The 144,179-nt window shown below is 40.0% G+C and overlaps 4 protein-coding genes across 6 annotated transcripts; 3 read left to right on the top strand and 1 right to left on the bottom strand.

Moving 5' to 3' along the window:
• Positions 1-42,904: 42,904 nt before the first annotated feature.
• Positions 42,905-51,263, top strand: CCNG1 (cyclin G1). Its single transcript, XM_062188721.1, has 6 exons — positions 42,905-43,130; positions 44,142-44,402; positions 45,920-46,173; positions 47,796-47,874; positions 47,954-48,052; positions 48,275-51,263. Exons 2-6 carry the CDS (start codon positions 44,142-44,144, stop codon positions 48,464-48,466), a joined length of 885 nt encoding a protein of 294 aa, XP_062044705.1. The 5' UTR covers positions 42,905-43,130; the 3' UTR covers positions 48,467-51,263.
• Positions 51,264-59,950: 8,687 nt separating this feature from the next.
• NUDCD2 (NudC domain containing 2) lies at positions 59,951-68,125 on the bottom strand. 2 transcript variants are annotated; one of them, XM_062188720.1, is made up of 4 exons: positions 67,663-68,125; positions 65,249-65,297; positions 64,880-64,956; positions 59,951-62,614 (listed from the first exon to the last, which is right to left on the bottom strand). In XM_062188720.1, exons 1-4 carry the CDS (start codon positions 67,849-67,851, stop codon positions 62,531-62,533), a joined length of 399 nt encoding a protein of 132 aa, XP_062044704.1. In that variant the 5' UTR covers positions 67,852-68,125; the 3' UTR covers positions 59,951-62,530. The 2 variants fall into 2 exon arrangements, with proteins under 2 accessions (XP_062044704.1, XP_062044703.1); XM_062188719.1 differs by having other exon boundaries at positions 64,880-65,031; positions 67,663-68,117.
• Positions 68,126-68,429: 304 nt separating this feature from the next.
• HMMR (hyaluronan mediated motility receptor) lies at positions 68,430-111,626 on the top strand. Its single transcript, XM_062188716.1, has 18 exons — positions 68,430-68,537; positions 75,999-76,097; positions 76,478-76,557; positions 77,936-77,980; positions 80,987-81,175; positions 84,280-84,366; positions 84,457-84,557; positions 86,005-86,079; positions 86,214-86,389; positions 87,594-87,742; positions 90,380-90,594; positions 93,836-93,952; positions 98,117-98,263; positions 99,460-99,612; positions 99,715-99,814; positions 100,851-101,027; positions 103,361-103,523; positions 104,087-111,626. The coding sequence occupies exons 1-18, from the start codon at positions 68,492-68,494 to the stop codon at positions 104,104-104,106; spliced, it is 2,139 nt and encodes a 712-aa protein (XP_062044700.1). The 5' UTR covers positions 68,430-68,491; the 3' UTR covers positions 104,107-111,626.
• Positions 111,627-114,949: 3,323 nt separating this feature from the next.
• On the top strand, positions 114,950-136,642 carry MAT2B (methionine adenosyltransferase 2 non-catalytic beta subunit). Of its 2 annotated transcripts, none has more exons than XM_062188718.1 (7): positions 114,950-115,118; positions 126,708-126,902; positions 129,184-129,298; positions 129,483-129,635; positions 133,924-134,117; positions 135,276-135,389; positions 135,749-136,642. In XM_062188718.1, the coding sequence occupies exons 1-7, from the start codon at positions 115,089-115,091 to the stop codon at positions 135,917-135,919; spliced, it is 972 nt and encodes a 323-aa protein (XP_062044702.1). In that variant the 5' UTR covers positions 114,950-115,088; the 3' UTR covers positions 135,920-136,642. The 2 variants fall into 2 exon arrangements, with proteins under 2 accessions (XP_062044702.1, XP_062044701.1); XM_062188717.1 differs by lacking the exon at positions 114,950-115,118 and adding an exon at positions 117,232-117,391.
• The last annotated feature ends 7,537 nt before the right edge of the window (positions 136,643-144,179 follow it).

The following is a 144,179-nucleotide window of genomic DNA, read 5'->3' as shown; positions in this document are numbered from 1 at the left end:
CCCCAGTACTATCGTATTGGAGCCTAAGTCTCCCTTTAAGTCCCTTAACAAATCTTTTAAACAAACCGGTGCCCTGTCATTAGGTGCATATACATTGATAATCATTATATCTTCCTGTTGAATGGATCCCTTAATCATTATATAGTGCCCCTCTTTGTCTCTCCTAACAGTTTTTGTGGTAAAGTTTATGTTGTCCGATATTAAGATGGCTACGCCTGCTCTTTTTTCATTTCTGTTGGCATGGTATATATTTTTCCAGCCTTTCACTTTCAGTCTGTATGCATCATTCTTGGAAAGATGTGTTTCTTGTAAGCAGCAAATAGATGGGTTTTGTTCCTTAACCCAATCAGCCAATCTGTGTCTTTTAACTGGACAGTTCAGGCCATTAACATTCAATGTGACTATTGAGAAGGAGTAATTTTGCCCTGCCATTTGCCAAAGATATTTTCTAATATATGCTTTGAATTCCCTGTGATCTTTTGCCTTGAAGTTTCCTTCCTTTACCTTCTTTCATATTGATGACCATGTTTCTGTGTTTCTGTGTGTAACACATCTTTAAGCAGGGCTGGACGAGTGATGACAAATTCTTTCAATTTCTGTTTGCTGTGAAAGGTCTTTATTTCACCTTCATTCACAAATGAGAGCTTTGCAGGATATAATATTCTGGGCTGGCAGTTTTTCCCTCTTAGTACCTGGGCTATGTCTCACCATTCCCTCCTAGCTTGTAGGGTTTCTGATGGGAAGTCTGCTGTGAGTCTAATTGGAGATCCTCTAAGAGTAATCTGACGTTTCTCTCTTGCACCTTTTAGAATCTTTTTTTTATGTTTCACTGTGGTGAGTTTAATTACAATGTGTCGTGGTGAGGATCTCTTTTGGTCATATTTACTAGGGGTTCTATGAGCTTCCTGTACTAGGATGTCTCTGTCCTCCAAACCTGGGAAGTTCTCTGCTAGTATCTCACTAAAAAGGCCTTCTAATCCTTTCTCTCTCTCCATACCTTCAGGAACTCCTAGAACCCGAATGTTGGGTTTTTTAATAGTATCCTGTAGATTCCCAACAATATTTTTTAGATTTCTAATTTCCTCTTCTTTTCGTTGGTTTGACTGTATACTTTCCTGTGCTCTGTCTTCTAAGTCCGATATTCTCTCTTCTGCTTCACCCATTCTGTTTTTAAGGCTCTCTAATGTGTTTGTCATTTGATCTGTTGATTTCTTCATTTCATTTTGATTTCTCTTCACTATCACACTTTCCTGTTCTACTAGTTTCTGTGTTTCATTTTGATTCCTCCTTAAGATTTCATTTTCTCGAAGGAGATTTTCTATCCTGTCCAGTAAGGAATTCCGTACCTCAAGCATTTGTTTTTGAAAACTTCTAATTGTTCTTATCATAAATTTTTTGGAATCCGTATCTTGCATTTCTTCCATCTCATCATTTTCATAATCTTGGCTTGGGGTGTCTTGTTCATTTGAGGGTGTCAAAATGTCTTCCTTGTTCTTGTTTCCTCGGTTTTTGCTTTTGTTGCTTGGCATTGTGGAGATATCTTTGGATTCTTCTGCCCTCGCTGTGGTGTTTTTTCTTGTTATACTATGACGGTATTAAGTGGACTGTCTGCTTTTGATGGAGCCTTAGAGGCTTGAGATGGGTGTGGCCTGAGAGCTCTGTTTGGTTCCTCAGGGTTAAGGTTGTGTCAAAGGTGACACTCCCTGGTTAGGCATGGTAAATCTCTCTCTTTCTTTCTTTTTTTTTGATTCAAAGGGGAAGTAATTCCACACAGCTGAACGGAATTGGAGGCAGTTAGCAGGCAAATGATATACCCACAGGAGCCAGAGATCGGAAGCTCTTTCCCAAGGACCACACAGGGAATCTCTGCTGCCTTCAGCGTGGGCTCCAATTCTCCTGCAGTCTCCCACTGGGTTGCCAAGGTTACCGAATTGTAGCATCTCTGGAGCATACTCACATGAATTCCGTGAGTTCCCTCCCCTACCATCTCTTTTTCCACAGTCTCAGTTCATTAGCACCACACATTCACTAGGTCCTAATCTCCTGTTATTTCACACACACACGCCCCCAGAGTCAGGTTTTTCTGCTAGGCTGAGGGCCAGTGCAGACCTGAGGTCACCCTGCTTATGACGTATGTCCAAAATGGCGCCTGCTCTTTGTCTTGCTCACCTTTGAGAGGTGAGCGGAGAGAGAGAAACTAGTGTCCATATCGGTCACTTTTTTTTTCTCTCTCTCTCTTCTAGTTAGCCTGGTGAACTTTTCCCCATGGGGTTTCAAGCCTTGTTCCCTCTAGTCTCCTCTTTCCACTTGCCCGCAGGTGTCTCGGGCTATTGAGGTTCGGCTCACCTCGCGTTCCAGTGCTGGTGTGTTGATTCTGCCGCTGGTGTCCCAAACTGTGGGCTCCCATGCTCTCCACGCAGGTCCACTGTGAATCACTAGTTCCAAAAGAGTTTCCTCTGCTGTTTCTTCCCCTATTCTTCCTTGAACCTGCAATATCTCCACTTTTATTAAACTGTCTCTTCCCAGACTATCAGTGTGCTCCCTTCCTATTCCACCATCTTGCCGCTCTCCAATCATCCCAGACTTTAACAAGTATCCAATTTAGAAGGTTTTTCCAAAAAGATAGTAGCAGAAGAGACCTCTAAGGATCATCTATTCACTTTTTTAAGCACAAAAACCAGGGCACATACTGCAGCTCTGCCATTTACAGGACCTAGAATGTTGGTCTCACTAACCACCAGTTATTTCACCTCAAAAGTGAGGGTTAGATAATACCTACATTTTTGGGTGCTTTTCAGAATTCAAAGATATAAATGTGTGAAAGACTTAGCAAAGTAGCTGGAAAAAGTAGTAGATCAACCAATGATATGATAGATCTATTCTGACCTTCCTATTTCCCAAAGAAAATACCAGTAAGAGCAAACAAAGAACATTTGGGAATCACTTCCTTCTTTCTACAATTATTTGCCAATAGGTATGTGGCTATATTGTTTAATTCCAAAATCAGGTCCAGTCAACAACTAGCTTCTACACAAGACCTTCATTTTTCAGATAATGCTAGTTGAAGCACACAAAATCGAAGTCCCCTCCAGAGGTCACACAGCAGAAGAAATTGAAGATTTCAAGACTATGAGGTCAAAAATAATTGTGTGTCTTGGGGCAACTCCTCAGCTTCTTTGAGTGGCTCATTTATCTTTAAAAATCCAACTGTCCGTGTCTTTAAAGAAAAAAGATACTACCGTCTGTTTATTCATGTAAGTTTAATTTGACATATTATCAGCATACATAAAACTATGGGACATTTATCCATTAATTTATAGAATTAATGTTTACTAAGTAAATAAACTTTTCTGTCTTGACAGCAAGGACTATGCCTTGATATTCTTTGTATCCTTAAAAGTACTTATCAAAATGCCTCCTAATAAGCACTCAGTAAGTAAATGATGACAAATTGTCTTAGTTTTTTTGGGTCCCCTACATTCCCCTGACTCCTTCCTCACCACTGTTTAACGAAGTGAGAGATGCTCCTTCCCACCTTACTAACTGGCTGACTCATTCTCTTCTTTGGGTGCTTGACTTACAGGCCACTTCCTCACAGAGAACATCCCCATCACCTTTTTGAAAACTCCAGCCGTTTACTATCTCACACCCCTGAAGGTTCTTTAACTATGGCCATCACAATTTGAGTGACCAAGTGGTATGTTCTACATAAGCTCTGTAGGAAAGGAACTTAACAAACTCGCTCACTATTACATGCCAAGCATGTGCCAGCAACTTAAAAAGGTTCAACAAATACCCATTAGAAAAGTGAGCAAAGGCATGCAAAGCAGAAACCAGACTGAATTTTTGATCTAGGAATATATGAGCCACTTCCAACTTGCCTTCTGTTAAAATTAGAAAATATGGACTCAGTATACTAGGTTTTCTCCATTACTTAAAAAATTAATCCATCAATCAAATTCATTCTAGGATGTGAAATGATCATGATGGTGGGTTCTAAAGGCTTTATTCCCTGACTTGAGACTTTGGCTTGATCCCAGGTAATGGTTAACACCCCTAAAATCAAGATTGGTTATTGTTTGGGGATTTTGCATTTCTTTTGAAAACTGAACCTTACCTGCTACTCAAGAGATCAGTACTTATGCTTTAGTTTTTTTCTTGTTTATTACAGACAAAGAGCAATCAATTCCCAAGACAATGATTAAAACAGTGTTTTTTTTTTCTCTCTACTAATCTTTCTATATAACTGAATAAGAGCTGACAGGCCATTACAGCAGTGCAGTACCTTGCTGACAATATTGACTGAAAACAACTAACATGCTTATTCTCTGTTGACTTAATGATGAGACAGGCACAAATAGAGCTTGCTGTCTGAGCTTTAAGTCCTTAATCCTGTCATAGTGTTTAACCCCTACCAAAGTGGTCATGTAGAAAGAGATATCAAGCTAAAAATAAAAGACTGTCCAGAGATATTTTGAGGTTACCACGATGCCAGCATCACTCTTATACCCAGTTTTCTCCCTTGACTCATGTCATTCACATGAAAATGCACCCCAAATCCATCTTTAAAAATAGTTTTGACTGTAAAAAATCCTTAAACAAGTTAAAAATTTTGTTTGTTAAATTATATGGCTTTTCTTCATACATTTAATTTATATAGGTAATCATCCCAAGTAAATTCATTTTGGTGCAAACAAATTTCAAATCAATGCATAGCTTTTTTATAATACACATTTTCCATGAGTTTTTAAAAACATCTCTATTTTGACCAAAATAAACATCTTCAATTCCATTTTTCCATGAACTTTTTAAAGTATTTTCATACTTAGGAATCTTAGTGGTAAGAAAATTAATCTAAAAGCTAGTTTTTAAATTGAATAAAAATTTTAGGCCTAATAAACTTAAAAATTATTAAACTTGACAAAGGATTGTGTTTTGTGAGTATTTAACAGTTATTTCACTTTGATATTTTAATGTTTTATTTCATTTTTGAGCCAAGTAAAATGTTTTCAGATCTCAAAGCAGCCCTTTAAAAAGCCCTAAGACCCTAATCTCTTCTAGCAGTGGCTAGCAGATAAATCAGTCCCACATGTGCTTAATCCTTGCAAAAGTCAGATTTAGAACTAATCATTTTCAATAGATAATCGTTCTCTCTCATAAAATTGCTGGTGGATATTCCTAAAATAAAATAAGGTGCACATTTATGAGGTGGAGAAATGAGCAGGCTCTTGACCCCCATCAGAGAAAGACTTAAGAGAAATGACAAATTTCTGATAGTCCTAAATTCAGAGTCTACCAAATGGATACTCAAATATTTTTGCCCATGTGAGTTTATATTAAAAATATTGGTGCAGTAACATCCTCAGTTCTTCCATCTATACCAAAAACCCATACATCTTCATTTGGCAGTAAAAGTGTTTACATTAAAATATTTCACCCTGGATTTATGATTCTTTTGTGTATATTGGGAAACTTCTGATATGCTAGAAACTCTTTGCAAAAGTTATATTTGGTTTTAAAGAAATAGTATGGGCACAAAACATTCTGTCACATATACATTGAAAGAGTTTCTATTCACCAATAATATTTTCTAAGAAAGCATGTGTGGGGTGCAAATGAGAATATGATACAATCCAGGACAAAATATTCTTATTCCCTAATAGTTCAGTATTAGCATTTGCTGTAATTTAAAACTGTTTTAAAATCACATTGGTGATTAGGTAATTTTCCTCTTCAGCTCTCCAATTTTTCTGAAGCTCATCTCTTGAATTGAGTGCATTAATATTAAAGTTTGCAAAATAGCAACCTTGGAAAAATGTATGCTCTGACTTTTCCCTTTCAGAAGTGACATCATCAGTGGCAGCAGTTTCTGATGCCCAATCAACTGAAAAGCAATGATAATAACTAATACTTACTATCTGTAATATGCCAACATTATACCAAGCACTTCACATACATTACCTCATTTAACATCCATAGCAACACTATGAGACTGATATTATTATCTCCGTTCTGTAGATAAGGGAACTGAGAGAAAATTTAAGTAAACTATACAAAGTCTTAGCGCTGAAAAAGCACAATTAGAATTGAAAGCAAGGCCATCTGATCCCAGAGCTCAAATACTTAACTAGCTTTTTCTTTAACAGATAGTTTAATGCAGTTGATTATTTAATAGGCATAAGCAAAATCCCAGATGTTGATGGATTTTTTTTTATTATTTTTTGGCTAGATCACCAATCTTAATTTTTTAAGATGTATTTATTTATTTGAAAGGCATAGATACAGAGAGAGAAGAAGAGAGAGAGACCTTCCATCTGCAAGTTCACTCTCCTAATGGCCGCAGTGACTGAGGCTGGGCCAGTCTGAAGCCAGAAGCCGAGAGCTACTTCTGTGTCTCCTATGTGGATGCTGAGGCCCAAGCACTTGGGCCGTCTTCTGCTGTTTTCCCAGGAACATAGCAGGGAGCTGGATAGGAAGTGGAGCAGCTGGGCACAAACTGACACCAGTGTAGGATGCCAACCCCACAGGCGGAGGCTTAACCTTCTATGATAACAAAAATGCTAGAGCCCGAACTCCCAACACCGAGCTGCTTATTACTGTCAATTATTCAAAATAATTTAACTGGTAGCAATTGCAGATAAAACCATTCTAGGTATGGGTGGGGAGCCTGGTGATCCTCACATCCATAGCACCAATTTAATAGATGTACTCTGAGAAAACTACAGATGTTTATCTTCAAAGTAAATATTGATTGACCTGTTTTTAACTTTTGAAAAAAAGATGTAGAAAGAATAAAAGGGTAAGCTGAGCTGAAAACATGATCAAGGAGGAGAGGATCAGAAGGAAAGGAAAAATAATGATCTCCACTGTTCTGTGCTCATTGGTTTTAAAATTTTACAATCAGCTCATCCATATATGCATTTGAATAACTTCACTTTAATTGAGTGACTTGTCAGGGAAATTGATGGCCATAGAACTGAGACTATCCCTTCCCACACTTTAAAAAAAAAAATCTGCAGTTTCTTCTTGAAGCTTTCTTTTGGATCTCCATTAAATACAAGCAAGCTACTCCTCCATTTGTGACACCATAAAAATACCTAAGACTGGGTTGTTTACAAACAGCTGAAATTTATTTTCTCACAGTTCTGGGAACTGAGAAGTCCAAAATTAAGTGCCCAGTAGGCTGGGCTGTTTGGTGAGGGCTGTTCTCTGCTTCCAATATGAGACCTTGTTACTGTGTCCTTTGAGAGAAAAGAAACACTGTGCCTTCACATGGTGAAAGGTGGCCTGGAAAGCAAGCTGGACTCTACACGAAGCCTCTTACAACAGGGCTTAATCCTTCCCAGGGTGGAGGGGCTCTCATTTCCTAACCACCACTTAAAGGTCAGACCTATTAATACCATCATGTTGGCTACTACATTTCCATACGTGGATTTGGGAGAGGATACATTCACACCACAACACACAGGAAACAGAAAAATCAACAAAATTCAGTACAGATCCTCATTTACTTTCTTATATGGTAGAATATCTCCCCCAGCCCTCTGTCTCTCTCCCTCTCTCTCTCTCTTCCTCCCTCCCTCCATTTCTCTCCCTCTCTCTCTCTCTCCCTCTCACTCATTCTCTCTCTCCCACAAATATTACCTTTATTCACTTCAAAATTTTAGGCTAACCTTTGCTAGTTATGGGTTTTTATGTTCCTAATATTTATTCATTTTTACATTCTCATCAAGCTTTATTGAGTACAGTTACATCCCAGGTACTTTGAAAAATACCAAGTACAGAAGATGAATAATCTATTATTGCTGTTGGATTTTTTTTGGAAACTTCTTTAATTAAGGGGGGGTTCTAATTTTTTAAAAAAGGGAAATTTTTAAGCATTTATGTGCTCTAAATTGCTTTAAATTGCATGATTTCTATTTATTCCCTGATTTGGCCATCACAAGAATCTCGTGACATAGGTACTATTTTGTTTTCATTTTCCAATTGAGATAACTGAAGCTTAGATAAACCGTGTAATTTATTCAGAATCAGAGATTTAGTGACAGAAGTACTACTACTATCACTAGTAGAAGTTCATATAAATTATGCATCTACAATATGCCAGTATTTACTCAAAGTACCTTTTATAGATTAACTTACTGACTCTTTACCACCATTTATTGACAAGGAAACAGCATAGAAATGTTAATTAAGTTCTCTAGAGTTACCCAAGCTGGAAGACAGTAGAACCAAAAGGCAAATGCCAGTGCTTTGATACAACTCATGTATTCCAATATGATCATGCCAAAATCCATATGGCTACTCAGTAAAAAAAAAAAAGTGAAAGACAATGCATGGTGACCATGATAATGATAATACATCAACCTTTCAGGTCAAGGAATAGAAATAAAGGAAGAGGACTTGAGAATCATGGTTTGTTTCAGTGATCAAACATAACATTTTCATATTTTCTGGTATCAATCTGTTATACTAAGGTTATAAAATTAAACAGAAAAACAGATTTCCACTGAAATTCAATTCCACCTCTAGTTTGCCCCCTATTTTTCCTCTGTGCAGTAAAGGAATAGATAACTTACAGTTATATATACAAAAGTATAGCAATACTTTTCAACTTTGAACAGTGTCTTCTCTAAGCTCCATGTCAGCAGAAATTAGGGCTATTTTACTGATCACTTTGTTTCAAAAACCACAATGGTTGGCACATAGCAGCCTCTCAATAAGTTGTCATTGGATCAGTGTTGAAAACATATATCTGAAAAAGCACTCTGGAGTGTTTCCATGGCTGGGACAAGGGTAAAGAAAGTGAGGCTCTGTGTTGCTATAAAATTAAAGGTGTGTTCAAAATCTCTTTTGGTTTTAGGTTCCAATATGGCGTAGTATTGCTCTGTTACTGATTCTGTTTTATATAAAAGTTTGCTCTTCATGGGTTATTTTGCATTAATTAATTTTAATTAATCACACATATTTTTCCTATCTGTTTTCTGCCATTTCCTGACTATTTTATCAAGTGCATGTTATAGAAAGTTTTCTAGGGGCCAGCACCATGGTGCAGTAGGTTAATCCTCCTCCTGTGGTGCCGGCATCCCAAATGCGCGCCTGTTCTAGTCCAGGCTGCTTCCCTTCCAATCCAGCTCCCTGCTACGGCCTGGAAAAGCAGTAGAAGATGGCTTAAGTCCTTGGGCCCCTGCACCCACGTGAGAGACCAGGAAGAAGCTCCTGGCTCCTAGCTTTGGATCGGTGCAGCCCCGGCCATTGCAGCCATTTGGGGAGTGAACCAATGGAAGCAATGGAAGGAAGACCTTTCTCTCTGTCTCTCCCTCTCACTGTCTGTGACTCTAACTCTCAAATAAAATAAATAAATAATAATAATAATAATAATAAAGCTTTCTGAAACTCAGTTTCCTCATTGGTAAATTAAGGAAATACTATTTAATTTATCGGATTGTTTAAAGGAGTGAATAACATAACGTATGTGTAATCCTTGGCTCAGTGCCTAGCATTTAATTGGCACTCAACAAATACATCTTCTCTCCTGTGCCAGGAAAAATGTTTATTAGGTCTTTTTTAAAGATTTATTTATTTATTTGATAGAGTTACACAGAGAGAGAAGGAGAGGCAGAGAGAGAGAGAGATCTTCCATCTGCTGGTTTACTCCCCAACTGGCCACAACAGCCGGAGCTGTGCCGATCTGAAGCCAGGAGTCAGGATCTGTCTCCAGGTGTTTAACACAGGTGAAGTGGCCCAAGGACTTGGGCCATCTTCCACTGCTTTCCCAGGCTACAGCAGAGAGATGAACCAGAATCAGAGTAGCTGTGACTCGAACCAGTGTCCATATGGGATGCCAGGACTGCAGGCAGCAGCTCCACCTGCCACACCACAATGCCAGCCCCTGTTAAGTTTTTTTAACATGGTTTATCAGTCAATTTAATTTTTCTTCCCTACAATCTGCCCTTACAGTATCTATCATTCAAACTGGCTACTTCTCAATAAGAGGCAGTATCCATATGATGACAAAATAATAGTTGATTCAGAAAAATCAGACAAGAAAAAAGGCAATCAAATGTTGTTTCTCAGGTGATTCACACCATTTATAGTTTACAACTTGTGATTTTACCAATGTATCTGATAGCCACAGGCAGATATGGTAGAAAATCTCTTCTCAGACCCACTGCATTAATCAAAATTACCCCATCTTCAAAACATCCTAACTAGGGGCCAGCACTGTGGTGTACAGGAAAGCAACATCTGCAATGCAGGCATCCCATAAGGGTGCCTGTTCCTGTCCCAGCTGCTCCAGTTCCAATCCAGCTCCCTGCTAAGGGCTGTGGAAAAAAAGCAGAAGATGGTCCAAGTACTTGGGCTGCTGCCACTCAGGTGGGAGACCTGGAAGAAGCTATTGACTCCTGGCTTCAGCCTTGGCCAGCCCTGGCAATTGCAGCCATCTAAGGAGGGAACCAGCAAATTAAAGACATCTCTCTCTCTCTCTCTCTCTCTCTCTCAAATGAATAAATAAAGCTTTTTTAAAAAAAAATCCTAACCAGAGGCCAGGGCATACTGAATTCTAGGGGCTTCTATAGGGCCTTCTGGAATATTCAGATTATTACTATCTGCTGCTCATCTGTATCTTGCTAAACATACTTAAAACTCAGTGAAAGGCATACAAGTAGCTGGGGGCGGGGGGAACTTGTGTTCCTGTATTCAAAGGTATATAAAAGGGTTTCACTTAACAAGATGGCAGAATAGGAAGGGAAATAATGGGATACATACACCATGGAATACTACACAGCAATAAAAAAAATAAAGAGAAAAGAAATTCTGTCATTTTCAAGAAAATGGAGGAAACTAGAAAACATTATACTTAGTGAAATAAGCCAGTCTCAAAAGTACAAATACCACATGTTCTCCCTGATCTATGATAACTAATAGGTCACCTAAAAGGTAATCTATGAAAGTGAAATTAACACTTCAAATGCAATGACTTTGAATAGCCCTTGTCTTGACTGTCAGGAACAGTTTGTTTTTTCATATAATTTGTTGAACACTTTACTTAGTACAGAGTTATTCTTTTGTATATAAAGTTAATTGAAAATAGATCTTAGTAAAAATAAGAATGGGAATAGGAGAGGAAGGAGGAAGAAGCGTGAGAGTGCAGGTGGGAGGGTGGGAAGTATCACTATGTTCCTAAAGTTGTATTTATGAAATGAATGAAGTTTTCTACCTTAAATTAAAGGTTTCTGGGGGAAAAAACTTAAAATGATATCTCTGCAAATAAAACCCATGGAACACCTAATGTTGGAATAGCCAGAATCATTATTTTAAAACCTTATGTATGGGGGTGCAGTGGTGTAGCAGGTAAAGCCACAACCTGCAGTGCCAGCATCCCATGTGGGCGCAAGTTCAAGTCCTGGCTGCTCCACTTCTGATCCAGCTCTCTGCTATGGCCTGGGAAAGCAGTAGAAGATGGCCCAAATCCTTGGGCCCCTGCACCCATATGGGAGACCCAGAATAAACTCCTGGCTCCTAGCTTCAAATCAACCCAACTGGGGCTAGTGCAGCCATTTGGGCAGTGAACCAGAGGATAGAAGATTTCTCTCTCTCTCTCTCTCTCTCTCTCTCTCTCTCTCTCTCTCTCTCTTCTCTCTCTCTCTCTCTCTCTCGTCGCTCCCTCTCTCCCTCTCTGTAACTCTGCTTTTCAAATAAATAAAAATGCTTTAAAAAAAAACAACCTTATGTATGATTCCTACCTTATCAGAAAACTTGGAGTTGCATATAGAAGTAATTTACTAAGATTTTAATGAACCTACCAATTCCAAAAACCATTTCTCAGGGGTTTAATGAGTGTGCCATTCTGGCAAAGTATGCTATAATCTGTGTTCCAGATTCAGTCTTTTCTTTCAGGTGGGTCCTCATGGGCTTATTGCTATACCCCTCTTACTCGGTTTTCTCCAATGTAATTTGAAGGGTGGTAACACTTATTTCGTGGGGGATGTTTTGAGAATCCAATGAAACAATTTTATGTAAAGCCCGGCACATGATCATTACCCTTCTCTGACTTGCAGCAGTGCCCCATGGGCTTAATTAAAGTGTTGGCTCTCTGCCGCTCAGTGAACAAAAAAAATCAAAACTTTGAGTGTCATAATTAATGGATGAGGTCCAAAAAAATAGAATGTCAAAACTGTGCAGAATAGAACTGACATCCTTTTCAAACTCCTAAGCTCATTTTCCCCCATAAATTTACTTTTGTGGCTGCTTGGAAAAATGGCACGAGGCTGCCATCTAGTGTTTGAATTAATGAAAACCAAACCCTTTGTATTTAAAAATGGGAGGTATGGGTCCTTCCAAAGGTGCCTCTGATTGAAACAGTCCCACATGCGTATGAACACACACACACACACACTCACACTAGAACTGACCAACAGCAAAGGGCCAAATTCCTTAATCACCACGAGAATGTCAATGATATTAACACATTCTTGCAGTCCTCCTTAATAGTATGCCCAGCCAGATTCTTGCTGTTTGCTGGTTTGGGTCTTCCACTCTGTCAAAACCTATTCTGATTAATTTACATTGTTATTTTATAAAAAAAAAATTCCTACAGCAAAGTCATTCCATGGATATTTGCATATTAATTTCATTTAGATTGTATTTTACTTTGTGTTTCATTATATTAAGTATTTAGTTGAAGATACAATTCCTTAAGGCAGTGTCTCTTCAAACTTAGATATCTGCTAGAATATCTTGGGGGAGTTTTTTAAAGCTTGGAGTACTCAGCAACAACACTACAGGGATTTCTAAGGATGTCCCAGATTTTGTGATGTTGATGGTCAGGGGATCACACTTTGGGAACTGGAGACTTCTCTGCTAAATCCTTCATCTAGGGACCATGAACAATGAGGCACACAGACAAGGAAGAGTGTGCATGCTGAAGAAAGTTTACTCAAAGAAGCAGAAAAGGCTCCCAGCAGCCAGCGGGGCCTGAACACCCTGCAAGAGGCCAACTGCCCTGCAAGGGGCTGCTTCTCAGAACTGCCTGGCTGGGTTTTTAAGAGTTTCTAAAGGAGGAAGTTCAACTAATCGGTCAAGGGGTATGCTAATGAGATAATCTGTGCAAACCAATCAGGGAGTCAGCAGAGAGTGAATGTGATTGATTTGGCCATAGAGAAGTTAGAAGTCTGCTTTGATGGTGGGCGGGATGTTCCCCAGATGCAACATCTAAAGATTACATTACATTTTATGTGTTTCTCTGCTCTCTCCAGGCTCCTAGAGCTTTCACTATGTATGTTTCTTCCCTTCCTTTCCAGGGGCCCCTGGAGTCACTATCATTAAGAACTAGAGTCATACTAAAGGGTACCTGGATGTTACCATAGCCAGCAAACACAGAAATAAGGGAATTATCTTGACTTTTGTGGTTTAAGATGGTGGAGTACGGAGGGCATTTATTGCTCTAGTCTAGAAGACAGTTTAAAAAATGTGGAGAGAGTGCAGTCTCAGGAAAGAGTTAGGGAGAAAACTGGAGAGAAAATGCCATGCAAATTAGCCATACATTATGGACCTACATGGAAGGTATGGGCGTTTACAACTCAGGACCCTACCAGATGAGAGCCTCTGCACCAGCTTTGGAGAGTGAGGTGAGATCAGTCTGCAGCAGCCCAAGCCACTGGTGATAAAGTTGCAGGAAGAGCCTGGAGGGAATCCAGCTTGGAGCCCTGCGGAGGTTAGTGTACCTGGCAAACTAGAGGAGGAAAAAAAAAAAGAGAGTAATGTTGCTCTCTCCCCAATCATCCTGCAATGGCGTCCTGTAACAAGCCGATAGAGCAGGCGCCATTATGGATAATATAACAACTGCACCAGCTTGTGTCCATGCCCAGCAACCAGCCTAGTGGAGATGGCTGAGTAGGGTGAGGAGAACTGACATGGAGCTGGGTGGTGCTCAAGACTATGGGAGGTTTGTGTACTGGGACTGTGAAAACACTGAAGCTACATGGGAAGACTCAGGGTGTGGCTGGGACCTTGGGCGGTCACTGTAGGAGGCTGCACACACTCAGGCCTCCCAGATTCCCTGGTGAGGGACATTGCTGCAGAATCTGTGCTTACACCAAGGACAGCATAGATCCTTTCTGTGATTCTAATGGGTGCACAGATGAATATTATATCCACGGGGGCTAGCGCCCAGACACTGTCTCCTTTTAGGAGAGGAGGTGAGCTGAGTCTGCACCAACAGATCAGAACAAACCTCTGCTCTGATCTAAAAAAAAAAAAAAAAAAAAGATTTACCACGCTCAACCTGGGTTTCACCTTGGACACTCCCTTCCCTAGAGCACTAAATAGAGCTCGCTGGCCACATCCACCACATGACTCTAGGTATTCACTGAAAAAGTAGACAATTCACTAACCCACAGAGGCATAGTGCAAAGATAAAAGCTGCCACAGCAAAAACACACAGAAACCAATGAGTATCTCCACAAATGCCAAATAATAAATGCACCAATTCAAGAAACAAGAATAAGGAAAACGCCGGTGCCGCGGCTCAATAGGCTAATCCTCCGCCTGCGGCGCCAGCACATCGGGTTCTAGTCCCAGTCAGGGCGCCAGATTCTGTGCCGGTTGCCCCTCTTCCAGGCCAGCTCTCTGCTGTGGCCCAGGAGTGCAGTGGAGGATGGCCCAAGTGCTTGGGCCCTGCACCCCATGGGAGACCAAGAGAAGCACCTGGCTCCTGCCATTGGCTCAGCACGGTGCGCCGGTCACAGTGCACCGGCCGCAGCAGCCACTGGAGGGTGAACCAATGGCAAAAGGAAGACCTTTCTCTCTGTCTCTCTCTCTCTCACTGTCCACTCTGCCTGTCAAAAAAATAAATAAATAAATATAAGTAATAATAAGGAAAACAACATGATGCCCCTAAAAGAACACAACACTTCAAAACTAGATTGTGAAGATGAAGAGATTGAAGAAATGCCTCAAATGGAATTCAAAAATTAATCATAGGATTACTTAGAAATAACCAGAAGCAAATGCACAAACGAATGAAATCCGTACACGACATGAAAGAAAATTTCTCCCACGAAATTGAGATCATAAAGAGAAAGCAAAATGAAATGTGGAAACGAAGAATTCAATAGAAAAAAATTAAAAATGAGGTGGAAAACCTTAAAAGAATCGGTGAAACAGAAGAAGGAATATCTGACTTAAAGACAAATCACAGGAAATTATATAGTCAGATCAAAAACAAGAAGAAATTAGAAAACTAAAAAACACTGATGGGAATCTACAGGATACAATCAAATGACCCAACATATGAGGCTTAAGAGTTCCTAAGGGTGTGGAAAGATAGAAGAGATTAGAAGGCTTTTTTAGTGAAATAATCAAAGAAAACACCCCTAATTTGGAGAAAGAAAGGGATGTCCAAGTACACGAAGTACATAGAACTCCTAATAGACATGATCAGCGAAGATCTGCACCATGAAACATTGTAGTCATTGTAGTCAAACTGCTCTCTGTTAAACATAAAGAAAAGACTCTAAAAATGTGCATGAAAGAAACACTAGATTACTTTCAGAAGATCTCCAAGTAGACTCAAAGCAGACTTCTCATCAGAAACCCTACAGGCTAGGAGAGAACAGCAAGATACAGTCCAAGATACAGTCCAAGATACAGAAAAACACCGTCAAACCAGAAAAGCATACCTTGCACATCTATCATTTATGAATGAAGGGCAAATAAAAACCTTCCTTAACAAACAGAAATTGAAAGAATTTGTCACCACTCATCCAGCTTTACAAAATATGCTTAAAGATGTGCTGCACACAAAAATACAGAAACATGGACATCACATGAAAGAAGGGGAAGGCAGAAAATCACCCAGTAAAAGTACAAAGCAAATCCAAAGTAAACAATAGGAATATTTATCAAACAGTGGCAGGGCAATGTCATTACTCATCAATAGTCACCTTGAACATACATAGCCTCAATTCTCCAGTTAAAAGACACAGACTGGATGAATGGATTAAAAAACAAAACCTGCCTGTTTACTGCCTACAAGAAACACATCTCACCAACAAAGATGCATGAAATGAAAGTGAAAGGATAGAAAAAGATATTCCATGCTACAGAAACCAAAAAAGAGCTGATGTAGCCATACTAATATCAGACAAAACAGACCCTAACACAAAAACTGCTAAAAGAGACAAAGGGCACTATGTAATGATTAAGAGATAAATTCAATAGAAAGATGTAACTATTATAAAATTATGCACCAAATTACAGGGACCCTGGCTATTTAAAATATGTTAAGGATCAAAAGGGAGAAACAGACTCACATACAATAATAATGGGGGATTTCAATACCCCATTTTCAGCAATGGACAGATCAACTAGACAGAAAATCAGCAAGTAGACAGCAGAGTTAATTAACACTACAAACCAAATGGACCTAACAGATATCTACAGAACTTATCATCCAACAGTTTTCACCAGTGCATGGAATTTTCTCAAGAACAGATCACATGTTAGGCCATAAAATAACTCTCAGCAAATTCAAAAAACTTGAAATCATACCATGCATCTTCTCGAACCTCTATGGAATGAAGCTGGGAATCAGCAACTCAGGATTCTCCAGAACATATGCAAACGCATGGAGACTGAACAACATGCTCCTGAATGAACAGTGGGTCACAGAAAAAAAATCAAAGAGAAATCAAAAAATTATGGAAACAAATGAAGATGACAATACAATAAATCAAAACTTATGAGATGCAGAAAAATCAGGATTAAGAGGAAAGTTTTTAGAAATAAGTGTCTATAAAGAAATTAGAAAGGCACCAAATAAATGAGCTATCAATGCATCTCAATGACCCTGAAAAACAGCAAATCAAACCTAAACTAGTAGGAGAAAAGAAATATTTAAAATAAGAGAAAAAATAATTGAATAAAAAAATTACAAGATAGGTAAAATGAAGAGATGGTTTTTTGAAAAAATAAACAAAAATTGACACACCATTGGCACAACTAACCAAAAAAAGAGAGAGAATATCAAAATTAATAAAATTATAGATGAAAAAGGAAATGTAACAAGAGACACCACAGAATAAAAAGAATCATTAGAAATTACTACAAAGAGCTGTATGCCAAAAAAAAGGAGAAACCTACAAGAAATGGATAGATTCCTGGACACATGCAACCTACTTAAATTGAACCATGAATACACAGAAAACATAAACAGCCCCTTAACCAAGATGTAAATTGAATCAGTAATAAACTCTCTCAACAAAGAAAAGCCCAGAATTGGATGGCTTCACTGAGGAATTTTATCAGACATTTAAAGAAGAACTAACTAAAACTCTCCTCAAGATATTCAAAACAATTGATACGGAAGGAATTCTCCCAAACTCCTTCTGTGAAGCCAGCATCACCTTAATTCTTAAACCTGAAAAAGATAAAACAGAGAAAGAGAACTACAGACTGATTTCCCTGATGAACATAGATGCAAAATTCTCAACAAAATTCTAGCCAATTGAATCCAATAACACATCCCAAAGATCATTCAGCAGAATGAGGTGGAATTTATCCCTGGTAAGCAAGGATGGTTCATACTTCACAAATCAATCAATGAGGTACATTACATTAACAAACTGAAGAACAGAAACCAAATGATTATCTCAATAGATGCAGAGAAAGCATTTGATAAAATAAAGCACCCTTTCATGATGAAAACTTTAAGCAAATGGGGTGTAGAAGGAATATTCCTCAACACAGTCAAGACAATTTATGACAAACCCCTGGACAGCGTCCTACTGAATGGGGAAAAGTTGGAAGCATTCCCTCTGAGATCTAGAATCAGACCACAATGCCCACTCTCATCGTTATTCAATATAGTCTTGGAAGTTTTAGCCAGAGCCATTAGGTAAGAAAAAGAAATCAAAGGGATACAAATTGGGAAGGAGGAAGTCAAACTATCCCTATTTGCAAATGACATGATTCTATATATAGGGGGTCCAAAAGACTCCACTAAGACACTATTAGAACTCATAGAAGAGTTTGGTAAACTAGCAAGTTATAAAATCAATACACAAAAATCAATAGCCTTTGTATACACAGAAAGTGTCACAGCTGAGAAAGAACTTCTAAGATCAATCCCATGCACAATAGCTACAAAAAAATCAAGTACCTTGTAATAATTTAACCAAGGATGTCAAAGATCTCTACAGTGAGAATTACAAAACATTAAAGAAAGAAAGAGACGAAAATACATAAAAATGGAAAAAAACTTCCATATTTATGGATGGGAAGAATCAATATCATCAAAGTACCCATACTTCCAAAAGCAATTTACAGATTTAATGTGATACTATTGAAAATACCAAGGACATTCTTCTCAGACATAGAAAAAATGATGCTGAAGTTCATATGGAAACACAGGCAACCAAGAATCTTATACAAAAAAAAAAAAAAAGCTGGAAGCACCAAAATACCAGATTTCAAGACACACTACAGGGCAGTTATAATCAAAACAGCCTGGTACTGGTACAAAAGCAGATGGATAGACCAATGGAACAAGTAGAAATGCCAGAAATCAATCAAAGCATCTACATCCAAACTATATATATATATATATATATATATATATATATATATTATTTTTAAGATTTATTTATTTGAAAGTCAGAGTCACACACAGAAAGTAGGAGAGGCAGAGAGAGAGAGAGAGAGACAGAGAGAGAGAGAGAGAGAGAGAGAGAGAGAGGTCTTCCATATGCTGGTTCACTCCCCAAATGGCTGCAACGGCCAGAGCTACACCCATCTGAAGCCAGGAGCCAGGAGCCTCCTCCAGGTCTCCCACATGGGTGCAGGGTCCCAAGGACTTGGCCACCTTATACTGCTTTCCCACACCATAGCAGAGAGCTGCATCAGAAGTGGAGCATCTGGGACATGAACTGGCGCCCATATAGGATGTTGGTACTGTAAGGCGGCCCTTTTACCCATTCACCACAATGCCGGCCCCAAACCTATTTTTTTAAAGCTTTATTTAGTTATTTGAAAGGCAGAGTTACAGAGAGGCAGAGGAGAGAGAGAGAGAGAGAGGTATCTTCCATCCGCTAGTTCACTCCCCAGATGGCTGCAATGGCCAGAGCTGTGCCGATCCAAAGCCAGGAGCTAGGAGCTTCTTCCAGATCTCTTACACAGGTGCACAGGCCCAAAGACTTGGGCCATCTTCTACTGCTTTCCCAGGCCATAGCAGAGAGCTGGATGTGAAGTGGAGCAGCGGCTCTTGAACCGATGCCCATAAGGGATGCCGGCACTGCAGGCAGAGGCTTTACCCACTATGCCACAGTGCTGCCCCCCAACCTGTATTTGTCAAAGGAGCTAAAACCAATCCCTGGAGTAAGAACAAACTCTTCAAAAAATGGTGCTGGGAAAACTGAATTTCCACATGCAGAAGTATGAAGCAAGACCCCCTACCTTGCACCTTACACAAAAATCCACTCAAAATAGATTAAAGACCTAAATCTATGACCCGATATCATCAAATTATTAGAGCACACTGGGGAAACCCTATAAGACATTGGCACAGGCAAAGATTCTTGGAAAGGACCTCAGAGGCACAGGGGTGGGAGGGCAGGTATGGTGGGAACAATCACTATATTCCTAAAGTTGTACTTAGGAATTGCATGAAGTTTGTATTCCTTAAATAAAAAGCTTTGGTTAAAAAAAAAAAAAGAAAAAGAAGAAATTATATTCCTCTTATCATTGCTATAGGTAAAGGAAAGGAAAGGAACACTTTAATACCAACTGCAACTCTGGATTCAATTTCTAGTAAACAAGTTATACCACCTGGAAGCTGCCTTTTTCCTAAGCCTCAGTCCAAACAGACTGAGACCTTCTGTCTCTGCCTCCCCTCCTACCTTCAGTCATCTTTACCACTACGTCGCAGTAAAAACAAATCAGACCCACATACACAGCATCAGAAATGCAGCCAGACAGTCCAAGGTATCATATTTGTACCAGAGGCATCTTGGGCTATTCTTTACCCAAAACAGACTCAATGCAGAAGAGAGAGAATGGATGATAATAACCACATCCAGTCCCCTAAATGCCATTGCCCTTCTCAAATCCATCAATACACACACACACATATATATATTTAAAAAGATATAGTCCACATAAGCATAATCTTCAGAGACTTTAGAGAAATGCATATGCAACAAACTTATCTTTAAATCCATTTTTCCACAAACTTTTTTAAGTTCTCTCATTTTTATCAATGCCCATTCACCGAAGGATTTTTTTCTTTTTACCTAAAACCAGCCATTTCATGTCTAGCATGCACTATGATATCCATGAAGTTGAATTCTAAGCTATGAATATGCTTTGTTATTGTAAAGAGCCTGTCATCTTCAATAGGATCCTGGAAACTACGAGATTGTTTGCTCATAGCATCTTTTAATGTAACAAATCTGTAAAACAAAATATTTAAATTGAAACATGATAAAAAATGTATTTTTTAAAATTTTTGTTTGTTTATTTGAGAACCAAAGAAATAGAGAGATTATAGTACTCCTATCTACTAGATCGCTCCCCAAATGCCCACAATGACAGAGACTAGACCAGGCAGAAGCCAGGAGCCTGGAACTCAGTCTAGGTCTTCTATATGGTGGGGGAAGGGGGGGAGTAGAATTACAAAGCCATCACCACTGCTGCCCAGGGTCTGAATTAGCAGGAGACTAGAGTCAGGAGCAGAACTGACAATCAGATCCAGGCAACACTGATGTGGGAAATGGATGTTTCAATAGCCAAATGGTGGCCCTCACCAAGGTATTTTTAACCCAAAGAACTCAGTCTACTTAGATTGAACCATATGATTTTCCTCAGCTGCATTTTCCTTGGTAGCTTCAGTGTGGTTTAATTACCTGTGGTTTAATTTGATACTGAGGATGGTCTTTCTCAACCTCCAGTCACAATGTCCCCATCATTCTACTCAGATCAACTCCCAGACAGTCTAAGGCCTTCATCAGTCTAGTATTGATCTCAGACAAATTGGTGTGGTACCCACATACCCCTGACCTTCCTTCTGTGAGAGCAGCCAGACAGCAGAGAAGTATTTGATCAGCTCAGCCTCAGAGCTGAAATGATAACCTGCACCTTGGCCCAGGATATGAAGAGAATATGTGATCCTCCAGACTTTGCTGGGCCCCGTGCTGGTCTCTGTGAGGTAGATTTCCCAAAAAGTGGCTCTTGCCCCCTCTTCAACTTGTGGTATTTAAACTTCTTGGTCGGGGCTGGCGCTGTGGCACAGTGGGTTAACGCCTTGGCCTAAAGCACCAGCATCCCATATGGGTGCCGGTTCAAGACCCGGCTGCTCCACTTCACATCCAGCTCTCTGCTATGGCCTGGGAAAGCAGTAGAGGATGGCCCAAGTCCTTGGGCCCCTGGGGCCCTTGCACCCGTGTGAGAGACCTGGAAGAAGCTCCTGGCTCCTGGCTTCGAATCAGCACAGCTCTAGCCATTGGGGCCAAATGGGAAGTGAACCAGCGGATGGAGGACCTCTCTCTTTCCCTCTGCCTCTCCTCTCTCTGTGTAACTCTGACTTTCAAATAAATAACTAAATCTTTAAAAAAAAAAAAAAAACTTCTTGGTCATTACCATGTTGCCCTGGCGTTTGAATGTCAGAGGGCTAACATATTGAAATTTTCATAGCAAGAGTCTCCACAGTCTTTGCACTGAAGAGATAAGTCTGTTTTTATCTCCCAACAAGCCTCGAAAATAGCCTAATTTCAGATTCATTCATGTCAGACCATGGTGAGACAGTGGGACATTTCAAACACATACACTTGTATGTGGTACTTAATTCACCAACTCGAGTTGGTAAAGATGCATTTTATATGTATTTATTTACTTTAAACCCAGTTCTCTAGATTTACATGGGAATCTGGGGAGCATATAAGAACCTGAAAAATCAATAGAAGTAGTTTAGTCTTTGGTCCATTGTGCCTGTTCCCACTCTCCTCGTGGTTCCAACTACCACTATGCCAATGGGGCACGAGAGACTTTGCCTGGCCAAGTAACCCCAGGGTTCAACCTCCTGGGCACACTACTGACTATTTCTTCTGAGGTTTAGCAATGATGTAGGTAGGGGCAGTGCTGCTGCCAAGATTCCATCATATCATTTGCTCAAGTATCCCAGCCTCTTTCTATTCTAGGAAAGGGGCCAGTGCTTTCCTAATCATTCAGCTGAAAAGTGCCTTTAATACAGTATATCTCACTTTGTTAAGAGTGAATGGGCAAAAGGTACCCACATGCCTACTACATGTTTAAGATTTATTTATTTAATTTGAAAGGCAGAGTGACAAAGGGAGAGGGAGAAGAAGGAGAGGGAAAGAGACCTTCTATCCCCTGGCACACTCCCCAAATGGCCTCAATGCCTAGGGCTGGGTCAGATTGAAGTCAGAAGCTAGGAATTTCATTCTGGTCTTCCATACAGGCAGCAAGGACCCAAGTACTTCGGCCATCTTCCACTGCATTCCTAGGCATGTTAGGAGGGAACTAGATGGGAAGCAGAACAATCAGGTTTCTAAACTGTTCAGATATGGAATGTTGGCCTCACAGGCAATAAATTAACCCTCTGAGCCACAGTGCTGGCCCCATGCCTGCTACTCTGAAATTACACTGAATTTTTTTTTTAATGAACATTTGTTTTAGAGCTGATATGTGTATTCTCCGGTGATTTTCCCTCGCTTGTCCAAAAGACGACCTATCCCAGAAAAAGAGATGGATTCCAAGAGTTAGAATTATTTCATTATTTAATATCAGTTTTGTATTATATGATGCTTGAAAGCCATGCAGAAGGATAAAGGACATTTTGCATTTCCCTTTAAGATGGTAGAAAGAATGTGTTTATTGCCATGCCCTTTGGACACTCTGTAAAACAACAATAAATGAAGTATGAAGAGTCTAAATCTAAAACGCAAAGAGAGGAAACATTGATGAGGTGAACACACTTTTGAACGCTGAAAAGTACATAGGAGAATGGTAGCTGATTTACCAGAGCTGAGAAAGCTTAAAACATCACTTCAGACTTAAAACTCGACCTTTTCAGTTTGTCTGCTGTGTTAATAAACTTTTCATTACTTTCACTAAATTACCTGAAAGGGGCTTCTTAGGAAGGAAGGTGTGTTTCAGGTCACAGTTTCGGAGGCTCACAGTAAAAGATTGGGTGGCCCATCTGGTGAAACTGGTGAATGGTAGAGGGATGATCACATGGCAAGACAGGAAGCCTAGACAGAGAGACAGAGAGCACACTCAGCTTGTAGAATCACACCTCTCTTGACTTTTAACTTCTATGAGCAGGTCCCCAATGACCTCACTAAGTCTACCTCCCAGGCACCATGATTGGATTAAGCCTTTACCTTTAATCCATCAACCATTAATCCATTACCTTTTAACATAAGACTTGGGGTTTAAAATCTATGTAAGTATAGACAGACAAACCCTATTCAATCCCTAATACCTCCCTCCAAAAGAAATATTTATTCAGTTACAGGGGAGGAAGGGAGGGAGAGGGAGAGGGAGATAGGGAGAGAGAGAGAGAGAGAGAGAGAGAGAGAGAGAGAGAGAGAGAGAATCCCACAGAAATTGAAACCTCCTGGTATCCTAGAAGACAGTGAGATTTGGGTGATCGGTTGAAAATCTAGTAGGGGTTAATGGGTGGACATTTGGCTCAGCAGTTAAGATGGTGCTTGGGATGCCCACATTGCCAAATCAGAGTGCTTGTCTCCTTTACTTCTGATGTAATTTCCTTCTTCTTCTTCTTCTTCTTTTTTTTTTTTTTTGTAATTTCCTTCTAACACACACTCTAGGAGACAGCAAGTGATGGCTCAAGTACTTGGGTCAAGCCCCTGCCACCCATGTGGGAGACGAGGATGGAGTCCTGGCTTCAGTCTGGCCCACCTTGACTGCTGGTAGCAACTGGGGAGTGAACCAGTAGGTGGAAAATCTGTCTGCCTTTCAAATAAAATGAACCTTAAAAAAAAAATAAAGGAATGGTTAAAACCTAGACACACATCACAGCCAGATGATTACTCCATCCTAGCCCCCACAGGACACTGAAAGGCCTTTTCTATAAAGGCCCTGCAGCACAGAGATCTTGGCCTCTGGAAACCCAGGCACTAGGAAAGCAGAGGGACTAGGAATCCCACTACCTTTCTCTCCCTTACACCCAAAACATTGTAAGCTGAACTTATTTTTTAAAATTCTGCAAACAGAAATTAGACTATCCCTTGATAGATAAAATCAATGCTACCCTAGTAGCTTTATAGGTAATAATTTTTATAAAATTGTTCTGTGAATAGATATCCCCATGGTTTAATCATCAATATAGCAAGGTGATTATGCCCAGTGACCTCAGCATCAGGGACATTTTGAACTATGTAATCCTTTCCTGGAGCTTTCCTTTTGTGCATTAAGGGATGCTTAGCAGTATGCTTGGCCTCTCCCAGTAAATTGCAATAGCATTTCCCCACTGTGACAATCAAAACTGTCTCCAGACCTTACGAAATATTCCCTATGGGGAAAGCAAAATTAACCCCCAGTTGAGAACCCCTGCCTTACAAGGAAACCACAGTCAACATTACCACAGACATACACAGCTCCCAAATAGCATTTTAATTAATCTTAATGGTTAACAGTCAGCATGGCTGGTGCTGTGGCATAACTGGTACAGCTGCTGTATGCAGTGCTGGCATTCCACATGGGTACCACTTTAATACCAGCTGTTCCACTTCTGATCCAGCTACCTGCTAATGCACCTGGAAAAGCAACAGAATGGCCCAAGTCCTTGGGCCCCTGTGCCCATATGAGAGACCCAGAAGAAGCTCCTGGCTCCTAGCTTTGGCCCAGCTCTGGCCATTACAGCCATCTGGGGAGTGAACCAGCTGACAGAAGACTTCTCTCTCTGTCTTTTTTTTTTTTTTTAATTTTTTGACAGGCAGAGTGGACAGTGAGAGAGAGAGAGAGAGAGAGACAGAGAGAAAGGTCTTCCTTTGCTGTTGGTTCACCCTCCAATGGCTGCTGCAGCCGGCGCACTGCGCTGAGCCGAAGTCAGGAGCCAGGTGCTTCTCCTGGTCTCCCATGGGGTGCAGGGCCCAAGCACTTGGGCCATCCTCCACTGCACTCTCGGGCCACAGCAGAGAGCTGGCCTGGAAGAGGGGCAACCAGGACAGAATCCGGCGCTCCGACCGGGACTAGAACCTGGTGTGCCGGTGCCGCAAGGTGGAGAATTAGCCTATTGAGCCGTGGCGCCGGCTCTTCTTTCTCTTTCTTTCTCTCTGCCTCTGCCTCTCTGTAACTCTGACTTTCAAGTAAATAAATAGACCTTAAAAAAAAGATTAACAGTCAGCAAAAACTCTGAAGTAAAATAATATAGAGACTAAAGCAAGCAGAACAAAAGAATCCTTAAAAAGAGATAGGGGCAGCATTGTGGCCTAATAGGTTAAGCCTCTGCCTGCAACACTAGCATCCCATAAGGGCACCAGTTCGAGTCCCAGCTGCTCCACTTCTGATCCAGCTCCCTGCTAATGCACCTGAGAAAGCAGTAGAAGATGTCTCAAGTGCTTGGGCCCCTGCACCCACATGAGAGACCAGGAAGAAGCTCCAGAATCCTGTCTTCTGCCGCCTCCAGCCATGGCCACTGAGGCATTTTGGTAATGTCCTCTGTGTCTCTCCTCCTCTCTCTGTAACTTGGTCTTTCAAGTAAATAAAAAATAAATCTAAAGAGAAAGAAAGAGGCCGGCGCCGTGGCTTAACAGGCTAATCCTCCGCCTTGTGGCGCCAGCACACCAGGTTCCAGTCCCAGTTCGGGCACCAGATTCTATCCCGGTTGCCCCTCTTCCAGGCCAGCTCTCTGCTATGGCCCAGGAAGGCAGTGGAGGATGGCCCAAGTGCTTGGGCCCTGCACCCGCATGGGAGACCAGGAGAAGCACCTGGCTCCTGGCTTTGGATCAGTGTGATGCACCGGCCGCAGCGGCCATTGGAGGGTGAACCAACAGCAAAAAGGAAGACGACCTTTCTCTCTGCCTCTCTCTCTCACTATCCACTCTGCCTCTCCAAAAAAAAAAAAAAAAAAAAAAAGAGAGAGAGAGAGAAAGAAAGAAAGAGAGAGAGAGAGAGAGAGAGAGAGGGAAGGAGGGAGGGAGGGAGGGAGGGAGGGAGGAGGGAGGAAAAAGGGAAGGAGAGAGAGACAGGACAGGGGTGGGCATTTGGCATAGTAGTTATAACATCATATAAGAGGCAGTTAACATACCACTTGGGAAGCCTGCATCCCACATCAAAGTGCCTAGGTTTGAGTTCCATCTCTTCTCCTAGAGCTTTCTACTAATTCAAATCCTGGGAGACAGTGGTGATGGCTTAACTAATTGGATTCCTATCACCCATGTGGGAAACTCAGATTGAGTTTCTGGCTCCTGGCTTCAACCTGGTGCTTGATGGCATTTGGGGTTTAAACTAGCCAGTGGGAGATCTCTCTCTCTCTCTCTTCCCCCCTAATAAATTAAAAAATCTAAGAAAAAATAAAAAGCAGGAAGTAATATGTGTATGTGTGAAGTTATTTACAACAAAAAAAACATTAAGCATAAAATAAATAATAATATGAAGCTTAATGCAAGAAAAAGCAGTTGCAATGCTGAGAGTTAGAGTGTTCTAGCCTACTCATTAAGATGCTGTTTAAGACTCCCATTTCCCATATTGGAGTGCCTGGGTTCCATAACTGGCTCTTGACTATGGCTTCCTGCTGACATAGACCCTGAGAGGCAGGAGTGATGCCCAGGTAATTGGGTCCATGCCACTCACTTGGATGACCTGCATTGAGTTCCCAGCTCTCATCTTTGGCCTTGGCACTGTTCAGGCTGTTGCAGGCATTTGGAATGTGAACCAACCAATGGAAAATAGATTTATCTCTCCCTCTCTTTCTCATGCAAATAATAAATATTTTTTAAAATATGTTGGGGCCAGAGCTGTGGTGCAGCGAGTTAAAGCCACGACCTGCAGTGCTGGCATCCAGGCATCGGTTCAAGTCCCAGTTTCTCTATTTCTGATTCAGCTCCCCGCTTATATGCCTAGGAAAGCAGCAGAGAGTGGCCTGAGTCCTTGGACACCTGCACCCATGTGGGAGACCCAGGAGAAGCTCCTGGCTCCTAGCTTCGGATCTGCTCAGCTTCGGCCATTGCAGCCATTTAGGGAGTGAACCAGCAGTTGGAAGACCTTTCCCTTTCTTTCTGTCTCTATGTCTCTCTGTCCTTCAAATAAATAGAATAAATCTTTAAAAACATATATATGTTAAGGTCTTTTATTTCTAATGAGAAAATGAGGGAAGGATATAGTTGAGGTAAAGAATTTGAATCAAATCAATAAATACAGAATCAGCTGAAGAAAACCTAATGTGATAACTAGCAAATGTATGCACATACTAGCAAGTAAAAAATTAAAAGAGAAAAAATATTTTTTTGTTTTGAAAATTAGAGAGTCAGGGATGCTTCACCAAAGAAGCCTGTGTCTGAAAATCATCTTGAAAGGTCCAAAACAATGGAGAATTGTGAAAGTACAAAAGAGGGAGACATTTCAGGAAGATTAAATTCTGTTGAGATGAGATCAAGCATGTACTCAGGAAAGGTCGAAGCTAATGAAGAGAACAGAATCAACGTTCCTACAATAGCACTATGGGAACCAGGACAAAAGTCCAGTTTGCTCAGTTGGAGGATTAAGAGTGCCGCAGGGGCTGGCGCTGTGGCATAGCGGGTAAAGCCACTGACTGCAGTGCCAGCATCTCATATAGGCATCGGTTGGAGTCCCAGCTTCCAATCCAGCTCTCTGTTATGGCCTGGGAAAGCAGTAGAATATGGCCCAAGACCTTGGGCCTCTGAACCCACATGGGAGGCCAGGAAGAAGCTCCTGGCTCTTGGCTTCTGATCGGCACAGCTCCAGCCTTTGCGGTCATTTGGTGAGTGAACTCTCTCTCTCTGCCTCTCCTTCTCTCTGTGTGTAACTCTGGCTTTCAAATAAATAAACAAATCTTTAAAAAAAAAAAAAAGTGCCGCAGTGGAAAATCTTCAAGGTCATTTCAAATTCCAACATTCTGGAAATCTTTGTATTATGTGATGGAGTCTGTACACACACAGAGAGTTGAATATGTTTATGGATTACCATGTGATGTTTCAATATATATACACATTGTATAATGTCCAATAATGGTAAACAAGTAAACCTCCTCAAACATGTATCCTGCCTTTATGGAGAAAACACTCCAAATCCTTTCTTCTAGCTTTTGTTTTAGAAAAAATATAGAGTACAATATTGTTTTCTAAAGTCTCCCTACTGTGCAAGGGAATGCCAGAACTTCTTATTCCTAACTATAGCTTAGTACTTCTTAACGAACCTTTACCCTATGCCAGGCTTCCCACTATATTCCCCAGACTCTAATCACCACCATTCTATTCTCAACTTCTACATGATCAAATTTTTTAAATTCCACACCTACTATCACCCTAATATATTCTGAGATGGGATGTAAACTCAGCTCCTGGCATTAGGAGGTGTCTGAGGCTTCCAGTCTTGGAGAGAAAATATGTTTATTTTCAGCCCCTCACAAATTATCAAAATGAAATCTATCAGTTTATGATGGTTTCATTACTTGAGATTAATTGATAAAAGTAAAATTAAACATGCTTAAAATGAAACTATTATTTCATATTAAAAATAAAATTTATAGGGACATTCATTGAAAAATAAGTGTATAATCTAATTGCTACAATGAATAACACTTAAATTAAGAATTTACTTTTGTCATAACTCTGATAAAATTGTATGAGAATCTATATGTCAGTCTGTCCATGTTTAATTTTTAGATTTTTGATCAATTTCCCCATGTGCTTCCCCTTATCCTTTGATATTCAAATCAGTCCTTTCTGAATCATCTACCTTGTACGTCATCCCTTTACAAGTGCTATAATTTCATTTTGTGATTCATTTGTTCTATTTACATTATACATTCTGCTTGACAAAGCCATTGACCTGATGGATGAGCTAAACACAAGTATTAATTAGTAAAAGAGTCTTTTAGATGAGACTAATTTCATCAGTGTTTGGTTAATCAATGAATATGTTCATATTATGATCCTTCATTGTAATTGTGGAGTAACACAAGTGTAAATTTAAAAAGAGCTCCCTGTACTTACCTCAATAGTCTTGAATTTACAAGTAAAAGAAAGGCTTTCTTATACAGGAGAATAATAAAAGAGTTATCCAAATACTCATATTTTAGAAAACTGATAGTATCAGAGTTTCCCGAACTATGAAACTACAATTCATGGGAGTAAACAGGGAGTGACAGTGATGGATGGTAACAGCTGTGATGAAGAGTACGAAGCAACAATCTTTTCTTTAAAACTAGAATAATAACTAACTCTCACAATCCAGTATCCAATTAATGCTCTATTCCAGTAAGTTTCATTGTTTGGTGCCAGGTGACATGAAAATATAAAATATATCTATTTCTAGAAACTTCTGATTGGAAAAATGACAAGCAATAAAATTCTGGGGTAAGTGTCTTCCCTCTAGCTGTGAGGAACTTTCTCAACAGTCACATATCGACCAGACATGGTTATATAAACCTCAATCACTTAGCTGATAGTTCAAAAAGCAGCATGACTAAGGCACTGTCAATATTCTTGGAACACTCACTATTTCTCCATAGAATTCTAGGTGATATTTAAGTCCATTATTTTTCTTGAGTTTGACATATTACATTTTCCAACATCCATCATTCAAAGTGCTTTATCTTTACCAATTTCATAATTAGGTAGTTTCAAGATTTTAAAACTAGTGCCACACCAATACCATCCTGAGCATGTGGCATGGCACTAGTTTTGTACAAGCAGCAATGATAAAGAAACATTTCCCCTCATACCTTGAGACACAAATATAGTGAATTTGGGGGAAAAATTTACTCTGAGAGACTTTCCATGGAATCCTTGATTCATGCAATTCTTAGAAAGTTTACTGTTTCCTTACAAAAGTGGTCCATATACATGGAACACCTAGTATTTTAAGGTTATTAAATGAGCTACCAAAATATCTCCCTCACAGGTGTCCTTTGTATCATGAAATTCCCACTTTGAGAGTCATTTCTTTAGCCTGTGCCCACATGGGAGACCCAGATGAGATCAAGGCTCCTGACTTTGGCTTGACCCAACCCTAGATGCTTCTCAATTCCTGACACTACCCCCTCTTCCTGGTCCCATCTGAATGCTTATTACCTTTAGAACCCAGCCACTAGGCTGTAGCTACATTGAAAGGTTATAGGTGAGCATTCTTTTTTTTTTTTTTTTTTTTTTTTGACAGGCAGAGTGGACAAAGGAAGACCTTTCTCTCTGTGTGTCTCTCTCTCACTGTCCACTCTGCCTGTCATATATATATGACTGGTACTGTGGCGTAGTGGGTAAAACCACTGCCTGCAGCAGCTCTGGCATCCCATATGGGCACCAGTTCCAGTCCTGGCTGTTCCACTTCCCATCCAGCTCTCTTCTATGGCCTGGGAAAGCAGTAGAAGTTGGTCCAAGTCCTTTAGCCCCTGCACCCATTTGGGAGACCCAGAAGAAGCTCCAAGCTCCTGGTTTCAGATCAGTGCAGTTCCAGACATTGCGGCCATCTGGGGAGTGAATGAGTGAATGGTGGATATCTCTCTACCCTCTCTCTCTCTCTCTTTCTCTGTCTCTTTCTCTCTCTCCTCCCTCTCTCCCTCTCCCTCTGCCTCTCTGTAAATCTGCCTTTCCAATAAATAAATAAACTTTTAAAAATATGAACAGAAAAAAATTTAGTCCTAATATTGCCAAATTCTCTTACTCAAGATAACATAAATATTTTGGCATACATAAATTTTCATATGACAATGTTGTGTCTTAACTGATATAAATTTCACATTCTTTACTGCTTTACTGTAGTCACTATGCTGCACATTAGAACTCCAGAAAAATATAATAGTGGTTGTCAGGGACTAGAGCATAGGAGAAATCAAAAAGTCCAAACTTTCAGTTATAAAATGAAGAATGCAACATTTTTTAGCTTTTTAGGAGAGAGGAACTTATGAACTGTGAGGTGGTGGAAGGCATAAGAACTGAGACTCAGTGCTCAAAAATGGATTTTTCTGTTTTTATATTCACAAGATGTCCTTATGAATTCTTCTCTTAAAAAAATGGAACTGCCTCAATAATTGATTCATGGTCCAAGAAGAGTTCTTAACATCATATCCCTCACCAACGATTTCACAATAGGCTCTTTACCCTTTTTTTAAAATGCATATTGTTAAGGGATTTGTGTGCCCTTAATTTCTCAAGTTAGTCCAAAAAGTATTGTGAAATGATCATCTAAATATTAACAGTGAACTCTGAGACAGTAAGTTTAGTTGAATAGAGCAAAGTACATCCAGACCACGAAATTCTGAGCTTAAATGTCATGTGTGACTAAACAGCATTGTTTTTCCTTTTTGTCCATGAACATGAAATTATTTCATAAACACATGCCCTAAAGAAAACAACTGCAGAAGGAAATGTGAACTGTTTGAATAAAATAGGAGAATGAAAACTCCTGAGCTTTTGTCCTAAATTGTTATCCACAAGCCAACTGACCCTAAATAAGTTAATTGTCTTCTCACACAACGATATGGATCACAATGGTATGGACTGGGCTGCCACTCTCCCCAAATGCAAATTTTGAAACAACTCTCTAATGTGACTATATTTGGAAATGCGGTATTTAAAAACCTAAATAAGGATAAACTAGGTCATAAGAGTGAGCCTTAATCCAATATGACTGATGTCCTCATAACAGGAAGAGACATGCACACACCACATGAGGCCCCAGTGAGAAGGTGAAGGCCTTGAGACACACCAAATACACTGACACCTTAGCATTACAATTCCAGCCTCCAGAACTGTGAGAAAATTGTGTCTAAGCACCCAGTGTGCAGTAATATGTAATGGCAGCTCAAGCAAAGTAATAGCCAATGTCTCCTCTGAAAATTTGGGAAGTTTGGGGGAAAAAATATGTAAAATCCTGTGTAAACCTTGAAGTTTATTAAAAATAGAAGATAAAATTATTCCTTAGTGGGAATCATCATTCACTTTTATATCTAAGAGAAAGTCTATTGGAGGAAAATGCCCAATGGGAAAAAAAAGACAAAACTAAAGTATTGGTTTGTGTTTATTAATTGGTTTGTAGGCACATTAAGTCAACTCCTCTGATTTGAGGTCTTTTTCACATTTTTTTAAAGATTTATTTTATTTAGTTGAAAGGCAGAATTACAGAAAGAGAGAGAGAGAGAGAGAGAAATATCTTCTATCCACTGGTTCACTCCCCAAATGGCCACAATGGCCAAGGATGGGCCAGGCCAAAGCCAGGGACCTAGAATTCCACCCAGGTCTCCTATGTGGGTACAGGGTACCAAGCACTCAGGCAATCCTCTCCCAGGCACCCTAGCAGGGAGCTGAATTAGAAGTGGAGCAGCTGTGACTGGAACCTGTGTCTACGTAGGATAATGGCATTGCAAGCAGCAGCTAACATGCTATGCCACAACCCCAGCCCAATCTATGAAATCTTAATACTGTAAGATTAGGAAATGAATTCGCACTTCAAGGTCCAAGCAACTGGAAGATAACATTAAGTAAGAAATGAAGGACAAAGACCCTCGTAACATTGCTCAATTTAAATATAGTCATTGCTGTCAGCAGTATCATGAGCTAAAGCTTGCTTCTCTCTCAAAGATTACTTCAATCTTTAGAAAATAATATTTAACATCAATCGACTCTTTACATCTGCTCTTTCCAGTGTTAACTCAATTAATCCTTACAACAACCACTGAAGTAGTACTGTTATTATCTTAAAAATATATATATATGGAGGTACTGAGGCACAGAGCTACTAACCAGGGAAACTGAGACTCCAGTTAAAGTCTGTCCCTTAGTGTCTCAATCTAAACACTGTTCCTAGTTATTAAATTTCTTCTGCAAGGGCCAGCATTGTGCTACATTGGTTAAGCCACTGCCTGCAGTGCTGGCATCCCATATGAGCTCTGGTTCAAGTCCTGGCTGCTCCAGTTCTAATCCAGCTCCCTGTTAATGCACCTGGGTAAGAAGTGGGAGCTAAACCAGGTGCTTGGGTCTCTGCTACCCAAGTGGGAGACCCAGATGGAGTTTCTGGAACCTGGCTTTGACCTGCCCAGCCCTAGCATGGCAGTCATTTGGAGAATGAACACTCAGATGGAAGGATGATAGATCTCTTTTTCTTTCTTTCTCTTTCTCTGTAACCACCTTTCAAATAAATAAATAAATATTTTTTAAAAAGTCTCCTGCACGGTCAAGATTTTCAGAAAATCTCATAGAGAAATCTTGGGAGAAAGTGGTCAGACCAGAGGTTAAAGGTGAGTCTCAGAGCGCCTGAATTCAATTATCAGCTTCTGCTCTTGACCACAGATTCTTGCCAATGCAGATCCTGGGAGGCACAGGTGATGGCTTAAGTAACTGGGTTCTAGCCCACCACATGGGAGAAGTGGATTGAGTTTCTGGCTCCTGGCTCCTGGCTCCTGGCTCCTGGCTCCTGGCTCCTGGACTGGCCCAGCCCTGGTCATTGCAGGCATTTGAGGATTAAATCCATAGATGGAAATGCTCTGTCCTGCTCACCTGTGTTCTCATTTGCTCTCTCTCTGCCTCTCAAGTAAATAAAAAATAATTTTAAAATATGCATCAAGGTTCTTTACCAATGTTATTTACTACATTCAAGTATATTCACACTGACACACTGTATTTACTGTTTCATAATGTAAACATTTGCATATTTCCATCACAAATAGAAATATCTATAATATGCCTTGTTTTTTTATTCTGTTTGAGCTAAATTGATGCATGGGTGCATTGCAAAAAAAAAACTGGCTGTTGTAAGAAGTCTTGAACAAATTTATGTACTGATCCATCATTTTACCTCTGTATGGGTTCATGTTTTTAGTTATTACTCTTATTTTAACACTACTGTAAATATCCTAAATTTGACAAGTGAGAATATTTTAAATCAAGAAGAGTTCTTTGAATAACTGTAAACTGGAAATTACATTTATAAAATAACTAAATAAAACAAACATTTATGAAGTATCCAGTGATATTTCTAAATGTCTATTCAGAGAATTGTAAGCATGCTAAATACATAGGATTTCTGCTCTTTTGTGTTGTTAGCTTCCATTGCAGTCTGTGAATATTTGACTAGAAGCTTCAGTAACAATACAGCTGACCAGAGTGGTAAATTAACCAGTGTCAATTAAATTGACTACTGTCATATGAGGCCTCAGATTTTTCCAGTAGTCAGATATTTTGTTTTCTTTGCTGATTCATTGTGTAAACAGGAACAAATCTAGTTCATCGTGAAAAGCAAAATATCCCTTTAATTATGTCTACCTCTGGCCAATGTCTGTACCTCTTACAGTCAAGTTCCCAGCAAGCCTGGTTTATATCACCTTGTTTCTTTTTCCCTCTTTCTTGTTCAGACTACATTTTATTCTTTCTGCAGCATCAAATACTGCAGTTTCTCCTTGAAACTCCCTCTGATTCCTGTAACATAATCACTTCTGATTTCCCTCTTTCCTTTCTCCCCTCTCCTTGCAGATTCCCCTCAGAGATACCCCTTCCATAGATTCTCTTTTCAAACTTATTATCTTTGACTCACCCTAATTCATCTATTTCTATTATTTAAATAAACCCTATATTCTGATGAGTCGCTGAGCTATCTCTGGCACCAAATGTTTCCTAGCTTTCTCAGCTCCCTCAGGCATCTCAAATTCAAGTTTCCTTCAGGCAAACCTGGTTGTTTTTTTTTTTTTTTCACGTGATCCCCAATAGGTACATAGGCATTCTCTAAATATGATCTGTGTGTGTATGTGTGTGTGTGTTTGCTTTTGAGGGAGGCAGGTAGGAAGAAATTTGAAGAAGGAATTATTCTCCCCTCTTCATGCCCAGCTTCTCTTTCCAAAACAATAGACAATAGAGGCATCTTCAGTGCCAGCTTCTAAATGGGGTACAATGACCCAGCTGATCCTTCCAGCCCTCATTTTTTTTTATAACTAGATCAAATTTATTCAGAGGAAATAAATTCGCAGAGGTGGGCGACCAGCTGCCGACGCACACATTGATGAAACACGTGGCAGAAGGCCCCAGTCCCTTGGAACTGGACCTTTTTATATTTTAGGAGGCCTAGGGATGGGTGCGGAGGTAGGGAGCAGCAGGTAGAGGTGAATTCCAGCAACTGGTCTTTCAGGTGGCCACCGGGGTTGAGGTGTGAAGGCAACAGGTTGTGAGACCCAATTGAGATCCAAGGACAAGGAATAAACTCCAATGCTTATCTGTCTTTTGGGCAATGATCGAGAATGGCTGAGGCTTATGTCTTTGTTCCATCAATCATGACACTGAGTATAGATAAGGAGAAGGGGCACCAATTTCTCTGGCTACTTCCTGCTGATATGGGACATACACATGGAGCCAGGACTTGAGCGGGGGTCTATACTCAAGAACGGATTGACTGAAGAAGACAAGCATTCTTGTGTTTCTCCTTTGAGATGCCAGCCCTCATCCTCACAGAGAACGAAAGGCAGATCACCTTGTAGCTCAAAATCTGTAACATTTTTAATTTGGAACCACAAAATATAATGGTATAGCACCTAGAAAGTAATCAATAAATATTTGTTGAATAAACAGAAACCAAAAAGGCATTATGAGAAATATATTGATGATTATTGAAACTGGTAATGAATCTGAAATTTTTTCCAAAATACAAACCTTTTAAAAAAAAAAAAGGTTTATCTTATTTATTTGAAAGAGAGAGAAGGAGAGGCATAGACAGAGAGAAAAAGGTTTTCCATTCGCTGGTTCACTCCCAATTGGCCACAACAGCGGAGCTCATTGATCCAAAGCCATAAGCCAGGAGCTTCTTACAGGTCTCCCACGCGGATGCAGGTGCCCAAGGACTTGGGCCATCTTCTACTGCTTTCCCAGGTCATAGCAGAGAGCTGAAATGGAAGTGGAACAGCTAGTACTTGAACAGGCACCCATATGGGATGCCGGCATTGCAGGTGGAGGCTTTACCTGCTACGCCACAGTGCCAGTCCCCAAACCTTTTTATAACATTTTAGAAGTACTATCTTGGGGCTGGCACAGTGGCGAAGTAGGCTAAGCCTCCACCTGCAACTCTGGCAGCCAGTTCGAGTTCTAGCTGCTCCTCTTCTGATCCAGCTCTCTGCTTATAGCCTGGGAAAGCAGTGGAAGCTGGCCAAAGTCCTTGGGCCCCTGCACCTGCTCTAGGTTCCTGGCTTCAGATCGGCCCAGCTCCTGCCATTTGGGGAATGAATCAGCAGATGGAAGAGTCCTCTCTGTCTCTCCCTTTCTCTGTCTGTAACTCTGCCTGTTAGTAAAATTGTATGGTCTTATCTGTGGCGCCATCTTGGACTCTGGCTCCATTGCCATTTTGTACAATAAGCTTCATTCTAAGCCCAGCCTGGCTAACTAGAAGTCAGGTGAGCAAATGGCCCAACCACAAGCACCAGCTCCACCACCACCCTAATGGGATTTGTGGCTCCCACTTCCTTACCTCTGCAAAGCTATATAAGACCTGTTCTCCCAGTACAGGCTGCTGTTCTCTCGTGATAAGGGAGGCAGCTTGTTAGGTTTCTTCCACCCGACAATAAACCTTTTCCCTTACTCGGTGTTTGGTGTGTTTTGTGATGGGCTTTCCTTTCACTGCCTTTTAAATAAATAAATTTTTTTTTAAATTATCATATCAACCATTCAAAAAAATTTTGAAATTTATTTATTTGAAAGGCTGAGAGAGAAAAAGAGCTTCCATCTACTGGTTCATTACACAAATTCTGGCAACAGCCAAGGCTGGGCCAGGGCCAAAGTGGTAACCTGAGAACTCAATTCCAGTCTCCCATGTGGGTGGCAGGAAGCCAATTATTCCAACCATGACCCACTACTTCCCAGGGTGTGCATTAGCAGGCAGCTGGAATCAGGAGTTGAGCTGGGACTTAAACCCAAGCTCTATGATATGAGATGCAGATAACCCAAGTGGAGTCTTAACTGTTCCACCAAATGCCTGCCCCCTAAAACTTCCTTCAAATGCAACAAAATGCAAATTTAAGTCACATATAAACTACATTTCATACGCAGCTAATACCAAACAGGAAGAATATAAAAAATTCTCTAGTTTCTTTTTTATTGTTTACTTATTTATATTTTTATTTATTTGAAAAACAGAGAGAGAGAGAGAGAAAGAGAGAGATCTTCCATGTACTGGTTCATTCTCCAAATGCCCACAATAGGTGGGGCTGGGCCAGGTTAAACCCAGGAGCCTGGAACTCCATCCAAGTCTCCCATAAGACTGTAAGGACCTAAGTACTTGAGTCATAATCTGCTGCCTCTCAGGACACACATGAGCAGAAAGCTGGATTACAAGCAGAGTAGCCAGAATTTGAACCACACACTGATACAGGATGTGGGCATTCCAAGTGGCAGCTTAACCTGCAGCATCAAAATACCTGCCCTAAGAATTCTCCTCATTTCTAAAGGCAATAACAATAGTATCAGAGTTGTTAGAATAATGAAGATCATGAGTATCTCAGTTCCACACAATGGGCTGGCACACAGGACACACATAACACATGCAAATCCTTTACATTGTTTTCTGATATTGGCTTTGGACTCCGCACTCAACAGTCTTCAGCTTTGGACTAAATGCTAGAAAGCAAAAGATCTCCCCCTAACATCTCCCAGTGCCTTCATACAGCGATGCTTACTTGACAAATCAAAGTTTAGTTTGTTTTGGAATATAGGAAAATTTCAATTAATTGGAAGGTGTAAGTTTATCTGAGTATGAAATCAGTAGCAGAATCTCTTAATAGAAGGATATACCTGAAAGTATACCTCTTAGTTTTCTTTGCATCCTTTCTCTGTCTCCCCAGCTGTACACAATTCCCTGGTACCCCAGTGAATCAAAGAAATAACTGCCAACCAAGTTATCTTCTAATGAATAAGACAAAACAAGTAGATGCACTTAAAATGGCTGAAGAAGTGGAGAGGGCTGTTATAAGTAGTCACAGGAATGATCCGGAAGTAGAGTGGAAAGGTCTCAACCAAACTTTTTGACTCTCACTTCCCTGACCCTAATCACAGATGAAAAAGTTTATACCCAAAACTTCTGCATATTTGTCAGGGAGCCTGAATAGAGGGGTAAGGTGCTTGGATATTGGACAAAATCCCGACACCTCTATTACACAAAATGAAATCAAATAGGATCATTTTGGAGTTTCCTTAAGTCAGGACCGCATTAGACACATTATCACTATTATACCTACCTGCTAGAATCTTTGGTTCAAAGGCAATTCTACAGCCTATAATGCTGAGAAGGTAATGACATCTTCCTGGTAACTGCCTGGATTCTTGCCCAGCCTCAAGACCATTGTTCTGCACATTGGTTCTTGTTGCAGTTAACTGTTGATGGAGAAAAAGTATGCTGCAAGGAGCTGAATATACCACTGAGCCTAGAAAATACCCTAGATACCAGTCATCTGAAAAATTAATGATTGGAACTCACAGTTAAACCTATACTTCTTTAAGTATAAAATTATAGGGGCCAGTTTGTGACATCGCTGGTAAAGCTACCACCTGTAACACTGGCATCCCATAAGGATACCAGTGTGTGTCCTAGCTGCACCACTTCTCATCCAGCACCGTGCCAATGGCCTGGGAAAAGCAGTGGAAGATAGTCCAAGTGATAATGCCCCTGCCACCTCAGTGGTAGACCTGGATGAAACTCCTGGCTCCTGGCTTTGACCTAACCCAGCCCTGGTTGTTACAGTTATCTGGGAAGTGAACCAATAGATGGAAAATTTCTCTCTCTGTAACTGCCTTTCAAATAAATAAATGTCTTTTTTTAAGTAAAAAAAATATATAGTTAGGCCGGTGCCGCGGCTCACTAGACTAATCCTCTGCCTCGTGGCGCCGGCACACCGGGTTCTAGTCCCGGTCGGGGCACTGATTCTGTCCTGGTTGCCCCTCTTCCAGGCCAGCTCTCTGCTGTGGCCACGGAGTGCAGTGGAGGATGGCCCAAGTGCTTGGGCCCTGCACCCCATGGGAGACCAGGAGAAGCACCTGGCTCCTGCCATTGGAACAGCGCGGTGCGCCGGCCGCAGCGCGCCTACCGCGGCGGCCATTGGAGGGTGAACCAACCGCAAAAGGAAGACCTTTCTCTCTGTCTCTCTCTCACTATCCACTCTGCCTGTCAAAAAATAAAAAAATTTAAAAAAATTATTTAAAAAAATATATAGTTAACAAAAGGTTAATTTTCTTTTACCATAACAGAGAATTGTTACATTTGTACATTTTACTAATTATGTCTTTACATAGTCTGTATTATTATATTCTGAATAAAAATGGCAGTAGGGTGAGGGGAGGAAGAAAGGATAAGGAACATCCATTTAACTCATTGTGTATTCAGTAAATGTTCCTCAGTGCTTGTGAAACACCTTTCATATGAGCAATTTGTGATTTTAATAAAAAATTTTTAAAATATTCTAAAGTGGGAGAAGATAGTTTTATTACATAAATAATAATGTTATGTAAAGCTCTCAGTAAAAATTTCAAGTATAAATGAGGTACAGAAATTAATATGTTTGATTGTTATTAGTGTAACAATTCTAGCACTCCGATTTTCCTAATAGACTGAAAACATAAGGTTGAGCCTGACAATGGAAAAAGACACAATCAATTGTATGTTAAAGCAAAACATTTAAAAGAAATTTTCATAATTTAATAATAAAGCTTCCATTTGTCAAGTAATTTATTGTATCCTGGGAATAGTGCCTCCCTCTTTTTGTACTCTCCATTATTTAATACTTTCAGTTTTTATTTCCTGTTTTTGAGAAAATAAAAACTCATTGCAATCAACTTGCTGGAAATCACGTTGCTAGTTAACAGCCATTCTTGGATAGGAAAATGAGTTTATTTTATTCTAAAGTCTATATATTTATATGGCCCACAAGCCCACATACTCTATAAGGAAAAGGACCAGTATAATTTGTTCTCCATTGTCACATACGACAGATCCAATAAATACTAGAAAACCTGCGGATGATTTTCAATGCCACAGTTTTGACTCATATGGTTCTTCAGTCATTTATAAAAAATTGTGCATGGTGTGTGTATATGTTTTTTGTTTTCTTTTTTTTTTTTAATTTTTTATGTGTGTGTAAGTGAATATATATTGCTAACTTTAAGAATTAGGACTAACAGGAACTAAAAACCAAAAGGAAAAGCATGCACATTTGTAAACTCACACACCATTGCAATAAGTATCTTTACATAAAATTATTTTAAGTGTTTTTCATTGTCAATTAACATTCATTAAGCATGCTTTTTTTCCCCAAGTGAGCCTTTTTTCAAAAACTTATCTGAGTACATAACTGAGGTTTTATTTTGGACATTAACTTTTTCTTCTTCTTCTTCTTCTTTTTTTTTTTTTTTTCTTCTCCTTCCTCCTCACTCCTCTACTCCCATCTATCCCATCTAGGGCTTGGTTCTCTGGCATTGGCTCAGGAAAGTACATGGCAGGGAAAAGAGCAGAACTATCAGCAAATTTTTTTTTTTTTAATGACTTTTTTTAAGGTTTATTTGAAAGACAGTGTCAGAGAGAGAGAGGGAGAGACAGAGAAAGAAATGTGTTCCACCCACAAGTCTTCCATCTGCTGGTTCACTCCCCAAATGACCACATCAACCAGGACTGGCTCTGGGCCAGGCTGAAACCAGGAGCCAGGAGCTTCAACAGGGTTTCCCACAGGGGTGCCGAGGCCCAAGCACTTGGGCAAGTCTACGTTGCTTTCCCAGGCTCATTAGCAACAAGCTAGATGGGAAGTGGCACAGGCAGGACTCAAACCAGCACCCATATTGGACGAAGGTGCTGTAGGTGGCTTAACCTGCTATGCCACAACGTGGGCCCTGCTAGCAAATTTTTCAGATTTTCACTTTTTCAAAGGTGAAAGAGCAACTGAATATGAAGAGGCCATGAGAACAGAAACATGCAACTAAAATCTGTAGGACTGAAAAGACAACCTGTGCACCCTTCCTCAGGCACGCTTACTCCTAGGATCTTCTTAAGACAATGGGGCAGGAATGGTTTTAGTTAATTATTTTCCCACTAACCTGGCACAGAAAAAACTTACAAAATTCATTGCAATAAATAAAAAGAGTAATACTGCTTCACATGTGGATCTGTATTGAGATTCATACTCACACAATTATTTTCCCTATGTATTTTTCTTCTTAACTATGCCACTCTTTCCTTTTTTTTTTTTTTAAGATTTATTTATTTATTTGTAAAAGTTACAGAGAGAGGGAGAGACAGAAAGAGATCCTCCATCAGCTGTTTCACTCCCCAAATGGCCACAACGGCCAGGGCTCAATCAGGCTGAGGCCAGCCAGTGGGGCTGGGAGTCTGTGGGCCCCTTCAGACACAGAATGTTCTTCACAAGCAGGCTGCCAGCTGTGGCTGGAAAGCCTGTCTCCAGGACAACCGGCATCTCCCCCGATAATAGCTTCTTGTGCTGCATGTGTGACCTTGCAGCCGTCAATCACACCTTCAGAGTGGGTGCAACCTTTCACCCAGAGCTAGCAGGGGAAGGGGGTGCGCACCTGGGGAGAGTTGGACTGGCTCCAAGAGACTCTGGCTATCCTGTGTGCCCTTGTGGTTTTGAACCATGGCTTCAAGTAAGTTGCAATGGTCCACCCAGAGCTAGCAGAGAAGGGGGCTGAGCCCCTAAAGAGACAGTCTCCAGGAGACCCCCACACACTATCTCCTTGAGCCCCAAGCCAATCAACATACATATGTGAAACCCCCTGTCCAATGGGCACCCCCAATAGGATGACCCAATGACCAAACAGTAATGCCTTAAAAAACAGGGACACTTCCTCAAAGCCAGTGTCCTGCTCGGGCCGCCTGCTCTCCTCTCAGACCAGATGCTCTCTCTGTCACTTGTCAATTGGATAAAAGTTTCTGCCCCTTTGCAAATTGTTTCCCGGCTTTTTATTTCTTAACTAAGCTGAGGAAAAGACTCGCTCTGGCAACCGCCCTCCCCGTAACACAGGCCGAAGCGAGGAGCCAGGAGCTTCATCTTGGTCTCTCATGCCACACGCTTTCCTTTTGATTAAAAAAACTGTACCAACTTGTCTATTTAAATTTGTCTAAGGGTAAAAATACAGAAAATTAATAAGGAACCAAAAAATTACATAGCCCAACCATAGTAGTTAATAAATTATACCAAAAAAAAGCAAAATAAAACAAACTTCTATTGTTTCCCAAGCTCACAAAGAATTCTCTGGAATTTAGTCAACCACACACAGGACTTCATACACAATGAAAAACCAAACCTTAACTTTTTCCTGTCGTGTTTTTAGAAAGACGGGGCCAGAACCACTGTACAACTAGTAAACCAACCAGAACCGAAACACCCAGTACGTTCTGGAATCATACCCTGGCCTATCCGGCTGGCGACAGTGACCGAACCTGGACCAGGTTTGGTCCGTATTTGGTTCAGCCCGCCTCCAGTGAAGACACGCTGGGAAAGCCTCCAATGAGAAACCCTTAGAGGTAGGGGCGTGGCCTTAAAGGGAGGGAGAACTTGACCCTGGGTAACGGGAAGTGTGCGCTGATTGGCCGGGTTTCACACCTTTCCAGGCCAGCCCTCTTTGGACCGTGGAGACCATCTATCAAAAGGGCTACACCAATCAGCGGTGAAAATGCCTCCCTGCACGAGAGCCCCGCCCTCCAATATATTTCTGGGCCGCGGAGGCACAGCCCCTTCGGCTCCGAGCTGACCCTCCGGAGGGCAGTGTCGTCTGGGCGGCGCTGCGAAGACCTCCACCCAGGACGGCTCCCCCTCCCCGGGCCTCTCCCCTCTCGCCCGCGAGACCCCTCGTCTGGTAGACCGCTGGAATCTGATATCGTGGGGGTGAGGTGAGAGCAGGCCCGGGGAGGGAGGTTACCACTGAGGAGCTGCAGCCGCTATCAAGGTGAGCTGGGACTGCGGGCTACACTGCTGGGTGCGGGTGGGATCAGAGCTGGGTGCGCGGGGTGACGCGTAGGTTCGGCCGGCGCTCCTTTGCTCACGAGCTCGCCCGCTACTGGGAGCGCAAGCCCAGGCTAGTCCGAGCCTTAGGGGCGCGGCCGGGTCCGTCCTCCTGTTTAGTGTCTTGTCCACCCAGCCCAAGGAGAAAGAGTTGGGTGCTTGAACTTAGCGGTTTCTCACCTTTCCAACGGTAAACATCCCTTTAGCTTCCTGTCATTAAATTGGTGTTAGGGTATCCAAGAAACATGAGTGTTAAGCACCCTTAATGAAATTCTCAGGCTCATAGTGCGAACTGTGTTAGCCTTTCTCCTGACTATGTGAGCTCAAAGCATCCTTTGAATTTCCTTTCCTAACACCAATAAAAGAACGGGTTACCTGTGTGCTGCACTCTTAGCGAATCGCCTCGTGTAATCTTCACTGCCATTCAGAGAAGCAGATAGTGTACCCTCATTTTACAAATGTAGAATTATGCTCACTATTGTGAAATAATTTTTAAGAAAACTATGTGCTAAGCTGTTTGCTTGACTTCATGTACACTATACATGTGTGGTTTCCCCACTTCTCAGAGGAGAAACTACAAAAAATGGAGTAATTGGAACAGTTCACATTGTTAATAAATGGCAGAATGACTGCTACCATCAGATTTCAAAGTTTTGGTATCCTGTCCTATCTTATGTAAGTGCCTTTTCATGGTTATCTATTGACAACAGCTTGAACAAGTGTTTCTTGAAGACTTACACTTTCTTTTAAAAAGGTATGATTCCAATCCTCTAGGAATTTCACAATTTAGGATATACCCAGCTTTTGGAGGGGAGGGCACTTGGCAATAATTTAGATTCCCATAAGGGGAGGTGAGACTTGTAATATAAAACATTCTTATGCACAAATCAAAATGGCCAAGGAAAGCAAGAGAGACTACCCCTTACACTGTTTCTGGGTTTTATTCTATTTATAGATGATAGAAGTACTGACAACTGACTCTCAGAAACTGCTACACCAGCTGAACACTTTGTTGGAACAAGAGTCTAGATGTCAGCCAAAGGTCTGCGGCTTGAGACTAATTGAGTCTGCACACGATAATGGCCTCAGAATGACTGCACGGCTGAGGGACTTCGAAGTGAAAGATCTTCTTAGTCTCACTCAGTTTTTTGGCTTTGACACGGAGACATTTTCTCTAGCTGTGAATTTACTGGACAGATTCCTGTCTAAAATGAAGGTATGTTTAAAGCTGTGTTATCCTGAGGATGAATTAATTGTTCTTGATCCATGTGTTTGAGAGATAGAATTGCTAGCTATTGGCGGATAACCATGATCTTGATCTTTTCAATTTTCAGTCAATTGCAGAAACACTACTGTAATTTTGTGTACTACAACAGTAAATATAATGATCAAGAGTAATGCATTTATTACTTGTATTCTGAGGCAAAACATAGTCTAATATCAAGTAATTGATTGCAGAGTTTTCCAGGAGAAAAAATGCTGCTTTTAACAACCTTTCTAGAAAAGATTGGACATTTCCATTTATTTATTACTGTTTTTATGTTTTGTTAGAGGTCTAAAATGCTAGAGAATGTTTAAGAATTAGAATGTATTTCTTAGTCATTACACACATAAAGTTATAACTGTTTTGGCCACTATGGCATTTCCAACTTGAGTTTGCATGGAATAGAGAAAAGAGTATCTTCTAAAGGAAGAACTTTTACATAGTTATTTCCTTATTCTAGATAAATAATATATATCTGTGTAGCTTTCAGAGCTTAACTGTTAAAAATATATCTGCCTTCCCTGTACCTCATGATCTTGAGAACAATGAGATGATGAGACAGTTAGAATAAAACTCAGTTTTTCTAAGGCTAACACAGTGCATCATGTGTAAGAGGAACTCAGTATTTGTTGAGTTGAATGGTTCAAAACATCCATGCAGCAGACATTAAATATCTCTTTAGATACTTGTATACATAGACACTATCTTTGGAATCTCTTAATTTTACAAAAATATATATACCTGCCCTTCAAGTGTAACACAGTCTTACATGGGGATAAGATGGTTACACTGAAAGCTTATCATAGTGTAAGTCTATTAAGAAAAACAATCACATGCCTTTAAATTGGCATAAATATCTAATGAAAGGCTTACAAGAAAAAGGACAGGGAGCACAGATATTGATAAAAACAGTTTCATTTGAGCCGAAACTTAAGAGAGAATTTTGACTGTCTTACTGTAGACTTTCAGAAATCGATGAATAAATGAAAAAGGGAGATTGGTAGTGAATAGAATTTTATAGACACAGTAAATTATGTGCTATCATAGATTTAAAAACTATTATATGTATTACTAAAATGAAACAACCTTAAAAAAAATACATCTAATTTCTGTAAAGAAATTTTGTGAATAAGCCATAACATGTTTTAGTCCAAATATGTCATTGACCAGTTAACTTGTTTACTCAAACTTAAAATTCTAGTGATTAAAAACAAGGAGTTTTCTACAGTGAAGCCAAATATTATACTAAAACTTGGTCCAGTTACTCAAAAATTGGTTTCAACTAGGGATCATAAGGTGGACAGGCTACAGTTTAGCTAGATATTTTTAAGCTTACCATACTTGAGCAATACAGCTGAAAGATAAATTCATACTTTTAGATCTGAGTTCTAGGTTACTCCTTATGTTTAGTAATTGAAATAAGGTAAAAATATGGGCTTACTGTTAACGTTGTTTTTTTGTTTTCTTAGGTACAGCCCAAGCACCTTGGATGTGTTGGTCTGAGCTGTTTTTATTTGGCTGTAAAATCAATAGAAGAGGAAAGGAATGTCCCACTGGCAACTGACTTGATCCGGATAAGTCAGTATAGGTTCACGGTTTCAGACTTGATGAGAATGGAAAAGATTGTATTGGAGAAGGTGTGTTGGAAAGTCAAAGCTACTACTGCCTTTCAGTTTCTGCAACTCTATTATTCACTCATTCAAGAGAACTTGCCATTTGAAAGGTATGTGACCTGTGTTTTGAAGATAGAGGTTTAGAAATCATAGTGATATTTGGTTTCTGCATAAAATCAATATCCTCATAGAATTCTAAAGAAAATAATTGAAATGATAGCTATTGTCCTGAACTTTACTGTCAAGCAGAAGTGAGAAGAATTGGTTGTAATTAGTTTCACGAAGGCTAATTCTTGGGATTAAAGGACATTTCTTTTTCTTTTTTTTTTTTAAGATTTATTTATTTATTTGAAAGGCAGAATTACAGAAAGGCGAAAAAAGCAGAGAGAGAGAGGGAAAGAGAGGTCTTCCATCCCCTGATTCACCCCCCAGATGGCCATAACAGCCGGAGCTGTGCCGATCCGAAGTTAGGAGCCAGGTGCTTCTTCCTGGTCTCCCATGTGGGTGCAGGGGCCCAAGGAGTTGGGCCATCCTCTACTGCTTTCCCAGCCCATAGCAGAGAGCTGGCCTGGAAGAGGAGCATCCAGCTCTTGAACCAGCACCCAAATGAGATGCCAACACTGCAGGTGGTGGTTTTACCTGCTTTGCCACAGTGCCAGCCCAGGACATTTCAACTTTTTTTTTAACTTTTATTTTATTTTATTTATTTGACAGATAGAGTTAGACAGTGAGAGAGAGAGATGGAGAGAGAGAGGGAGAGAGAGAGAAAGGTCTTCCCTCAGTTGGTTCACCCCCCAAATGGCCACTACAGCCGGAGCTACGCTAATCTGAAGCCAGGAGCCAGGTGCTTCTCCTGGTCTCCCAAGCACTTGGGCCATCCTCCACTGCCTTCCCGGGCCACAGCAGAGAGCTGGACTGGAAAAGGAGCAACCGGGACTAGAACCTGGTGCCCATATGGGATGCTGGTGCCGCAGGCGGAGGATTAGCCAAGTGAGCCACAGCGCTGGCCCCTACCCACTATGCCACAGTGCCAGCCCAGGACATTTCAACTTTTATAAAACCTAGTGTGCAAACATTTCCCAGAGATTTATGGAAAAAGGAAATTCAGTAGATACAGAAATAGGTTTGGTGCTGGCTCTGTGGCACAGTGGGTTAACACCCTGGCCTAAAGCGCTGGCATCCCATATGGGCGCCGGTTCTAGTCCCGACTGCTCCACTTCCAATCCAGCTCTCTGCTATGGCCTGGGAAAGCAGTGGAGGATGGCCCAAATCCTTGGGCCCCTGCACCTGCCTGGGAGACCTGGAAGAAGCTCCTGGCTCCTGGCTTCGGATAGGCGCAGCTCCTCCGGCTGTTGCAGCCAAATTGGGGAGTGAACCATTGGATGGAAGACCTCTCTCTCTCTCTCTGCCTCTCCTCTCTTTGTGTAACTCTGACTTTCAAATAAAATAAAATAAATCTTTTTAAAAAATAGATTTATTAAAATGAAAATAAATGTTGATACTTGTGGCATAATGCAGTTTTTTTTTGTTTTTTTTTTTGCTCAAATCATTTAAAACTCGTGTATGGTGCTCTTAAGAAATTAATGTCTCTGATACAAGGCAAATTGTTTTACTATAGGAAATGTCATATGACAAGTGTGCATAAACTGCTCTTAAAAATATTTCTTCAAAAGTGTCTCTTGACTAGCTATAATATTATCTATATAAAATTAATCCTGTTTTCTTTTTAAAGGAGAAATAGCCTTAATTTTGAAAGACTGGAAGCTCAACTTAAGGCATGTCACTGCAGGATCATATTTTCTAAAGCAAAGGTAATATTTATAAAGATGAAACCTATTTATATTGACATATTTCTGTATTTTCCATTTACTTTAAATTTATCTCTTTCAGCCTTCTGTGTTGGCTTTGTCTATCATTGCATTGGAGATCCAAGCACAGCAGTGTGTGGAGTTAACAGAAGGAATAGAATGTCTTCAGAAACATTCCAAGGTATGTCAGGGTCATAGCCTAAATCCTAGTAACAGCTGTACAAGAAACTGAACCACTTGCATTATCTCCTGCAGTAAAATGAGATGTGTGTTTATTTGAAACTATTTAGCTACTCCAAATTTTTTCTTAATGAGAAAGGATATATGTCCTTAAGAAGACTGCATTTATTACTATAAATACAGTGAGACTTTTATTTTAATTGAATTTTTTTTTTATGTACAGATAAATGGCAGAGATTTGACCTTCTGGCAAGAGCTTGTATCAAAGTGCTTAACTGAGTATTCATCAAACAAGTGTTCAAAACCGAATGTTCAGAAGTTAAAATGGATTGTGTCTGGGCGTACTGCACGGCAGTTGAAGCATAGTTATTACAGAATAGCTCACCTTCCAACAATTCCTGAAATGGTTCCTTAATTCATGAATTTGGATCATTGTTATTCTCCATAAAGGAAATTATCAGTGCTATAATTTTCTTTTACAATGGAAGAATTAAAATATCATTTCTCTTCAAAGTAAACAAAATGGAGTTGCAATAGGAAAGGGGAAATTTCTACACTGATTTGGTCAGCTAATATTTGAAGACATTTAGTATATACAGAACCCTAAGGGTAAGGAATTATCTAACCTCTGATATGTATGTTAGTCATTTCATTAATCAGCATAAAAAAAGTATGTCCTCAACAACCCAAGTTTTAAAAGTAGCATTAAAATCGTATTTTTTTCTTGAACATCTTACTCTCTGAAGACCTAAGCTCTGGCTCATTTAAAGATACACTAGCTGAGTAGGACAATAGGACCAAACTTTTGGATCACATTTGGACTAATTTGAGAATGTTAGCTTATAAGCAAAATCAGTATGAACTTGGATAGTGTATTTAAAGAAAAAGAAGATACATCCAATCAGTCTTGATGTTGGGTGTCTGGAAACTGCAAGGGCATCTCAACACTGTAGTTACTATAATATTTGGAATTCTGGAAAAGTAGTTACATGCATAAAAGATAAACTTGGGGGGTCACTGGATATATATTCTTGCCATTTAAATTTCTTAACTAGTAATAATGATTTACCTTTTTCCATTCAAAATTAAATTAACATTTAACATATCTATGATTATGAAACTTAACCTGAACAGTTAGTTCACTTTTAATAGTAATATTTCACAGATGTCTGCTAAGTTGGGTTTTTTTGTTGTTATTGTTGATTTAAGGAGGATTATTACAGCAACAACAATAAAAACTCTGAACCCTACAGCCCTGAATATGGATTCCATGATGTTTTCATGAGTTTAAATTTCAAGTCTTAAAACTTTACAACTAGATGAATATGATGTTCTTATGCTTGGGGAAACTGCCTAATTAGTATTATGCTATAGTGGAATTATGTTTAGATATAAATTCATCTGTGAAGCAGTCAAATCAAAGTTAAAAGCATAAATATGAAGCACTAATCACAAGCTTTGGAAAGTAAACTGTGAATCTTCATTTCTTAACATTGATTTAACTTTCTATATTTGATTGATATACTTTAGGTAGTATTGAAAATGCTAACCTACATAATTTAAATGTTTTAAATTATGAGGTTTTCATCAAAGTAACATTTCACAAATGCACTTTTAAGATACAACAAAGGTTAGTGTTTTAGGCAGTTTAAATGGTTTTCTGTTGCCCAAAATGCAAATAATGCAATCCTGAGAAGGGGACACAAATTTGAAGGCATTTTGTAGAAAGCAAAAAAAAAAAAAAAAAAACTTAGTAATTTTGGCAAGTTCATAATCTTTAATATTTTTTCAAGAAAACAGATGATGTTTGTATGTGTGATAAGATCTTTTATATAGAATCTACTGCCCCAGACCAGTCCAATCAAGAAAATTGTTTTCTATTTTATTAGTTGCTCAAATTATCACTCTGAGGACTTACTTTTCTCCACTAAAGTAAGTTCAGACTAGATTTAATACTCCAGAAGTCTTTACTGAGTATTGTTTTCAGAAAATTGTCATTGCTTCTAATTTAGATTAGAATAAAATTCTAAAGAATATGCTTTCACTAATGCCCTTACTGCATCTTAAGAAGTCAGTCGACACCTTCATAAGTAGATCACGGAGGCAGTGTTCAAGAAACAGTCTTCAGTCAGTGAGTGAATGTAAGGAGGTCTACAGTGTGACGGTTCCATGGATGATTAACGGAGCAGTGCCTAGCCTGTGTTCATTCAGAGTGGCTGTGATCATTTCTGACATGATGTTGTGGACAAATACGCAATAAAAAATAAAAACCAAAGAATCACAGCGTATATTATCCTTAAATTTTATAACCTGTGTTTTATGGGTAGCTTCCGTTTTCCCAAAAGGCTGGTAATATTTCAGTTATTTTGATACATCAGTGTTAACCTTGAGTTGGCAAAGGTAACCTAACTAAATACCATTATCTTTGGTACTAAGTGATATACCTTTCAATAAAGTTATTGAAATGCAATCCTTTGCTGTGTGGTTTTGATTCTTTAAAAATTTTATTTTTAAAATTTATTTAAAAGAGAAAGGTATCTTCCATCCACAAATAGTTTACTCCCAGATACACTCAACAGCTCAGGGCTAAGCCATGCCAAAGCCTGATGCTTGGAACTCTTATTTAGGGTTCCCATGTGGGTGGCAAGGATTGAAGTACTTGAGTCATACCCTGCTGCCCTGCAGTGTATATATTAGAAGGAAGGTGGAATCAGAAGTGGAGCTGGGACTTGAACCCATGTCCTTGGATATGGGATGCAGGCATACCAAGCTGTGTCTAAACTGCTGCATCAAACACCTGCCTAATGATTTTCTTCTGATTTAATTAACTGTTTTACAGTATGATGACAAGACCAGATAAAAAGCTCTCTTGGGACTGGTGTCTTGCACAGCAGACAAAACAGCTGCCTGCAATGACAGCATCCCATAGGAGTGCCAGTTCATTTCCTGGCTGTTCAACTTCCTATCCAGCTCCCTGTTAATGTGACAAGGAAAGCGGCAGAAGATGGTGCAAGTGAAGCGGCCTGGACCCATATAAGAGACCCAGAAGCTTCTGGCTCCTGGCTCCTGATTTCGGCCTGGGCTGTGACCATCTGGGAAGTGACCCAATGGATGGAAGATGTCTACCTCTGTGTCTCTCCATCTCTCCATAACTCTGCCTTTCAAATAACACCAAATCTTTAAAAAAAAAAAAAAAAAGGTAAAAACAAAAAGCTACCTCTTAGTGAACTTAAATTTAGCACTAAAGTAAATGCAGGGAAACAAACAGTAAAATTTTTTTTAATGATTTATTTATTTATTTGAAAGAGTTACACAGAGAGAGGAGAAAAAGAGACAGGGAGAGAGGCCTTCCATCGCTGATTTGACTCCCCAGTTGGCCACAACCGCTGGAGCTGTGCCAGTCCAAAGCCAGGAGCCAGGAGCTTCTTCCGGCTCTCCCATCCGGGTGCAGGGGCCCGAGGATTTGGGCCATCTTCTGCTTTCCCAGGTCATAGAACAGAGCTGGATCAGAAGTGGAGCCGCCAGGGCTTGAACCAGCGCCCATTTGGGATGCTGGCACTGCAGGCAGTGGCTTTACCCACTATGCCACAGCCTAGGCCCCAGTAAAATCTTTTAGTAGTAAATTGATCTTCTGTATATAAAGATAATTGAAAATGAATCTTGATGTGAATAGAATGGGAGAAGGAGCGGGAGAGGGGAGGGTTGCGGGCGGGAGGAAGTTATGGAGAGGGAAAAGCCATTGTAATCCATAAGCTGTACTTTGGAAATTTATATTTGCTAAATAAAAGTTAAAAAAAATTTTTAGTAGTATGGCTATTACCTAATTAATACTTCTGGTGATTTTTTTAAAAGACAAAAGATGGTGAGTGAATATGCTTAATGTGCATTAAAAAGTTGATGTTTATGCATTATTCATTTTTATCATTTAGATCAGTCACTGCTATGGATGAATATGCTTAATACAAATTTATTCACCTAAACTTTTGTTCAAACCATTACCTGATTAAGTGGCAGCCCAGCGGGTTACTTGATAATGATGGTAATTTCCAATATAAAGCATAATTTCCAATATAAGGCAACCTGCTGGTGGCCAGCGGGTAAAGCCACTACCTGCAGTGCCAGCATTCCATATTGGCACCAGTTCCTGTCTCTGCTGCTTCACTTCCAATCCTGCCATAGCCTGGGAAGGCAGTGGAAGATGGCCCAAGTCCTTGGGCCCCTGCACCCATGCCGGTGGCCCAGAAGAAGCTCCTGGCTCCTGACTTCAGATTGGGGCAACTCCGGCTGTTGCGGCCATCTGGAATTGAATCAGTGGATGGAGGATCTCGAACTCTGTCTCTCTCTGCCTCTGCCTCTCTCTAATTCTGCCTTTCAAATAAATAAATAAAATTTTTGGAAGTTAACCGCTTGAATCACTTGGTAATTACTGAATCTCAGTATGTGATTTTTAAGTATTTATGTTTGATTTAACAAGACAAAGTGGACATTACAAAGGGGTTACTGATGAAAGAGAAACCATTATTAAGCCTCCTTTTGAACGTGACTCCATTTAGGAATTTTTAATGACCCTCCCCCTTTTTCACAGTGTTAATATTTTGTAAAAAGATGTATTTGAGGGGCCAGCACTGTCGTGTAGTGGTGTGGGTGCCGATTCAAGTCCCAGCTGCTCTACTGATCTAGCTCTCTGTCATGGCCTGGAAAAGCAGTAGAAAATAGCCCAAGTCCTTGAGCCCTTGCACCTGGGTGGGAGACCTGGAAGAAGCTCCTGGCTCCTGTCTTCAGACTGGACTGGCCCCAGCCATTGCCACCATCTGGGGAGTGAGCCAGCAGATGGAAGACCTCTCTCTCCTGCCTCTCTAACTCCGGCTTTCAAATAAATCAATAAATCTTAAAAAAAAAAAAAAAAAAAAGTATTTGAAAAGCAGAGAAATCATCCGTTTCACTCCCCAAATGCCTACCATAGCCAACCCAAGCAAAATCCAGAACTCCATCTGGTCTCCCATATGGGTGGCAAGGACTCAGATTTGTAGCCCATTATCCACTGCTGTCCTGGACTTATTAAGGAGAAAGCTCGACTGTTAACAGAGGAGCCTGGGCTCCAACCAAGCACTCCAACATGAGTTGAGGCATTCCAAGCAGCAGCTTAATATTTTAGCACAACACCCACCCCCCTACATCCTTTTTTTAGAAAGGTACCTGAACCTCATACGTATTTTCAGTTATGAGACACACTCTCTAAAATCCACAGCTAATTCTGATCTACCATTTGTTAGTGATATTTTCTTTTAGCCAGTTACTAGTACTAGATGTTTTATATGAATGAGGCTATCCCAATTTACAAAGAACCAAAGGATCCAAATGATCTGCATCTGGTCACAAATTTAGTACTTAGGAGTGGGATTAAATCCAGGCAATTTTGACTCAAAGGGCCGTGCTCTGACAGGTCTGCACAGCACCTTCCAAAATGGAGGATTAATTGGATTCATGTGTAATTGTATAACTGCCAAACCAAACTGTCCTGTCCACATTAACTTCAGTACTCTCATCATGATCATAGAACAGTAATAACTAGAGAATTTTTCTCTAGTTTATACTAACAGAGTAATTTTTATGTTATTCTTATACAATGCTTATAAGTACGAAACAATTTTTTATAAACCCAAAACAGTAAACATAAGTCAAATAATATGAATAAAATATAAGCCAATTTTTATAGTAATTCAACAAAATGGACTTAAGAGCAAATTACCAAGGATAAAAAGGGATATTAAGGATAAAAGAATCAATTCAAGATGACTTGACATTCCTAAATATGGAAGCACCTAATATCACATCTTAAAAATGCATGAAACAGGAGCTGGCGCTGTGGCGCAGCGGGTCAACACCCTAGCCTGAAGTGCCGGCATCCCATATGGGCGCCGGTTCAAGACCTGGCTGCTCCACTTCCTGTCCAGCTCTGCTGTGGCCTGGGAAAGCAGAAGATGGCCCAAGTCCTTAGGCCCCTGCACCTACATGGGAGACCCGGAAGAAGCTCCTGGTTCTTGGCTCTTGGCTCCTGGCTTCAGATTGGCGCAGCTCCAGCTGTTGTGGCCAATTAGGGAGTGAACCATCTGATGGAAGACCTCTGCCTCTCCTCTCTCTGTGTAACTCTGACTTTCAAATAAGTAAATAAAAAAATTTTTTTTTAAAAAAATGTGTGACACAAAAATTAAAAACACTATAAGGAGAAAAGGACAAAGTTTCATTGATAGTTGGAGAATGAAATACTCTTCTCAGTATTCTATAAAATTGCTAGAAAATTGGCAAAGACATAGAACTGAGGAGCAACGAATGTTTTCGCTGACTTAAAACATTTCATCCTAAAATAGCAGATGCAGCATTCTTTCAAGTGCATATGGAACTTTTACTAAGATAGACCATAGCCTGGGTCTTGAACTTTAATAAATTTAAAAGAACTGAAATCATACAAAGTATGTTCTCTGGCAATAAACTAAAAGTCACTAAGAGATGACAAGAAAATAAAAATGCTTGGAAATTAAACAGGCTCCAAGAAGAAGTCTTAAAAGAAACTAGAAAATACATTAAACTGAATAAAAAAGAATCTCACAAAATGTGGAATGTAGCTGAACCAGAGCATAGAGAGCAATTTATAGCATCAACTACATTTATTAAGAAGATGAAGGGCCTAAGTCATTAAGTTTCCATTTTAAGAAATCAGAAAAGAGAGGCCGGCACTGTGGCTCAATAGGCTAATCCTCTGCCTTGCGGCGCCAGCACACCGGGTTCTAGTCCCAGTCAGGGCACCGGATTCTGTCCCGGTTGCCCCTCTTCCAGGCCAGCTCTCTGCTATGGCCCAGGAGTGCAGTGGAAGATGGCCCAAGTGCTTGGGCCCTGCACCCCATGGGAGACCAGGAGAAGCACCTGGCTCCTGCCATCGGAACAGCGCGGTGCGCCAGCCGCAGTGCGCCAGCCGCGGTGGCCATTGGAGGGTGAACCAACGGCAAAAGGAAGACCTTTCTCTCTGTCTCTCTCTCTCATTGTCCACTCTGCCTGTCAAAAAAAAAAAAAAAGAAATCAGAAAAGAGATTTAGAACCCAAAGCAAGCAGAAGTAAGTTATAAAAAAGGGGATGGGCTAGAGTTGTGGCACAGCAGGTAAGGCTACAGCTTGCTGCTGACATCCCATATGAGCAACGGTTCCAGTCCTGGCTACTTCACTTCTGATCCAGCTCTCTGCTAAGGTACCTGTGAAAGCAGCAGAAGATGGCCCAAATATTTGGCCTCTACCACCCACATAGGAGAACCAGATGGAGTTCTAGGCTACTGGTTTTTGTCTCGGTCTTGGAGGCCTTTTAGAAAGTGAACCCACTTCGCCTTTCAAACAAATATAAATGAATGTCTTTTTTAAAAAAGAGAAAAATGAATGAAATAGACAACAGCAAAAAGTCAACAAAACCAAAAATAAATTCTTTACAAACAGCAATAAAATTTATAAACTTCTAGGAAAGCTGACAAAACAAAGGCATCAATGAAGAGGAGCCATCACTATAAACCCTAAAGACATTAAAAGAACACTAAGAAAATACCACGAACAACTCTGCACATATTTAGATGAAATGAACCAATTTCTTGAAAGATACAAGTTACCAAAACTTAAATGAATAAAAAAACCTGAGGGGCCAGCATGGTGGCACAGTGGGTTAAAAAGCCCTGGCCTGAAGCGCCCGCATCCCATATGGGTGCTGGTTCTAGTCCTGGCTGCTCCTCTTCCAATCCAGCTCTCTGCTGTAGCCTGGGAAAGCAGTGGAGGATGGCCCAAATCCTTGGGCCCCTGCACCCACGTGGGAGCCTGGGAAGACACTCCTGGCTGTTGGCTTCAGATCGGCACAGCTCTGGCCATTGCAGCCTTCTGGGGAATGAAACAGCAGATGGAGGATCTCTCACTCTCTCTCTGCCTCTCTGTAATTCTGTCTTTCAAATAAATAAAACAAATCTTTTAAAAAAAATGAATTAAAAAACATGAATCAGTTCTATTATTTTTTAAAACTGAATCTATTATTTAAAACTTACTGGCAAATGGGTACAACATTTAAAAAGTAAATGAGCTATTTACAAATCTCTTACAAAGTAGAAAAATCATTTTCCAATTCATTTATGAGGCCAGAATTAACACAATACCAAATGAAGATAAAGAAAACATATGTGAATAAAACTGTTGGACAATATTCCAAATCGACATAAGACATGGAAATCCTCAAATGAATTTGGATGCATAAACTAAGTAATACTCCATGACCAAGTTTGACATGAGAGGTGAGAGATACAAGCTGTTTCAAAATCTGAAAAATCAATATAAGACATATGAACAATTTAAAGAAGAAAATGCATTTCAGAAAATTCCTGAGAAATTCAGCTAACTAGGATTAAGCAGATCTTTCTTGAATCTGATAAGGAAATGTATGAAAAATCTATAGCTAGCATGATTCTTAACAGTGAAAGAAAACGCTTTTCAGACCATAACAGGGGCTGGCACTATGGCATGGAAGGTTAAGTGTTCGCCTACAGTGTGAAACATATGGGTGGCAGTTCAACTCCCAGCTGCTCCACTTCCAATTCAGCTTCCTGCTAATGCACCTGGAAAAGCAACAGGGGATGGTCCAAGTCCTTGGGCTCCTGCATCCACATGGGAGATGGAGAAGAAGCTCCTAGCTCCTAGCTACAGACCAGCTCAGCCCCAGCCATTGCAGCCATTTGGAAAGTGAATCAGTAGATGGAAGATCTTTTTTTTTTTTTTTTTTTTTTTGACAGGCAGAGTGGACAGTGAGAGAGAGAGAGAGAGAGAGAAAGGTCTTCCTTTGCCGTTGGTTCACCCTCCAATGGCCGCCGCGGTAGCGCGCTGCGGCCGGCGCACCGCGCTGTTCCGATGGCAGGAGCCAGGTGCTTCTCCTGGTCTCCCATGGGGTGCAGGGCCCAAGCACTTGGGCCATCCTCCACTGCACTCCCTGGCCACAGCAGAGAGCTGGCCTGGAAGAGGGGCAACCGGGACAGGATCGGTGCCCCGACCGGGACTAGAACCCGGTGTGCCGGCGCCGCAAGGCGGAGGATTAGCCTGTTGAGCCACGGCGCCGGCAGATGGAAGATCTTGATCTCTCTCTCTCCTTCTCTGTATCTCTGCCTTTCATATAAATAAATGAAAATAATCTTAAAAAAAACCACAAGAACATAAAGTTGGCACCATCTCCCCTCTTATGTCTAACCAATCAAGCAAGAAAGAGAAAAGATCTATAGACTAGAAAGAGTAAAATAAAAATGGCCCTATTTATGGTTTATGTAGAAAAGACAAAGAATCAATAACAAAAACTCCTAGAACTAATCATTGAATTTAGCAAGGTCAAACAAATACAAGGTCAACAAACAAAAATTAAACATATTTATATGTTATATATATATATATATGCTAGTACATACTAGCAATGTGCAAATGGAAAGCCAAATTTCAAAAATAAGACCATTTAGAATAATAATCCCTCCCCTGGCATGAACAATTAGGAATAAATCAATCAAAAGATGTGAAGCATATGTAAAGTGAAAACCAAAAATGCTGATGCCTGGAACCAAAGAGGCACTAAATGGAGAGATACCCCAAGTTCATAGAGGGGAAGATTCATAAAATTCCATTCCAAACCCCTGTAGGAGACTTTTTTAATTACAGAGTAGCTGATTTTTTAACTTGTATTTATTTATTTTAAAAACAGAAATAGAGATTCCCATCTGCTGTTTAATTACCCAAATGCCTGTAAATGCCAGCTCAGGCTGGGCAAGGTCAAAGCCAGGAACCAGGAACTCTATCCAGTTCCCCCACATGGGTGGCAGACTCAAGCACTTGCTTCCAGGGTGCACGTTGGCAGAAAGCTGGAAACAATAGCAGATATGTGACCCAAGCCTATGAACTCTATATAGGACATGGGCATACCAAGTGGTGTCTTAACTGCATGCTAAATGCCCACGCCTAGTTTAGCTGATTGTAAATGTTATGTAGAAAAGTAAAGAAATGAAAGGACAACTTTGAAAAATGAAGTTTGAAAACTAATGCTATTGAATTTTAAGATAACATAAAACAACAATTAAGGCAGTACGGTACTGATGAAAGGACATACAGGTCAATGGAGTCCAAACAGATTCACATAGGTAACAAGTAATTGTTGACAGATACAAGACAATTCAGTGGGAGAATGGATAGCCCTCAACAAATGATTTTGACAACTGGATAACCATATAAAAGAAAAAATGCCCTGCACCTAAACTTCACAGCTTACAAAAATACTAACTTAAAATAGGTCATAGATCGCAGCAAAAAACACAAAATCATAAAACTTGCAGAAAAATGAAAAAAACAAGCCAAAAACCTTAGACCAGAGGTTACAGAAGTTCTATTATGACATCCAAAGCATGATCCAGATCAAGTGTTTAAACTAGCAATTAAGACAACCTATATCAGAGTGTCTGGGCCGCATTATCGAAGGCAGTTCTGACTCTGTTCCCCTGAATGCAGACAAGGAGTAAGCAGTGATTGCTCAAGGGGTTGAGCCCCTGCCACACACGTGGGAGACCTGGGGTAAGTTTCTGGCTCCTGCCTCCAACCCTGATTGGAGGTTGGAGGAATTTGGGAAGTAAACCAGTGGATGAGTACACTCTGTTATGCACAGTCTGCTTCCCAGATACATTAAAAAAAGCAAAAATTTTCACAAAGCATTATCCACTGATATGATGAATTAAAACTTCAATAAACACTTCAGCACTCTAAAAGATATCAACAAAGTAAAAAGGATTTACAGAATAGCAGGAAGTACTTATAAATCACAAATCTGATAAGGTACTTGTATTAGAATATATAAAGAGGGGGCCATTACTGTGGCATAGCAGGTAGAGCCACTGCCTGCAGGGCCAGCATCCCATATAGGCGCTGGTTCAGGTCCTGGCTGCTCCACTTTTTTTTTTTTTTATTGACAGGCAGAGTGGATAGTGAGAGAGAGACAGAGAGAAAGGTCTTCCTTTTGCCATTGGTTCACCCTCCAATGGCCACTGCGGCCGGCGCATCTCACTAATCCGAAGCCAGGAGCCAGGTGCTTCTCCTGGTCTCCCATGCGGGTACAGGGCCCAAGCACTTGGGCCATCCTCCACTGCCTTCCCGGGCCATAGCAGAGAGCTGGCCTGGAAGAGGGGCAACCGGGATAGAGTCCGGCGCCCCAACCAGGACTAGAATTCAGTGTGCCGGCGCCGCAAGGCGGAGGATTAGCCTGTTAAGCCACGGCGCCGGCCTGCTCCACTTTCAATCAAGCTCTCTGCTATGTCCTGGGAAAGCAGTAGAAGATGGCCCAAGTTCTTGGGCCCCTGCACCCACATGGAAGACCCAGAGGAGGCTCCTGGCGCAGCTCCGGCTGTTCTGGCCAATTTGGGAGTGAACCAGCAATGGAAGACCTCTCTCTCTACCTCTCCTCTCTCTGTGTTAACTCTTTCAAATAAATAAATAAATCTTTAAAAAAAAAAGAATAAAGAACTGTTACTACTGAGGAAGACAGCCCGATTAATAAGTGGACAAAGGATTTGAATAAATATTTCTCAGTGAAAGATACACAAATGGTCAATAAGCACAAGAATGGTTGGCAAAATTAATCATCAGGGAAAGGCAAATCTAAACCACAAAGTTATTAGTTAAGTATCCACAAGAATACTTAGAATCAAAAAGGCAGGTAATAACAAGTGCTGACAATCATGTGGCAAAACTGAACCCTTGTATACTGCTGGAGGGAGTATGATGTAGCAACTTTGGAAAACACTTCTAACATCCATGCCAACTAGGTTCCTCCTAGTTAGAAATGAAAACACATATGCACATTAAAAACTTGCACACAAATGTTTATAACAGCATTATTCAGCATACTCTAAAGGAGGAAATACTCTAACTTACAAATGAATATACAAATGTGATAACAGCCATGCAATGTAGTACCCGACTAAGTATTATGTGCTAGAACATGGTTGAACCACTGACACATTAAGTGAAAGCAAGTCACCAAAGACCACATATAGTTCCATGTATATGAATGTCCGTAACAGGGAACTCTGAGACAGAAAGTATATTTGTAGTTGTTTCGCTGGCAAGGGATGTGGGGGAAAAGAGCGGGATAGTAACTAAAAAGTTTCTATTTAAGATAAAGTCAGTGATTGCATATACTATATATCATATACTGTAAATGGATAAATGTCTATGAATTATGTCTCAATAAAGCTATTTTTAAGATTATATGATTCCATTTATATTGCTTAAAAGACAAATCTATAAAGACTATGCCATGGTTTCCAAGGTTTATGGGCTAGAAGTAGAGTAACTTCAAAGAGATAGAAGAAAGGCATTTTTTATGGTGATTGAACTGTTCAATATCCTGAACATGAAAGTATTTACATATATCTATACTTCTGCTAAAATTTACTAAAGCATACACCAGGATGCTAATATTAATGTATGTATATGTTCCAAATATTTTTTAAATGTCCAAAAGATAAGTCAATTAAAAAATTATTTCTAAACAACTCATTCTGAAAATTATTATATAAAATGAGTAAGATCAGCATGACAGGGTAGATGGGTTATAGTGAGAGGCACAGGTTGGGTGTTTAAGAACCAAACAGGGTGAGGAGAACACATTTTTGTTTGGCATAGGATGTTGGAGTCTCACAGAGCAAGGAAAGCATTTATTTCCCTGGGAAGATAATGAGACGACCTACAGTGCAGAGTCAAAGATATCAAGAGTAGGAATCAGGTTTCTCATTGCTATTGAAGGAAGTTATAAATATGGAAAGGAAGAAAACAAAAATCAACCTCCTAGTATTAGAACTGAAAGCTTAACTGTGAACTCAGCTTTCAATACATTTATACAGAAATATAGATATAAATATATGCATTACTAATGCACACCAACAGCAATTACACATTAGTACCTAGATCTTCACTTTCAAATACCTTTATTATCTAAAGTGTAACCCAGACTTCTTGGAAAAGAATGACTGATTCTTAGGCTGGCACAGAGAAAACATAATGAATCTGGGATATCTTGCCAGAAAACAAGAAATCAAATAATAAAGACAAATAAAGAAAGGAACATCACAAAAGGACACAGAAGCCACTTAGAATAGTACAAATGTATAACAATTATGAGCATCAAAGTAATAAGAATAGACTTTTAAGCCATAGAATAAAATAGAAAATCATGAATCCACAGAGGTATAAATAGATTCAAATTCTGATGCGAAAAAAAATAGTATTTTAGAACTATCTGTTCACAAAATAACTATAAACATAAAAAGGAACTTTACAAAGAAGTCTGACAGATATTACCTTAATCTGTGATCTAAATACTACCACTGGAAATGAGATAAATTCAAATTATTAATCCATGATAGGATGTAATAACACATGGTCATTTCTTTAACAACTGCCAAGAATGCATAGCTTAAATTTAATTAAATATTAGACTTCCTGATTTTAACAGCTGCATTGCAGTTATGTAAGATAATGTCCTTCTTTGAAGCAAATGCACTCTAGGTTATTCAGAGGTGATCATGTCCTCAACTTATTCACAAATGGTTCAGGAAGAAAAAAAAAATCTATGTAATTTACTTACTGCATGTTTTCTGTGCATTTGAGATTACGTCTCAGAAATTAATTTTTTAGGAATTAAAAAAGGCTGAAATAAAATTTCAATGATTTCCTCTTGTATGTCTGGATTAATGAAGGTCAAAATAATACCACTAGCAATCAATGACCTTAATATGCTTTCTCCACTGACAAAAGACCTGCCCAATAATACTTACTTAGATGCTTCTCTTTATTAACCCACTTCTGCTGATATGTTTTTACACTATTTTTTAATTTCTTGATATAATCTAAGAATAATACACTAATGAAGAAATTCTCATTAACTCTTAAAACTTACTCAAAATATTTTGTGGATTTTTATCTTGCCTTAAAATTTTTTCAGTACTATAATTTCCTGCATGAGTTAGTATACTTAGAAAAAGGGGTACACAATTCCTATATAGAAAAGTTTATTGAACATTATTCCTGTGTCACACTTATCAAAAAAAAAAAAAATTTCCTTGAAGGCACCCTTTCATTTCACATGATCTGTAACCTAAGGTTTTTTGTATTAAAAATACAATTAATATGAAATTAGTAAAATGCAATATATAAAACTTCATGCTGAGCAAAAACAAGTCCAAAAAAAGTTACCATATATTCATAGAATAGTTCCCAGAGTACATGTTTCCTACATAAATCATATTTGAATGCAATTTTTAGAACCATAATTAAATATATTTTCCATTTGTTAATTGGAGGCATCCATATTTTCCTTCTGCCTCATGATCTGCTTCATTGATTAAACATCTGCTAGGATCCACAGAATGCAGCAAAAACACTGGTTATTTCTCAAGGGTTGAGAAATCTGGTCCACCTTTAGTGTAGTTTCCTGAGATTTCTGCTCCACTGAAGTCAAAACCAGGATTCTAAAGGAGATGAAAAAATTATAAAAAAGTAAGGAAAAATATTAGTATGACCTGGCAATTCACCAAAAAAAGATATAAATGGCCAATAAATACATGAAAGGACATCAAACTTCACCATAGTCACCAAAATGGAATTTAAAATTATGAAGTATCTTTCAACTTTCAGATGTATGAGTATTTAGAAGTCTCAACATGTCTATTATAATGCTGGCGAGTGTATGGGAAAACACAGTTCATTATCAGTTGTGTAAAAATATTTTAATATCTAGCAACTTTTGAGAGCTTGCTATATATACCACAAAGAGTTTAAGAGTTACATGTACATTAACATATTTAATTTTTATAATTTAATTATAAAATGCTACCTTAAGCTTTAGCTTTTTTGTTGAGCAAGTTCATTTATTTAACCATAAATTACCAGTGCAAGAGTTGGCAAAGTTTTCTATAAATAACCAGTAATAAATATTTTAGCCTTTGCAGGCCCTCTCACAAACTAATGTATGAAAATACTATATGAACTATAGTATAAGTTAATATTACCAGATTGTTCTGGTAAAACTTTACCTACAAAAAACAGGCAGTAGGTTGTATATGACCAATGGACCATAGTTTGCCACCCTGATCTAGTTTGTTAAAAGTTGGTAAGAGCTAAACGGAAAAAAAAAAAAAGTAGTATAGAGTAACAGAACAGGAGAAAACTGCAGTATTTTAATGAGATAATTAAAGGATGCTTCATTGCGCAATGACTTGAAAACAGTGAAGAAGTTAGCCAAGACAAAAGAGCATTCTAGCTAAAAGACAGTAAAGGAATGGGTTAGCATTTCAAGAAACAGCAAACATGGGGCCAGCATTGTGGCAGAGAGGGTTAAACCACCTCCTGAAATGCCAACACCCCATACAAGTGCCAGTTTGTGTTGCAGCTGTTCCAGTTTTGACCCAGCTCCCTGCTAAAGTGCCTGGGAAAACAATGGAGGATGGCCCAAGTGCTCGGAAGAAGCACATAGGAAATCTGAAAGAAGTTCCTGGATCCTGGCTTTGGCCTGGCCCACGCCTGGCCATTGCAGTCATCTGGGGAGTGAATCAGTGGATAGAAAACCTCCTTCTCTGTCTCTCCCCTTCTCTAATGCTTTGAAAATAAATAAAATATGTCTGATAGAAAAGCCAAGTGGAGGGGTCTGGTGCTGTGGCGCAGCAGGTTGATGCCCTGGCCTGAAGCCCTGGCATCCCATATGGGCGCCAGTTCCAGTCCCGGCTGCTCCTCTTCCGATCCAGCTCCCTGTTATGGCCTGGGAAAACAGTAGAAGATGGTCCAAGTCCTTGGGCCCCTGCACCCATGTAGGAGCCTGGGAAGAAGCTCCTGACTGCTGGCTTTGGATTGGCGAAGCTCCAGCCGTTGCAGCCATCTGTGGAGTGAACCAGCAGATGGAAGACCTCTCTAACTCTCTCTGTAACTCTGTCTTTCAAATAAATAAAATAAATCTTAAAAAAAAAAAAAAAGAAAGAAAAGCCAAGTGGAGATGTTGAGTAGGCATTTGGATATAGAACCCAAAATTCAGTAGAAAAGCCTAGGCTACAGATACAATTTGGAAACCATCAAAACTTTAAAAATGCTTTGATCTAGTAATTTTTCCCAAAGAAATCTATCTTAAAGCTATCTACTTGAACACTTCAGTAGTTTCAAATGACAACCCTTGTTTAAAGTTGACAATGGAAAGGACGACAGTTAACAAAATAATTATGTTACATCCAAACTAGAGAAGACTCTGAAGCAGTTGAAAGGAATGAGTTTTAGCTGTTTGTACTACTTAAGAAAGAGCCAAGAAACGCCATTAATTAAAAAAAACATGAATAACAATAAACTCAGTGTGATTCCCCCATTTACGTCAAAAAGAAAATAACCTACCAAAGAAGTCAATATATGAAATGAGAGTAGAATGGAAGAATGGAACAGGAAAGGTGACAGTAAAGGAGCCTTTCACTTTTTTAACCTACATAAGTGTACACTGATGTAAGAATTTATTTATAAATTACTGATGCATATTAAGCAAAGTTTATTTCAGAAATAATAGCAATAAAAATAAATTACTCTCAAGAAAACTTTTTAAAAATTAAATCTATATATTTTTGTAATCATTTACTTAAAAAGGTAATTTAAGAATTTCTGCAACTTTTATAACCACACTTGAATTTTAATTTCAAATAATGAAAAGTATTCAATGATTTTTCAGATATTTAAGCACGTATTCATATATCCATCTGACTTACTTCTTTCTGGAATCTCTCTAATGTAAGTTTTCTTTGCATTTGGTCTTGCACCCAGGGATCAGCTGCATATTCTGATTCTAGAAGAGACGTCCAACAATTTGCTGCATCTCTCTTTGTCTTTGTAAGAACAATACGAACCATTTTTCTATCCTCTAAAGTAAAACACCACCACAAATAAAAACATTAGTCCATCATTAAGTTTTATATTTTTCATCAATCATTAGGTGATCCTGACATACAACTATTTCAACACAGTTCTATTACTGTATCTTTCAAAAATGCAAATACAAAAGTACCTAATACAAAATTAAGACCCAAGGTAAAAGTTAATTTTGTAAGTTTCTGAGGATTATGGTAGATCACTCTTACCCAAAGTCCATGTGCCTTCATCAGCTATAGTAGAATCAAAGAGTTTGCCCTGAAAAATAAACATATAAAGTATTAAAAACAAAGCATTGCATTAATTTCTATAAAGCTTTCATGATTAACATAGTTATTTTCCTATCTAATCCATATCTGTACCATTTTATCACATTTCTGAATTGAACCCTATGCTTCCTCCTACAGAGTGAAATAGAGCTTAAGTTACACTGTAATACTTCCACCACCAGGTTCTTTAAAAAAAAAAAAAAAAAACAGGCTTCTTAATTTTTACAATTTAGAAATACTACTGATTACTCACTGGTCAAATGTGAAGTTAACATCTGAAGTCTTGAAATTTCACCAATGAAAATAAACTACGAGAAAGGAACTCTAAAGCTAAGAAGAAATGCTGTATTTTAAAGTATACTTTTAGAGGCAGGTATCATGGGGGAAAGGGTTAATTAAGTCATAGCATAGGATGCCCACTACCATTAAGCGGAGTTAGTTGCCTTGTTCCAGTCCCTATTACTCTGCTTCTGATCCAGTTTCCTGCTAATGCACCTCCTGGAAGACAGCAGATAACGGCTCACTAACTTGAGTCCTTGACACACATGCGGGAGATACAGATGGAATTGCTGTCTCCCAGTTTCAGTTCATGTCAGCCCTGGCAGTTGTGGACATCTGGGAGTGAACCAGCAGATGGAAGACATCTCTCTCTCTGCCTTTCAAAAATAAATAAATAAACATGTCCAGTAGTCTTTTAAAAACTGATTGTCTGTTGTGCAATTAGCAACTAAAAATTGTTTAAGCTGTAGATAGGACATCAAATGAGCTGTGACAGTTCATTTAGCAAGAAACCAAAATATAATTTTAAGTGAGTCAGTAAGCTCAAACTCATTTTAATTTGCTGCCAAATTTAAGTAGCATGAAATGAAAATCTCAGCAAAATATACATAGCTTCTGATTTATCAATAATAAAGAAATCCTAATAGTATGTACATTTAAAATCCTAGAGGTATTGCTAAATTCCCAAAGTTACTGTTATTATTATTAGATTCATTTTTTTTCTTAAGGTTTACTAATATATTTGAAAGACAAACTTGCAGAGAGAGAGGGAGAGACACAAAGAGATTACATCCTTTGGTTCACTCCCTAGCTGGCAGAAGCTACTGGGGTTGGGCCAGGCTTAAGTTAAGAGCTTCTTCCAGGGCTCCAACGTGGGTGCAGGGGTCCAAGCACTTGGGCCATTTTCTGCTGCTTTTCCAGGCACATCAACAGAGAGCTGGACGAGAAGTGCAGTGGCTGGGACAGCAACCTGCACCATATGGGATGCCAGCATAGAATGCCAGGATGCCTGCCCCTAAAGTAAATTTCAATTGTAATTTCAAATCATCCCTCAGATAAAAAAAAAATGTAAAACCCTTCAGAAAAGTTATTAGGATTCAGCTAATACAGTCAACATCTTTCACTTGAATCCTCTGAAGTACTCAGGGCAGTTCTATCTATATACGTAGAATAGCTAAGGTGTACTGTCAATTTACTACACACTGGGCACTACTCCAAAGTCTTCATTCATCACTGGCACTTGTAATGCTCACAACAGTTCTATGAGAAACTATTATAACAGTCACATCTTGAGACGACTTAGAGACACTTAATAACCTTTTGCACAAGGTTATGAAAACAGAACACGAGTGGAGCAACGTTTTTCTATCCAGCTGCTTCCTGGCACCAAGACACTGAAGTCCAACATCGCTGGCATCTGAGGAGGAAATTTAATTCTAACTGGTTAACTGAGTTTAAGTTGAGCCTTAATACGCGAAGCACAAGTCCTGGATCTAAAGGACACTGGTTAAAATAATAAAAGGGATATTATTTTCTTCACACATCTCTTCAACATTTGCTTGAACATTCCACAAACATATTGCATTTTTCGAATTTAAGTGAGAAAATGAATTACCTGACATCATCTCTGATGTCACCCTACACCCCATCATCTACGTCCTTTGTTCCACCCGGTTAAACTTCCCCACAAAAAGCTATGCTCTTTGGGGCAGGAACCCCATCTGTCTGGCTCTCCTCCTGTCCCCTTGATAAGTGCCTGTCATATGTACGATAAATACTTGTTCCTACAAAAATCTGGTTAGTCTATTCCTAGCTGAAGACCCTCAGAGGAATTAAAAGTGGCAGCCTGACTTGGTTTGGAAATAAAGCAGAAAAAGGAGCTCAAATTGCCACAAGCCAGGACTTGCTCCGACTAGACCAACAACCAGGAACAGTTCACTGTTTTCTCTTTCTGCCAATCCGAGGAGCCGTCCGGCCCCGAAAAGCCGTTCTACAGAAACGATGAACTTCCAGGGCTCGTACATTTAAAAAGGTCGGGATGAGGGAAAGGAGCACAAGCTCCGACCTGCCGCTACCTTGAGGATCTCGCGGCCACCCACGGCCAGCGCCACATGCCGGCTCTGCAGGCCGCACTGGATATCCTGGGCGCGAGTGCCTGGCGGCACCTGAACTTCAATGAACACCTCCTCCAGGGTCTGGTACCACTGGCCCCACGGCGTCCCGCACGGAACCACCCCGCTGCGCTCTTCAAACGGGGTCGACATGCTCCCGTCGCCTCCAGGCACAAGCAGCACCGAGCAAGCCGAGCGCACGCGCAGAAGCCCCACGCCCAGTTCACGTCCGGGACCCTCCGCTCGGGTCACTGCACATGCGCAGGAACCCAAATGGGTTCCTCGGTGTGTGGTCGTCTTTTCCTTTCAGTGGCCATTTAGGACGCTGAAAAGACCCAGATTGAAAGAAGTGAAATCCAGAAATGTTGCCGCCCAAAGAACATTGGGATACACTGGGAATCAGTGAGGCAGGAACTCGCAACACTGTCACCTATGTGACGCCAGAATGCACGCTCAGACTTCTCAGTGCGCTTGCGCAAAGGCTGCTACTACAATTCAGTAACGCCATCAATGACTGGGCAGACGGCAGGAAACAGTAGTAGTCTGCTATTGGCTGGTAACGAAAACTCACAGGCTTCCTAATTGGACGCAGCACGAACCTAGTACGCATGCTCATTCTTGTTTCCCATGGGCGATTGGTCCAGCCACGGTTTTAGTATTCCAATTGGCTAACGCAGGTCGTGGGCGGGGGATGTAGGGGGAGGTTTGAATTTTAAACGAAAAGACAGCAAGAATTTGAAGTCAGTTGTCGGCGAGTGTCGGTGGCGTTCGGTTTGTGGACTGGGTTGTCGGCATGTCCTTTCCTAAGGCACCCCTGAAACGATTCAATGACCCTTCCGGTGCGTACTGGGGGAGGAACGGGGAAGCGGAGACCCTCCCTTTGCCTCTTGGTTCTGTACCTGGGAGGCAAGGAGGAGGCGAATTTAAGGCTGGGATAGGGCTCCGATAGTTTACTTTTCTCAGCTATGTATAAGAATCTGTCACATAAGCAAGCACTACTCTCGAAGCGTAGAGTACGGAGAGGAGACCCTGCTCCATGGAACTTACAGCCAAGCGGGAGATTGTCAAGACAGCCCTGAGGAGAATTCAGAGTCAGCTGAGGGAATGGCGATGAGGCGTTGGTAGCTGTTAGCCAAGACCGGAAAGTCCTCGCTGATTACAGCAGTTGAGTATTTTCCTGTGACCCTGAGGATTTCTTTTAGATAGTCCATTTGGACATTAAAGAAGAAAGATTGATTTTAATGATCTGTGCTTACTTTATAATTTATTGTATAGGGGTGAAGTGGTCATCTTTCCATAGTCCCACTAAACTAGAATCTTTTTGCTTTTTAACTCTTGAACTTTATTTGGTGGACAGTTAAGCCCTTTAGTGTAAATTTAAATATATATCAAAATATGAAAAAAGTAGGAAGGAGGGAAAATTATTATATTCGTCCAGTTGTATTTATGAAATGTATTGAATCTGTTAACTAGAAATTAACATTTTTTTCAAACGATTTAAAGTTGATAAAGACCGTTCACTGGTTTAAAGTAACAGCAGTACCACTTACTGAAAACACTAAAAGTGAAGTAATGAGTGTCAATACTGACCACTTACCATGTACTTCAGGGTCCATACTAAGTATTTACATTGATCAGCAGCTCTTTTTTAGTTCCCCACGATTCTAGGATAGCATTCTATTTGTTATTTTGATGATAAAAACTCTGGTACTTAAATTTACTCCTTTTGTTAAACAATCAACTTGTCAAAACTGAGATAGGGAATCACACCCTGAATTCTTTCTTTTATTTATTTATTTTTTAAGACTTATTTTATTTACTTGAAAGGCAGAGTTATATGGAAAGACGGAGAGACAGAGTCTTCCGTCTGCTGGTTCACTTCCCAAATGGCTGCAATGGCTAAGGCTGGGCCAGGCTGAAGCCAGGAGCTTCATCTAGGTCTCCCATTTGGGTGTCATTCTCAACTGTTTTTCCCAGGCACATTAGAAGGGAGCTTGATGGAAAGTGGAGCAGCCAGGATTCGAATCGATGCCCATATTAGATGCCAGCACCGTAGGCAGCAGCTTAACCCGCAGTGACACAAAACCTGCCCTATTCTTCCTTGCTTTTAACCACTGCAGTACAGAAGCACAAGAAGCAGAGACTTAGATGTGGTTGTAGGCAAAAATCATTTAGTGGATGCTAGCTGTGTATGGGACTGCTAAGATTAGCTGTATCAGATCTTGTTTATTTCTTTCAACAGCCAGTTCAACAAAATACTGATATTGTGCTCCTTGTACAGATGAGAAAACTACTGAGTAGCCAGTAAGTAGTAGAGAGAAACACCTATGATCAATCCATTATAGTATATCCTAGTTAATGGTCACTCTTTGCATTAGTGATTTTTTTCAGCCCACTTGCAACTGGAAGTGTGCACAGCTCTGCTCACAAGTGTAGGCCAAGTGAGCAAGTAGGTCAGCACAGTCTTACTTCCTTAAAGGATTCAGGGGTCATGTTATTTCCCAGATAGTCAAAAAACCAACTCTAAGTTCTTTCACCGATGTGGTTTTAAGTAGAATTAATACCAATCCTACAGTATTTCAGGCTCACAGTTTTGGGAATGATGAGAGTTACTTATTTAATGCTCAGAATGTGTCAGACATTATGGTGATATTTCATTCCACAAATCCCCACAATAGCATGAAGTACTACTTTTTATTCCTGCTTCATGAATGAAGGATCTGAGCTTAAAATAAAAGTAACTTTCCAGGGCTTTTTAAAGTTACACTGGAAAAGGGGTGATTATTATGTTCTTATTCCTTCTCTCTCCCTGTGTCTAAATGTATGTGGCATATAGTGATGTCTGGTTTTTGGGGTTTTTTTTTTGTTTTGTTTTTTTGTTTTTGTTTTTGTTTTGTTTTTGTTTTTTTTTTTTAATTAGACTTATTTATCTGAAAGGCAGAGAGAGAGAGAGGGAGGGAGATCTTCCATTTGCTGGTTCACTCCCCCAAATGGCCATAATAGCAGCCAGGCCAAAACCAGGAGCCAGAAATTCCATCCAGGTCTCCCTTGTGGTTAGCACATGGATCTCATCTGCTGCTGTGGAAGCCACATTAGCAGGAAGCTAGATTGGAAGCAGAGCTGATAGGAGTCAAACTGCCACTTATTGGCACCACAAGTGACTGCTTAACCCACCATGCCACAATGCCAGCCTCAGTGATGTCTGTTGATAGGCTGACTTTGAACCCAGATCTGCCTGATTAAAAAACTATTCCCACGACAAGTTTTTAACCTGGATTAAAATGACCGCATCCCTTGTCAGAGTACTCTGCTCCTGATTACAGCTTTCTGTTAATATGGCTCCTGAACGGCAGCAGATGATGACCCAGGTAGTTGGGTTCCTGCCACTCAGCTGGAAGATCTGTATTCAGTTCCCAGCTTAAAGACATTTGAAGAATGAGCCAGCAGATTGGGGCTCTCTTGTCTGTCTTTTCCTCTGTGTCTTTATCTTCCTGCCACTCAAAGTATTTAAAAAATTAAATCAGGACGGGAGTTGTGACGTAGCAGGTGAAGCCACCACCTGCAACACTGCTGTCCCATATGGGTGCCAGTTTATGTTCATGCATCTCCACTTCCAATCCAGCCTCCCTGCTAATGACCTGGGAAAAGCAGTGGAAGATGGCCCAAGCACATGGTCCCCTGCACCCATGTGGGAGACCCAATTGAAGCTTCTGGCTCCTGGCTTCAGCCAGGCCCAGTCCAGCCTGTTGTGGCAATCTGGAGAGTGAACCAGCATATAGAAGATTTCACTCTTTGTTTTTCCCTCTCTCTCTGTAAACTGTGGCTTTTAAATAAACAAATCTTTACCAAATAAGCAAGTAAAATTAAAAAGCTATGACTAATCTTAAATCTCCAACACTTTAATGTATTTTCCATACTGCTAAACTGAATCTGTGAGCTAAGTATTGGGGTGATTGAAATTTCCCTAGCTTCAAGCAGTTTTGTTTAATGTGGAAGGTTGATAAATAGATGATTACAAAACTGAGAAATTCTGTAATAGGATCAATATGGATAGCCTGCTATGGGGATTAGATAGCCTGTTTTGGGGATTAGATAAAACTAGAAGAGGTGCCATTTAGGCTAAAATCTGATGGATCAATGAGAGTTAGCCAGGCAAAATGGAAGGTTGGTTTTCCGTTCTAGTGGAAGAAGAAAATACAGTTTGGAAATTTGAAGTTTTTATTTAATGTGTGAAATATTTTGTTTGCAAGCAAATATTGACTCCTATGTTAGCTTTGGATGATTTTTGCTGAATGTATAAATTACCCCAGAAAGCTTATAATCCTTCAAGCTAGCTGGTTTCTTTTATCTGATGTTCCCCTCCCAACTGGGTTCCTAATGAGTCATATGTATGATGTAATAAATTTTTGAGTGTTAGTAAGAAAAATACCTAGAACATAAAAATAGCGTATACCATACTCTCACAGTGTTGCTAAATATATACAGCCTGGATTTAACCTAGTTCTTGAATGTATATCCGCAGAACTGTTTTTTGACTTTTGGAAATATTGAAGGAAGATTTAAGTATGGTCTTAATATTTCTCAATGTGCATGACACTGGTTAGTCACTATCGTTTGCTGACCTTTATTCTCTTTGATAAGGTAGATCCTGTGACATACTAGAATACTAGAATTCAACATGTTTTGCTTTGCTTTGTTTTGTTTTTTGCTGCTTACTGAGGCTAGAGCAGTGCTTCTCACATTTTTCCACAGAAGCATCTCTAAGAACAGAGCAAAGGAAAATAACAATTGGCTGTGCATCAGAGCAACCCCTTCATCGTCTAAATAGGCAGAATTACCGAAAGTGGCGGCAGTTTTATCCTGGTCTCCTTTTTGCTTTAAAATACAGTGTGTTCCCTTTTACCTTCTCACCCCGGTCTCGATTAAATAAAGATGTGCCACACTTAGCCTGATTTTAGGGAACCCCTCTGACCCTACTGCTTACCCCAGAATATAAATAGTTTGTGAGGTTTGGTAATCTTGAAATAGCCAAGATTAATACTGTTTTTGAACTTAGCCCAGTGAATTCTGTGCTTCCTTTTGAAATTCTTCTGTTTTTAGAAAACCACTACCTATACCTTTTATTGACTGCATTTAGATTTGAAAGCTCCCAAGATTAGAGTCCTTGTGTCTATACTTAAAAATGATCTTCATTTTGTATAGAAAAATGGAAACTTAACTCTATCCTAAAAAGAATTTGTATGGTTTGCTTAGAACTGGTGAAAGCACACTGAAGTACTTTAAAAAAAAATTATTATTTATATATTTGAAAGTTGGAGTTACTCAGAGAGAGAAGGAGAGGTGGGGGGGGGGGAGGTCCTCCATCTGCTAGTTCACTACCCAGTTGGCCACAACGGCTGGAACAGCGCTGATCTGAAACCCGGAGCCAGGAGCATCTTCCGGGTCTTCCACACGGGTGCAGGGGCCCAAGCACTTGGGCCGTCTTCCGCTGCTTTCCCAGGCCATAGCAGAGAGCTGGATCTGAAGTGGAGCAGCTGGGACTCGAATCTGCGCCCTTATGGGATGGGCTTCACCCGCTATGCAGCAGCGCCGGTCCCTGAAGTACTTTTAAAACTATATCCCAGAGTAAAAAGTGACTTATATTTCTCCCTCATATACTGTGGTACTTCAGAACGTTGTGGAGGGGCCAATGTTATGGCATAGTAGGTTAACCCTCTGCCTATGACACAGGCATCACATAGCAGAGCACTGGTTCTAGTCCTAGCTACTCTGCTTCCAATCCAGAGGATTTTAATGTACCTGAGAGAGCAACAGATGATGCAAGTACTTGGGCCCCTGACACCCATGTATAAGACCCAAATGGAGTTCCTCACTCCGGGCTTCAGCCTGGCCCAGCCCTGACCCATGTAGCCATTTGAGAAGTGAACAAGTGGATAGAAGATCTCTTTCTCTGTCCCTCTGCTTTTCAAGTAAAATCAATACTCAAAACAAGTTAATGGAAATGTACAGTTAAAAGGTGAGTTTATTTTGGTGTAAAATTTTGAAATCTGTGCTTTTTTTTCATAATATGCATTATCTATGAAGTTTTTTAAGATGTCCCATGTATTTTTATAGATTAGATTATAACAAGGGGCCAGCTCCATGGTGCACTAGGTTAATCCTCCACCTGCGGCACCAGCATCCCATGCGGTCGCTGGGTTCTAGTCCCGGTTGCTCCTCTTCCAGTCCAGATCTCTGCTGTGGCCTGGGAAGGCAAGTGGAGGATGGCCCAAGTGCTTGGGCCCCTGCACCCGCATGGGAGGCCAGGAAGAAGTACCTGGCTCCTGGCTTCAGATTGGTGTAGCTCCAGCCATAGCGGCCATTTGGGGAGCGAACCAGCAGAGGGAGGACCTTTCTGTCTCTCTCTCTCACTGTCTGTAACTCTACCTGTCAAATAAATAAATAAAATCTTAAAAAAAAAAAAAAGACTGAAACAAAACTTCCATAAAATATTGATTACCTAACTTTTGCTACAATGTGTGTAACACTGCTGTTTTCAATTGTGTTTCACTTTGAAAATAGTTTTTGATTTTTTTAAATGTTCAGTTAATTTCGTTGAAATGTTTATTAATTAACTGAAAGACTGACAGAGACAGGGAGAAACAGAGAGAGGTAAATAGATCTTTCATCACTATTTCACCACCCCCACCCCACTACATACCTACAACAGCTAGGGCTCTAGGTGAAAGCCAGGAGTCAGGAACTACTTCAAGGTCTCTCACATAGATGGCAGGAATCTAAGTACTTAGGTTATCAATGGTGCCTTGCAGGTACATTAACAGAAAGCTTGTTCTGAGGCAAAGGTGGGACTTCATCCCAAACACTCTGAGAGGGGACGCAAGCATCCCAGTCACTTAACCTGCTCTGCCACAATGCTCACCCCTACTTTTTTTTTTAAATGCCAGCCAAGAGACATTTGACAAACAAGGATATCAGTGGTTGCCTTCACATGATCACAGCTCCTTGGTGTTTCTATTTATTTGCATGAGATTCTACACTGAAGTAAATAGCTTCTCATGGAGTAGTTTTACTCTGTTGGTTCCCAGTCAGCTGAAAATACTAGCAATGTTTTTTCTTGTTGTAAGTGGTGAGGGCCCCATCTCAAATGTGTAAGCACTCTGAATTGCCTTCAAATTTGGGACCTGTGTAAGTGAGGTTATATAAGAAGTGTGTAAACTTCTAGAACATAGAAATGTAGTTTAGCACAGTTTGAATAACATGATTACAAATTTCCTGAGCTTCAGCTTCCTTATTTGTAAATTGTTGCATAGGGTTCTTATGAGAATTAAATAAAATAATATCTACAAAATACTTAGCATAACACCTGGCATTTAGTAAGTATTCAAAAAATTCTATTTGTTCTTTATATGGTTGCTTTTCTTCTGTATATGAAAGTACATTTAGAATCATAAGTTGGTCTGATGTATTGATATTATCCAGAGATGAATTATCACTATATTTGTTTCAGGCTAAATGTGAAAGTTGAGTTTTAATTGCTTTGTTTCTAGTAAACCCATGATGATTGCCTCACTGACTCTCTTTGAGTATACTTGACATCACATATTTTTATATTCCGTCCTTAACAAAGCCTACTTGTTTTTTATTACATATTGTGCTTCCCAAACTGTCGTTAGTATTTTATTCTGTATTTAATTAAAAACTGTATTTCGTATTTTTCTTTAGTGTTTAATATTTACTGCCTGTTTTCCCTTTATACCAGCTGATAAAAAGAGGAAGTGTTTTTTTTGTTTTTTTTTTTTTAAAGAGGGCTTCTTTACAATATCAAATGGATTTTTTTTTTTTTAAGATTTATTTGTTTGAAAGGCAGAGTTACAGAGAAGAGAGGCAGAGAGAGAGAGGTCTTCTATCCCCTGGTTCACTCCCCACATGGTCACAGTGGCTGGGGCTGGACCCGTCTGAAGCTAGGAGCTAGGAGCCTCCTCTAGGTCTCCCACACAAGTGTAGGGACCCAAGGACTTGAGACATCTTCCACTGCTCCCCTAGGCCATAGTAGAGAGCTGGATCAGAAGTAGAGCAGTCGAGACCTGAACCAGCGCCCACATGGGATGCCAGCAGCGCAGGAGGCAGCTGCATCCACTAAACTACAGCACCAGCCCCATGAATACTATTGTTATATTTAAAAATTGGAGAGGCAGTTTATTAATGGCATTTTTACATTTATATCCACTTTATCTTGAACTGTTTTAATTTAAGCTCATAAATTACATTAAGTGGTATATAATATATTATGTTTTCTCCAGGTTGTGCACCATCTCCAGGAGCTTATGATGTTAAAACTTCAGAAGTATTGAAAGGACCAGTATCCTTTCAGAAATCACAAAGATTTAAAAGACAAAAAGGTAATAGATCTGAAAATAAAATACTGGTTATACGACCTGACAAGTTATAATAATATTTAAATTGGAAAATACTATAATGTTCCTCAAAATGTAAGCTTGGAACTATATTTAAATTTTCTTTGATGATAGATTCATGAAATGGTCAAATAGAAATGTTGTTTCCCTTTTGGTACTTCAACTTTTATGTCAGGAAATATTAGGAAAATTATAAAAGTTTTAAAAATGTTTAAAAATATTGTGCAACTAATCATTTGGAAATGTGCCATCAGGAAAAGAATAACTTTGTATTTCTTCATTGTGCTTAGAATAAGAAATTTGGAAATTGTGTCTTGAATATGGTTAAAAAACATAAAACAACTGTACAATTCATTTTTCTGTAGAATCTCAACAAAATCTTAATGTTGACAAGGATACTACTTTACCTGCTTCAGCTAGAAAAGTTAAGACTTCGGGAATAAAGGTGAGGAACTTTTACATGCCAGCAAGTATGTTGGGGTAGGATCTAAGTCTAAATATGAATTTTCATTATGTTCTATATATACATTATTCAATATTTTTAGTGTGCCTGTGTTTTGTCTTCAGCTTCGCACATGAAGTCAAATGTGGAATTTTCCACTTGGGACATCATATCAACCTCAAAAAGTTCTGGATTTTTAGATTCAGAATGCTGAACCTGTATTGTAGCCTTTTAGGATAGGTTCAGCATATAAATGAGAGTTATAAGTCTATAAACTAATGAAAGAAGTTATATGACTGTAGCAAGTTTTAAATTTCTGCCAGGTCATTACTAAATATACTGTTTTTAAATGTACCCTTAGTCATTTCTATATATGGATGAAATTTATGTTTTTAGAAAGCATTTAAAAAATGTGATGCTTTGGTTTGCTACCATCATTTGAGTCATTTTGTTTTTGTTTATTTATGATGAAGGATAGATATTAGTGGGAAAAAAAACCAGGAAAAATTCCAGTGCTACTTAAAAACTGTTATTGAATGGTGGTTGATTAAATTCTAAACCACTTTATGGTAGAACTCACAGAACAGTCTATTGTTACTGTTTCCATTAGTTCATAAGCAAGATATACTTTGTTAAGTTGAACAAATTAATAGATATTGTAATGTAGAAAAGATTTAGACTTGGAAAGTCAAAGCTAAAGGTTAAGTTTAATTATTCATTCATTTAGTGATTACCTGTCTCTTTTTTTATAATATGCAGCTATGTTGTCCTATATGGAAATGATTAGCGCATGTGACTATGAGCACTTCAAATGTGGCAATACCAATGAAGATCTAAATTTTTAGTGTTATTTAATTCTAGTTTTATTTTTTTAAAGATTTATTTTATTTATTTGAGAGAGTTACAGAGAGAAGTAGAGACAGAGAGAGGTCTTCCATCCACTGGTTCACTCTCCAGATGGCTGCAATGGCCGGGGCTGCGCCATTCCGGAGCCAGGAGCCTCCTCTGAGTCTTCCTCACGGGAGCAGGGGCCCAAAGACTTGGGCCATCCTCTATTGCTTTCCCAGGCCACAGCAGAGAGCTGGGTCGGAAGAGGAGCAGCTAGGACACAAACTGGCACCAAACGGGATACAGGAATCACAGGCAGCATCTGTATCTGCTACACCACAATGCTGGCCTGCTTGAAAACTCTTAAGCTTGAAATATTTTGAGATTTTAGGAACCTTTTCTTTCATTTGCCAGAAAAGTGATCTACAAAGTGTGTCATAGGCTCAGTGTACTATTTAAAATAGAAATTAGCTATTTGGAGCACTTAATCTTTTCGTATTTGGTTGTGATATTTGTAGCACTTAAATTTGTTTGTATTTCTTCTTTTAAACAGGAGTCTCAAAAGACTGATAAAGATGTGAAGATACTAGAAAAAGAGGTAAGCAATGCTTTAAACTTACTGAAAAACAAATTTTATATATAATGGAAAGAGTTTCATAGAGTTAGGAAATAGAAATTCTGTTGGCCGGCACTGTGGCTCAATAGGCTAATCCTCCGCCTTGCAGCACCGGCACACCGGGTTCTAGTCCCAGTCGGGGCGCCGGATTCTGTCCCGGTTGCCCCTCTTCCAGGCCAGCTCTCTGCTGTGGCCCAGGAGTACAGTGGAGGATGGCCCAAGTGCTTGGGCCCTGTACCCCACGGGAGACCAGGAGAAGCACCTGGCTCCTGGCTTCGGATCAGCGTGGTGCGCTGGCCGCGGTGGCCATTGGAGGGTGAACCAAGGCAAAAGGAAAACCTTTCTCTCTGTCTCTCTCTCTCTCTCTCTCACTGTCCACTCTGCCTGTCAAAAAAAAAAAAAGAAATTCTGTTTTAGTTTGAGTTGTAGTAAGGAAAACATAATATGCAGAATACTGCCTTGGGTTTGCTACCGTATTTTGGAGCCTGTCCAAACTGTCAGTGTAGTAGTATGCTGGCAAGTCAAGCTTATTATGTCAAGATATCCCACTTAATGAAAAACTGATAGTTAAAGATGAATATATCAGTTTATTACAATTGAATGTGCGGATCAAATATTTGTATCTGCTGATAGCACCTGCTCTTGCTGTGTGCTAATGCATGTTGAAAAAACATATCTGAGGGGCTGGTGCCATGGCTCACTTTGGTTAATCCTCTGCCTGCGGTGCCAGCATCCCATATAGGCGCCAGGTTCTAGTCCCAGTTGCCCCTCTTCCAGTCCAGCTCTCTGCTGTGGCCCAGGAAAGCAGTGGAGGATGGCCCAAGTGCTTGGGCCCCTGCACCCGCTTGGGAGACCAGAAGGAGAAACCTGGCTCCTGGCTTCAGATTGCCGTAGCTTCGGCTGTGGAGGCCATTTTGGGGGTGAACCAATGGAAAAGGAAGACCTTTCTCTCTGTCTTTCTCACTGTCTAACTCTATCTGTTAAATAAATTTTTTTAAAAAAGAAAAAACATAGATGGAGAATTGCTTGGTGAGCATGTAGTCCCTGCAGATGGTTGCATTATGATAAATTTATGCTTACTTGATACATAGCTCTGCAATATATTTCTACTTCGAGGATGAAATAACCTAGAGCTGTGCTATCTAGTATGATAGCTTACCATGTGGTTATTTTTAAAATAAATAAGATTAAACAAAATTAACAACTCAATTGTATTAATCACATTTGAAGTGCTTAGTAACCACATGTGGTAAGCTGAGCAGTTACCATCCTTGATAGATGATGCATTTCCTCCATGGCAATAATTTCTATATAGCAGGGCTGACCTAAAGAACCCATGTGTTTCCCAAAGCTGTGCAAAGCTGTCCACTGCCAACTTTGCTTCTCTGCCAATGTTTTTTGTTGTTGTTGTTGTTTAAGGTTATTTTATTCAATTGATGTCAGCTGCAGATACAGTAAAATATTCTGAATCTGCAAAATGATGAAAATACCATGCTGAATTTTGCAGCATCTACCAGTTAGGTTTCCATTGCTGACCAAATAGGCTAATTGACATACTCCTTTTCAAACTCCTTTTAAAACTCTCCATTTGAATACAGTGACATGTTGGTTTAGAACTAAGAATGTCAAATAATTGCAGATTTCTGCTTCCTTGCTCTAATCCTTTGTATTTGTTTTAGTAACATTTTCTAATATATTGTTGAGGATACATGCCAGTGACATGGGGATTGATATTTATAGATGTATCTACTGAGTCTCAGTGGGACAGCTGGTGAGTCAGTAGTAGTGCCAGGATTAAAACTGGTAATTTGCATAAGTTTCTTTACCGGATATAGAATTTTAGATTAGAAGACTTTTTTCCCTATTATTTTAGCATTTGACATTTTTTGTTTTATAATTTCTTTATAGCACTAGGAAGGATGGTTTGCTGATGCTTACCACATTCTACTCAGAAGCCCAGCTCTGCCTTCCTGAAATAAAAAACATAGTTAGCATTTAAAAATTTTTTTATTTTTGTGAAGAGATTTATTTATTTATTTATTTATTTGAGAAGAAGAGTTACAGAGAAAGGGAGAGACAGAGAGAGGGGTCTTTCATCTGCTGGTTCACTTCCCAATGGCCACAACCGCCAAGCTCGGCCTATCCGAAACCAGGAACTTCTTCTGGGTCTCCCACACAGGTGCAGAGGTCCAAGCTCTTGGGCCGTCCACTGCTTTCCCAGGCCATTAGCAGAGAGCTGGATGGAAAGTAGAGCAGCCAGGACTCGAACCGATGCCCATATAGGATGCCAGAGCTGCAGGTCAAGGCTTAATCTACTACGCCACAGTACCAGCCCCCCATTTAAAACTCTTAATACAAATTACATAATTGAAACTATGGAAAGGAACTCTTACAAGTAGAAATATGTTAAAAGGAAGTAACAGTTTAATTGCACTTGGAAGTTTATGGCACTTAAAATCTTTTTGTTCTTAAAATGAAAAGATCTTAAGTATTATAAAGTAAATATGATTATCCAACTAGGTAATAGTATATGAGCACAGTAACAAAGTTAGAAGTTTTTTAGAAGCTTTTTTTTAATTAACATTTATTTATTTATTTGAAAGTCAAAAGTTACACAGAGAGAGGAGAGGCAGAGAGAGAGGTCTTATCCTCTGGTGTACTCCCCATTTGGTCGCAATGACGGAGCTATGCCCATCGGAAGCCAGAAGCCTAGAGCTTCTCCCAGGTCTCCCACGCGGGTGCAGGGGCCCAAGGATTTGAGCCTTCTTCTTCTGCTTTCCCAGGCCACAGCAGAGAACTAGATCAGAAGTAGAGCAGCTGGGTTTCAAACCAGCACCCGTATGGGATGCCAGCACTTCAAGTGGCAACTTTACCCGCTACACCACAGCACCAGCCCCTCTAGAAGCTTTAACACTGGTTATCAGTTACATTCATTTCTGTTTGCTTTGTAATAATGAGTCATTTATTTAACACCATGTTTTCTTCTAGATTCGTGTTCTCCTGCAGGAACGTGGTGCTCAGGACAAGCGGATCCAGGATCTGGAGACTGAGTTGGACAAGACAGAAGCAAAGCTGAATGCTGCAGTCAGAGAAAAAACATCTCTCTATGCGAACAATGCTTCACTGGAAAAACAGCTTATTGAGTTAACCAGAACTAATGAACTACTAAAATCTAAGGTATTTGAACCTCACAATAACACACAAAATTGAATAAATAATATTGTTCTTATGGCAGTTGTTTGAGAATTTGAGCCTCTAGTTAAGCCCTCTGTTCTTTCTTACTAGTTTTACCTTACATATTAAGTTTTCACAGATAGAAATTGCTGTTTCTTTTGTTGTTGTTAAGATTTATTTTATTTATTTGAAAGGCAGAGTTACAGAGACAGAGGGAGAGACAGAAAGAGAGAGGTCCTCCATCCTAATGGTTCACTCTCCAAACGGCTGCACTGGCTAGGGCTTAGCCAGGCCGAAGCCAGAAGCACCTGGAGCTTCTTGTGGATCTCCCATGTGGATGCAGGGGCCAAGGACTTGGGCCATCTTCCGGTGGTTTCCTAGACAGATGGCAGCTTAATCTATTACACCACAGTGCTGGCCCCTACTATATAGCTTTTTATTATTATGCCTAGCACATAAGAAATTACAAACAACCAAGTAACTTTTGTACATTTTGAAATCACTTTATGCATCTTCATTGAAAGTAAATGATACCATGATAACAGACTTCCCTCTGAAAACATTTTGGTAATGAAATATGAAATAAATCAGTAGACTCAATATATTCAAAGGAGAAACTGTTTGTCAAAATTAATATACTAATAGATCTTAAAGGGCCTAAAATGGTCATTGTGCTTGATACTGAGGAGAGTGAAGATATAAAGAACAGTTTTTAAGAATTAGAATTCAGGGCCTGCAATATGCTTGGTTCTTTACCTACAAAAGGAGTAAAGTTGCATTAGAATCAAGAATAAAGAGGAAAGGCCGGCACCTCAGCTCACTTGGCTAATCTTCTGCCTGCGGCGCCGGCACCCTGGGTTCTAGTCCCAGTTGGGGCACCAGATTCTGTCCTGGTTGCTCCTCTTCCAGTCCAGCTCTCCGCTATGGCCCGGGAAGGCAGTGGAGGATGGCCCAGGTGCTTGGGCCCTGCACCCACATGGGAGACCAAGGGGAAGCACCTGGCTCCTGGCTTCGGATCAGCACAGTGCGCTGGCCGTAGCGGCCATTTGGGGGGTGAACCAACGGAAAAGGAAGACCTTTGTCTCTATCTCTCTCACTCTCACTGTCAAACTCTGCCTATCCAAAAAAAAAAAAAAAAAAAAAAAAGAATAGAGAGGGAAAAAAAGAAGAAAGGACAGAAAGAATAGGGAAGGGAACAAATTCCTGGTTCCTACTCAGGGAGATTCTGATTTAGGAGGCTTGAGTTGAACCCTATAATCTGCATACTTCAGAGTACACCAGGCAATTCAGATTCATTTTGTTAGCACCACATCTCCAGAAGTCTTCTGTAATCAGCCTTTAGACCCTTGCCTTGGACTTACCAGTTTAAAGAGGTAAATAAGCATCCAAACTACATTTTAGAAATAAACTAGAATGTTTACATAAGAAAAAGGAGAGACAATGACAGTATTATAATAATACCCCTTTATCCACAGGGATACATTTCAAGATTTTCCATGATACCTGTAATATAAACAAGGCTAAATCCTATACAGATGCTCCTTGATTTGTAAAAGAGATATGATCTAATAAATCCATTGTGGAAACAAATTGTGTTGAACTGTTATGATATATTTATTTATTTGAAAGTCAGAATGACAGAGAAAGGGAGAGACAGAAATCTTCCATCTTCTAGTTCATTCCACAAATGACCAGAACAGTTAGATATGTGCCAGGCTGAAGCCAGGAGATCAGAACTCTATCTTTCTGGATCTCCCATAGTGGATGACAGGTGTCCAGCCACTTGTGCCATCATCCTCTGCTTTCCCAGCCATGTTAGCAGAGAGTCACATGGGAAGCAGAGTAACTGGGACTTGAGCTGGTACTCCAACATGGATTGCCAGCATTGTAAGCTGCAGCTTATCACACTGTGCTACAATGCCAGCACCCTGTCCCCATGTTGGACCATTGGAAATCACATTCTCCTTTACGTAAAATATGGTTATGCCCAGATAAACCTGTCATTAACTTAAAAAGTAACGAGTCAAGTAACCATAAATGGGATAGGTTTGGGACTCCCACATTCCATATGGGAATGTCATTTTAAGCTTCAGCTATTCCACTTTCAATCCAGCTTCCTGTAATGTGTACCCTGGATGATAGCAGATGGTGGCCCAAGTACTTGGCTTCCTGACATCCACATGGGAGACCTAGATGAAATTCTGGGCTCCCAGGGTCAACATGACCCAGTTCTGGCTATTATAATAAGCATCTGGGAAGTGAGCCAGCAGATGGAAGATCTCTCTTGTATCTCTCTCTCTCTTGTTGTGCCTTCCAGGTAGATGAAAATAAACATTTAAAAATAAATAAATAAATATATGTATATACTGTACTTTTGCTATACATACCTACCTATAATAAGGTTTAATTTATAAATTAGAAACAGTATGAGACCAATAATCAACTAATGAAAGTACAATTTTAACAGTATACTGTAGTAAAACATTTTAAATTTTTTATTTCTGGAATTTTCCAGTTAATCTTTTCAGACCACTGATGACCACAGATAACTGAAACCACAAAAAGTAAAATCACATATAAAGGGAGACTTCTATTGTGTGCAATCAGTAATTGTGGTGTTTCTTAGACTACATAAGTAAATAATAATTCCAATGATATTAGAATTATTAGTATTTAACTGAGTGTATGTAAGGCTTAGAAGAAAATATTTCTAGGCCGGCGCCGCGACTCAATAGACTAATCCTCCACCTGCAGTGCCTGCACACCAGGTTCTAGTCCCGGTCAGGGCACCAGATTCTGTCCCGGTTGCCCTTCTTCCAGGCCAGCTCTCTGCTGTGGCCCGGGAGTGCAGTGGAGGATGGCCCAAGTGCTTAGGCCCTGCACCCCATGGGAGACCAGGAGAAGCACCTGGCTCCAGCCAGATCAGCGCAGTGCGCCGGCCCCAGTGCACCAGCCGCGGCGGCCATTGGAGGGTGAACCAACGGCAAAAGGAAGACCTTTCTCCCTGTCTCTCTCTCTCACTGTCCACTCTGCCTGTCAAAAAAAAAAAAAAAAAAGAAAAGAAAAGGAAAAAAAATATTTCTGAATTTTTTATATTTGTTATTTAGTTTTCTGAAGATGGTAACCAGAAGAATCTGAGAATTCTAAGTCTGGAGTTGATGAAACTTAGAAACAAAAGAGAAATCAAGATGAGGGTGAGTGATACTTTTGTTAGGTTTATTATATTTGAATCTTGGAATGTGAACAATTTCTTGTTTCCTAAAATAGTTATCTCCATTGTATAGAGTATGGTGGCTAAACAAGAAGGCATGGAGATGAAGCTACAGGCCACACAGAGGAATCTGGAAGAGTCTCAGGGGAAAATAGCACAGCTTGAGGGGAAACTGTAAGTGACTAAGAGGAAACAAATTACTAAGTGTAGCCAATTCTTGATTTGCCTCTCTGAGCAAGTTATTGCTTACTGAGGCTTTAACCTTCCTTCAGTATTTTTTTCACTGCCATCGTCTAATTGCCCTGTTCTTTTTTTTTTTTTAAGTGATAATTGAGCCCTTATCCTTACCAAACATTGTGTGCCAAAAAGTTGATTGAATGTACTACTTTTGTATATATTATGTATTAATGATCAGAAAAAGTCTCACAATCATTCTTGTAATTTTAGGAAAGTGATAGACTGAAACTCAGAAACACTGGTATAGGAAGCTGTGATTAATTCACAATTCTAGTTTACATGTGGTAGAATATGCACATCATAATTACTCAGTTTCATGATTTTTGAAAATTGTATATACCTTTTTAACTACTAATTGAATGAAACAGAGAACATATCCATCCTCAGAAAGTTTCTTCATGCCCTTTCTTGCTACTGCCTATGTAATATTATCCTCTATGACTACTTTTTGACTTCAGTCAAATTTGTTGTACCTTTTTTGAGACATCTATCATAGAATAAGAGAAAATCTGTGTGCAGTTTCTTTTGTTTGATGTGATTTTTCAGTGTTCATCCATGTTGTTGTCTGCATTGTAACTTTAACTCTATTTCTGAGTAGTATTCCACTATATGAGTTTATTTCCATTTGCTTGCTATTCATCTTTTGGTCATTATTGGGTTGTTTTCAGTCTGAATATTTTGGGTAAGACTGTTATGAACATACATCTTTGTGAATATATATTTTTGTTTCTCTTGGGTAAATATTTTATTAAGAATAAATTCTTGGTTTTTAGGATGTGTACCTATAAAGTGATAAAAAACAAGAAACATGAAGTGATTGTACTATTTATACTCCCATCAGCAATATATAGTAGTTCTACCTGTTCCTGTTCCTTTACATCACAGTTAGATATTGTCCTTCTGTGAGGCCTTTCTAGTGATTGTGAAATGGTATCTCATTTATCTCCTTTTATGAAGGATCTATTTAAGTTGGTCTCTTGCCCATTTCTATAGTCAGGTCATACGGAGGAGGTAAACACATAACTAATTGACTACCAGGCAATCTGGGACAAAAGCTTTATGGTACACAAAATGATATTTATTATATTGGGTGAAAGGAGAACCAGGAAAGCCACCAAAAATAATTATTTCTAGTATTTGGAATGTTGGAAATGGTGATTGTTTTCATCATAGGTCCTTTTTGAGAATACATTTGGAAAGGTTTCTCGATTAGGTTAAATCTTCTGTCTTTGTTTTGCATGTTAAGTATCGGCTTGAAAGGTCACATAAAATAATGAGAGTTTGGGATTGAGTCCACCTGCCTGTTATAAAAATGATTGGTGTATGGTATTAATATAATTATTGAATAAATAAACTAGTATGTATTAACATGTGCATTTTTTAGTGTTTCAATAGAGAAAGAAAAGATGGATGAAAAATCTGAAACAGAAAAACTCTTAGAATACATCGAAGAAATTAGGTAATATAAATAGTAGCTTTAAGTTGGACCTTAAAGTTTGTTGAATACTGATAAACATCGTTTTCATCTTTATTCTCTTAGTTTTTCCTGGGGCTAAATATATGTGCTTTTCACAATAATTTGCTTTAATGTAGTTGTGCATCAGATCAAGTGGAAAAATATAAGCTAGAGATTGCCCAATTAGAAGAAAATTTGAAGGAGAAGAATCACAAAATTTTAAGCCTTATGCAGTCTTTGGAGGAAAATGTTGTTTTGTCTAAGCAAATAGAAGACCTGAATGCTAAATGTCAGCTGCTTGAAAAAGAAAAAGGTATTACGGTGCTTACAGTTACTTTTTTTTATAGTCACTTTTTTTTAAAGATATATACAATACTTGAGAAAGGAGGTACTGCAATAGCTTTTTAAATAAAGTTATCTAAATAATATAAAGACTGTTCTGTAATTGAAAATTTTTTAATATTTTTGTTTGTTGGTTTATTTGAAAGACAAAGAGAGGGGCTAGTCTCCACCAAAGATACCAGTATCCTACATGGGCACTGATTTGAGATCCAACTGCTTCATTTTCAATCCAACTCTGCTGATCTGCCTGGGAAGGCAGTGGAGGATGGCCTGGATGCCACCCTCATGGGAGACTCAGAGGAAGCTCTTGGCTCCTGGCTTTGATATGGCCCAGCCCTGGCTATTGCAGCCATTTGAGGAGTGAACCAGCAGGTAGAGGATCTCTCTCTCTGTCACTTCTCTCTCTCTGTAGCTCTGTATTTTATTTATTTAAAATAAATAAAAAAATGAATCTTTAAAAACAAATTTGTATTAAAAAATGAAAAAGAAACAAAATAGGGAGAGAAAGAGATCATCCATATACTGGTTCACTCACCAAATAGCTGCAATAGCCAGGTCTGGTCTAGGCCTAGACCAGGAGCCAGGAACTTCATCCTGGTCTCCGGCATTTATGGCAGGGACCAAAGCACTCGGATCATCATCTGCTTTCCCAGGCTCGTTAGCCATGGAGCTGTATCTGAAGAGGAGGAGCCAGGATTTGAACTGGCACTTCAATGTTGGCTGCCAGTGTTGCAAGCAGCTGTTTAACCTACTGTACAACAACACTTACCCCTAGTTGAGAATTTTTTATTATTATATTTGTTTGCAGTTTATTTAGTATGTGATTTACTTGTCTTGGTTAAAATATATACAGTTGTGCAGTTATTTACTTCTCTACTGGGTGGCCATTTAAAATTACTAGATTCTTAGAATCATATTTATGAAGTACATGAAATCTGTTCTCTCTAGATTAACAAGCTAAAACAGTAAAAAAAAGCTATATAAATCTACATTTTGGAATTTTATTATGGTTTATAATGTACAGTATAGTAATCATAGAAACCTCATTTTTTTTAAATGGAAACATTGTCTGTGTATGCTAAAATCAGCATAATTGAATATTATGGGAGTATGGTTTTCCCAAAATTAATATTAATATCTAGTTACAGTATTTTTAACATTTTTGCTTTTTATAGAGGACTTCATAAACTGGAATAGAGAAAAGGATGAAAAGCTGAATGCTGAGATGCAAAATTTAAGAGAGACGCTTATTCTTCAAAAACAAGAATGTGAAAAGCTACAACAAAAAGAATTAGAAGTGAATTCACTTCTGCAACAAGAGAAGGTAATTTTTACAATATTAAACAAAACGATGCTTGTTCCGTGTTATCAGTTTCCCTATATATCAGAAAAATCTTTAAATGGTGTATAACCTTTGTTCCAACAATTCTATTTTTAATCTTATCCTAAGTAATCATTTGTATACTAAAGATTCAATCAGAAGTCTTCAGTATATGTGCACAACAGGATCATTCATGAATTAAAAAATTTTTGAATAACAAATGCATCAAAATCAAGAAATCTTCTTTTTAAAGATGTATTTTCATTTATTCTAAAAGCAGAGTGACAGAGAGGCAGAGAGAGAAACCTGCCGTCCTTTAGTTCACTCCACGAATGACCATGATAGTCAGGGCTGGGCAGTCCAAAGCCAGGCACCAAGAACTCAATCTATATTTCCTATGTAGGTGCAGAGGCCCAAGTATTTGGGGTGTCTTCTTCTGCTTTCCTAGGTACATTAGGGGGTAACTGGATCACAAGCAGAGAAGCCATGACTCAAATCCACTCAAACTCAAACAGATCCAGTGTTGCAGGCAGTGGTTTAACCCACTGCACCAAAACATCAACCTGGAAATTTTTTTTTTTTTTTTTTTTGACAGAGTTTGACAGTGAGAGAGAGAGAGAGAAAGGTCTTCCTTTTCCGTTGGTTCACCCCCAAAATGGCCGCTAGGGCCAGCACGCTGCGCCGATCTGAAGCCAGGAGCCAGGTGCTTCCTCCTGGTCTCCCATGGGGGTGCAGAGCCCAAGGACTTGGGCCATCCTCCACTGCACTCCCGGGCCACAGCAGAGAGCTGGACTGGAAGAGTAGCAGCTGGGACAGAATCCGGCGCCCCAACTGGGACTAGAACCCGGGGTGCTGGTGCTGCAGGCAGAGGATTAGCCTGTTGAGCTGCGGTGCCAGCTGGAAATCATTTTTTTAAAAAGTCCCAGAATGTATTTAGTTAATTTAAGTAGGTGTTTGCGGTTATCTTATAAATGAGTATCTGATTGCAGGAGAAACAAAATAATTTTTCAAGTGCAGGTTGCCTAAAGAGCATTTTACATTTTTTTTTTTTTAAGATTTATTTATTTATTCCAAAAGGAGAGTTACAGAGAGGCAGAGAGAGAGAGAGAGAGAGAGAGAGAGAGAGAAAGTCCTCCATCCACTGATTCACTCCCCAAATGGCCGCAACATCAGAGCTGGGCCAATCAGAAGCCAGGAGCTAGGAGCTTCTTCTGCGTCTTCCATGCAGGTGCAGGGGCCCAAAGTCTTAGGCCTGCTTTCCCAGGCCATAGTAGAGAGCTGGATTGGAATTGGAGAAGCTAGGACTCAAACCCTTGCCTATATGGGGTGTTGGCACTGCAGGTGGCAACTTTATCAGCCATACCACAGCGCTGGCCCCACATTTTACATTTCAGTGAAAAACAGGATAGTCTAAAATCACAGCTATAGGATGGAAATAGATAATTTTCAGAAGCAAATATTCATATAACCTATAAATATGAAAAGATGCTCCACCTCAGTAGTGTTCAAGGAAATGGAAATGATTTTTTTTCACTTACAAGATTGGCACAAATTAAAACATCTGATTATATAAAACATTGGGAAGAGTTGAGCCAGTGGATTCTTACATGCACTGGTGTGAAAACTGTATTGTTGGGCAACCTGTAACAACTATATAAGTTAAGTACATCTGTATGCATTAACCTGGAAGGATCTATTTTATAGGTTTTTTTCTAAGTGATTTTCATATCCACAGAGTATAAATCATTTATGGCCAAAAAAATAAAAGTATATGCATAAGAGATGACATTGTGGCACAGCAGGTTAAGCCCCTGCTTGTGACTCTGGCATCCCATATCAGAGTGTAAGTTCACGTCCCAGCTATTCCCTTTCCAAACCAGTTTCCTGCTTATGTGCCAGGGAACACAGTGGAAGATACCCCACGTACTTGAGCTACTGACACTTATAAGGCAGTGCAAAGTAGAATTCTTAGCTCCTGGCTTTAGCCTTGCCCAGTCCTGGCTGTTGCAGTCAGTGGATGAAATAGTTATCTCTGTCTCAGTCTCTATATCCCTTCTTTCTGTCACTCTGTCTTTCAAATACATAAATAAATAAAAATTTTAAAAGGTGTATATTTAAGAAGTATATACATAGACAAAGATCAGAAGGCATATATATACCAAACTAGTAGTTGTCATCACTGTAGTGGGAAAACTGAGTTTTGGATGGGAGTAATCATAGCAAATATTCACTTCATTTGTAATGATAGAATTGTTTTAATAGTGGTAATGATGTATTTATATAAGTTTAAAAATTTTTATAGTGTATAACAATATTTTATTTAACATTGAAATATTATTTTACATATGAAACAAGTGTATCAAGGTATGTATTATATGGCAGTTGTAAAACAGATATAAGAATAATTTTAGTTTTAAAAGAAGTATTTGTGTTTGTGTATGGGTGTGTCTTAGAGAAAAAAGCTTGAAGTAACTTGATAAGATGTAGGATATAAACCAGGAAGCATTATGATATCTCTAGATTAGTTTCCTTGTAACTTGAATTTAGTTTTCAGACTTCATTGTCTTTTCTTTTTTGTCTCTTAGTAAAGCCTTACAGTGTTATTTCAGATTCCTTTGATGGTTATCTGTTTGGATATAGGAATTATCGTCTAATCTTCAGCAGTTGATACATTCTTTTCAAGAGCAAACAATTAAAGAGAGGAATGTCTTTGAGGAACAATTAAGGCAAGCACTGGATGAGTTGGATAAGTTACAGCAAAAGGAAGAACAAACTGAAAAGCTAGTCAAGCAGTTGGAAGAAGAAGCACAATCTTCAAATGCAGAACTAAAACTCTTAAAAGAAAACCTAAAAGGGTTTGTATTAACAGGACCTCATATTTACTTAATACTTGATTTTTAAAATGTATATTCTATTGCATTTTTATTGTGAGGGTTGGAATTATTTTTCAGGTAATTAATGGACATAGAAGTAAAGCACATGCAAAAACTGTATCCAAACATGTGATAGCTAAAATTAAAAGTGTTGTCCTTTTTTAAAAACATCTTTCTTTAATTTTATTTCTTATTGATTTTTTTTTTTTTTTTCATCTTGAAAGAGACAAAGAGATCTTCCATCTGCTGGTACATTTCCCAAATGCTTGAAACAGTTAGGGCTGAAACTAAGATCCTGGATCTCAATCCTTTGTCCTGCATGGGTAGCAGGGACCTAAGTGCATAGGCTGGCTTCTATGGTGTGCACTAGCAGGAAGCTGCAACCTCAGAAGCAGTCACTCGATGTGCTGTTTAGCTGTCCTAAGCCACGTCTTTGCCAAATGACTGCCTCTGCTCTTTATTTAAGGCCAGAGATTTAATTTAAAAAGACATATAATAAGCAAACGAACAAAGTTTCGTACTCTTTACCATTCCTATATTTTCTAGAAATTATTGAACAATAACATTACAATAATGAGTTTAAGAAAAAATTAAAAACTAAGAACCTGACCCTTTAATAAAAACAATTCCACTTTTTGTCTCTATCCTTTTACAAAGTGCAAGTTATATGTTTGGAGGGATCATAAACTCTTCAGAGGTAGTAATCAAAAACCAAAACAGGCATTTGACCTAGTAGTTAAATTCTTAGATTCCACATCAGAATTCCTGGGTTTGATTCCCAGCTTAGGCTTCCTAATGTTGTGTACCATCAGAGGTGACACATGATAGCTAAAGTTGTTTGATCATTGTCATCTATGTGGAAAACCTGGATTGAGTTCCTGTCTCCTGGCAACTGTAGTTTCATATTACTTCCTTCACATTATGCTTCCTTCTCTGTAAACATTCAGTTAAATTAAAATATCTAGTTTAATTCTTGAGTTTTAAATTTGCAAATAACATAATGAATTATGATATTTAAATACTTGAGATTTCATTGTTAAAGTATTTTCTAGGAAGGAACTGTGAACTGAATATGAGCCAAATGTCGCAACTGTGCAATTATCTCTTATTAGATACTTTAATCTCTTTTCTGTTTTCTTCTGCTGATTAGTGATAAAAATGAACACCAAAATTTTATATATCTCTGCTTTGGGGGAAACACTGCAAAAGTGTGATTAGAAGGCTTGTTCTATACCACAGTCAGCCTTGGGGAACATGATCCTTAAATTGTGTAGAAAATAAAATATTGTGTAGATGATCAGTTTCAAAAGGCAGGGTTTAGTTAATCATTTATTCTGATTTAACAAACTCTGGTGCAAAAGTCAAGTCATACGGATTTTATTACTAGATCTATAACTAGCTGATGATCCTCATGATTTTGAGCAGGATGATCTTAATTTCTTTCATTTTCTACTTCATTAAATATAAAATATAGGCATTTTATGAGATCTCTCTTAACCTCATATACTTATATAGAAAATTTATAACCAATATTTCAAAAAACCTCAGGTTTGTACTATGTATTTATAAAGTTGACTTAAAAACTATTATGTCTATACAATGTTGCTGAGTTTTTAAGTAATAACAGTGTATTTTGTGGGTTATTCATATAATCAGAATAAGTCCCAGCACCTTTTTTTCCAAAGGAACCTTTAAAATGAAGTGTAACTGTGTTTAGTGTTGTTCAAATGCAGAGAATTAAGCTTTTTTCTTTTTTGATAAGCTTTATTAAGTCCAAATCTTTTTAAATTTGTAATCATTTGTATTCTTTGGTTTTGATTGTTTTGCTGGAATATTGTGTTTAAAAAGATTTTTTTACTACTTTCTTTATCCCAATTTTTTTAAAACATTTTTAAGGTACACAAATTTCATGTATTTCATATATGAAGATTTAGGAACATAGTGATACTTCCCACCCTACCATCCTTCTTGCCCACACTCTCAGCCTTCCTCCTCCCTCTCCTAATCCCACTCTTAATTTTTACAAAGATATATTTTCAATTTACTTTATATTCTAAGATTAACCCTACACTAAATAAAGAGTTCAACAAATAGTATGAAGAAAAAAATCAGTGTTCCTCAACAGTAGAGACAAGGGCTGTAAATGATCATGGAATCTCAAAATATCAATTTCCCTCCAGTACATCATGTTTTAGGTACTCTATTAGTTACTAAAGATTAGGGAAGGCATATGGTAACTGTGTTTTGGGGACTGGCTTATTTCGCTAAGCATAATGGTTTCCAATTGCATCCATTTTGTTGCAAAAGACTGAAATTTTTTTTTTGCCAATGAATAGTATTCCATAAGTGTATATATTCCATAATTTCTTTATTCAGTCATCAAGTGATGGATATCTGGGTTGATTCCATATCTTAGCTATTGCTAATTGAGCTGTAATGAACATGGGGGTATAGATAACTAACTCTTTCATATGCTGATTTCATTCTGTTTGTCTTCTCCCAAATTTTTTAAAAACTTTCATAAACATGAGTGATTTCGAAAAAGTTCATGGAAAATGAGCATTATCTTTTATTTCTGTTTTTCATGATCTTTCTTTTTTTAATATTTATTTATTTATTTATTTATTTGAAACAGAGTTACAGAGAGAGAGGAAAAGACGGAGAAAGATCTTCAGTCCGCTGGTGCAGTCCCCAAATGGTCGCAACAGACAGAGCTGGGTCGATATGAAGCCAGGAGCCTGGAGCTTCTTCTGGGTTTCCTTTGTGGATGCAGTGGCCTAAGCACTTGGGTCATCCTCCACTGCTTTCCCAGGCCATTATCAGGGAGCTGGATTGGAAGTCAAGCAGCTGGATCTTGAACCAGCACCCATATGGGAATGCCAGCATCACATGTGGCAGCTTTGACAGCCACACCACAACACTGACCCAATTTATGATTTTTTTGAAGTACCTTCATATGTGATATGAAAAGATGAATTTAGTAGTAAATGAATTTACATGAAAAACAAAATAAGCAGGAAAGATAAGATGAAGCCAATGGAGAAGTTAGTATGTTAAAAAAACATGCTATGAGAGACATGAACTTTGATATTAGATATATATCAGTGAGGCAAAGGTGAAGCTATGAGATGCATTATTAACAATTTCAAAAGTAAATACTATTTACTCTCTTTCTTAGGATAATGGTTTATATTTTGTATTTTAATTGTTTTTTTTTCCTTAGGAAAGAAGCTGAACTGCAGAAAAGTAATCTTGATCACTCTCAAGCCACCCTGCTTTTACAAGAAACATATAATAGTACAGTGCAAAACCTTGAAGATGTAACTACTCAATTTGAAAGGTATTTTCTTGGGAATCTTTACTCTCCAATATAATGTGAGCAGAAACAAGTATTTACCAAGGGAAATCAGTATATAAAGCAATGATTATCTCTATTATTTAAATTCTTTGATAACCAACCATAAATAGATGTTTAGTGCTGCCTAGTAATTTTACTAAATTTATATAGAAACTTCCCTTTCCCACTTTATGTACAGATAATGCATCTGAAGCTTTTAAACTTCAGTGACATTAAACTTTTCATCAGATTTCTTCTAATTAATATTAAAAGATGTTAATGTTCACTCATCTTTAAAATGGACAAGTTAGGGACAAAACTAATAAAACCTCCACTGAGCCTTACTTCCATCTTAAAGCTATGCAATACCACCACCTAATCCTGACCCGATTCTTAACCAAAATTCTGCTCTACTTCACTCCATCTTCTTTTTTTTTCACTCTACCTTCTTGATAGAAAATTGTGTTTTGTGTTGATACAGACACTTCCATGTCTGTTATCCCATGTACCTGTTATTTCCCCTTTAAAAAAAAGTAGATACCAAGGAAATTATAGCAACATATGCATCTCATAAATGTAGCAGTATTAACATTTTTATTTATATTATTTTGGATGGAAGCCTCTTATCTATGTTAATGTATTTGATTATTAAAAAGAATATGCAATGGGAGACCAGGAGAAGCACCTGACTCCTGGCTTCGGATCAGTGAGATGCGCCGGCCGCAGCGGCCAATGGAGGGTGAACCAATGGCAAAAGGAAGACCTTTCTCTCTGTCTCTCTCACTATCCACTCTGCCTGTCAAAAAAAAAAAAAAAAAAAAAAAAAACGCCGGCGCCGTGGCTCAACAGGCTAATCCTCCGCCTTGCGGCGCCGGCACCCCGGGTTCTAGTCCCGGTCGGGGCTCCGGATTCTGTCCCGGTTGCCCCTCTTCCAGGCCAGCTCTCTGCTGTGGCCAGGGAGTGCAGTGGAGGATGGCCCAAATACTTGGGCCCTGCACCCCATGGGAGATCAGGAGAAGCACCTGGCTCCTGCCATCAGATCAGCGCGGTGCGCTGGCTGCTGGAGGGTGAACCAACGGCAAAGGAAGACCTTTCTCTCTGTCTCTCTCTCTCTCACTGTCCACTCTGCCTGTCTAAAAAAAAAAAAAAAAGAATATGCAATATATGCATATAAGATATAAATAGAGAATATCAACATGTTCAGGAATCCTTAAAAGACAGCCAGTAAGCCAAAAGATTTTCAACCACTTAGTATCCACCTGTGAGTTCTTCTACTATCTGATCTTTATGCCTTCCTTAAACAGATAATACTATCCTGAAGCCTGCATTTATTGTTCCTTCACTTTTTTTCTGTGTTTGATAATTTTATAACATGTGCATCTATGCAGATAATATATTATCTAATCTCATTTTTTTCTGAATGTTGCCAAAAAAATATGATAGCATATGCCATTACCTGGGACTTTTTCACTCCGCAGGTCTATATGTTTCTATGATTGAGTGTTGTTGCCTGAAGCTAAAGGTTGTTCATGGTCACTGCTATGAATATTTGATTATGTGACATCATAATTTACTTATCCATTCTTACTTCGAACTTTGGTGTTAATTTCTCCTTTATTTTGTCATTATTATTTATACAGACATTCTTGTGATCTAGTATATAAGTATAAGGATTCTTTATGTGAATGTTCAACTTTAAAAGCAAATTGAAATCATTTCCCAAAACAAGCATAAGAATCTGAATCTGACTAGTAATGTATCAATCTCCATTGGCCTCATTTTTCTTTCTTTCTTTTTTTTTTTTTTTAATTTATTTGCTTGAAAGGCAGAGTTAGAAAGATCTTCCATTTATTGGTTCACTCCCCAAATGACTATGACAGCTATAGCTGGAACTCCATCTGGGTCTCCCACATGGGTGACAGCAGCCCAAGTACTTGGATTATCTTCTGTTGTTTTCCCATGCACTTTAGCAGGGAACTGGAACTGAAGCAGAGCACCAGAACTGAAACTGGCACTCATATGGGATGCGAGTGTCGCAGGAGGTAGCTTAACCCATTGCACCACAACATCGGCCCCTCTGTTGGTCTTCTTTATCACATAAGCTAGACAGACCTCTTTTCTGCTGGTATATAACTGTGAAATGGCTTCCTGTTAATTCCCCTTTTTTTTTTTTCTAGAAAAGGCTTGTTTAAGGTTTGTGCTCATGTTTTTTGCCTATTACATTTTTCTGGGTTTGGAGACTTTTGTTTTTAATCAGTGTTATAGTTTATAAATATCTTCTCCAAGGGTCTGGCTTCTTTTTATTTTCCATATGATGCCTTTTGATAATTGGAAATTCTTTATTTTAATGTGGTTAAATGTATAGATCTTTATATGAACACTTTATTCTAGGAAATTATTTCTATCCTGCTTATAACAATATTCTCCCACTTTTCCTGTAAATGTGCAATGTTTAACTTTTTATTCTTCTACCTATCACTGATATCTATGTATACTGATATAGGGCTTAAATTTATTTTTATTTTTTCTTATGGATAACCAATTGCCTAGCATCCATTCATTTAGTAGTAGTTTCTTTATCAAGTGATCTCTTCCTACATATTCATCCTACATGATACATTATGGTAAATAATTGAATAATTTACATGTGTATGTCTTTTTCTTTTTAAGATTTATTTATTTATTTAAAAGTCAGAGTTACATAGAGAGAAGGAGAGGCAAAGAGAGAGGTCTTCCGTCCACTGGTTCACTCCCCAATTGGCCACATTGGCTGGAGCTGTGCTGATCCAAAGCCAGGAACCAGGAGCTTCTTCTGGGTCTTCCACGCAGATGCAGGGATCCAAGCACTTGGGCTATCTTCCACTATCCAGGAGAGAGCTAGATTGGAGGTAGAGCAGCCAAGACTCCCAACCAGCACCCATATGGGATGCCAGCACTGTAGGCAGCGGCTTTTACCCACTATGCCACCGCGCTGATCCCAATGTGTGCATGTCTTTTATCTATAGTTTATATCAGAACATATAAATTATATAAATATAAACTAGATGTATGTATTTGAATATATGTCTGCATAGAGACAGATAAATATTTATTACAAATATATTAATTGCACGTAATATGTGTGTATGTATGTGACTCTGTAAAGTACTGATCTCAGTCCTTTAAGGAATTTCCCTTACTAGTTTGAGAAATAGTGCTTTTGAAAATATTTTTTCATTCTTTCATATCAGTACTTCCAATATGCTAATGGCTTTAAAATTTATTTCTTCAAAGCAGAACTTTTCAATCCATATTCGTATATCCAGCTTCTTACTTGACATCTTCAAGTAGGTATTTGACTATCATCTAGTTTGTTTGTTTTGTCATACTGAGAGCTTCATCTTGCCAAATTCTCATTCTAGAAATTTAAACAATTGATTATTTTCTCTCCCTTATCCCAACATCTGTTGACTTTTTCTGTTTTCCTCCAAAAGAGATCTGGTATCTTTTCATTGCTAACTCCATAGTCCAAGCCTCCTTTGTCACTCACCTGGGTTGATAAGTAATTATTTCCCAATTAATCTTCAGTTCTTCATTACTACCCATTCCACAAATTACCCTAACCATTTACCTAGAGACCTTTAATGGTTCCTTATTATCCCTTAGCTAAACCCATTGCACTTTACTGTGGGATCAACTCGTCTTCTGGTTTCTGCTCCTCTATCTCTTATTCATTAGGTTCATATCTTATTGGTCTTTGTCCTCTTTAATTTCATCTTTATTTTCTGAAAGTTTTCCTTAATCTGTTTTTCACAAGGAATGAAAGAGACATTTTCCATCTTCCATACAACCATAAACTCTGTGAAAGTAGGTGCAGAGATTGTGTATTTTTATTTTGAAGTAAGTTTCATGTTTGGTAGTTGATTTTTTCCCCCATCTTTCTATGCATACTTGCTTCACATAGAAGACATTTGTTTTTTTTTTTCCTTCAATGAACAACAAATACCATGTAAACTCATTAGTACTTACCTTGAACACAGAATTCTTACCCATATAAATGCATGAATATATTGCAAGGTTTTGTTAGTTTCACCTCAAAGTTTATAAAATATAAACTGATCAATTAGCTATATATTTGTCATTTTAATTAAAAAAATGCTTTGACTATTTTCTTTTCTTTTTAATAAGCTACAAAAGATTAATAGCTAGTGAGATAGAAGATCTTAAACTGGAGAACTCAGCACTACAAGAAAAAGTGGCCCAGGCTGAAAAAAGTGCAAAAGATGTTCAGCATCAGATGTTGGCAACTGAGAATGCTAATCAAGAATATGCAAGGTATGTAGAAGAAATAAAGCCTTCCCACACTGGTAATCTTAGAACTATTAAGACAATTTAATGTTGTTTAAAGCCAACTGGTAAGTGATGCAGGTAGTTGTTCCATGCCTCTGGTGATTTTAGGTTGAAAATTAAGAATTTATATCAAAAAGTTACAATTCTTGTGTATTGGTTAAGATACCCATCTCACACATCGGAACATATATTTTTGATTCCTGACTCCAACAGCTTTGTGCTAGTGTAGACTCTGAGAAGCAGCAGAGATGGCTCAAGTAATTAGGTTCCTGCCACCCACAATGAGTTCTCTACCTGTAAATCTGGACCTCCCTCCACCCCAACTGTTGCAGGCATTTGGAGAGTGAGCTAACAGATGGGATCTCTCTCTATGTTTTCCTCTCAAATAAATGTAAAAGAAAAAATTTTAAGGTTTTTTTTTTTTTTTTTTTTTTTTTTTGACAGGCAGAGTGGACAGTGAGAGAGAGACAGAGAGAAAGGTCTTCCTTTTGCCGTTGGTTCACCCTCCAATGGCCGCCGCGGTAGCGCGCTGCGGCCGGCGCATCGTGCTGATCTGAAGCCAGGAGCCAGGTGCTTCTCCTGGTCTCCCATGGGGTGCAGGGCCCAAGCACTTGGGCCATCCTCCACTGCACTCCCGGGCCACAGCAGAGAGCTGGCCTGGAAGAGGGGCAACCGGGACAGGATCGGTGCCCCGACCGGGACTAGAACCCGGGGTGCCGGCGCCGCAAGGCGGAGGATTAGCCTGTTGAGCCACGGCGCCGGCCTTTTTTTTTTTTTTTTTTAAGTTTTTTTTTTTTACATTTATTTGAAGACAGAGTTACAGAAAGAGAGAGCGAGATAGAGAGCCTCCATCTGCTGGTGACCATGATGGCTAGATCCTGGCCAAGCCAAAGCCAGTAGCCAAGAGCTTCATTTGGATCTCCCACATGGGTGTAAGGGCTCAAGCACTTGGGCCATCTGCTGCCTTCCCAGGCACGTTAGGAAGAAGCAAAGCAGTTAGGATTCAAACCTGCTCCCATACTGGATGCTGGCACTGCAGGAGGTGGCTTTACCTGCCACGCCACAATGCTGGCCCCTTAAGTTACATTCTTGAAGAGTTCCTTGAATTTAAAAAAAAAAATAAAGATAAAGTAATTAAAATAGCTATAAAATGTTGTGGACTCTTCTCTCTCAAACCCAAGGATGCTGCTAGATCTGCAGACCAAGTCAGAACTTAAGGAAGCAGAAATTAAAGAAATTGCAGTTTCTTCTGATAAAAAAATAACTGAATTGCAGAATCAACTCAAGGAACAAAATGAAGACTTTAAGAAACAACTGGAAGAGGAAGAATCAAGGTAATCTCTATTTGGAACCTGAGTGCCATGTAATTCACTTTTTTTTCCTAATCAGGAAATATAGTAATTCTCTAATTTTTAAAATTTGACTTTGTTATATAGAAAAGCTGAAAAAGAAAATATAATGGAAGAATTAACTGAGGAAGTTAATAAGTGGCGTCTCCTTTATGAAGAATTGTACAAGAAAACAAAACCTTTTCAGGTTTGTCATTTAAGATTAAACCCACTTCTGCTCATTTTAGGAGTTTACTTTGTTCTCCCTTATAGTCATGACAGTGACTTGCTTTCCTGTAATATCATTTTGTTCTGTATTTTCAGTGCATATTTAACTTTCAATTAAGGTTTTATGAATTTTATTAGATTTTACATAAATTTTCTCCACCTTCATTGAACTATAATTGGTAAGTTTAATGGACATAAATTTCTTGTTTTAATAAAAGATTTAAAAGACAGTTAGTTATAGAGAGAGGTAGAGATAGAGAGAGAGAAGTCATCTATCTGCTGGTTCAGTCCCCAAATGGCTGCAATGGCTGGAGCTGAGCCAGTCTGAAACTAGGAGTAAGGAGTTTCTTCCGAGTCTCCCACGTGGGTTCAGGGACCCAAGGACTTGGGCCATCCTCTGCTGCTTCCCCAGGTGCATTAGCAGGGAGCTAGATCAGAAGTGGAGCAGCCGGGACTCAAAGCAGAACCCATAGAGATGCTGGTGCTGCAGGCCAGGGCTTTAACCCACTGTGCCACAGCTCCTGGACATAAATTTTTTAATGTGGCCTTATAGGTTATAAAATCCTTTCTAATAAAGAGCTTAATAAATACCTCAAAAGGTTGTCCTCATATGAACTTTTGATAATCTTTGTTAATTTGTGATATGCATTTTGTTACGATCTCAGTGTTTCTCAAATTAATATCCTGATGTCTCCTAAAGGAAAAAGGGTACATGCTAATTTTGGAGTGAAGTGCAATCAATATTGGTTAGAATCTGTTTATCTAGTTGGTACATATTAAGGCTGGCTAATTTTCTTTGTTCCTTTTCCTTTTTAAATGAGCTGTAAAATGAAAAATAGTACATTTAAGATTTTCTTAGAGAAGCTGTAGAGAGCCCTGAGATAATGTATGTATCTTCCATTTTAGGTTTTTGAAATTCTCTTTAGATTTTTTATGGATTATATGAAACTAATAAGATTTAACAGTTTAGGATTTTTGTTTAACAGTTTAGGTCTTAACTTTATAATCTCTTCTAGCTACAACTGGATGCTTTTGAAGCAGAGAAGCAGGCATTGTTGAGTGAACATGGTGCAGCTCAGGAACAGCTAAATAAATTAAGAGATTCATATGCTACATTATTGGGTCATCAGAATCTGAAGCAAAAAATCAAGCATGTTGTGAAACTAAAAGATGAAAATAGCCAGCTAAAATCGGTTTGTAAAGTAATATTTATTTTTTGAAAGATACTGGGATGGGGTTCTATTAATTTAACTATTTATAAAACTTATTAAGATGAACATCTTTTATATCAGAAAAAAGTAGCTTATGGAGGAAAGTTGATCGTAGAGTTAATGGCTTTATTTTAGAGCATCAATTAGATTAGTATTCAGTGTTCTCAGCTTTTTAACTACCTCTTTAGTATGTTGAAATTACAAAAGTAATGGGAAGAATTCATAAAGCTTTACATATCCATTTCTGTTAGCAAAATAGCAAGCTTCTTGATGTAATCACAATAAAGACAACCGGTATTAAAAAATACTTAGGTATTTAAATTTTCTAACAAATTTGTGAGATTAATTCACATCCTATACAATTTACTCCTTTAAAATATATAATTCTATGGTTTTTATTATAGTCATATAAGTGCAATAATCATCATAGTCAATTTAGAGTATTTTTATCACCTTAAAATGAAATTCTGTACCTTTTACCTTTTATTCTCCTATCTCCTCATTCTATGCAACCCTTCAGCCCTAGGCAGCCAGTATCTTTATCGAGTTTCCTATTGTGGACATTTTATATTCATGGACTCAAATAATAGGTAGTCTTTTGTGATTGCTTTGGTTCAGTTAATATGTTTTCAGAGCTCATCCATGTTGTTGTATGTATAAATACTTCATTCCTTTTTATGGCCAAGCAATAATTCATTGTGTGAATATTCAGCATTTTATTTATCTGTTTGTCAATTGATGGACATTCAAATTGTGTTCATGTTTTGTCTGTTCTGAATAATGCTACTATAAACATTCATGTACAAGTTTTTGTATGGACATACGTTTTTATTTCTGTGAGGTATATAACTGGGCCTGAAATTGCAAGGTCGTATGGTAACTAGTTTTAATCAATTCGAAAACTGTCAGACTGTGTATAAGGTTTCCAGTTTTCCATGTACTCACTAACATTTGATATTACTTAACCTTTTTATTCCAGCTGTCCTTCTGGATATAAAGCTCTATTTATTTTTGACAGGCAGAGTGGATAGTGAGAGAGAGACAGAGAGAAAGGTCTTCCTTTTGCCTTTGGTTCACCCTCCAATGACCGCCGCGGCCGGAGCACTTGGGCCATCTTCTACTGCTTTCCCAGGCCACAGCAGAGAGCTGGATTAGAAGAGGTGCAGCCAGGACTAGAACAGGCGCCCATATGGGATGCCAGCGCTTCAGGGCAGGGCGTTAACCCGCTGCACCACAGCGCTGGCCCCAAGAAATAAATCTTTTTTTTTTTTTTTTGACAGGCAGAGTGGATAGTGAGAGAGAGAGACAGAGAGAAAGGTCTTCCTTTTTGCCATTGGTTCACCCTCCAATGGCCGGCGCATCTCGCTGATCCGAAGCCAGGAGCCAGGTGCTTCTCCTGGTCTCCCATGCGGGTGCAGGGCCCAAGCACTTGGGCCATCCTCCACTGCCTTCCCGGGCCATAGCAGAGAGCTGGCCTGGAAGAGGAGCAACCGGGATAGAATCCGGCCTCCCAACCGGGACTAGAACCCGGTGTGCCGGCGCCGCAAGGCGGAGGATTAGCCTGTTAAGCCACAGCGCCGGCCGTCTTTTTACTTTATTAATGTTATCCTTTGAAGCACAACATTTTGTTGAATTCCAATGCATCTTTGTTTTTCTTTTGCTACTTATTCTTCTTCTTCGGTATCTAAAAATCCTTTGCCAAATCAAAGATCATGAACACTTACTCCTAATTTGTTCTAATAGCCTGTAGTTTCAGCTCTTACATTTAGGTTATTGATCCATTTTGAGAAAGTAGCTTTGTACCTGTAGAGATAAAGATTTCAGACTTTTGTTTGGCATACTTGCTCAAAGTCATTTTGTAATTCACTCTTTTAAAAAAAAAATTATTTATTTGAAAGGCAGCATTACAGAGAGGCAGAGGCAGAAAGAGAGGTCTTCTATCTGCTGGTTCACTCCCCAGATAGCTGCACCAATCCAAAGCCAGGAGCCAGGAGGTTCCTTTGGGTCTCCCACACAGGCTCAGGAGTCCAAGGTCTTGAGCTTCTACTGCTTTCCCAGGCCATAGCAGAGAGCTGGATCAGAAATAGAGCAGCCAGGACTTGAACTGGCACCCATATGGGATGCTGGTACTGTAGGTGGCGGCTTTACTTGCTACACCACAGCACCAGCCTGTAATTCATTCTTAAAGCTTATGTGTTATAGTCATTTTTGCCATTAGGTGTGATACATAAACAACTTTGGAGTTTACCTTGCAATAATGATAACACAGTTCACCAACTTTAATATTCTTTATTAATTTAATTTCTCTTATATAGGAGGTGACAAAACTCCGCTCTCAGCTTGCTAAAAGAAGACAAAATGAGAGAAAACTTCAGGAGGAATTGAATAAAGTTCTGGGTATCAGACACTTTGATCCTTCAAAGGCTTTTCATCATGAAAGTAAAGAAAATTTTGCCATGAAAACTCCATTAAAAGAAGGTAAGAAATGAATAAATGTATAGAAGTCTCATCTTCCTTTAGATTTCCTTTCACGGCATTTAGCAACTTGTTCATTTTATTAACTTTGAAAATTTGTTGACAGCTTTTGATATAAAAGAAATTCTTACTGAAATTGTTTTGTACAATAACTTTTTTCTCCTTCTATATTATTTTTCTTTTTCTCTGTATCTAAATCTTACCTATCCTTCAGGCCCAAATTACATCTTCTTTAAAGGCTTGCATGACTTTTTTGCTACCCACATCCCCTCAAATTATTCTCTCTGTAATAACTGATTATTGTATATCTGCTACATCCTTCATTTTCTAATTTGTGTTTTTGGAAAAGTAGATTTTCTCTTTCCTCATGTTGGATCTTTGTATATTTCACAACAAATAAAAACTGGTTGAAATAGTGATAAAGGAATATACTCACAAATAATGTGCAGAATGTAAGCCTTGCTTCATCTGCCTTAGAGAAGACAAGAGGCCTGTGTTTAGTTTATAATGATTGAGGAGTAAGTTTTCATTTAAAATACTGATAATTTTTTCTAATATCCTTCCAGGCAATACAAACTGCTGCTGAGCTCCTATGGAGAATCAAGAACTCATGCAGCATCTGAAAAACCTGTTGAAGATTACTTTATTATGATTGTTGATGATGATGATATTGTTGTTACTATTATATTTTTAATGGGTGTTTTAAAATGCTGTATTTGTATTTCATTTAATTGCCAGGGCCGGCTCTGTGGTGTAGTGGGTAAAGCTAACACCTGCAGTTCCGGCATCTCGTATGGGTGCCAGTTCCCATGTGAATGCCAGTCCCAGCTGCTCCACTACCATTCCAACTCAGCTATGGCCTTAGAAAGCAGTGAAAGAAGGCCCAAGTCCTTGGGACCCTGCAACCACGTGAGAGACCCAGAGGAAGCTCCTGGCTCCTGGCTTTGGATCGATGCAGCTCCTGCCGTTGTGGCCATTTAGGGAGTGTAACCAGCAGATGGAACATATCTCTCTCTGAGTCTGCCTCTCTATAACTCTTCCTTTAAAATAAATAAATCAGTCTTTTAAAAAAAAATTTAATTGCCTATCTTTAGTATGTGAAAAAAACTCAATTTTTTACCAATATGTCTCCTGTATTTTTCCTATTGTAAATACTGCCCCCTTAATGCTTATCTTTATCATCTTATTATCATCTTATTGTAGCCTTATATCTGACTTTTTAGCTTACATTGCTTCCCACAAAATCAGTATTCCTTTGAAAATCATCTTCATTATTCCCCTTGACAGTAGCCTTAGTTTCAAGATTATGATTCCATCTCACATTTTTTTAGCTTGATTCTGGAAGTCTTTTTTTTTTTTTTTTTTTAATTGATTTATTTATTTGAAAGGCAGAGTTACAGAGAGGCTTACATCTGCTGGTTCACTCCCCAAATGGCCACAGTGGCCAGAGCTGGGCTCAATCCAAAGTCAGGAGCCAAGAGTTTCTTCCAAGTTTCCCACACAAGTTCAGGGGCCTGAGGACTTAGGCCATCTTTTGCTGTTTTCCCAGGCCATAGCAGAGAGCTGGATCAGAAGTGGAGCATCTGGGACTCGATCTGGCACCCATATGGGATGCCAGCATTGCAGGTGGCAGCTTTACCAAACAGCCCCAGTATATGGAACCTCTTTAGAGAATTTGTCATGTACCATTTGTCATCTGCTTGTCTACTGAGTGTGTAGCATGACAAAAAATTATGCCATTTACCCAATTATCCAATTTGAATTTTATAGTTACATTAATGTCTCTATTTATTTATTGTCTATACCCTCCATATTCCACTTAACCCAGAATTCCAAATGACACTTTAGGAAGTGATAATTCTCCCCCTATAATGTCTGAATTGCACAATTGATTTTTTTTTTTTAAATTTATTTTATTTATTTGCAAGGCAGACTTACAGAGAGAGGGAGAGTAAGAGAGAGATCTTCTATTTGTTGGTTTATGCCCCAAATGGCTACAACAGCCAGGGCTGTGTCAGGCTGAAACCAAGAAGCAGAAGATTCTTCCAGATTTTCCATGTGGGTACAGGGGCCTAAGGACTTGGGCCATCCTCCGCTACTTTCCCAGGTGCATTAGCAGGGAGCTGGATCAGAAGTGAAACAGGGGCTGGCACTGTGGCATAGTAGATTAAGCATATGCCTGAGGTGCCAGCATCCCATATGGGCACCAGTTTGAGTTCCAGTTGCTCCACTTTGGATCCAGCTCCGTGCTGATGGCCTGGGAAAGCAGTGGAAGATGGCCTAAGTCCTTGGGCCTCTGCACCTGTGTAAGAGAACGGGCGGAAGCTCCTAGCTCCTGGCTTCGGATCAGCCCAGCTCTCTGGCTACTGTGGCCTTTTGGGGGCATAAATCAGTGGATGGAAGACCTCTCTCTAACTCTGCCTCTCAGGTAAATAAATAAATATTAAAAAAAAAAAAAAAAAAAGTGAAACAGCCAGCTCTTGAACTAGCGCCCACACAGGATGTTGGCACTGCAGGCAGTGGCTTATCCCCTACAACACAATTCTAATTCCTCAGGAAAATCTTTAAGCCTAGAAGTTAAAATATTTAAGTGAGAACCAACAATGTTCTGTTAAAACACAGCTCCAGAAATAGAATTGCAGACACTTTCTGAAAATTACAATTGGATGACAAAAAATGCATGGTCATAATAATAGCTCAGCAATTTATAGCTTTTAGAAAGTGCAGCAAGATTTCAGAGAGTTTCAACATTTCAGGCCTCGGGACCTACAACATGGGGCAGTGTGGGGAACCGCAGGCTGCCACCTGTGGGAACCTCCTCTACATGGCTTGCAGCAATCAGTCAACCACAAGGCCTACGAAAACAACCAGGTGAAACAGATGAAGTTGAGGCAGGATGGACTCTGCATAAACAACTAGGAAGAACCAGGTGAAACAGATGAACTTTCGACCCGAGGCTATACGCGCCCTTTCATCTGATTGGACAAAACTGCACATGAAGAGAACCGCTATTGGCTGTGGAGCTCATGCTCCACGGGACTTGGGATATAAAGGGACATTGGTATCTGGGCGGGCCGCCACCGGCTGCCGCTGCCCCTCCTTTTCTCCTCTTCCTTTGCCCTTTCCTTTTGTCTCCAAGAGTAAAGTTCCTTGAGAACCGAGAAAGAGTGAAAGTTCCTTGAGAACCGAGAAACAGTGACCGTGTTGTGACTGCGTTGGACCTTCGCTGGCGAGGGTCCGACAGGGCAGCGTGTGAAGAACTGTGAGTTTAACAAGGCATATGTTGGTCCTCAACCTTAAAAGATCTTAAATAGGTGGGAATAAACTAGTGAGCAAGAAAATGGGAATCCTTTGGGTCAGAGGAACATTAAGGCCGACTCATGCTAGTCTAGATAGAAACTTAGGAGGGAGTTGGAAAACTTGGCCCTGTAGAGGATATGGTTGGTTGTAAAAACAGTTTAAGAGAAACTGTACTAAGACCAGTTCTTGCTAGTGTGTTTTAAAACAGCACCAAAGGAGTTAGGGGAAATGAGACACATGGTGCCCTTCAGCAGGGAGAGCCAAATGAGATAATACTCCCACCTCCTTGTAGTTGAGATGAAGGTGAGGTAGTGAATAGACCCTCGACAGGTCAGGGAAGACAAATAGGGTCAAGAAGGCCTAGGTAGAAAGTTTGAAAGAGAATAAATCGCCTCATTCTTTTGTAAGATATTCTTCCTGCATGAGTGTGGCAAAGAGACTTTGGCTGAAAGAGACAGAGCAGAGAATGGCCAGGGTGGCTAGGCTCATGAAATATTGGCAAAGAGACGTTGCCACTAGACAAGGCAGGAAAAAGGCTAGAAGACTAGACATGGAGCATTCCTCAGGACGAGGTTTGATTGCTCAAGACTCACCACTGCTCTTACTCTAGTCCCTTTGTGGTTACTAAATATGTTAACAGAGATCAGCTGCTAGGGGGATTTTGTCTGTACAAGAAAGAATTTAGATGTGAAACAGTAGCAGTAAGCATGCTAGCTAAGTTTAATGGAAAGAAATAATGCAGAGAATACACCTGACAGGCCAGGAGGGCATCTCAGTAAGGAACTGAGAGCTTGGAGTGGTACTGTGGCATATCGGGTAAAGCCACTACCTGCAACACCAGCACATCACGTGAGCATCATTTCATGTTCTGGCTACTCCACTTCCATTCTAGCTCTCCACTAATGCGTTTGAGAGAGCAGCAGAGCATGCCCAAGTGTATGGGCCGCAATACCCATGTGAGAGACCCAGAAGATGCTCCTGGTTCGTGGCTTCAGCCAGGCTCAATCCCAGCAATTGTGGCCATTTGGGGAATAAACCTATGGTTGGAAGATCTCTGTTTCTCCCTCTCTCTCTCTAACTATGTCTTTAAAGTAGATAAAAATAAAATAAACTTCATGAAATTTCCAGGGTTCACAATACTTTGGTAAAGTATAATTATGTAAACATTTTTAGCTTGTTTCCTACTTAATTCAAAAACTTATTTAAAGTTTCCAGAATTGAAAAACTGTTACACAGTAAGCTATCTTAAAGTTTACTCCTCTATTTTGGAAGTCCAGAAGCAGGATTACCAGATTCTCGTCCTCTTTTGCTTCATCTTGTATTTAAATGATGTAAGTGATTAGTTCATATGCTGATATCAGATGCTAATTCTTTTTCTTAAAGATTTATTTATTTATTGAAAGAGTTACACAGAGAAAGGAGAGGCAGAGAGAGAGGTCTTCCATCCATGCTAATCCTTTTAAATTAAGGTTTTTCTTCTTTTGTAACTGACCTAGGTAACAAGATTTTTATGCATTTTGCAAGAATTTTCTCCTGTTTTTCTGTTATTGAGCCTTGATTGAGAGAATTGAATCTGAAAAGATTTGACATTATCTGTCTATTTTTAATGTTTGAGTGATTACTTAACTGATTAGATGTGGCCCGCAGTGTTCGAATAATCAGGTTACATGGAGAAAGCCAGGCTTTGCTAGGTCAAAATATTGTTGTGCCTGAACAGGTACAAACAGAGGAGCACCGCACATTGATAAAATTTGGTGGTCCTTTATATCTGGCAGTGGAGAGTGGGCTCATGTCCTAAAGAACTCTCAACCCTGAAACTTAAAACAACAGGGTTTATAAAGGCAAAAACCACAGGGAGGGAGGGGAAATACATGGTTGCTAGGGTCAAGCTAACCTAAGGCCTATGAAAAACTGGTATCAATTATAATCTTGACAATAGACATTAAAATCTTAACATTCATCCAGGTGCAGCATATCTGTTTTAAGCTTGAGTGATCATGCTAGGGAGTTTATATGCTCTACCTAGTGGGATGTACTGTTAAGTACTGTTATTGTCTGAGTTTTAGATCATAGTTTCAGACCAGAGTCTCATGGTAGAGGGTGCTTTCTCAAGATGGAGAGGGTGTTCACAGAAACCATGTGAAAAGATGGGGGGGTGGGGGACCGACACAGCAGGTTAAGTCACAACCTGCAGTGTCAGCATCCCATATGGGTACCAGTTAATGTCCCAGCTGCTCCACTTCTGTTCCAGCTCCCTGCTAATGTGCCTGGGAAAGCAGCAGAGGATGACCCAAGTCCTTGGGCCCCTGCATCCATGCAGGAGACCCAACAGAAGCTCCTGGCTCCTGCCTTTGGCCTGGCCCAGCTCTGATTGTTGCAGCCACTGGGGGAGTGAAGCAGTGTATAGAAGACCCATATGTATGTGCTCTCTCTCCCTGCCTTTCAAATAAATAAATCTTAAAAAAAAAAAAAAAAAATCAGGGCCTTACACATACCTGGCCAGGCCCTTAAAGCCCATCTGACTATTATTAAGCATAAAAACCTCCTCCTCTCAGTTCTTAGTTGCCTTTAAGAAGGTTAGCAAATGGCATAAAGTAAGAGTTTTATGTGGACAGTACTGCCACACAAGGATTTATAAACAGCTCCCACCTATTTGGACAGGCCCTTTGTGGAGGAACTACAGGACAGATTTCTTGAGGTGGGTGGAGAGATGATTTAAAATGTGGATGGCTTACTTGTCTGCATCCCCACCTGAAACTCCAATTCTGGGCATTTGCATTAACTTCCTAATAGAATGTGACTACTATGTGTCCAAAGAAAAAGCATAACTGGTGTGTCAGAAAGTAAACTATTTAGGCCGGCGCCGTGGCTTAACAGGCTAGTCCTCCACCTTGCGGCGCCGGCACACCGGGTTCTAGTCCCGGTTGGGGCGCTGGACTCTATCCCGGTTGCCCCTCTTCCAGGCCAGCTCTCTGCTATGGCCCGGGAAGGCAGTGGAGGATGGCCCAAGTGCTTGGGCCCTGCACCCGCAAGGGAGACCAGGAGAAGCACCTGGCTCCTGGCTTTGGATCAGCGAGATGCGCCGGCCACAGCGGCCATTGGAGGGTGAACCAATGGCAAAAAGGAAGACCTTTCTCTCTGTCTCTCTCTCACTATCCACTCTGCCTGTCAAAAAAAAAAAAAAAAAGAAAGAAAGAAAGAAAGATAGTAAACTATTTAGAGTTCATCCTTATCTCTGAGGAACACAGCCTGGCACCAGAGGAGATACAGACCATGTAGCAGATTGCTACTCCTACAACCTAAGACAACTCTGGCATTTCTCATTATAACAGGTTATGGATCCCTAGTTACAGAGGATAGCAAAGCTCATGATCGGGCCCTTACGAGCAAGACAGAACAGGGCCCCCTCCTTTGAGAAAGAATAAAACATAGCTTTTGCCCAGTTAAATGCTGTCATGGCTATAGCCCCTGTGATGGAGCTGCTAATCTAAGTCCTTTGAAATAAAGGCAGGCAGGCGGTTAGACATGCTAACTGCTGCCTAAGCAATCATCTGCACCATGTTCCAAGAATGTTTTTGAGTCAGTCTAACTAGACAGGTACAAAACTATTTCTTCCTTTCTTGAATGGGGTCAAACCACTCCAGGTCCAGGATGAACATGATCTGGTCCAGCATTGAGTAGTGTAAACACTAATGGTTTTCTCTCCTTGGCCCTATAGCTTCTATACTCTTTCTGCTTCTCTTTATACTATGTGCCTTTAGTGACCTTGCTCATTTTGTCCCTAACAGAATAAAAGCCTTCCAGCTCCAGATGGTTATGAGGCAGGGCTTCTAGCCTGTCCTGTTGTAGGATGTGACCAGCCCTCTGGACTGTGCAAGACACTCTTCCCAAGCCATTTCTGAACACCATAGGACAGACAGCAAAAGAAGAATCCCCATAAGCAGCTCTACACCCATATGTAGCTCTGAAGAAAACACAGAAGGTATACCTCATCCATGTCTGCCATATGGGTTACTTCCCTTGAAGGGTGAATGTTAATGTAGTTAGGTAGACATTTGCCTATGTGTGTGTCAAGGGTCAAAGAAAATGGAGATTTTGTGAAAATGGGAAGTTTGTGTGATAAAATGAGGATGTAAGCCTTGGAAGAAAACCAGTTTTTACATATCAAAAGTCTCTGCATTGCTCAGTAATCTGGCTGGGTGGTTCCCAGCCCTCTCCCTGGGGGCAGCTTAGGGGAATCTCATCTGCCCTCCACCCAACAATATCTCAGAAAAGGTGTAGAATGAGGAGAAATGGAGCACCCACACCCAAACCCATAAAAACACAAGTCCGAATGCAGACTGGGCTCTCAGTTCTTTACCCAGGTGCCTTCCAGATCTGCCCGGTTTACTCTCTTCATGACTTCTTTCTCATTAAACTTGGCTAGCATGCTTACTAATTAAAATGAAGTAAATTCTTATCAAGAAGCAAGTGATTAGCCTAGCAGTTAAGATGTCTGTGTATCCTACTGTCATCCCTGGATTCAATTCCTGGCTACACCTTTGGCTCCTGACAAACTTCTTCCTAATAGACTCTGAGAAGCTGCACTGATGTCTCAAGTTGGATCCCTACAACAAAATGGGAGGTCTGGATTGCATTCCCAGTTCATGCCTCGAGCCTTGGCCCAGCCATTGCTATTGCAGGCATTTTGGAAGTGAACCAAAAAGTGGATATACCATCTTTCTGTTTCTCAAATTATTTTCTTGACTACTGTCTCAGTTAGAATATTTTGACATATGTGTTTGAGCCATTTGAATCTTTTCACTTTTCAATTGCATTTTAATGTTAATATTCAATTTTTGTTTATTGACTTTTTTTCTCATTGATTCTTTCTCTAAAAAAATACTATAGCATTTTTTTAAAAAAAGATTTATTTATTTATCTAGGGCTGGTGCTGTGATATAGCACCTACTTTGGATTGGTTCAGCTCCGGCCGTTGCGGCCATCTGGGAGGTGAACCAGCAGATAGAAGACCTTTACCTCTGTCTCTCCCTCTCACTGCCTATAAATCTACCTCTCAAATAAATAAATAAAATCTTTAAAATAAAATATTTATTTATTTGAAAGGCAGAGTTACAGAGAGCCAGAAGCAGAAAGAGAGAGAAAGAAAAGAGAGAGAGAATCTTACATCTACTGGTTCATTCCCCAAATGGCTGCAATGGCCAGAGCTGGGCTGGGCTCAATTTGAAGCCAGGAGCCAGGAGCTTCTTCCAGGTCTCCCACATGGGTGCAGGGGCCCAAGGACTTAGGCTACCTTCTGCTGCTTTTCCAGGAAATAGGACGTTCACACCTACCTTAGGATATACCCCAGGTGAAGAGATAGATAGGTCTGGGTCTCTGAATTTACAAGGCCTAAAGCCCACCAGATTATTATCAAGCCCCTTCTATCAGGTTCTATTTGCCTCTCAATCAGAAAACTTAATTGTAGCTTAGCACCTTTCTTAGCTCCTCTAATGACTCTGTCCTTTGTTCTAGACCCTGTCTAGCACACCTGGGCCTCATTCCTTTGTAATCATAACCTCTACTCTACCACCAATGGCTCTACTCCCAACCTGTGTGTACTGATAGTCCTCTTCCCCACTTAATGCGGTATAATTGTTCAAACCTGGTAAATGCCACTCTTAGGATCATTGGTTACTATCCTCACTCTGTCTTTTATGACCTTGTCTAAATATGATCAGAGTCGGCAAACTTGGAAGGCTTCCATAGCCTTGGCAACTCATGACGACAGCCTAGGGTGGTTACTGGCGCCATAAACTAGAGTGTCAATTTGTTGGGTCAACAACAGGAGCCACTGTGCACTTGCTCCTCATGTGGGATCTCTGTCCTTAATGTGCTGTACATTGTGATTTAATGCTATAACTAGTACTCAAACAGTATGTTTCACTTTGTGTTTCTATGTGGGTGCAAACTGTTGAAATCTTTATACTAAATTGATCTTCTGTATATAAAGAGAATTGAAAATGAATCTTGATGCAAATGGAAGGGGAGACGGAGCGGGAGAGGGGAGGGTTGCGGGTGGTAGGGAAGTTATGGGAGGGAGAAGCCATTATAATCCATAAGCTGTACACTGGAAATTTATATTCATTAAATAAAAGTTAAAAAATTTTTGATTTAAGGTATACAAACTTCATGCCTTTCATATATGCAAATTTAGGAACACAATGATTCTTCCCACCATACGCTCTCTCCCACTTATACTCCCACCCTTCTTCGTCCTCTCTCTCCTATTCCCACTCTTAATTTTTACAAAGATCTATTTTCAGTTTTTTTTATACTCATAATATTAACCTGATAGTAAGTAAGTTCAACAAATAGTATGAGAAAAAAACCAATGTTCCTCAACAGCAGAGACAAAGGCTGTAAACAATCATAGAATCTCAAAATGTCAATTTCACTCCTGTACATTACATTTTTAGATACTCTATTAATTACTGCAGATGAGGGAAACATGGTATTTATCTTTATGGCATATATACAGTATGGAACACTACTCAACAGTAAAAAGGAAAAAAAAAAAAAGAAATCCTGACTTTTGTAACAAAATGGATGAAACTAGAAACCACTATAGGTAGTGAAATTAGCCAGTCCCCAAAAAGTTATTGTTAATCTTGATCTCATTCAGTATATAATTCTTTTTTTTTTTTTTTTTTTTTTTGACAGGCAGAGTGGATAGTGAGAGAGAGAGACAGAGAGAAAGGTCTTCCTTTTTGCCGTTGGTTCACCCTCCAATGGCCGCTGCGGCCGGCACATCTCGCTGATCCGAAGCCAGGAGCCAGGTGCTTCTCCTGGTCTCCCATGCGGGTGTAGGGCCCAAGCACTTGGGCCATCCTCCACTGCCTTCCCGGGCCATAGCAGAGAGCTGGCCTGGAAGAGGGGCAACCGGGATAGAATCTGGCGCCCCAACAGGGACTAGCACCCCGTGTGCCGGCGCCGCAAGGTGGAGGATTATTAGCCTGTTGAGCCATGGTGCCGGCCTAAATAAATTATTTTTTAAAATATATATATATTTAAATGTAAACACCCCAAAAAACAAAAAAAGAAAAAGAAACAAAAATGTTCTTCATATTTTATAGGCTCTGTGAATGACCAAATGTTTAGGCCCCTGCCACCCATGAGTTCCAGGCTCCTGGCTTCTGCCAGGCCCAGCCCTGGCAGTTGCTGCCATTTGGGGAATGAACCAGTTGATGGAATCTCTCTCTCCCTCTGTCTGTAATTCTTTCAAGTAAATAATTAAGTAAATAAACCTTTTTAAAAAAAAATGTTATCTTAGGGTTGGGAGCATGGGGCGGGAGGGAGGGTGGGGTGGGAAATATCACTATGCTCCTAAATGTATGTATAAGAAATATAGGAATACATACAACTACGCCAGCCCCAAAGATAACGTACTTTTAATTTACAAAGGCAATTTTTGTTGTTCTTAAACTGGTAGAAAGCCATAGTCTAGAACAGTGGTTCAAAGCTTAAATCTTCATCACTCTCAAAACTATTAAAAATAATACTATTGGGTTTAATTGCTAGAGAATGATTTTGTTCCAGAAGTTCTGTGGTGCAGGTAGGTTTGGGAATTACTGATCTGGAAGTTCTTAATGTTTGACCAAACTTAAAGCTATACATCTACTATATTCTCAATCATAAACCAGCCCAATGTTAATGGAAATAACTTGCTGTATTTTAATTTCCATGTGCTGTTGCCTTTTACTGTTCTTTGACATAGTTAATTTAAAAATTCGGGGGGGGGGTGGGAGGAAGTGGTACAGGAGAATTTTACTGTACATATTCTGTCACAACAAGGTATAACTGAATAAAATGAGAGCATTTTGGAACAAGAATCAATTGCTGGCTTTTGCTTTTCTTCTGCAAGAGAAAATTGCAACAAGTCTTGGCAGGAAGTTGATGGGATTTCTTTTCTTTTTAATTTTAAATAGTTGGTTCTACCGTATGGTTTTGCTAATGGAACCTGGCTTGGCTGGCAATTAAACAGGGAACTTCTCATTGGGCGTTTTCGAGACTACCGCGGGGGAATCAGCTGCCAGTTTACTGCACTGTGGAAAACTCCGTGAGATTCCGGAATTGGAATCAAAATGCTAATTTAAAAGGTCAAGTGAAGCTGCACCTCACGTTTCGGCGTGCCTGCGCTCTCTGCAGGCTGAGCAGACAAAGAGCACGCGGAGCCCGCAGAGGCTGACACCCATCCCGGATCTGTTTTCCCGAAATAATTTTGGAATCATGCCTGAAATGCCGGAGGACATGGAACAGGTAAGAGCGAGCAATTCACGAAATGAAGCGAGTTAGAGTTACTTTAAAAGCATTCCAGTGAATGCCTGGTAAAAGCAGAATGGGTGTGTGAAGAAAAAGGAGTACAGTCATTACCTAAAAACATAACCTTGGGACACAGAACAAGAAGCCAACTTTAGTTATTGACCCAGGGCAGCAGCTAAGCCGCGTTAATCGACAAGATAAAATGCAGAACAGCACAGCGGCTTCATTTACCAGATTAAATTCAGTAATGTCTGTGGAGGGTCTATATAAATACATAGCTACAGTTGGGGGCTCCAGTCTTTGTTTGAATTGAATCTGCTCACATAACTTTCAGTTCCTGGCTGTTGTGTATTTAGATTTAGCCACCACACTAAGTTGGATACTGTCTGTGTAAGGATGACGTTTGACTCACATGAACCCTGCCATTATTAAAGAAAATAATTAAAAACCATATGGAAACGTATGCCCCTAGAACTATACCTAACTTACGTGGCAAGTCTCTCTCAAGTGCCAGGTGTTTTTGCACCTCACACAAGATAAGGCTGCTCTGAGAATCAAAGTGATAATTGTATGTGCTTGTTCATAAATTCTCTTCACGTTGAGCACTTTTTATTTGTCTAGAAAGACTCGTTCCATTATACCTAGCAAATAGAAACTGAAAACAGAATTCCCGGTTTTTAAACAAGAAGGATTAAGAAGACCTTGGGTCCGGTTCCCCTTCCTCCTTTATCCTGCCCTTCTCTTTGTTGTCTGTTGATTATGCTACTTTAGTGCCCTGGGCTCTCTAAAGGATTCCCTAAATAAATAATGCTAAATCTTTGATCATCAAAGACCCAGCTTAAAAAGAAAAGAAAAGAAAAGGACACTCCTGTACTGTTTCAAAGAAAACTTTTTTGTTGATGTGAATAAGGAATTCTTAGTTGGGGGTTGGGTAGGAAGGAAAAGTCACGGGCTCTGGCGTAGTAAAATTTTTCCAAAGTCTCTACCATTTTTGCTTTATTAGTCGGTGGTTATGAAAATAAGGCCTTCTTAGGAAAATCCTAGCGGCTATCACGTTTGTGGGGCGACTTACAGATCTCATTATCCCTGGGCCCTAAATAAGAACAACGCAGCCCTTCCGTGGAACCTCGGCCAATTCTAAGCCCAATGAGCTGAGGACTTTTTTCTGGGTAAATTTCACAGGCATCCCGGCGGGCGCGGGACATCTTGCTATTTTAAAATGACTGTAAGAGAGGTCAGTTGGGTACCAGGCTGGTCACAGCACACAGGGCTATCGCTCCTTACTTCTAGAAGGCGATACAGGCGGCAGAACGCCCGGCCTTTCATCCTACCCTTGGTTTTTCCTTTAACCGTGGGCGCTCGCCCAGGCTGGGCTCGCGTAGCCCCAGGTGCGGCTGGAAGTCGGTGCTTCCCGTGGGGAGCTCTGGACCTGCTCAATCCACCGAAAAGGAGGTCCCTGGTTCTGCCACCACAGTTTCTCATTCTAATTATGGGCAAAGTCCAAGAATGTTTGCTTTGAAGAGGTGCCCAGAGATTTCATATTTCTCTCCCCCTACACCTTTTTATTTTTAATTAGTTCAATATGGTGCCATGTTTTTGAAATTTCACACGTACTTTTTTTTGAAGCATCTCAGCTGAGGTGTGAGTGACTCAGATAACACTTTTATTTTTATTTTATTTTTACCTCTTTCTAAAGCTTTCAACAGCCTACGGGTCTAACGATCCATTTTTATCGTGCTGCCTCCCTGCCCCCTCACCTCCCGTGACTTTAAAAATGCTTTATTCTACTTTATATAGTACACGTAGTTGATTTTTATGCACTGCGTATGAGTCTGAAAAGTTAAAACTCTAGGTTATCCCATTCAATGTTTCCCCAATTAAGAAGAAAAAAAGAAACAGAAGAAAAGGCACGTATACAAACAAGATTTGCTTTCTTTGCTCAACGTCAGCGTCTTTGTTTTGTGTATCACTTTAAGACTTGGCGCGTGGGCTGGGGGAGCGTCCCCTGAGCGCCCGCCCGCTTTCTGTGACGTCTTCAGAGCGTGGCCAATCAAAGGGTGCAGCCAAGGCAGCGGAAGCCGGAAGTGGCGAGCGGGGGTCGGCTACGGCCTAGAAGAGGCGGGCCGAGGGCCTCTAGTTGAGGCCCGCGGCAGTCCTGGGCTGTAGGAGGTGGTAGCCGCTCGGGCGGCGTTGTGAAGACGGCGGGTATGGTGGGGCGGGAGAAAGAACTTTCCATTCACTTTGTTCCCGGGAGCTGCCGGCTGGTGGAGGTGAGGGTTTGCCTTGGTGGTCTCCCATGGGAACCGGGGTAGGGGTTGGGGGCCCAGAGGAGACGAAACAGGTCCGGGAGGTTCGGGGCGGTTTTCCCGCCGCACCGCACCGGGATCAGAGCCCCGGCCGGGAGTCGTCTCGGCGTCGCCCCCCCCCCCCCCCAGCCCTGGAGCAGAGGGCGGCGCCACCGAGTTTGTTTACCTCGGCGCACACCCGCGCTGCGGCAGCAGGCGTTTTACTTTCGAGTTCTCAGTCTCTGCTGCCACCGACAAAGAGGGAGACTTTACAGTTGTTTGCGTTGTGGTTCTGCATTGTTAGTTCGTGATTTTACAAGTTCTAGCTTTGAGAAAGGACGAAGGAAGGTAGCTCTTTGGAGGTAACGGTGTTGGAAGTGATAACTTGGCGAACTCCTGGTTTGTACAGAGCTCTACGCTATGGATTTTGCAACCATTATTTTAACCTTCATAGCTGTAAGATCCGTTTTATAGGCGACAGGAGGGAGTCAGAATAAGACAATTGCCCGGGTTCATTCAGTGAGGTGGGAGCAAGGGATTCGTGGTCGACTGTCTTGGCCTTTGAACCACTAAAGCAGTAGCATTGAAGGAAGACTGTTAGCGTGTTAGGGAGCTCCGTCCATGAGGTCCTCCCCACATCCGGCACCTCCATTGCATTTCAGGCCTCCCAGCATCCAGAATATATCCAGCTGTGACCGTAACTGCTAATGTCCAGACCTGAATGTCTTCTGGATATGAGATGGTTGTTTTAAACATGCACTTTTTTTTTATGCTTTCAAAGTTTAATGAATTCAGTGTTTTTAAATCGTCTTGGTTCTTTGAAAGTAGAGTTAGGATAGATGAGCTGTCTAACCTGTATTGTTCCTGCGAGCCCCAAACAGTACCAGTTCATCTCTTACAGATTGTTTACATATGTATGTGCATGCATGGCTCTCTGTGTGTTTGTGTGTGTAAAGCTTAATCTGCTTACACAATAGAAGTTCAGTAAAAGGAAAGTGGCTTTTAATGGTTTTCTTCATTAAAAAGGATAGATCTAAGAGCTCAGACACATACTACGCTCTCAGAACCCGTAGTATAAAAACTCATCTTGTAAGAATGAGGACTGCCCAAGGAATAATGTCAAGAGAAGCAACTGGTAGAGGTGGCTGATAATATTGACTCTGGATTCAGTAGGGTGACAGTAGAAGTTAGACCAATCCTACCTAGGTACTTAAGGAATTTTAAAGTTTATTGAAGGCCAGGTCTACCTCCTGGGAATCTTGTGAGAATCCATTTAAGAAATGACTATGAAACTTTGCCAAATTTATAAGTTTTTTAAAATATGCTACTAAAATTAAACAACATTCCTTTCCAAATATTACTGATAGTCCACTGTCTTAAAACATTTTTTGAAATCTTCCTTTTTAATTTATTTTAATTAATTCATTTGGAAAGTTAGAGTTACTAAGAGGGAGAGACACACAGAGATCTTCCAGCCACTGATTGACTCCTCAGATGGCCGCAGTGGCCAATGCTGGGTCAGGCACTGGCCAGGCTGAAACCAGGAGTTTTGTTTTGGTCTCTCATGTGGGTAACAGAGGCCCAAGCACTTGTACTGTCTTTTGCTGCTCTTCCACAGCATTAGCAGGGAGCTGGGTCAGAAGTGGAGCATGCTGGACAAGAACCAGCGACCATATAGGATGCCAGGTCTCAGCAGGCGGCGCTATCTGTCATGCCACAGCACTGGCCTGGCTAGAAAGTTTTTGATAGGAGTTAATGAGCTAAAGTGGAAATCACTGTCCTAGAGCACTGTTGGACCATTTGGACAGCGTTTGTCTCCCATTACCTTTATGAGTACAATTTCATATAATTTTTTAAGCACAATATGAACAGTAGCTCTACATTGATTTGTATGTCCAATATTTTTCAAGAAAATTTTGGTATCTGAAAATGTGATTGCCTGAAGTGGTTGAATTCCATACATCTAAGTTTATACAAAAAGAGACAGGTGCATTTAGAGTACCTTAAACTTGTTGAGTGTACTTAATATAACAGAAATTGAGAAAGAAGAATTTTCACACAAACATTTTGAATTTTTTATTGTGGTTTGGATGACCAAGGCAACTTTTTATTCATTCATTCTGAGTCTTTTGGAATGTTTGGATATTCCTGTGTTTTGAAGGACCAAAATAAATTTTAGGAATGATTAACCAAAGTAATTTTTAGAGGAAACTTTTTATTCCTAAGCTATTTATATACAAAAACCAACAAAACAGTGTACTTCAGAAAATTTTAGGCAGTGTTCTGTTTAAATAGAAACAAAATTAGAGACATTTTTGTTTGGCATCTCTTAATTTCAGAGTGTTGCATATTCTATTTGCCAGCCACGATTAACTTAAGATCAAAATAAGAAATAAAAAACGTGTTTTTGCTGTTAAATAGATGGCAAAAGGTGCCCTTGTCTCTAGAGAGAATGGTTTGAAAAGGACGAACAGTTAAGTTACTTAAGTAAGTGAAGCCCTTTTTATCCTATTCAGACCCTTTGTTGTAAGGATAATATAGAAAATTTTAGAATTGTAAAACTTTAAATATGGAAGAGTGTCGGTCATCTTGTCCAATTTACCCACAAGGAATTAGATCAAAAGGGATGTAATTTCTCAACCTACGGTTTTTGGCACAGCAGATAAAACTTGAATATTTCATGAAACCAAATGTAAGATCAGAGGTTTGTGAAAAATTCTGATTATTTGGCTTTACCCTAGAAGCAAGAAGACTGAATTCTGGTCTCAGCTTCCCCCCTTTTATTTTGAACAAAATCTTTAACCTCTTTAGGCTTCAGGCTCTTCGCTTTGGAAATAACAAAATGGAGTGGCCTTAACAAAGCTATTATTATCATCAAGAGTACAGATTATGTTTATATAAACTTCACAGTTTTCGTAGATAAGATTGTGCAGTATCATTTCCTTTTCAGCAAATGCTTGCACTTTATTTTTTAAAACAAAATTTTAATGATTATTTTTTTTTTGAAAGTCATAGTTACACAGAAGGAGAGAGAGAGAGCTTCCATTCCCAGGTTCGTTCCCCAAATGGCCCCAGCTGCCAGGTCTGGGCCAGGCCAATAGCAGTTATCAGGTGCCTGTTGTGGATCTCCCACATGTGTGTAGGGGATCAAGTACTTGGGCCATCTTCAGCTACTTTCCCAGGCACATTAGAAGGGAGCTGGATCAGAAGCTGAGCAGCTGTGTCTTGAACCAGTGCCTAAATGGGATGCTGGCATTACATGTGGCAGCTTTACCTGCTGTGCCACAACGCTGGCTCCAAATGCTTGCACTTGAGATCCCTACTCTTTTAATAAGATTGTATGCACTGACATCTGACTACTGTCTAACCTGTACTGTTTCAGGTTCTCTTCTAGGGATATTTTATATTACCTCAGGATTTAAGGGTATAAAAATAGGTTTTTTTCTTTTTTTAAAGATATAACTATTTTTCCCTTCATCTTATTTTTTTATAATTTATTTTTTAAGGGATACAAATTTCATAAGTCCAACTTTAGGAATATAGTTATTCCTCCCACCATACCCGCACTCCCTCCTCACTTCCTCTTCCCTCTCCCCTTGCCAGTCCTGTTCTCCATTAAGATTCATTTTCTTATTTTTTAAAGATTTATTTATTTATTTGAAAATCAGAGTTATACGGGGTGGGGGGGGATGTCTTCCATCCACTGGTTCACTCCCCAATTGGCCACAACGGCTGGAGCTGCGCCGATCAGAAGCCAGGAACCAGGAGCTTCTTCCAGGTCTCCCATGTGGGTGCAGAGGCCCAAGGACTTGTGCCATCTTCTGCTGCTTTCCCAGGCCATAGCAGAGAGCGGGATCAGAAGTGAGGCAGACGGGTCTCAAACTGGTGCCCATATGGAATGCCGGCGCTTCAGGCCAGGACGTTAACCCACTGCACCACAGCACCGGCCCCAAGATTCATTTTCAGTTAACTTTATACACAGAAGACCAACTCTGTACTAAGTAAAGATTTCAACAGTTTGCACACACATATACACACAAAAAAACCTGAGAACGGTTGGCGCCGTGGCTTAACAGGCTAATCCTCTGCCTTGTGGCACCGGCACACCGGGTTCTATTCCCGGTTGGGGCGCCGGATTCTATCCTGGTTGCCCCTCTTCCGGGCCAGCTCTCTGCTATGGCCTGGGAAGGCAGTGGAGGATGGCCCAAGTGCTTGGGCCCTGCACCCGCGTGGGAGACCAGGAGAAGCACCTGGCTCCTGGCTTCGGATCAGCGAGATGCGCCAGCTGCAGCAGCCATTGGAGGGTGAACCAACGGCAAAAGGAAGACCTTTCTCTCTGTCTCTCTCTCTCACTATCCACTCTGCCTGTCAAAAAAAAAAAAAAAAAAAAAAAAAAACCCTGAGAACCAGTTTTATTATTAACTCTCATAATACAACTCATTGAGGACAGAGGTCCTGCAGGGGGACTTAGTGCACAGTGACTCATGTTAATTTAACAGCATTCTTAGTATGACATCAATGACCACTCAAGGCTCTTGACATGAGCTGCCTAGGCTATGGAAGCCTTTTGAGTCCAAGTACTCCGTAAGTATTTGGACAAGGCCTTAAGCAAAGTAGAAGTTCTTTCCTCTCTTTAGTGAAAAGTACATCCTTCTTTGATGGCCACTTCTTTCCACAGGGGTCTCACTCACAGAGACCCTTCACTTAGAACATTTTTTGCCACAGTGTTTTGGCTTTCCATGCCTGTAATGATCTTGTGGGCTTTTCAGTCAGAGCAGGAAGCCTTAACGTAGAAATAAGTTTGCAACATGCAACTACAATCATTTTAAGTGAATTGTGTTATATGCCTATCAGAACCTTGTTTGTGAAGCTTAATATTGGTGGCCTCTGTGGTACAATGGGTTGAGCCACCACCTGAGATGCCTACATAACATAAGCACTGATTCAAGCCCTCACTGCTGCATCTGTGATCCAGGTCCATGCTGATACACCTGGAAAAGCAGTGGAAGATGGCCAGAGTACTTGGGCCTCTGCCACCTGTATGGGAGACCAAGGTGGAGTTCCAGTGCTTCTCTCTGGCCTGCCCTATGAGGCCATCTGGGTAGTGAAACCGTCATATGGAAAATTTCTGTCTCTCCTCTGTCTCTGTAATTCTGCCTTTCAAATAAAAAATCAGAAACAAAAACCTCAATATTAGAGATGGGTGTTTAGCCTACCAGTTAATATTTTTAATTGAAAAAATTAATAAAATTTTTAATGAGAAGTCTTAGAAAATTCATGGAATATTAGGTTAATTAATTAAATAATTTTTTTTATTTGAGAGGTAGAATTACAGACAGTGAGAGGTAGAGACAGAGAGAAAGGTCTTTCTTCCATTGGTTCACTCCCCATATGGCTGCAACAGCCGGAGCTGTGCAGATCTGAAGCCAAGAGCCAGGTGCTTCCTCCTGGTCTCCCATGTGGGTGCAGCGGCCCAAGCACTTGGGCCGTCTTCTGCTTTCCGAGGCCACAGCAGAGAGCTGGATTGGAAGAGGAGCAGCTGGGACTAGAATCAGCTGCCTTATGTGATGCTGGCACTGCAGGCGGAGGATTAACCTACTGTGCCACAATGCTGGGCCCGGAAAAATTAGATTAAAAAACAAGTTTTATTTTGGTGCAAAAATTTTTGAAAACCGGACGTAGTTTTTTCAAAATATGCACTTTCCATAACAGGGCAGTGAAAATAGTAGACAGCATATTGGCTTTTTTTTTTTTTTTTTTTTTTTTGCCTTTATAGAGCCAGTAACCTACAAAGAATCTAATTCATTGTGGAGATTCCATAATACCTTGAATTGTGTTTCTTTCTTTTTTTTTTTTTTCTAAAGATTTATTTATTTACTTGAAAGAGTTACGCAGAGGGAGAAGGAGAGGCAGAGAGAGAGAGAGAGAAGTCTTCATCCAATGGTTCACTCCCCAGTTTGCTGCAACGGCTGGATCTGTGCTGATCCGAAGCCAGGAACCAGGAGCTTCTTCCGGGTCTCCCACGCGGGTGCAGGGCCCAAGCACTTGGGCCATCCTCCACTGCCTTCCCAGGCCATAGCAGAGAGCTGGATCAAAAGAGGAGCAGCTGGAACTTGAACCAGCTCCCAAATGGGATGCTGGCACTGCACGCGGCGGCTTTATCTGCTATGTCAAAGCGCTGGCCTGTGATTGAAAAGATACTGTCATTCCAGAAAGGGAGATCACAGTTTTGTTTTTAAAAATTTTTTTTGAATAACAGAAGAGGATCTGTTGTGAAAGCCTTGAACATTACTGAGTTCAAGCTTACTTGTGGTTGGTTCTCGAAGTGTGGTTCCCAAATCACTGTGCTCAGCATGCATTGGGAACTTAATAATCAGCACTCCACTCCACCTTACCCCTACCACTTTTATGCTCTCAAAGCCCTCTCCATGTGATTTGATCTACTCCTAAACTTGAAAACCACTGCTTAAGGCTATTAAAACTGACCTAAGACTAATAACTATTTATTGGCCTCTTTAGAATGAAGGAAACAGTGGGAAATTAAAAATAAACCAAATCATGTATCTTTTGTAGTATTTTCCCAGAAATCTTTACAGTATTTGTTATGTGAATTGTCTTCTGATTGTATCTAAACCAGACTTGGCATGTTTTCTCCTCTTTGTAGTTAAAGTCTTGGTAGAGCTTTCTTTTGGCCAAAAATTGACAGAGTATTTTGCTGACTGAAATATTTGTCTTTGTAGATGAGTTGGCTTAGAGCCAAGTTTTACAACAGAAAGCCTGGATGAAATTTCTTTCAGCTTTTAAAATATTTCGAAATTGGTTGAACTAAAGAAAAAAAATTTTTTTTGACAGGCAGGGTGGATAGTGAGAGAGAGACAGAGAGAAAGGTCTTCCTTTTTGCTGTTGGTTCACCCTCCAATGGCCACTGTGACCGGCGCATCTCGCTGATCCGAAGCCAGGAGCCAGGTGCTTCTCCTGGTCTCCCATGCGGGTGCAGGGCCCAAGGACTTGGGCCATCCTCCACTGCCTTCCCGGGCCATAGCAGAGAGCTGGCCTGGAAGAGGGGCAACCAGGATAGAATCCGGCGCCCCAACCGGGACTAGAACCCGGTGTGCCGGCGCCGCAAGGCGGAGGATTATTAGCCTGTTGAGCCACGGCGCCGGCCTGCCAGAAAATTATTTTTAAGGATTTTCCTTTATTATATTTTTCACTATCATCCCTTTAATTTCAGGATTTTCATACTCTAGGAATAAATGATTTGGGTTTTTTCTTTTTTTTTTGACAGGCAGAGTGGACAATGAGAGAGAGAGACAGAGAGAAAGGTCTTCCTTTTTGCTGTTGGTTCACCCTCCAATGGCCGCTGCGGCTGGCGCATCTCGCTGATCCGAAGCCAGGAGCCAGGTGCTTCTCCTGGTCTCCCATGCGGGTGCAGGGCCCAAGCGCTTGGGCCATCCTCCACTGCCTTCCCGGGCCGTAGCAGAGAGCTGGCCTGGAAGAGGGGCAACCGGGATAGAATCCGGCGCCCCAACCGGGACTAGGACCTGGTGTGCCGGTGCCGCAAGGCGGAGGATTAGCCTGTTAAGCCACGGCGCCGGCCTGGGTTTTTTCTTAAATGCATTTATGAGGGGCTTCAAAATTTCATGCACAATGCACATTTTAAAAAATCTTAGAAATTTTATTGAAAGACAAAAAGACAGGAAGTGCTCCCATCTTCTGGCCCACTCCTTATTTAGCCACAACAGCCAGGGCTGGATCAGGCCAAAGCCAGGAGCCAGGAATCGGTCTTTATCTCTTACAAAGGTAGCAGGGACCCAATTGTGTGAGTCATCATATTTTGCCACGCACAGTTTGGGACTTGAACTCAGGCATCAGATAAGGAGATACGGCATACTCACTGCTAGACCTACCCCGTAGTATCTTTTAATGCCATTGTTTGTGAATTGTGAAAGCCATCTCACATACTCTACTGGATAACTGAATGAACTAAGGGCTGAAAATGAAAGGTCTTTATTTATTGTACATATATTTAAAGATTTTGACAACTCAGGTGACTATAATGAAATTTTAAATAAGAAAGTTGATAAATTTTAATAACCCTTTTTTTTTTTTTGATTAGTAAAAGTTGGCTTTATTCAAGAGTGGGAGAAAACTAGATAGCGCCAGTTTTGGAATGAAAGGAAATTTTTGAAACCATAACTTGGAGACAGAACTTAAATGGTTTCCTAAGTAGTGGTGAGTTCTTAATTTCCACATATCAGGAATTTTTTTTCTCAGTACAGATTATTTTAAAGTACTTCGTTTTCTTTACCTTATGCCTCTCATTAGTCTTAAATATTATATGTAAGTAAAATCAGAGTTAACTCAAGAGCACTTAACACTGTGATTAAACTTAGAAAGCATATTAGCATTGTCGGAGCCAGATTTATTTGTCTTCACCTAAATTCCTTTGAAATGTTTACTAATTCCTTAACTCAGATCCATAGAAATATGGTAAATAACTTACTGATATTTGAATGATAATTGGGGATTAAAAGTTGAAGACCACAGATGTCAATCAAACATATTGGCAGGTATAAACAAAATACTTAAGAAGACCATAAAGTCAGTAAACTTAAAACTGAAGTTGTAGGTATTTTTTAAACTGATGAACATAATTGATATTGGTATTTGGGGAACATCAGTCATAAAAATAAGATTTTCTGGGGCCGGTGCCATGGCTCACTTGGTTAAACCTCCGCCTGCGGCGCCAGCATCCCATATGGGCGCCAGGTTCTAGTCCCGGTTGTTCCTCTTCCAGTCCAGCTCTCTGCTGTGGCCCAGGAGGGCAGTGGAGGATGGCTCAAGTGCTTGGGCCCCTGCACCCGCATGGAAGACCAGGAAGAAGCACCTGGCTCCTGGCTTCGGATTGGCACAATGCTGGCCGTAGCGGCCATTTGGGGAGTGAACCAACGGAAGGAAGACCTTTGTCTCTGTCTCTGTCTCTCTCTCTGTCTCTCACTGTCTATAACTCTACCTATCAAATAAATTAAAAAAAAAAAAAAGATTGTCCATTATCAGTATAGGATATCTAAATCTAGCTAGGTAAATTTTGGAGTATTATTTTAGAGTCTTTCTTCGGTGAGGTTATTAGAACTTTTTCTTAATGCAGTTGTTTATGTAGTTTTATTAATCTTTGTTACAACTTTAGAATTGGCATATAGTTATGGGTTATGAACCAAACTGCTTATGCTTGGCATATTCAATGAACAATGGTGAAAACTTCAGATTTTCTAAGCAAACAATTCTTTCTTCTGCCTTTTAGGAGGAAGTTAACATCCCCAGTAGGCGTGTTCTGGTTACTGGTGCCACAGGACTTCTCGGCAGAGCTGTATACAAGGAATTTCAGCAGAATAATTGGCATGCCGTTGGCTGTGGTTTTCGAAGAGCAAGACCAAAATTTGAACAAGTTAATCTGTTGGATTCTGATGCAGTTCATCACATCATTCATGAGTTTCAGGTGTGGTTTAGTTGTTCCTTTTGATGTATATGAACTATTTTAAGAATTGTCTCAATGATGTAAAACATGTGATTTCAGCTTTCAAGTAAGTTAATTACTATGCTTGAAAGCTTTAACCTATTAAGTAGTAACAATATATAGTGTACTTTATATTAGCATGGCAGCGTGTATACTGAGTTACGTGTTAACAGATGAAAATATGAAGTATTTTGTACAAAGATTGTTTCTCAAGTGCCTTCTCAATGTTGTTTTGTATGGAAATGTCTTGGATGTTTCTGTGGACTACAGTGCTGTAAAGGAGATGCTATCATTTTTTTTTTTTAATTAATTTTTTTGACAGGCAGAGTGGATAGTGAGAGAGAGAGACAGAGAGAAAGGTCTTCCTTTTTGCCGTTGGTTCACCCTCCAATGGCCGCTGTGGCCGGCGCATCTCGCTGATCCGAAGCCAGGAGCCAGGTGCTTCTCCTGGTCTCCCATGCGGGTGCAGGGCCCAAGGACTTGGGCCATCCTCCACTGCCTTCCCGGGCCATAGCAGAGAGCTGGCCTGAAGAGGGGCAACCGGGATAGAATCCGGCGCCCCAACTGGGACTAGAACCCAGTGTGCCGGCGCCACAAGGTGGAGGATTAGCGTGTTAAGCCACGGCGCCAGCCAACTATCATTTTTTTAAAAAAGATGTATTTATTTATTTGAAAGGCAGATTTACAGAGAGGCAGAGGCAGAAAGAGAGAGACAGAGGTCTTCCATCCTCTGGTTCACTCCCCACATGGCTGCAATGGCCAGAGCTGCGCCATTCCAAAGCCAGGAACCAGGAACTTCCTTTGGGTCTCCCACACGAGTGCAGGGGCCCAAGAACTTGGACCACCTTCCACTGCTTTCTCAGGCCATAGCAGAGAGCTGGATTGAAAGCAGAGTAGCCAGGACTTGAACCAGCGTCAGTATGAGAAGTCAGCACTGCAGGTGGCGGCTTTACCCACTACACCACAGCGCCGGCCCCGATAGTATCATTTCTAGTTTAGAACTGAGGAATCAGGCTTAGGGTGGTTAAATGACTTTTTGTCCATGGCCACAGGAAAGTTTAGGTTTGTTCTACCTTTGATAAAATACAGAGTTCATATTCTTTGTAAACCTACATCAGATTCACTCGGGAAACTTTTTTCTTGGGCCTCACTCTGAAAGATTTAAAACAATTTAAAAAAAGAGAAGTGTTTGTTTTATATATTAGAGTGAAAAAACACAAAACAGAAAGAGCTCTTTTCTGCTGGTTTACTCCCCAAGAACTGGTGACAGCTGGGTCTGGGCTAGTTGGAGATCAGGCCAGAAACTCAATCCAGGTTTCCCATTTGTGTGACAGGGACAGAACTACTTGAGCAATCATCTGGTGCCTCTTCGCTGGAATTGTGGAGCCAAGGCTTGAACCCTGGCACTCTGATATGGGATGCGGGCATCCCAACTAGTGGCTTAACCACTAGTCCAAACACCTGCCCCCAGCTCCCAGTAAGTGGAGCTCTGGATTCTACATTTTAAGAAGTACCACAGGTTATCCATATTCATATCTGAAAACAGGTCTCAGATTAGGCTTTTTTAAGAGATCACTGAAAAGGAGAAAACAGTATGTGAGTATGTAGCTACCTGCCAGTAGTCTTCCAAAATTTTAGCTGCAATTCTGGGAACAAAATTCCCTTTCCCTACAAGAACCAGTTGTATTTTTCTATCTTGATGTCTTTCACAGTACATGAAACCATCTCTTTACATATCTTTTCCTACTAGATTATGAAATCCTTATTCTTCCCACAGTGCCTGTCATAGGTGGCATACTAAGTGCTCAAATGGGAATAGCAATTTTATGGGTAGTTGACTTTCTTTAAATGACTAGAGATTTAGATGTATGAATTTAATTTGAAAATGATACATTACTGTCCCTCTGACAGATTGATTAAATATTTAGGTCATATTAATTACATGAAGGGTAGCTTTTCTTCCATCCAAATTAGGGGATAAAGCTTATTTTCCTTTATAAATGCAGCTGTTGACAATGATTTTTCTGGTTTTGTCTAGGGATTACTAAATTTACTCTTTTGCTTTTCAGATTTTATGTGTGTATTTTAAGAATGTTCAAACCTTGGGGGATGGGAAGGAAGCATAACAAAACTTTTTAAAATAGCATTAATTTAGTTAAGGGAATGCTGATGTAATGAACCTTTTCTCTCTACTTTAGAAAAATTGTAGTTCATCTGTTTTATTGCATTTTGAGTTAAAAATACAACAATGTTTAACTTCTAGCCTCATGTCATAGTACACTGTGCAGCAGAGAGAAGACCAGATGTTGTAGAAAATCAGCCAGATGCTGCCTCTCAACTTAATGTGAATGCTTCTGGGAATTTAGCAAAGGAAGCAGGTAAAGATGACTTTATAAAGTCTTCATAAAATATTGAGTGATCACCAAATTCAAAAAGTTTGGATTGTTTGTCAGAGATTTGTTTTTATGTTTTCCAAAATACAAATTATTATAAATTCATCTTGAAGAGTTACGTCATGTGAAAATTTAATGAATTTGTCTTTCTTGTTTTCTCTCTTTATAGCTGCAATTGGAGCATTCCTCATCTACATAAGCTCAGATTATGTATTTGATGGAACAAATCCACCTTATAGAGAGGAAGACATACCAGCTCCCCTAAATCTATATGGCAAAACAAAATTAGAAGGAGAAAAGGCTGTATTGGAGAACAACTTAGGTAAGATATAGTCTCCAGTCCCTGGTAGTTCATATCGTTTTAATAAATTAGCTAATTAAAAATTGTAGTGTAGTTAATAGGAAAATAAGAATTTTAAAAATCCTCAAGGATAACTAAGTATTTCTAGACTTTCTCCAGTGTCTCTATATACACACACATGCACCCCTACACCACCTTTCTATATAGCTAACAAATCATAGAGTACAAATGTTATATTTTTAAAAATCAGTAGAATACCATTTCTCTTAGATTGATGTATTCTTTTTTTATTGATGTATTATATGTGTTTTTTCTTCATGTGTATGTATGTATATGATATATATACACATGTATATATAAAACATACACGTTTATAAAAGGTACACACTTAAAAGAATTTTAAAAAGAAATTAAAAATTGTAAAGAATGACAGTTTAATATCACCTAAGAGGTGTAAGCACCAAATATGTTAAATATGGAAGCGTTTTATGTGTATTTTATGTTTTATAGTACATATCTTTTTTATTTTTTATTTATTTATTTTTTTTATAGTATGTATCTTGGTCTGTGACCACCTTGTCCCCCAGCTTTGCATTGCAGGACACATGGAGCCAGCTCTAGGATCTTAGTCCTGACAGTGGCTGTGTAGTGCTTAATTTAATGTTTTTCAGGGTGGGCGTTGGTGGTATAGCAGGTTTAGCCACTGCCTGCAACACCAGCATCCTTTATGGGTGCTGGTTACAGACCTGGCTGTTCCACTTCTGGTCCATTTCCCTGCTAATGTGCCTGGGAAAGCAGTGGAAAATGGCTGAAATCCTTGGACCCCTGCACTCACATGAGAGATCCTAAAGAAACTGCTTGGCTCCTGACTTCAGCCTGGCCCAGCCCTGGCCATTGCAGCCACTTGGGGAGTGAACCAGTGGATGGAAGATCTCTCTCCCCTGCCCATAACTCTGCCTTTTAAGGAATTAAGAAATAAATCTTTTTTTTTTTTAGAGTATTTTTTTTAAGATTTATTTATTTATTTGAAAGTCAGAGTTACACAGAGAGAGGAGAGGCAGGGAGAGGAGGTCTTTCATCCGCTGGTTCACTCCCCAATTGGCCGCAACTGCTGGAGCTGTACTGATCCGAAGCCAGGAGCTTCTTCCGAGTCTCCCACGTGGGTGCAGGAGCCCAAGCACTTGGGCCATCTTCTACTGCTTTCCCAGGCCACAGCAGAGAGCTGGATTAGAAGAGGAGCAGCCAGGACTAGAATAGGCGCCCATATGGGATGCCAGCGCTTCAGGGCAGGGCGTTAACCCGCTGCACCACAGCGCTGGCCCCAAGAAATAAATCTTTTTTTTTTTTTTTTTTTTTTTTTTTTTGACAGGCAGAGTGGATAGTGAGAGAGAGAGACAGAGAGAAAGGTCTTCCTTTTTGCTGTTGGTTCACCCTCCAATGGCCGCTGCGGCTGGCGCATCTCGCTGATCCGAAGCCAGGAGCCAGGTGCTTCTTCTGGTCTCCCATGCAGGTGCAGGGCCCAAGGACTTGGGCCATCCTCCACTGCCTTCCCGGGCCGTAGCAGAGAGCTGGCCTGGAAGAGGGGCAACTAGGTTGGAATCCGGCGCCCCAACTGGGACTAGAAACCCGGTGTGCCGGCGCCGCAAGGCGGAGGATTAGTCTGTTAAGCCACGGTGCCAGCCAAGAAATAAATCTTAACCAAAAAAATTTAATGATTCTGTACACTAAAACTGTTGCCCTAGACTAGGGATGGGGAATGTTGGGCCCATAGGTTGTATAAGGCCTGTGGAACCATATGGTCTGGCCCTGCCAAGGCACCTTCAATGCGAATTCAAAATTCAGTGTATCTAAAATGGATTGATTTATTTTTTAAAGATTTATTCATTTATTTGAAAGAGTTATAGTGCTAGAGGGGGAGACAGAGGAGAGAGATACTCCATCCACTGGTTCTTGCACCAAAAGGCTGCAACTTCCAAGGCTGGGCCAGGCTTACGCCAGGAGCTTCCTCCAGGTCTCCCACATGGGTACAGGGGCCCAGGCATCTGGTTAATCTTCTACTTGGGCACATTAGCAGAGAGCTGGATCCAAAGTGGAACAGTGGGGACACTACTAGTGCCCACATGGGTTGCTGGCGATATAGACAGTGGCTTAACCCACTGTGCCACAGCAACTGGCCCCAACAGGCTAATTTATATATTTATTTTTAAGGATTTACTTACTTATTTGAGAGATAGATTTACAGATGGAGAGGGGGAGAGACAGAGATCTTCCATCTGCTGGTTCACTCTCCAAATGGCTACAGTTTCTAGAGCTTAGCTGATTCGAAGGCAGGAACCCGGAGCTTCTTTCGGGGTCTCCCACATGGGTGCAGGGCCCAAGGACTTGGGCCATCTTCTGCTGCTTTTCCAGGCCATAGCAGAGAGCTGGATTGAAAGTGGAATAGCTGAGACTCGAACCAGTGCCCATATGGGATGTGGGCGCCACAGGTGGAGGCTTAGCCTATTATGACACAGTGCTGGCCCCACAGGCTAATTTTTAAATTGATAATTTTGTATAGCTTGTGAAAGATATTAGAAACATCCAATTGGCTCTTTGAAAGAAAAAGGGTTCACCGTCCCTGCTGTAGACTATATGATGTCCTTGAAAATTAGCTAGTATAATAATCAGGCTGTTGGGCATTTTGTTTCTCAATTTTTTGTATTATAAGTTATCCTGAAATTACCCTTGACTACATTTATATCTTAGTCTGTCATGGTACTATTATAACAGAATAAAGCAGACTGGTTCATGTATAAAGAACTGAAATTTATTTCTTTGATTTTTGGAGGTTAGGAAGTACAAGTCAGGTGCCAGCATCTCATGAGTGCCATTTGCATCCTCCCGGGAGGAATATTGGGTCCTCACATGGCAGATTAACTAAAAGGGATGAACTCCCATCCAACCCTTTTATAAAGACACTAATTCATAAGGGCTGAGTCTTTATGACTGTACAACTCCCAGAATGTTCCACTTTCCAGTACTGTTGCATTGGGGATTAAGATTCAATGTGAATTTTTGAAGAGGCCAAAAACATTCAAACCACAGCAACACCTGTATTCACTTCTGTCTTAGTCCATTTTCTGTTGCTGTGACTTAGTACTACATGAAGATTGGGTAACTTTTTAAAGAAAGGCAGTTTATTTTGGTTCCAAGTTAGAGATCCAAGGTCAAGGGGCTGCTTCTAGTGATTATTGCCTGCTTGCTGACAGAGTCCTGAGGTGTTGTCAGGCATTACATGGCAAAAAATTGGGAGCTTGATCGTGTCTGTGCGGTCTCTCTCACGAAATGTTCTCAGTGTTCTTTTGGGGGATTCAGCTTGCTGACTTTATCTAATCCTCATGACCTACCAAGGGCCACACTTTAATCACCATAATTACATTAGATTTCCAATCTGAATTTCTCACAGTGTGCATTAAACTTAATACCATATAGCCCTTCAGGGCTCTTAGTATACAAACCATAGCAACTTGTTTACTAATTGGTTTTGCTTTTCAAAGAAAATGTTTGTTGGCTTTCAGTTAAAATGCTAATTATCTAAAATTTTGTAACCCCTCATCAGGAACCAGTATGAAATCTGAGTACCTCAATAATTTTTATCAGTGATTATAAGAGTGATGAGAACAGTCACGTACTTTTCACATAACTCCCATCAGTTATGTAATTTTGCCATTTGCCACTTTTTTTATACTAGGCTTTTGCTGAACCAGTCAGTACTTAATTGAATTTCATCCCCCAGATACTTAAATTGTGTTATCTTCTAACAAAAAAAAGTTTTTTTTTTTTTTTAAGATTTATCTATTTTAAGGCAGAGGTAGAGCTAGCAAGCGAGCTTCCATCTGCTGGTTCGCTCCCAAGTGACTGCAATGGCTGGGCCTAGATCAGGCCAAAACCAGGAGCTTCTGAGGACTCCCATGTGGGAGACAGCAGCACCACAAACATTAGGGCCGTCCTTCTCTGCTTGTATCAGGTCATTAGCAGGGAGCTGGATCAGCAGTGCAGCAACAAGCACTTTAACCTTTGCCCATATGGGATGCTGACATCACAGGCATCAACTTAATCACCATGCCACAGTGCTAGCTCCAAGAGAATTCTTTACATAAGTTCAGTTTTCAAATTTAGGAAAGTAGACAGAAATCTGAGTGTAATAATGTAATGAAAAATGCGGTCTGTTAGGAATTTTCCCAGTAGCTACAGAAGTTTCCTATATTGCTTTTACTTTTCAAAATTTAAGAACCCATCAAATTTATTATTTGCTTTTATTCATCTCTAGGAGCTGCTGTTTTGAGGATTCCTATTTTGTATGGAGAAGTTGAAAAGCTTGAAGAAAGTGCTGTGACTGTTATGTTTGATAAAGTACAGTTCAGCAACAAGTCAGCAAACATGGACCACTGGCAGCAAAGGTTCCCTACACATGTCAAAGATGTAGCCACAGTGTGCAGACAGCTAGCAGAGAAGAGAATGCTGGTAAGAGTCTTTGGAAGGAAGGGTGTCTAACTTCCCTTTTAGTGAAGATCCACTTTTTCTTTTCCATGCTTGAACTCTCACAGCTCTACTTGGAGCACTGAGGAATGAAAGTTTAAAAATGCTTTTACAAAACCCAAAGGACAGACAAAAGGAGCTTACAGATAGTAGACTATATTTGTGAAGAATAAAAGTACTGTATTCTTGCATGTGAATTTATGTTTCCCTATCATAGACATATTTTCTTTCCTTGCAAGATGGAGATTTTGTAATTTTTTTTTTTAGTAAAAAAGTAATCACTTAATGCCTTTTGAAAACTTATGTTGGTTATGCCAGAGAGGGAAAGTAGTTTATCATTTTAGCCACTTTAGGAATTGTTTTTTCTTCTAGATCTTTGAATAGGAGTTAATTTGAAGAAGTTGGTACTAAAGTGAAAGAGATTTATAGTTTAGAATGTATGTAATAATATGATTTTAAAAATTATTTTGAATATATAGTATAATACTTGAGAATGTTTAATTAGCTCATCTTAAAAAATGGTATTTTGGTTTTAGCTTTGAGTAATTAAAAGTACTCATTAAATTATATTGCATTTCTATAAAAATGTCTAGTCAGTTTTAGGATTCCCATTAATTAAGTGAAGTTGGAGCTATTTATATTTACTTAAAAAATCCTTAAGGCTAAATTCTACAGTTTACTTCCTGTGGGTTGGGCATTTAGCCTAATGGTTAAGATACCTGTGTCTCATATCAAATCACCTGGATTCAATTCCTGGTTCTGGCTCCTGATTATGCAGTCAATGAGAGGCAGCAGGTGATGGCTGTAGTAAATGTGTTCTTGGCGCCCACAAAGGAGACCAGGATTGAGTTCTGGCTGCCTGCTCAGCCCCACACATTCCCAGCTGTAGTGGCCATTTGGGGAGTAAAACAATGCTTGGGAACTGTATTTTTTTCTCCATCTTTGCCTCCCCCTAATTTCTAGTACTGCTTTTTATGTTTAACTGGAACTATTTATATTAATTTAGATATCTTGTGGAAAACATTCCAGATAAGGAGGCTTGCATTTTACTTCCTGAGCCTTTTAAATTAGCTTTTTTGTCAGACCTCTTATTCCACTTCTCAGAAGGTTGAAACTAATTTATTTGTGTGTCGTTGTTTTTAGGATCCGTCAATTAAAGGAACTTTTCACTGGTCTGGCAATGAACAGATGACTAAGTATGAAATGGCATGTGCAATTGCAGATGCCTTCAACCTCCCTAGCAGTCATTTAAGACCTGTAAGTACATGGCATTTAAAACCCTCTCACTTCTTGAAAGTCCAGAACAGTCACAGTAGTGGGTGTTATTGATGACATTTTCTTGTAACTTGATTTCTGAGTGCACATTGAAATGAACTTTGATTTTATTGGCAGTGTGCAGTGTTCCTTTTCTCTAAGTTATTATCTCTGAGGAAACCATGAGTATTTGTGAAGTTTATAGAAATAAGATTGTCTTGATTGTGGCAGGCACTTTATTTTTCCATGAAAGTTCAAATTAGATTTCTTGCATTAAAAGCAAAATGAAATAGAGAATATATAACCCTCAAGAATTTAAAGCTTTTATTTACTTTGGATTTTGTTTGTTTTTGTGTTTAAAGATTACTGACAGCCCTGTCTTAGGAGCACAACGTCCAAGAAATGCTCAGCTTGACTGTTCCAAATTAGAGACCTTGGGCATCGGCCAGCGAACACCATTTCGAATTGGAATCAAAGAATCACTTTGGCCTTTTCTCATCGACAAAAGATGGAGACAAACGGTTTTTCATTAGTTTATGTGTTATGTTTTTGTTTTTTAATAAGAAGTATAGTATGTGGCACTTTTTAAAGAATAAAGGAAATAGTTTTGTATGAGTACTCTTAATCTTTCAGGTAAAAGATGCTCTTGCACTAGTGAATTATCTGAAGAAACTAAAGGGCAATGATGCTGTGTTTGCAGTAATATTTGTTTGTCAGTTTGTTCTGGCTTAACTTTCAGGTTCCGTGTAGTAAATTATGTTTCTTAAATATTTGAGAGCCAGGGCGAAACAGATCTGCTGTAGACTTTTTTTTTTTAAAATAAAATACATTCACTCCTATAACCTCCATATTTTCAGGTTTCCTGCAACTGTTGACCCTTTCATGGTAATTGTTTTAAACTGTGTGAAATAGTATGAAAATCATTGATGTTCATTATTTGCTTTGCTTGAGCTCAGATCAAAATGTTTGAAGAAAGAAACTTTATTTTTGCAACTTAAGTACAGTTTTTATGCTTGAGATATTTCAATATGTTATGTATATTGGAACTGCAGCTTAATGCCTCCTGCTTTTTTAGCAGTGTATGGTGAGCACATGAAAGAGAGGGTGTGTATGTGTAAATTTTTGAATATAAATATGTAACTGTCTTCACTTCATGTTGCTAAGTGATAATTCACATGTGTGGTTATACTAATAATAGTTGGTCTTGTATGTCTTTTGACCTTTCATGATAATAAATATGTACTGCTAGCATGTAATGCTTTGTTTTCTTGTATTTCTCTTTTTAAGTGTAAGGACCAAATATGTAAACTGTTCTCTTCTTGTTTTAATTTTACATTCTTATGTAACATCTGATGCTTATAAAAGAATATAGTTGATAACATTGAGATATAAAATGCCACAATAAGTGAACACCTGTGAACCTCCCACTTGAGATCTAGAATATTATAGGTATTGTATCTGCTTGTACCAACTGATTATTTCTTTACTGAAAATAAATATATAATCTTGTTATATATTTAAGTAGAATGTTCCTTCTGAAGAATGCATAATATTTGAATATATTATTCTATGTAATTTTCAATTGACTTTAATCTCAGTAATATTACTTAAGTCCTTAGTAAGGAAACCAGAAAGGTGGATGACTTGTGTGACTTGGGTTGTGTTCAGGGATCAGTGCAAACCCTGATTTCAGATTTTCTGATTACACTTTTGATAATATTCTTTTTCCAGATTATGATCTTTTTCCCTCACTGAACACTAAGTATTTGTTTCTAACTTCCTAATTCACCTAATTTATGGGTGATTTGATTCAATCAGTAGTTACCAAGCATTTGCTATAGAATTAACAGAGGATTTTTTTTTTCTGATACTTGAGTCCTACCCTAGGTCCCTTGAAATAGAATTGCAGGAATTCAAAACTGCTTGCTTAATTTTTTGGTGCTAAAACCCGAGATTATTTCTTTTTTTTATTTTAAAAATAGGGACACAGATCTCCCATCTATTGGTTCACTTCCCAAATATGACTGGGCCAGGCCAAAGCCAGGAAAGAGAAACTGAATCCCAGTCTCCCATTTGGGTTTCAGGGACCCAATTCGTTCAGCCATTACTAGTGTCTCCCAGGGTGCACATTAGCAGGAAACTGTAACCAGAAGAGGTAAAATTGAAACCCAAACATTACAACATGGATTGCTGGCATCACATGTGGCACATTGTTATACCAGATAGTTACCTCTATTTTTTATTTAAATAATTTCACAGACCTATAAAATTGTATATTGTATGTGCTATGTGATGTTTTGATTCATATATACATACGTAATAGCCAATCAGTAAACATATACTCTATTTTTAGATGTTTCCCTATGTGGTACTTCCATGCATATGAACATTGCAGTCAGTAAATATATCCTCTGTTTGTAGATGTTTCCCAGATACTTCTAGTCAACCTGTCACTTGCATTTGGTCACCAAGAAATTAAAACTGTAGTTTTTTTTTTTTTTTTTTTTTTTTTAGAACAATTCATATATAGTAGTAGAAAGTTAAAAAGTTTCATAAAGTGAAAAACATTCTTATTCTGTAGCTACCCATTTTCTATCTTGGAAGAAACCAATGCAAAACATAGGTTTCTAGAAGCACTGTACATATATAAGAATATGCTCACACAACATGTGTTTAAATGCTTGTACTTTTCACTGTCCTCCCTTATACAAAAGTAGCATAATACATGTTTTTCTGCAGTTTCTTTTTAAACTTGAAATTTGCTTTATATTAATTTTGCTTTGCTTAAAGATTTGCTTATTTGAAAGAGTGATAGGGAGCAAGAAAGAGATCTTCCATCTACTGATTTACTGCCTGTTGCCGTTGATTTCTCCGCAATGTTGCAGTGGGTTCGTTTCTGAGAGGAGCAGCGTGGTGGGGGCAAGAGGCGCGGAGTCAACACACAGACCCCGGGAGTCGGGTGAAAGCAGGCTTGAGGCGAGCAGCCTGCAGACTCGTTTATTACAGTTGGTACAACAGCTTATATAGCCAAGACCAGCCAATCTGGTCAAGGGGCGGTCCATACCCCAACCAATCACAGCCTGTTGCCAGGCAGTTTCCACAGCCATCCAATCACAGCCTGTTGCCAGGCAGTTTCCAGAGCCATCCAATCACAGCCCGTCGCCAGGCAGTTTCAAATCCATCCAATCACAGCCTGTTGCCAGGCAGTTTCCACAGCCATCCAATCACAGCCCGTCGCCAGGCAGTTTCAAATCCATCCAATGACAGCCTGTCGCCAGGCAGTTTCCAGAGCCATCCAATCACAGCCTGTTGCTAGGCAGTTTCAAAGCCATTCCTGACTAACTGACGCTCGCTTGCCAGTGGCCACCTTGGCATGGCCTTCTCATTCCACTACATTTCCCCCTTTTCGTTTATTTTTGAGCAACGGGAGGCATGATTCTTGGCCATACCATTGTTGACCTCGTTTCCATGTGGTCTCCGTACACAGCTGTGCCTGTCTTAGGTTGTCCCCCAGGGGATCTTACCCGTCATTGACTAACCCAGCGCTCAAATCGAGAGACCACAGGATTGCTTGCTCAGAAAGGGGTAGGAATGAGGAATAATGGTTATCAGGAATGGCATGACCGCACACAGGCTGTGGGCCATTGGAGTGGCTGACCAGAGCTAGTGGGGTACACAATGGTAACAGATGTGGCTTTGGGCAGTTTCTCAGGGTAGGATGATAGGGCAGGTGCATCTGCTAACAAGGCGTAGTCTCGGTCTTGTTCAGCTGGTTCTGGTTGGCTGTCAGTTGCAGGCTTAATGTTTCTGGCTGGTACCCAAATGGGCTGTTCCGCATTCTCTGGAAAGACACAAGCATATCCTCGACCCTTGGTTAATAGAAGCCTTTTTACAGGTGTTGGAATCCAGGGCCTGAATTTTGCGTACACTTCGACGTTAACAGCAAACATGCTGATGCCATGGGATCTAGCGGCTGCCCTGAGATATTGGGGTGCCCGAGGAATGCCACAAATGTGGGGATCCTCACTGGGTGCGGATGGGATGACCTCGCATGAGTTATTGTGTAGAGGTCCTCTTAGTTCATCCCACGGGTATGTGGGGGTGGCTGAATAGGCATTGCTACCTTGTTTGCTACGTTGTTTTTTTCACTGACGGAGCTCTCTCTCCCTAAGTCCTCAACCATTGTCTGTGAGACAGGGACCTGGAGTGTCAGGCTCCTATCACTCACAGATTCACTATCTTTGATAATCTGCACAGGATTCTGAGAGGGGGGTATCTTTCCCATGTCTGAGCGCTTAAGAGCGGCACGGTACGCCAACTCTAGCCAGAGGAAAGACACGTATAGCACTGCTACCGTAACAAAGCAAATTCCTAGCACCTCAACTGTGGATGGCATTTTGTGGGAGGTTTCCCTATGCTAGACAGATAGTGGTGTATCAGATCGTACGTATGTCCTGTGCTTAGTGGGGGACTTCCTTGATTCGTTAGGTCAAGGCCGTATGCCCACACGGTGTCTCCAGAGTGTCACCTCTCTCGAGTGAGGGAAGATGACTTGGTTCCGAATTCTGGGATGATCAGTCCCTTATGTGAATTCGCCGGGCGAACCGAAAGTAAAAGGAGGAGCCGAGAAGCGATGTACGCTTCAGGGCGGTGTGTGCTAACCTGGGGTCACTTAGACCGAGGACAAGGAAAGGGGCGTAGGAGGGGGTTCTGTGCTCACCCTCACAGAACCGAACAGCACACAAAACGCCGAGGGGCCTATGTTGCAGTGGGTTCGTTTCTGAGAAGAGCAGCGTGGTGGGGGCAAGAGGCGCGGAGTCAACACACAGACCCCGAGAGTCCGGTGAGAGCAGGCTTGAGGCGAGCAGCCTGCAGACTCGTTTATTACAGTTGGTACAACAGCTTATATAGCCAAGACCAGCCAATCTGGTCAAGGGGCGGTCCATACCCCAACCAATCACAGCCTGTTGCCAGGCAGTTTCCACAGCCATCCAATCACAGCCTGTTGCCAGGCAGTTTCCACAGCCATCCAATCACAGCCTGTCGCCAGGCAGTTTCAAATCCATCCAATCACAGCCTGTTGCCAGGCAGTTTCCAGAGCCATCCAATCACAGCCCGTCGCCAGGCAGTTTCAAAGCCATTCCTGACTAACTGACGCTCGCTTGCCAGTGGCCACCTTGGCATGGCCTTCTCATTCCACTACAACTGCCCACAACAACTGGAGGTGAGTCAGGTCAAAGCCAGAAGCAAGTCAAAGCCAGAAACTCCATCTGGGTCTCATGTGTGGAAGGTAGGGACCCTCATACTTGAAACCATCAACTGTTGCCTCTCAAGTGCATCAGCAAGAAGCTGTATCTGAAGTGGACTGGTCAGGACTTGAACCAGGTATTCTGATGTTAGAAGCAGGCATTCCCCTTGGCCAGTGCCGTGGCTCACTTGGCTAATCCTCTGCCTGCGGCGCAGCACCCCGGGGTTCTAGTCCCAGTTGAGGCGCCGGATTCTGTCCCGGTCGCTCCTCTTCCAGTCCAGCTCTCTGCTGTGGCCCGGGAAGGCAGTGGAGGATGGCCCAAGTGCTTGGGCCTCTGTACCCACGTGGGAGACCAGGAAGAAGCTCCTGGCTCCTGGCTTTGTATCAGTGCAGCGCCAGCCATAGCGGCCATTTGGGGGGTGAACCAACGGAAGGAAGACCTTTGTCTCTCTCACTGTCTAACTCTGCCTGTCAAAAAAAGGAAAAAAAAGCAGGCATCCCCAACATAATTTAAAAAATTGTTCCTATGAAATTTCATTCCTACAGGAAAATTGATACCACATAAAGAATGCCTGCTATATTCAAGACTGGTATTTAGCCTAATGGTAAAGTTGCTCATATCCCATGTTGAAATATGTGGGTTCAGTTACTTATCCCAACTCCTAAGTCTAGCTTGCTGTGAATGCACATCCTGGCAAGGTGGGGGCAGTGGTGATAGTTCAAGTAGTTGAGTTCCTTTGGGAACTTTAGGGAGACTTGATTTTAGTTCCTGTCTCTGAGCTTTATTTCTGCTCCAGCCCCCACGATGGCAGGTATTTGGAGAGTGAACCAGTGAATGGGAGCTTGTTCTTTTTCTGTCATAACTCAAATAATTGAAGAAATTTTTTCAAAAAGAATGCCTGTATTCTTTCCAGATTTTCCAGTAGTCATCCTTAAGCCACATTTTTTGCTTCAAAATATTTGAAAGGCACAGTTAGAGAGAGGGAGAGACAGCAAGATCTTCTACCAGCAGGTTCACTGAGCTGGCCCATCCTGAAGCCAGACGCCTAGAACTGCATCCAGGTCTCCACCCAAGCACTCAGAGCATCTTTGGCTGCTTTCCTAGATTCATTAGCAGGCAGCTGAATTGGAAGTGGAGCAGCTGGAACTTGAACTGTGGATGCTGGCATCACAAATGATATCTTAACCCATGGTACCACAATGCCAGTCCCAGAATTTAATTTATCCTGTCTTTCCTCTGGGTATATATGCTTGAGATATATGCAGGGGTATAATTTCTGCCATACCATTATAAACACTATTCAGATTTTACCTGTTGTTCCAATAGTGTCTTTTTTAGACTTATATAGTCCAGGATTATTATGGCATTGTTACCATGTTGCATTAGCTTCCAGGTGGAACAGTTTTTCAGTTTTACTGTCTTTCATGATCTTTATCTATTGAACATCTCTCAGAAAAAGCTTAAGCTTGCCATTATTACCACCAATTCCATTCATCTTAAGCAGATTTTATTGTAACTTCCCTTACCCATATTTGTAGACTTGTGACAAAAAGCCAGCTCCCATTATTCTCAGTACATTTACTCATTGTCTCAATTGACCTATAAGAACTATTTTTAGCGACACCAACCAAGTCCTGCCCTGCTCTCCTCATCACACAGGCTTCAGTGAACCAGCTGAGCATCCCCTGATCCTGGGTCCTGACCAGTGAATGTGGGTACATGAACACAGGAACAGTGCACCAACAGTTAAGTAGGCCATCGTGTACCAGTAGATGCACAAAAACAAGGAACTAGGTATTCCTTTTTTGGGCTGTATTGATTCCATTCTATCAGTGGGTTAATTGGAGTTCATTTAGTAAGTCTATTATTGATGACCTTTAGGTTGTGGAAAATATATAATTTTCATTTATAAGCCCAGTATGTAAAACATTCAAGTTTGTGAGACTTTATGTTCTGCGTATCTATAAGCTTACAAGTATGAAGGACTGCAAACTTTCTGGGAAAGTGGAATTAAGTGATAAATTTCTTTCATTTTAGAAATTTGAAATCTTTATGTACTTTTCTCATAATAGCATTTTATTAACTTTTTGAAGACCATTCATTAGCATAGATTTTGAAGATTTTTGCCATCAATATAAACTTTAAAGTTCATTCTCCTTGAACTTTTAAAGTTTTATTTATTTAAAAGGCAAAGCCAGGAAGGTCTTCAATCCACTGGTTCTCTGTACAAATAGCTGTAACAGCCAGAGCTGGGCCAGGCTGAAGACAGAGACCAGGAGCTTCATCCAGGTTTCCTATATGGGTGGCACTTGCCCAAGCATCTGGGTCATTTACTGCTGCTTTCCCAGATGCCTTATTTGGGAGCTGGATTGGAAGTGGAGTAGCTGGGACCCAAACCAGTGTTCATATGGGATGCCAGTATCGTGCAGTGGCTTAACCCACTGCACCACAATGCCAGCCCCTTGATCATTTTGAAGTGTGTGTATATATGCTTTAGGTCTCAAATGTGCAACAGTTTACACAATAAAAATTTTAAAAAATCAGTACCAAAATAGGAAAACAGCATGAGATACACACTTAACGGTGTGAGGAATAGAACACATAAGTATTTCTCAGATTTCTTTATGTTACATGCTTGAAACACTATCCTATGTGAAGTTATTTTTGTATTTGCATAGATTTAAATACAGAACTATAATCATTTCAGCCACTTTCACTTTTTTTTTTTTGACAGAGTGGATAGTGAGAGAGAGAGACAGAGAGAAAGGTCTTCCTTTTTGCCGTTGGTTCATCCTCCAATGGCCGCTGTGGCCGGCGCATCTCGCTGATCCGAAGCCAGGAGCCAGGTGCTTTTCCTGGTCTCCCATGCGGGGGCAGGGCCCCAGGACTTGGGCCATTCTCCACTGCCTTCCCGGGCCATAGTAGAGAGCTGGCCTGGAAGAGGGGCAACCGGGGTAGAATCCAGCGCCCCAACCGGGACTAGAACCCGGTGTGCTGGCACCGCAAGGCAGAGGATTAGCCTGTTAAGCCATGGCACCGGCCTCAGCCACTTTCAGAAGTAATCCCATTCTCCAGTAGCAAAAGTGGTGGAAGAAATTACTATTAGAATCTAAATTAGATTGTATCTCTTTGAAAACCAAATGATTTTATTTATAATAGGTATAGCAGTAGGGTTTTTTTATTTTATTTTTTAGATTTATTTATTTATTAGAGAGAGAGAGACAGAGAGAGGTCTTCCATCTGCTTATTTACTCCCCAAATGGTTGCAATGGTTGTAGCTGAGCTGATCTGAAGCCAGGAGGCAGGAGCTTCCTCTGGGTATTCCACGCGGTACAGGGACCCAAGCATTCGGACTGTCTCCTGCTGTTCCCAGGCACACCAGCAGGGACCTGGATCAGAAGTGCAGCCGCTGGGAATTGAACCAATGCTCACATGGGATGCTGGTATCATCATCGGTGGTAGCTCAACCTGCTGTGCCTCGATGCTGGCCCAGTCCTTTGTATTTCTATGGTGTTAGTTGTGAAAGCTTTTTCATCTCTGATTT

Source organism: Lepus europaeus, chromosome 4, assembly GCF_033115175.1.
Source record: "Lepus europaeus isolate LE1 chromosome 4, mLepTim1.pri, whole genome shotgun sequence".
Taxonomy (NCBI): domain Eukaryota; kingdom Metazoa; phylum Chordata; class Mammalia; order Lagomorpha; family Leporidae; genus Lepus; species Lepus europaeus.
This window is presented reverse-complemented; position numbering and strand designations above follow the sequence as displayed.

What these genes read in the sequence shown, in the direction of transcription:
- CCNG1 (XM_062188721.1), top strand. Translation starts at nt 44,142, where the DNA reads ATGATAGAAGTACTGACAACTGACTCTCAGAAACTGCTACACCAGCTG. An exon ending in GATTCCTGTCTAAAATGAAG is followed by an intron (nt 44,403 to 45,919) that starts GTATGTTTAAAG and finishes TTGTTTTCTTAG; the next exon opens with GTACAGCCCAAGCACCTTGG. An exon ending in TCATATTTTCTAAAGCAAAG is followed by an intron (nt 47,875 to 47,953) that starts GTAATATTTATA and finishes TATCTCTTTCAG; the next exon opens with CCTTCTGTGTTGGCTTTGTC.
- NUDCD2 (XM_062188719.1), bottom strand. Translation starts at nt 67,851, where the DNA reads ATGTCGACCCCGTTTGAAGAGCGCAGCGGGGTGGTTCCGTGCGGGACG. An exon ending in GTGGCCGCGAGATCCTCAAG is followed by an intron (nt 65,298 to 67,662) that starts GTAGCGGCAGGT and finishes TTTATTTTTCAG; the next exon opens with GGCAAACTCTTTGATTCTAC. An exon ending in TGAAGGCACATGGACTTTGG is followed by an intron (nt 65,032 to 65,248) that starts GTAAGAGTGATC and finishes GTTTTACTTTAG; the next exon opens with AGGATAGAAAAATGGTTCGT.
- HMMR (XM_062188716.1), top strand. Translation starts at nt 68,492, where the DNA reads ATGTCCTTTCCTAAGGCACCCCTGAAACGATTCAATGACCCTTCCG. An exon ending in GCTGCTTGAAAAAGAAAAAG is followed by an intron (nt 86,390 to 87,593) that starts GTATTACGGTGC and finishes TGCTTTTTATAG; the next exon opens with AGGACTTCATAAACTGGAAT. An exon ending in CTGGAAGAGGAAGAATCAAG is followed by an intron (nt 99,613 to 99,714) that starts GTAATCTCTATT and finishes TTTGTTATATAG; the next exon opens with AAAAGCTGAAAAAGAAAATA.
- MAT2B (XM_062188717.1), top strand. Translation starts at nt 117,329, where the DNA reads ATGGTGGGGCGGGAGAAAGAACTTTCCATTCACTTTGTTCCCGGGAGC. An exon ending in TGTATTGGAGAACAACTTAG is followed by an intron (nt 129,636 to 133,923) that starts GTAAGATATAGT and finishes ATTCATCTCTAG; the next exon opens with GAGCTGCTGTTTTGAGGATT. An exon ending in TAGCAGAGAAGAGAATGCTG is followed by an intron (nt 134,118 to 135,275) that starts GTAAGAGTCTTT and finishes CGTTGTTTTTAG; the next exon opens with GATCCGTCAATTAAAGGAAC.